Source organism: Pygocentrus nattereri, chromosome 15, assembly GCF_015220715.1.
Source record: "Pygocentrus nattereri isolate fPygNat1 chromosome 15, fPygNat1.pri, whole genome shotgun sequence".
NCBI lineage: Eukaryota > Metazoa > Chordata > Actinopteri > Characiformes > Serrasalmidae > Pygocentrus > Pygocentrus nattereri.
This window is the reverse complement of record NC_051225.1, coordinates 8,603,120-8,747,298: the sequence shown is the minus strand read 5'-3', so window position 1 is coordinate 8,747,298 and position 144,179 is coordinate 8,603,120. Positions and strand designations below refer to the sequence as shown.

Below are 144,179 nucleotides of genomic sequence, written 5' to 3'. Positions count from 1 at the left end.
AAAAGGGGGAGCAACTGCAAACTGAAACCCATGGTTTTGGAATGGGATGTCCAAGAAACTCATACAGGTGTCCACATACTTTAGGCCACGTCACGTAATAAAAGTATAGAAAAATTATTGACTTGGTGGAAGCCAATGGGCAGATGAAACACTAGACTTGCCAGGCCAGATGTGTGAAGGATACACGCCTGGGAACACTGTCAAACGTTTGGTGCTGGATAGCGGCTAAATCTTTTGAAAACAAGGGCAGGCCCCATCTAGAACCCACCCTCAAATTCTTCTAGTCCATGCTCTCCAGAGTACAATCAACAACACAAGCAACGCAAGATAGCAAATTGTTATTGGCAGGTAATGGACTGGTTTTTCCCTTGTGAGTGGTAATGTCTGGAGTTTTCAGCCATGCTAACTTACATAACATCCATGGGCTAACAACAAGTTTGTTGTCCATCTAACGGTGTTGACGAGGGCACCAGCACCTGAGCTTTGCCTTCATGAAGCACTGGACTGGTTTAGACATTATACACCCAGTTGTTCCCACCCTAATAAGTCCATATGTAGCTCAAAATGTCTCATTAGGAGATCACGTCTGTCCCCACGAAACTGAAGCACCTGCCCATTCCCTGAGATTATAAGCATCTTTCAAGTTAATGGTTCTTCGTTTGGTTATTTTAGTAAGTCCACTGAAGCGCTGAAATCACTGACTGAGGCAACTGACCACATTTCAGAGATAGAGCAGGTTTTAAAGTTCAGGTTTGGAAAACACTGGAGTATTCGTCTAAGGCACTGATAAAAAATAAAAAATGTGAATCTGTTGAATTTCAACTCTTTTGCCCAATTTCTTTCAAGCATAGCACTGTTTCTCCCAGAACTACAAAAGGGGGAAATAACACAAGATTAATAGTCAACATTAAGCCCACACGTTTAAAGAGCAAATCACCGGCCGTGACGTTACCATCACAACGGCAAGAGAAATGTCACATCGCTTTTGTCGAGTTGCAATGCGCCTCAATCTGCAACACATTACAGAACCCAACTGAAGTGAAAAACAACTCTGGCCTGGCGCTTACGGTGCTTTCAAAGCCACACCAGGGCTCTTGGGCAACTGCACTGTTTTGAATGTTTGCTGAATCACTGAACAGAAAATAATTCGCTCCTGGCTGCAACAGTAAAAACATGTCAGGAGAGGAAACGTCCCTTAGGAGCACGTTTGATGCTGTGCAATCTGTCGCTTGATTTCCATATGGGGAACGTAAAACACACCTGGATTAGGTATGTTTAAGAAGTGGTGGAAGCTGGAGCTTTCTTTCACTGAACTTTAGATACAGAAACTAGGATAGAAAATACATCTCTCAAGCTTAGAGCTGCTACTAGGGCTGATAATTGAATTGAATTGAGTCCAAGATAAAAAATGGACTGATTTTGAACTATTAGTTCTAGCAGCATTCATATGATTACAGTCTCAGGCTCAATGAAGCTGGACAACGTGCGACTTGGCTTACCTTAGGTAGCGCAGTGGCTCTATGGTCTCTGGCTCTTTTTCACTGGAGCTGTGGTTCATCTTAGAAAGGCAGTGAAGCGCTGGATACAGGTGATGAGATTCAGCGGCGGATCCTTCTGCACCAGTCAGCCTGCTCTAGTTTTCTCTCTTTCTCTGAGCCTCTCCTTTCCCCTCTCTCTCTCTCTCTCTCTCTCTCTGTGTTTTCTCTGTCTGTCCTCTTCTGTGCTGGCTCAATGGCTGATAAATCAGGCTTCACGCGTGGATCAGCTGCCCTCACTGCCAGTGGCAGCCAATTAAGAGGCAGGCAGAACCAACGAGAGGTGTGTGATTGGCCGAATGCCTCAACGCTACGAGCTCAGCCAGCCAGAAGCAGCATCCTCAGAACACACACGGCACAGCTAATCCACAGGCAGTCACATCACAGCCCTGATCATCCCCGACAATCGTGGATATTTTAGATGTCATTTGCATGCTTATAATCCCTGAATAAAAATCCTACTGGAGAAATCCTATGGAATTATTTTGGAATTACATTGGACTCAGACTTTCAATGACAATCACTGACAACTGTTATGATCTGCATGTACATTCATTGTCTTGCAATGACACCACAAACTGAACAACCAATATATCCTTTTAAAAACAAAACCATTAAAAGCAGGCCTACAAAAGGAATTTCAGAAGAAAACTCTTCCTTGAAAAACTAAAACATTATATCGTTTACTGGAAAGCCAGGAGAGGTGGGAAGAAAAATAGGACAATTATGAGCAACACTCAGGCAGAGTCACTCATATGGCAGTACATGAGCTCACTTCTGCTGTAATACTGATTTGGACAACCCTGGTTAAATTATACGTTTCGTTGATTTTCTACGTTAAATGAAATGAACACGTCCTCTGTAGAGAACACATTTTGCACGTTTCAATGTACAATTACTGCTTATTTGCTGAATTTATGGGCATTGGAAAAGTAATAAACATAAAATATGGTATGTACACAGGTTATGGCTCATTTGATGTGTTAGGTTTCATCCATCTTATTTGTAATATCATTTATCTGTTCAATTCAGCAAATAAATAGAAATTGTGCTGTAAAAAGTTGCAGAAAAATGCCCTACTTAAGTTTTCTGAGGATACATTAACTTATTTTCATGTAGACAGTTTGACCAGGGTTGCCCAAACTTTTGCATATGACTTTACATGATTATCGCTGTTGTTATAATAATCCGCTCAGCTTTTTTAATATGAAATTCCTGTTACAGGACATGAATGTGATAAATCTGATTATTACTGTTGTAATAACAATAATTCTAACAATAAATAGTTGTAGAAATGAATATCAGTATTGTAATAAAGTACTTTTTACATGGAAAAATACCAATTGTGACTTTTATGACTAACACAATTGATAATTTACTACAGTAATTATTGTTACTGTTATTTTTACTCTTATTATTATTGCTGTTGATGATCTTAAAAGGAAAATACCCATTGGTCTAATGTGTTTTTTTAATTGAATATACTCCAAGGATTTGCAGATGCTGCGGTCTGCTGGACGAAGCTGAGGTTAAACACTGCCTCCTTCAGCTGATATGGAGTTACTGCAGTCCACATCAGGGACTGTAGAATTGAGCAGTGGAAACTCGGCACTGACAGCTGGAGATAATGAGGCTCATTTCTGTTCATTAGACACACACTGACATAAACCCAGTGAACCATACAAACACTCAGTGGCACTCAGATTAATGTGGGCGATACGGAGCTGGACAGCATAGTCTTGTCACCTAATACACGAATTATAGGACATGGTAGAAAAATGTCTTAGCATCACAAATACAATGAACTTAAATAGCAATATGGCGAGCAAAGCAATTTAAGCAGACAAAAGATTCCAAGTCCAGTCCAATACAGGTTTCTACTGTTTCGATTTTGCCTGATTTCCTATTGTACAAACTACAGTTCTAAAAAATTTTGGACAGTATGTGAAATGCAATCACAAGGCATCTAAATGCATCAGAAATGAACAACCCAACAGCCTAATGTTCCTCAAAGAGCTATTGCAAGGAGTTTAGATATTTCGCTCTATTGGGTGCATAATATTATAAGAAGATTCGGGAAATCCAGAGAAATCACTTTATGTAACGTGCACAGATAACAGCCACAACTGAATGCCCATGACCTTTGATCCCTTCAGACAGCACTGCATTAAAAACCAGCAAGCTTCTGTGATGGATATCACCACATGGTCTCAGGAATACTTTTAACAGCCTATTTGTCAATACACAATGATCATCACTGCATCCACAAATGCAAGTTAAGACTGTACTACTGTACTACATATGTCCAGAAACACTGCCCACTTCTCTGGGCTCAAACTCATATGACATAGCCTGATGCACAGGAAATGTGTATTGTGATCGGACAAGTCCACTTGGCAGAAAAACAATGATTTTGAAAATAATGTACACTGTGTTCTCTGGGCCAAAGAAGAAAACGACCATCTAGCTCAGGCATGTCAAACCGGGAACCTTCTGGGCCAAAATGCTGCAGACATGAGCATTTACCCTTGTCCAATGCTCATAATTCAGTTTATGAAGGCCTTTCTAATTAGCTGATGAGCTGAATCAAGTGTGTTTAAATGAGGCAGTGTGCTGAAGTCTGACATGTTTTGCATGATCTAGACTGTTACCAGCACAATATCAAAAGGCAGGTTCTGCCGTGGTACGGTGCTGTATAAGTAGGTAACTAGCACATCTGTGAAGGCTCCATTAACACTAACAGATATGCACACATTTTTGGAGAACATATCTTGCCTTTTTCAACGTTATTTCAACATGAACGCTAATATACATTCTGTATTATAACTGCATGGCCACATAATCAGAGTGTTGGTGTCAGACTGGCTTGTCTGCTGTCTTAAACTGTCCCCAACTGTAAATATGTATTACTGAAAAAAAATCTGTTTCAAAATTGGATCAGTTTGATCAGTCTTCAGTTCTCAAATGATTACAAATGTTGTTACAGGACAAGGTGATGTATCACAGTGGTAAACATGCTCCTGTCCCAACCTTTTTGGAACAAACGCAAGCATCATATTTGGAATAAATATATATTTACCAAAAAATAAATGATACAGGTTTTGTACTGTTTTCTACTTAATAACTCTTGAAACCTAAGTTTGTAGAGGAGATAACCTAAAGCCTAAGACAAGCTAAAAGCAGTGGCCCATATTTATGAATGCTGATCTGGGATCAGCTTACAGCTTTTATATAACACTGAATAGAATTACAAGAACCTGATCTTAAATCAGCATTCATAGTTTGAAATGCTTGATAAGTATGGCCCAATGACGTTATGTATACACTTTATTAAGTACACCTCCTTGTGTCTTCCCTCATTGTCAACTTACCATATTGGAGCACCCTGTAGATCTACAGACTGTAGTCCATCTGTGTCTCTGCACTTTGTTAGCCCCCTTTTTACCCTGTTCTTCAATGGTCAGGACCCCCACAAGACCACCACAGAGTATTATTTGGGTGGCGGATCACTCTCAGCGCTGCAGTGACACTGACGTGGCGTGGTGTGTTAGTGTGTGTTGCGCTGGTATGTGTTAATCAGACACAGCAGTGCTGCTGGAGTTTTTAAACACTGTGTCCAACTCACTGTCCACTCTATTAGACGCACCTGCGTTGTTGGTCCAACTTGTAGAGGTGAAGTCAGAGACAGTAGCTCCTCTGCTGCTGCACAGTTTGTGTTGGTCATCCTCTAGTCCTTCATCAGTGGTCACAGGACACTATTGGCTGCATATTTTTGGTTGGTGGACTATTCTCAGCCCAGCAGTGACACGGAGGTGTTTAAAAACTCCAGCTGCACTGCTGTGTCTGATCCACTCGCACCAGCAGAACACACACCAACACATCAGTGTCACTGCAGTGCTGAGAATGATCCACCACCCAAATAATACTCTGCCTGCTCTGTTGTGGTCCTGATCACTGAAGTACAGGGGCGCTAATAACGTATGCAGAGAAACAGTCTGTAATGGTAGAACCACAAAGCGGGGCGGGTCAGCAGAGCAGGGCCACGGAGCTCAGGACCAGCATGACTGATATTTTATTTTTAAACTGACCTGGGAGGCTCTTTCTGTCGAACATGAGTTATTTTTGAACATATCGAGGCCTTTTCTACAAGAGCTCTTCTCTCCTCTCGGCTCCTCTCTCTTCCTCTTCTGCTGGGTCCGTTTTTATTCACCGTCCGTTTCCACAGCGACGACGGAAGCATTAGCGAAGGTACAGGTTTAAACAAACATGAGGTACGAGCAGCTTCCGCAACTGTTATGAACTGTTATTGAAGAGAAAATGTTAGTGTCAAATAACAAACTCGAGGTCCGGTGTTTAAAAATAGCTAATATATCTCTAAAAAGTGGCCGCTAAAGCGGAGCCACCGTGTGTTCAGCTACGGACCCAGCTGGGAGAACTGCTTACGCACTTTTACTGGAGGGCCTAATGGGTTCCTACGCTCATCCAGAGAAAGAGAGCGAGAGAAAGGGAGACGGAGAGCGAGAGACAGAGAGAAACGGAGAGAAAGCCACAGAGAGAGAGGGAGAAAGGGGGACGGAGAGAGAGAGAGAGGGAGGGAGAGAGAAAGGGAGACGGAGAGAGAGCCACAGAGAGAGGGAGAGAAAGGGGGACGGAGAGAGAGAGAGAGAGAGAGAGAGAGAGAGAGAGAGACACAGAGAGAGAGAGAGACAGGGGGACGGAAAGAGAGAGAGAGAGAAAGGGAGACGGAGAGAGAGCCACAGAGAGAGGGAGAGAGAGAGGGAGAGAGCATCACTGACCGTTAAAAACGCGACACAACTTTTTTTCTCCTCTTTCACGCGGTCAAATGATCAGTGCAGAAGGGGAACGTCATCGAATTTTACAAATTTCTGCAGAATTCATCATTAAGGTTAACAAATTCATTAAATAGTGGCTTGACGTGAAATGATCTGTGCCATAAAGATTTACTGTTATAGTCACTATCACGACTTATTTACTTATTATTATTTAAAAAAAAAAAAAACGAGATCTTGAGAGAAAACTTGATATCTTGATTTAAAGAGAAACCAGTTGTGATGGAGAAAACAACTTTTGTTATCTTGAGATTATAAGACAATTAAGTAATGATCTGAAGGACACAGTCCAAAGAACTATAGCTGCCCCATGGCCTCTGGACATCTAAAAGACGTCTGAAACTTTTAGAAGGAGAATACCAGCAATTTCTACATAATTAACTGTTTAATGTCCTTACCAAGAAAAAAAATAAATCAGTGGATTGTTTTTGTATTTTTTATTTGTTTGGAGCAATAATAAATTTTTTTTTGACCCCACAATTTTTAAAATGTTCATGTCTACCACTCAAAATGTGCTCTACCAAATGGCTGAGCAGAACATTAAAGGGTTAAATGGTTGAGATGTAAACAGTCTTTCAGTGGTTTGGTGTGAAATGCTGTTCTAGAGAAACTTAGAAACAAAATCGTTTGAAGTGGTGGTGATGGGAACCAGACATCCCGAGCATTTGATGACTGTAGAAGCTCCCTCACAGGAAGTTAGCAGATTTTGTCCTAAAACATTTTTAAAAATACATTCATTATAGAAAAGTGCAGGATGTCAGACGACAAGATCTTTAAAAACTTACTTTTTAAGATGTACCGCTATTTTACCATCAACAGTACACGTAAAACACAGACATTTATGTTAACTGGTCATTTTGGACATTAAATAAAAGGCATTGTAGACATTGCAACCCCTGGTTCCTATGACCACCGCTGTAAAGACAGAGTCAGTAAGCTTCTCTACAATGCACCATATTAAATCAAAATAAAATTGTGGGTTTTTTAAGGTGTTGTTCCCCTTTAATATTACTAAAGCATTAAATCACTAACAATGTCTTCAAAGCAGCCTATTGTGACAGAGTGAAGGTGCCTGTGTGTGTCATTCTGTGACATCACTTTTATACTTTGACATCACAGCAGATTCTTTTAAGTCTTAAAAGACACTCGCAGGGATCAGCCACAAGTGGAGACGACAAAACTCGTGGCTCATGATTTCTTAACCTTCAGACTCAGCTCTGCGTTTGTATCCAGGGTGAGAAAAACTATGAATGAAAAAGTTCTGAAAAGACTGGGCTACAAGCTCGGGGCCACTATCGGTGAAGGGAGTTTCACCAAGGTCAAGCTGGCCACATCCAACAAGCATGCCACACAAGTTGCCATCAAAATAGTGGACCGCAAGAGGGCACCAAATGAATTTGTCTCAAAATTCCTGCCCCGGGAATTGGCCACTCTAAAAGTTGCAAGGCATGATCACATTGTTCATGTTCATGAATTCATCGAGGTGCACAACGGACCGCTGTACATCGTGATGGAGCTTGCTGCCACAGATCTCCTCAAGAAGACCCAGGAGCTCAACTGCATCCCCAGAGACCAGGCCAAAACTTGGTTCTCTCAGATCCTCAGTGCCGTGACCTTTCTGCACCAGAAAGACATCGTCCATCGAGACCTGAAGTGTGAAAACGTGCTGCTGACCGCTGACCATCAGGTCAAACTGACAGACTTTGGTTTTGGACGCTTTGCAAAAGGCTTCCCTGAACTAAGTCAGACGTTCTGTGGCTCTGCTGCCTACGCGCCACCTGAGGTGCTTTCGGGTGTACCCTATGATCCAAAGAAGTACGACGTGTGGAGCCTGGGGGTTATTCTTTACATCATGGTCACCGGCTGCATGCCCTTCGATGACACCAATGTAAGCCAGATGATTCCACAGATCCAGGGCAAAGCTTTGGTGTATTCTGAGGGGATCACAGTGGAGGAGCCCTGTCGTGCCCTCATCTCTTATCTGCTGCAATTCTGTCCCTCCACACGGCCTTCAGTCACACAAGTGGCACAGCATCCTTGGCTTCAGTAAGAGGCAAAGATGTCAATTAAAACATGTTGGAACATGACTTTTCTGAAGTTTTTCATCTACTTGGCTTTGTAGCGCTGGTAAGGGTACTTGTGGAGCAAGAGTTGCAGACGTACAATATACAGTGCTGAGCAAGTCAGCGACCCTTCATTTAATTTCCAGTGCAAAAAGCCATGAAGAACAAGATATTCAATTATCAGAACACATTTTCAAGAATAAATAGGCAGGAGTTTCTAAAACTGGAGCCTTCAGAAAAAACTAGTAGAGAAAATGGGACTTTTAACAATTGTGCAAGAGTTTTTAGGCCACCAAAAGAGTCAATAGCAGATAAACAAACAAAATTGGAGGAGAATCTTTTGGGATGTATGTCTGGAGTTGGCAATTTGTTTTAAAAGAAGGCATGATGAATGCTACTAAGTACAGGTTTTACATCACGCAATGCTCAGTGGAAAACATTAAGATTGGGAAGTAATAACAACCCCTAGCACACTACTGAAATGATCCATATGCACCCTAGACCTCAACATCCCTGAATGTGTTTGAAATCACCTGGATAGCAGAAAACGCAATCAACTTTTAAGACTGAACTTTGGAGGCGTGGATAAATATCCCTGCAGATTTCTTTGAGAAAGCAAATCCCAAGAAAAGAATGGAAGCCTTTTAAACAAAATAACTTGTACACCCTGGCAATTTTGACTAAAAAGTCAAATAAATGAAGGGTGGTCTTTGACTTTTACAGCACTGGAGCTGGAGACGGGCAAATCAGTTGAGCATTTGCAACGGTTTTCAGACCTTTTCCTTGGCCTCCCCAGCATGAGAAATCTCCCCAGTGTTATTTGTGGTATATTTTAGGGTATATTTTGTGTACAAAAAGCCTACATGTTCAATCGTGAATGGCTCGTTGAAAAACCTCCACCCAGCACAGACACTGAAAAATATGAAGAGGATATTTCACAATTAACAGGTTGAAGTAGATCCACATCTCCAACATTACCACAGCAAAAAAAGGACAATAGGTTAACTTTGGTTTTTATTATAATCATTAACTGATAGACCAAAAATAAATGAAAAAAGGGGAACTTTTTTTTTTTGTACAATTCATAAAAGGGACACAGTGCTGCAAATAGCGCTGGCATCCCCGGACAATGGAATGGTGTTAGTTCTCAGCAGCAGCAGGCAGTAGTCAGAACAGCAGTGTGAAACAGAGGCCTCCAAACCCCACAGGCAGCTACGGCCCTGAGAGAAGGTCTCAAGAAATGGTAAGAGTTTGACAAGACGGGCCAATGATGACCAAATGCTGGCTATAATCATTTACTTACGTGGGGAGGGAGAATTGAGGTACTACCGTAGATCATGGACTAGTCCCCTCCTCCAGCTGTGCCAGGCACTCAATTTATGAGTAACAGGGAAAAAAAAACAGGGCCATAATTTCTTTCAGTTCTAAATGAGAGCAGCAACACAACGTCTCAACAGCTCTAATAAGCATTGCTTTCTCACAAGCATTAAACACTATGTACCTGGCAGATGAATTATCTTCTGACATGTTTATGTTGAAACAGTTCCTATCATTGGATTTAGCCGTCAAATGATCATGTTTGAAAATTCTAAGGAAAAAAAAAAAAAAAAAAGATCTAGTAGTTTAAACATTGGGTCACTGGAGTTTCCTTCATTATTGAAGTCTGCAGGTGTACAGTTTTAAATATCTCCATGTAGAGACATGACCTAAAATCATTTAAAAAAAAAAAAAAAAAAAAAAAAAAAAAAAACACACCACAAACTTAGCCTAAAGCTTCATAAGAAGTCCCATCCAAACCCCTACGCCTCTGCAAAACCATGCCATCATACCCACCTGATTTTGACAGGAGTTATAAAAAGGGGAGGAGGGGAAAAATTGCATTTCAGTAATCCCTTCCCCCAAAAAACAAACTTGGTTACAATTTTTCCCGTATTAAGCTTACGAAAAGAATGCAAGTATTTAAAAATACACACTAAACTGGCAGATGTAAAACCACCTCAACAGTATAACAATACCTTTTTTTATTTTATCTTTTTTTAAACTTTGGCCCTCAAAAAAGGACAGCTTGAAAAGACGGGGTGGAATGAGTCCACAATGTAAGCCCAAAAAAAAAAAAGTTGACATCAGAATTACATACTTGCACTCCCATATCATTGTTTTAAGAGGCAGCATGTGTATTTGCACCCCACTAAATATGTACATTTTTGCAAAGCTGAAGCATTCTCCATTCTCACACATGGTCCAAAAAACAGTCAAAAGAAAAAACAAACAAAAAAAACAAAAAAACACAAACTTTCTGGTTTCCCGTGCAGTCTGGGTACTTCTACTCTTGTTAAGAGGAAGCAGGTATGTCCACTAAAATGGAGGGGGCCCTTGTATACTATGACCATTCTATCACCTGCAGGGCAGCCACAACCAGACATACAGATGAATGAGACAGTGGGCTGTGGTATCCATCAGCAGTGTGGACGCAGCAGGATCACTGCAGCTCACAGGGCAGTGAACAGACTAAATGCACACATGGCCTCTTTTGAAAGGTCCCCAACTCTCTCTGTTAACATTAATCCTTGACCCAGTCTCTCAGGACACCACCACTGTCTCTGTGTAGTCTCAGACTGGACTAAGGGTCTCCAATAAGCAGAGAGAAAAATGTTGTTGTAGTAATATTATTGCTTGACAGCTGGTTATCGCATATCAATATCCAACTGTTGTCCAAGAATCAGGATTATAATGAGATTATTTCAGTGAAGGATGGTGAGGGAGGCATTATTTCCATGTGTTTGTTGTCTGGGAGATGGAGCGGGAGGGGATCATGTCTAGGAGATATTCCCGCTGACGGTCCACTGGAGAGGTTGTCTTGTGTACAGACAGGCTGGGGTTGACGTAGGCCATAGTGACACCTGCAGAGAGAAGGCACAGTAATCAATATAAATAATACAGATCGTAGTCATCAATACTGAACAATAAACAAACAAACAAAATCTGAACTACCCATTAACAGAAAAACACACAAGTTTACAGCAACAAGGTAAAGGGAATAAAAGCTTAAAAAGCATCTGTGCACTATTTCTGTATCAGTACAAACATGTATAATTTGTACTAAACAAACTAAATGGAAGATTTAATGTGTTAACAAAAAAATTAAAAATTAATCTGTATTTTAAAAAGTTTATAATACGCACCAATATTTAAAAAAAATATATCAGTAAAATACATATATAATGATATACACACACACACACACACACACACACACTATATATATATATATATATATATATATATATATATATATATATATATATATATTTTATTTTTATTTATATGATGAAAAACAATATTCTCTTTTTTACTATATGGCATGGAATCCTCTATACGAAAGAAAAAAATGTGAAGATTTGTTATTAAGGTACAGAATAAAAATAATGGTTGGTCTATGACAGACAGACAGACAGACAGACAGACAGACAGACGCCTCTATCTCTCTATGTGCGTGCGTGCGTGCGTGCGTGCTGCTTAGCCATACATTTTTTTCCCCCATCAAAAGTCTCTCTCCCCCATTAGCAACCCTCCATGAGGTCAAGACAAAACACATTAGACGGCAGAATCGGAAAAATGGACAGAAGAGAGTAAAGGAGAAGGGAGACATTTTGGAACTGTCTGCTTTCGGACGGCATCATCTACCTGTGATGCTGCTGTTCTGCTTCCTCCAGGCACTGGTGGCGGGGTTACTGCTGCTGCTGCCGCTGTTGCCCTTTGACCCTGCCCTCATGGCATGCTTACCTGGCCTGCTAACCAGCGCAGCGGCTGTAACAGCATTCTGCAGCTGAGAGGACGTGGAGAAGCCATGACTCAGCCCACGTGAGCTTGCACTGACAGCTGCCTGCTGCACACTGCGTGACAGCTGGCCTGGACTCTGCTCAGACAGAGGAAAACACACAAGTGCAAATCTATGAGTGTGTGTGTGTGTCTGGATTTCATAAGCCTGCAACAACTAGCTGAAGTCAATTAGTGGTTAATGTTACAGCGGAAAAGGTTTGTTGCTTACTTAAAAGTGCAATATACTGCTCTGTTATGTTCAGATGAGAGATCCTTCAGATTGTAAAGCACTAAATGAAGCACTCCATGGCTTCTACTGTTTCTTTGCAACATAAAAGAAAATTAATAAATGCCCAAAGAGTGCCACGAGAACATTTACAGACAAAGTAAGAAGAAATGCAGAACGAATAATTGGTCAATGATTTAATTAACTGAAAAAAAGTCAAAATAAAAATATACATATAAACAACATAAAATGTTAGCTGGCCTAGCATTTAAATGACTACTCTATACAGGGTTCCAGGGACCCTGATTAACCAATGTGTGCCAGATTTGCTACACTAGGCATGCACACAAGGAGAATTCTGGGCTGAAGTCAATTTCTGATATTGTTTGATTTTCTAAGTGACAATAATAAACATCCTCTACAGAGAACAAACTTAAATATGGCATTTTGCAGCTAATTTCAGTGGACATAAATCCTTGTTTCTTCCCCATTATATACTGAATTCAGCAAATAAACATTAATTGTGCACTAAAATGTGCAGAAGCATGGCCTCTGTAGAGGATGCGTCAATGTATTTTCACTTAGAAACAGTGAACAGGAGTCTCCAAACTTCTGCAGTACTACAGCAGTACTGATCGAATGTAAAAGTGGAACTATATCTTCACGGTCCAACAAGAAAGAAAGAAGGGGGGGGGGGCCCACATGATAATTTCTTTTGGATTACAAAGATAAATACTTACAATGGTTTCTGCCTATATAGAATACAATTAGCGTGTCAGGAAATATCTGTTTGAAACGTGATTGATGTTGATCACAGAGGTTACAAGAGCACAAAATTTTCAAAGGCAACAGTGACTGCATTATACATTAACCCAAACCCTCTCAGGGTGACAGCTGTCATGCAACAGAGAAGAGATATTCCACTGAAGGAACGGACAGAAAATACTCCTGAGTTTGTGGAATGTAATACAAAAACAGGAAATATCAAACAGGAAGCTCTAGGGTTAGTTTAAATCACAAAGAAGGGGGAAATAATTTGAACTGTGGCCTTCCGCCCAAGTAATGCACACAAGGGAACTTGTGTGGCCTGTGGGTTTAAGTGAGAACCCACCTGCTTGATGCTGGAGTGGTAGCGGTGGACTGTTGCTGCCCTACTGGCTTGATGCTGCTGGGGCAAGGAGGCACGAGCCGGTTTATACTGCTGTGACACCAGCACATGCTGCTCTGACTTGATGACGGGTGAGGAGGACGACGAAGATGAAGAGGTGGCAGAGGTCTTGGGGCTGGGCGAAGCGGCCTGCTGAAGGATGCGCTGCTCGATCTCCTGCTCCTGCTGCAGGGCCTTGACAAAAGCCTCCTTCAGCCGGTTGGTGTGCTCAGCTTTTAGGGCCTTCTTCTGGTTGGAGCTCATGCACTGCTCGCACAGAATGGAGCTGCTGCCCTTCTCCTGCCTCCAGCGCGACGTGAAGTCCGTCTGGCACTGCACACATGTGAATGGATCCTTTACAGCCGATGCTGTAGCAGAGGTGTCCTGCTGTGGCTGCTGTTTGCCTAGGATAAGGAATGATAGCAGTTAATACAGGAGAAGGTCCTCTAGTCCTGGTGTGCCCCCGCAGTACACGGTCATGCATCTTGCTTGCTACAAACACACCTGACTCAGTTCATAAAGGAATAATAACTGGCTAGTGTGTTTGCGTAAAGGAGTGCAGTGGTCCCTCAAGACCAGGATGAGATGAGCAAAGAAAACTTATGCAAGAGGCTATAAATCATGAACATGTCAAACATAAATAATACCCATAAACAATTCTCCAAGGATAACTATCAAATGGTGTGATTCAAGAAGAGTCAAGTTTTTCCAGGCATGAAAGCAAAGAGCTTACTCTTAGTCAAATCCAGCAGGTTCTGCACCACCATCTCCAGGCCAACAAGGTAGATGAATTCATTGTTGGCAGCAGAGGGCAGGAAGTTGAGCTCTGGTGGAGGGGGTTTTGGAGGAGGAATCTCCAACAGGGTCTTCTCTAGCTGCTTCCGCAGGGCCAGCTTGGCGGCAGCCTGTCGGCTGGCCGGAGAATCGTTGGCGCTGACTGTTGAGGCATTGGTGCCAATGCCTGATTGGGAAGAACCCTTCAAAGCAGTAGGTGAGCCCTGAATATGGAACAACAGGACACACCTTATGATTTTTATGACACTTCAGCTACACTTAAATTCTTAGCAAAGTCAGATACAAACAATTTTTGGAAGGCTTGGATTTTTGACTGTTGTGCATGAAGGTATAAGATACAGCATCAATAGTCCTTTATATAATTGCACTACTTCTGAAGGACATAAGAGCAAAGAAGCATGAATCACCTCCAACACATGAACTCACTGCCAAAAACAGCAAAGGTGGATTTCAATATGTGTGTGTAATTATAAAATACCAAACATGTAAACACACTTTATATTGTGTTATACATAATGGCATTATTTTATAGTATCACCATAAACCATGTCACAGTATATCACAACACACTTTTCTGCAAATACTTTGAATACTGTCGGTACTTAAAGAACACTGACCAACTACTTGTTCCATTAAAAAGGAATAGCATAATTAGGCTATTTAAATGGATTACGTCCAGCACAGCACAGTACATGAAATGTCATATGAAAATGATCACTTTAGTTTTTTTTTTTTTCTTAAAAAAAGCTTACCTATATACAATTTTATTAAAAATTTACACAGCTTAGTAAACCTTAGTAAAATGAAATATCTATACATATAATGTATTGTGGGATTATGACATCACGTTTTTACCATATTAGCCACCTGTGCTCATCTACTAACGCATAATTTTGTAAATATCATGTATGGTGAACTGTAGGGAAGTGTAACATTCACACTAACAGCTAGCACTTTACAAACACTACAGAGTAACACCAGAACAAAAAAGTCAGTGTAAATGAGTCTTACCTGCGGGATGTTGACCAGGACATTGGTGTTGGCTACGTTGGCCACGCGAATCAAGCCTTGCTGAATAATCCTTTGGCCCTGCACTTGGACATTGGGTACAGAGGTGCGAGGGCCCAGCAGCAGAGGTGGAGGTCCTGAGCCAGAGTGTTGCTGCTGTTGCTGCCTCAATGTAGCAATCTGCTGAGGAGTTACAGGAATAGTCTAGTAGGTGAACAAACCATGGACCAATTGATTACATTTAAAAATCAATTGAATAAAAATAAAAAAGCTCAATGTTCTCTTACTTCGAAGAACTTATGTATGTGTGAGTAGCAGATAGTAGTGCCCTGCATACCTGTGAGCCTCTGACTAAGGGTGGCATCACTATTGACGCATGCTTGGAAACCTGCGCTCCACCCCGGACCAGAGGAGGAGGAATGACTGTGCCTGAGCTTCGATTAGATGACACCTACACGCACACAGAGAAAGAAGTGCACAGAAATGTTTCTTGTTCTTGTATACAGTAAGAGTGCGGATATGAAAAATGCAGCAGCACTGACCTGTAGGGGACCTTTGCTGGATGAGATGCTACCTCTTACAAGTGGTGGAGGGTTGGATGTGGAATTGGCTGCCTGTTAATAATGGATAAAAAAAAAAAAAATGGATGGGAAAAAGGAAGAAAGAAGGTGAGGGAAAGAGACAGTATGAGAAATGTATGAGAAAAGAGAAAAAAACTTGGAACACAATCTTTGGTTTGGACTACGGCTGAATAATATGGACATAAGTTTTATATTGTGTTCATATTGTTACATGTTCCAAATAGAAGGTCTTGTTTGATGTGATTGGAGACTGGCCCTGTATTATTTTGATAAAGGAAATATTTATTTTTGTTACTTACCTTCTGCACCACACTCTCTTTCTGGATCTGACTCTGCCGGAGTTTCTTCAGCAGGACCAGCTTAGCCTCCTGCACACGCAGCTCCTCCTTCAACTGCTTTATGATCCTCTGGCGCTCGTCAGGGCTACTCTTCTACAAATCACAATACAGAAGGAAAACAAATCTCACTATGATTCTCAGCGGAAGCAGAACCATACAAATGTGTGCTGGCACAGGGACACTGGTTCCCTGAACTAGATTAAGAGTAATCCAAGTCTGTAATAGATTTCTGATGGAGAATCTTCACTATGTCCAGAAAACAAGCTTAAGTGTACTGCCACAGTACTATTAATTCAAAAGAGAGTCGCATGAAATGCTTACAAGTATGTTATCAATTAGTACAACGAGAGTTCTACAATGCAAGGAAATGCTTTTGAGGGTTACCTTAACACAACGAAAAGGAACAAACCCAGTGGCTCATGAATGAATGTAGACAACTGAAAGACAACAGGGAACCAAACGCCAACACTTACCATGAGCATTTCTGTGTCCGTTTTCTTGATGCTGTGGCTGATCCCATTCACACATGGACTGGAGGGCTCATTGTCTGACAGAACAATTACATCATCTGGCGTCGGTGGCCTTTCTTTCTTTACCTCACTATGACAGAAACAAAGGAGAAAATATTAGACCATGCATGGAAATGCAACTTAGCACAAGCATTCTCTCCTTGCAAATAGATCAGAATTAGATTTTTTTTTTCAACAAAGTGTCAGCCTTCGCCTTGCGTTGGCATGGCCTTTGACTCCAAAGTGAATATGTAGTTTAGTGTATTAGCATGCAGAAGATCAGATCAGTATTTGGCCAAGTACGTCCACACATATCAATAGAGAAGGGCCAATATCTCATACAAGACCAACCCCACAAAGCCTCCTCTGAAGGCCTCAACAAGACGGACACGATAAGCTGCTCCCAACACATCTGCCTTCCCTGTTCACAGCAGGGTGCGAAGGCTGTTTTGCATGTTGACTCTTTGTCAGGACAATCTTTCCATGCCCAGAGTGGGTCTGTGGCCCCTCCCAGAGCCTAACTGTTTGAGACAGAGGAGAAGGGGGATGGGAATGGCTGGCGGCCAGGCCATTGTGTACGCTCTTCATCCTCAATTCTCACTGCAGGCAGGCCACCCATTTCAAAACGGACGATGTACGACATCTCAGGCCTCAACGGACACCAACACAACCAGGCTTGGTGGTGGGGTGGGGAAGTTCTAGGTACAAGGGATGAGGCCAGGCCAACTGCATGAAAGTAGTACAACTTCAGAATGCGTCCGTTTATATCAAAAACATTTTTAAAATCCAACGTGCATCTATTCACATCAAAGTTTTATGTCTTAAGTACCGCCAGCTTCTACAGAAAAAGCTGTCTAGGCATCATTAGTGGCTGCAATAAATTCTCCGTTTTCAATCTGGTATGAAGGGAAGAGAGAGAAACAGGCCACAGGTCTCCTCTCTGCAATGAGCTGACATATTTTCTCTACTTGTGCTCAACACTGAATAACAGAAGAAATTAAAGGACCCATATACTTGAAAAATCCTTGTTTTTTTTTTTAAACAAGAGCTAGATGTCAAATTAAAGCCGTTACAAGTTCCAAAGTGTAGCATTCACTCCCCATATACTAAAATTATGCTGTAAAAACAGTCCGCTACAAATTCATTGTTCTTGTGATGTTATGAAAACCAACATATATAATGTATGTGTATGTATGTGTATGTGTAATATATATATATATATATATATATATATATATATATATATATATATATATATATATATATAAATATATAAATATATATATATATATATATATATATATATATGAACACAACTGTTTAGCAGTTCAGCTCCTCCCAATTATGCAGAAGTGATAAGGAATGTTTCAACCTGAACTGCTTTTTGAAGGAGATACAACAATGGATATCCAATCAAAACATGGCTTATTTACAGTTTATCAGTCTTCAGACACAGTAACAAAAACAGCCTGGTTAACTCTATGGGTTAAAGACAGCTTGAGAAAAGGTTGTATAAAATTAATTACAGCTATTTGAGACACAAACCTATAAAAAAACAAATAAGGGGAGAAATTAAAAAAGCAAGATATGGGTCCTACTACTGAACATGATGCTTTCTAGCTCTAGCTCCAGAAGATTTAACACCAACTTAGTCACTGGATTTCATATGGTTGCTTGCAGACTTAGTGTTAGCATGCTTTTATAGGAGGCTTAAACATTACTGTAGGTATGGCACTTAACCAAGTCAGCAGTCTCATGCCACAAACTTCCAATCCGCTTCTCATCTGCTGCACCCTGATGTTTGGTAGCCTTACTGTGACGTGTCAACCCTTTCTGTGGTCATTTTTCCTAAATATGTTCAGTTAAACAAACATGTGTGTCATAACTGTTATTGCTTTCTAAAGCATTTCAGTTTAACTGTGGACACTGAGGCATGTGGACATAACCCTGCCTCCATAAGACAAGATGATTATATGTACTGTATTCAATAGTGTAAATGAGATGCCTATGGCTCTTCAAACACAGACACATCAAAGCAAACAGAAGCACAGCACACTTCTCAACAGCACTTGAAGGCAAACGAGGCCTTAACACGACATATACACACGAAAAAGGTACTCGATACAGCGCTCATCGAAAGTACCTTTTTATATGATTTGCTGTATCTGAGGAGATGTAGCATAACGGGAAGATTTTTCTTTCTCCTCTTACAATCACAACCAACACAAACTGCTTTTAGAGAAACAGAGGTGGGAAAACAGACTGGGACTTCATGGCTGCCCAGTGGAAGTCAAGAGGCGCAGACAAACCGAGATAAAACCGAAACTTTAACCTTCTCGTAATCAACATCACTTCCTGGTTATTAATCAGTACCTAAGAGATCACATGACTCTCACTCTCCCTTTTCTTCAACGGTTCCTTCCAGTGTGGAAACCATAGCAACGGCCGGCTGGAACCAGTTTGTGACACATAGGCTTCATTTTGCGACGGCAGGCAGGGTTCAGGTGCAGATGAAAACGGTGCTGCCTAAAAGTTTAAGGGGAGCACGCAACTGACTCAAGTGTTTGGGTGCTGGGCATCAATACACTGGAGTCTACAGTGAGGAGAGGTTTTAAGGGCTTTAACGTCAGTAAAGGACACCATGTCTCGTATTGCTCATTCAACTTTTTGCTCCTCCCCCCATGCCACACGGTAATAAGTCACCCCTTTGTCCTGCTCAGAGAGTGACATCATGAAGGAGCCATTTTCAGTTCCCATCTCAACATCTACATCCACAGTGCATCACAGCTGTGCTGAAGATGCAGACATTCAACACAAGATAAGTTAACTTATGGACTTTGCATCTCAATATATTTCAGACTGGCACTTCCGCTTGATTATAACTGCTGTGAACAACCAAAACAGAAATTCACGTAAAAACATCTGTTTTAAACTCAACAGCTTTCAATGCACTCTGTAGTTATTCCAAACCATTTTCTCACAGCACTTGATGGATATTCTAAACAATTTTTAAAAGCTACATGACAGCCAGCCATTCAAAAGCATTTCAACTTAGGGTTGGACAATACGACAATATTTAAAGTTATTATTATAAATTATATTAGTTGTATGCGTTTCTGAGGATAATGTGGACATTTGGCTGCATGTTTGATTATAAAAAGGTACAATTAGTCCTCAATTCTCTTCGTGGGTCTCTAACATTAGTGGGTTTTCCCCATCCACCATTTTTTGCGAATTTTGAAGGTGTGCAAAAAATCTGAATGGAAAATGGCTGAAATAAAAAAAAAATAATTTTTTTGCACAATATCACTTTGTGCTAGGAGGAGGTGGAAAAGCTTGTATATAACTAACGGCAAAATTAAAAAGAGTGATGGAACAGGTTTTTTTTTAATAAACGATGACTTATCAAGCCATTAGAAAAACAATTGGCCCTACAGACGGTCCAATCATGGCGCATAGCCTTTCAACAACCGATTTCGCATTTTTAAATGCCTGATCCAAAGCTTGTTTGAAAAATGGCTCTCCCAGAATTGCCTGGTGCATTTGCGTTCCCAGAGGCAAAGCGGACATTGGCAAGGTGGCACAGAGATCATCAGCCCTCATTAGGTGGGCCACTGCTTGTCCCACCCGGCGTGTCTGAGCTGCAAACAACGTGGCCATAAAAAGATGGCAAATGACTGTAAAGATATTTCTACTTAAAGCAAAAACTTAAATCTCCCCACATTGTCCCTAAGAGACTGGCTATATCACATAACTAACTGGCTGAGCCATACATGCAGCTAATATAGTAAAATATTTCAATAGTGACAAACAAAAGCGAAAGGGAATAATCTTTAACTTACTTTTAATTATGTCACTATATCATATTTTTTTAAACCATCAAGATTTTATAAAATCACCTGAATGCTTGAGGCCTCTAGTTACAGGGCTCATCATGGGTAGGGGTTAAACTCGGGTTGCCCAGCATCACTCTTTAATCGTGGTAAAATCATTTTAACTCACAGCCTCTTATTGCCTTAATATGCCAGCATTACAGAAGACTGTGGCTGTGTACGTAAAATAAGACTCCAGTTTCTTTATACATAAAGCAACTGGGCTGGGCCATTTTTGTTTTCAGTATGCACAAATCAATCCGCCCAAAAGCAAACCTAAAACGAACTGCACTGAGACCACCTCGGGAGTTTGTGGGTCTGTTTAGCCGGACGAGAGTTCATTCATTATGTTCACATATGCAAAGGACCCCTTAACTCAGCATCTGACACCACATGAAACATATTTGGTCTAAGAGTCTGGCAGGGGGTGTGGGGGGCGGGTAATACAGGTAATATAGATAAATTCTCTCTTTCAAACATAAGTGAGATATTAAAAAGTGCAATAATAGCATATAAACTATTTTTTGTATAATTACACAAAGAGTTCCATTTTAATCAGGCGTAAGCTGAATTACCAGATTTTTCCTGATGTATAGCTCATTACAAGGCAAGGTTGCCCTAACCACATCACTCATTGCAATCTGTGCATCTTCTCAGCTTTGCTTAATTACATTTATCTGTCCTCTGTGAAGCATTATTACTTCAGGCTATGCTAACATTATGAGAAAAATGATATATAAATAACGCAAATGTGAGGAGGAGTAAACCATCTTTGAATCCACCTACCTATAAGACTCCACAATCTTATTGACACTGAAGAAAATTTGACAACCATTGGGTGAATATGCTAACCAAGCTGAAATTTGCATGACCATGCAAAGCTCTTGAACACTTACAAAACTAACCTTTGGACAGGCCCAGAATAATCAGTTTGCATTTGGTTCTAAGCATCCCAACCTAGTGCACAAATTACTTTGGAAATGGCATAAATTTGCACTTAGGCGACAATGCATGACCTACCTTCTGGACGTGCTCATGTCCACAGGCTCATCAGTGGCCTGCACTTCCACTTTGATGGTGGCCTTCACTTCGCCAGCCTTCAGGATGCTGGCCACTTTGCCAGACCCCAGCTCTCCCCTCTCCAGCTTCAGTCGCTTAGTCTCTCCATCCAGGGCAGGAGCCTCCCGTGCTCTCTTCTGGCTGCGTGTCTGACGCACCACCTCCTCAGACATCTTCTCACCTGCACAAAAGGGGACCAGCATGTGAGAAACCTGCAGACAATTCGTCCAAATATAAATGAATCTTATTTCATATAATTATAAAATCTGCGAGGTAAACATTAACATTAGTGTACATCAATATAAAATTAACAACAGATAATTGCTTTAAAAATTATTATTATTTTTTTTTCCATCAGACAGATGTTTAGATCGGCAGATATTTCTAATCAGTAACTGACTAAGTATTTGTTATACTCTAGAAGAGCAGTCGATCCTGGGCTACTGAAACATCAGCACTTTAGTTGTAACCCTACATAAATAAATGTTTAATTTCTTTGCAACGATAATTCAAGCCTAATCTCTAGATGTTACAAATGTTCACGTTTCAGTATCGGCACTGGCAACGGAAGATTTGGACATGAAAAATACCAGATATCAGTATTGGCCCACAATTTCCATGTCGGTGTATCCCTACAGAATATCAGCTCGAGGATGCGCACTACTGCTTACTAAAACAAAGCAGAGTAATTCTCAGCAAGGTCAACCCAGACAAACAGAGAAGAAGATATTATTGACTGGGACACATTAGAAACACTTTCATTCAAAGCACAGGAATAGGACAAGCCGCTAGCCATTCAATTTTTTTATTGATGAGCGTTTGCTGCCACAAACAAGCCTTAAACCTTGCAGCTGCCACTATTACACTTCAAAAATAAAGTATTATTTACAAACACACATAAAAACTCTGCAACCAGCAAATTGATTAAATATTGATGTATTCATTTTATGAGCAAATGCCTTGCAGCCCATTTTGGACGTGCTGCTATGGCCTACCTGTGTCATGCATATCTGGTATCTGACAGTCAGTAGCAGAGCTGACTCAACACTGAGGCCTTCTCTCATCTCCGTGACATCACTAGGGCTGCACATGACCCTTCCCAAGATTCCATGGGACACACAAAGCACTTCCCTGAAAACCAGTTTAAACCGGTCTGCGGATGCAGCCAAGAGGCTAAGGCAGGTTTTTAACCCCTCAAGAGACTGGCAGCAAGCACGGTTGCTCACACGCCTGCGTCTGCCCAGAGGGGGAGGGGCTTCCAGCATTCCGAAACGCAAGAAGGTTGGAGGGGAAGAAAAAAGACAGGACAAAAAAAAAAAAAAAAAAAAAAAAAAGCATCTTCCTCCCTGCTGATCGTTAAGGAGAATCTACCAGAAGCCCACAAAGCCCCAACGCTCCACCTACAATCTAGGCCCAAGCAAAGATGTCACAACTATGGTAGCACATCAATTAAACAATGATAATTTACAAAGCTAGAACACGTCTGATCGGCTGAAGGATTCTGTTTTGTAAGTGAGCCAATGCCCTTCATCCACTTCCAAGAATATGATGAAAAACTAAGAGATGCATAAACTCTATACCAGCACAAGCTGGTTTAAAGAACTGTTGGTTTTGCAATCCTTTTGAAACGCAGCTGGCACAAACGGCAGGAAGTAGTCAATTTTCAATGTGGCAACTCACAAATTGACCAAACAACACTGGACACACTTCATGAAACTAGGTCAACAAGCATGTTCACTTGACACCTCATGCTACATAACCAGTAAATGACCATCATTAAACAGAAGGCTACACTTTACAAGGCATTCTTTCATTCATGTTATCTAACCATACGGGCCTAGATCTTATGAACAAGGTGAATGAGTGAAATCAGAAGAATGTAATGCACCAAAATCTGAGGTCACTCATTATATATGGCTTAGCCCATACTAGGCATGAGCAATTTAACAATAACATCATCCCTACACAATCTTACACTACTATGATATCCAGTGACATCACTGACCCTGCTAAGATTGTTTCACTAATTACATAAGCTTTTTGTTAAGAGCTAAAAATGAGATTTTACTTCAGTTTAGGTGCTCGTTTTTAGTTTTGCATCTATCTTCAAGAAGCTTGTTAAAATACCATAAACAGGAGCTGTGTCCTTGTTATGAACCCATGTGAGCATAATTGTGGAAAGATGATGATTTCACAACTCTTTCAGAAAGAAAAAAAAAGCCAAAATGTTCCAATCTGGCATTTTTTTAGATTTAAACCTGGCGAAAAGGGTCAACTACTCAATCCAAACAATGTAGTGCACATAAACTAACAAAAAAGTCTTGTATTAACTCGCAGCTGTACATGTCTGTAACTGGGAAATATCAGCAGTGAGATTAACTTGGAGTCAGAATTCCTCAAGACCAGCCATGTCCCAGAGATGTGCACAAGTGACAATAGCTGCTGCTCTATGACGTCCTCGGAGACGTGGAAGCCAGAGGAAAGTCGCTCTCCTGCATTGCAATGGATAACAGCTCCAAAACTGAGGTGGCTGTCTAATAACTGCTGAATAACTGAATAAATGGCTGAGATATTTCAGACACACATATAGAAGTCACAAACTACAAAAAATGAGAGCACTAGTTGAAGTTCTCGCACAGCTGGCAGCACAAGAGGCAACTTCACACCATCCAAATCAAGCTTGACCTCCCTCGGCGCAGTAAAAAGCTTCAGCACAGTTGCAGTACTACTGTTATTATTTTATCATCATCATGACAATCATCACAACAATTTACGCACAACGGAATAAAGCTTGTCCAAGAAGGCATTATTCATAACCGGCCTGCACAACTGAAACGAGCTGTTAAGTGATCCTCGTCTTTTAATCCTACTGACACTCGACAGCACCACTCCAGGTTTCAGGTTTTATTTTTCTGCACCACTTTTACGTCTAGATCGGGGACCTAAGTTAAGTTCAATATGGTCCAATTACAGAAAATTTCTTAGATCATAATGTCTAACTTGTATTATGATTCAGTGCAATACACTGTAAACTGAAGTAGGCTAGTAAGTATCAACATCTTACATAGTCGACAACTGAACATCAAAGTCAAATGAAGTAGAATTCAATAGTATTTCAATAACATTGTCAGTTTTCTCTTTTTAGAGCATGACACGTAAAATAATCTGGCTCGCTTTCTTTTCCAACTGTTGTGTCTCGCCTCGCCCTTGCCCTGTGTGTGCGCATGTCGCTCAGTCCAGTCTCAGTGCTTATCGTAATGGACAGATCTGATTGGCCGAGTAGCATCATGTGTAATATTTACAATGCATGTGATTGGTCTACAGGTTTCCTAGGGTGCTAAACCGGTACCGTAATCACTAGGAATCATACACCAATTAAAACAGGACAACCCCATGGAAACAAAATAATTATCCGTAGTTTATCGGTTGGATGCAGGTCCATGTAGGACAGCGTCTGGGTCCGGACTCGGACTGTGGTCTACCTATTAGTGACTTCTGCTACAGATGATTACATCATTAATCAAGATTTCTTTAACATGGTAAATCAAGTGCAGGGGGAAAATAATAAAATAAATAAATAAAAAATAATCAACACCGCACACGCCATCGCCCATAAAAGCAGCCCTGTCTCAGTCAATCCAGCAGCAGTGCAGAGTGAAGCCTCTGAAGAGTTTCTGCACTTATAAAAGAGCACATGAACAACTTGAGTTGATGTGATTTAACAAGAATGAGAAAAAAAGCCCCATACATGCTGTGGGATGCTGTTCATGGCAGGATGAGCTTAGTATCTTGACTTCATATAGGCACGCAAACTCTGGAAAACACACAGCCACTGATGCTCAAGCTACAGGAATATCACCACAAGGGCATAAGAAGGGAAGCACTACATGAGTCCCAGATATTGAAAGAGTTTTCCATGCTTTCACACCTAGACAATCACTAAAGTCATCAGGAAGTTTACTGTTCCAGTAAGAAAACAATGACACAGTGGATAAAACAATGTAATTAGGTGTGTCCATTAGACTCTGATTTACTGTAAGAAGGTAGGAGATACTGAAATAGGCACCACTGCCATGTAAACTGATTTTTTTAAAAACTTTGATGAAGTAGATTGCAAGTAGACTGGAGCGATTTGCGATAAGGTAGAAAGGTTAATCATTTATATCAAAATTGCAGTTTGAAAGAGTAAGAGCAATTACCAAATGTAACCTAAAAACATGACTGTAGTACTCCAACTCAGCGGCTGACCGCACAGTTTGGAAGGTGAGAGCAGAAAAATAACCAAACTGTCCTGTAATCCAGTCTATGTGCTTGTATGGCATCCCGTTCTCCCCATACATCTGAATAGCTGTCCTTATTTTTCTACTTCATTTTCAGTATTTATCATAGATTACTTACTGAAACCTTTGTAGCTGTGTTTCTTTTCTTGACCTTCACCTTGATCCCTGAAGCATTTTTCATTCTTTTATAAAAAAAAAAAGACAGGAACTAATGCAAATATATCCACCCTGGTTCGTTGGTAAATAGGTTAAGTACTTGGTAACTTGGTCTGGCAGTGTACTAAGTCCACCTTATTTTCATGTAACAGCTTTACAAACAGAGGAAGCTTGTCAGTGAACCAAAGTAACCCCCCCCCCCCCCCCCCCATCTCATATCGAACTTGAGAAGACAAAAAGACGCCTTTAATTCTGAAAAGGCAAACGTGCACTTGCAAAAAAATAAATAAACGTGAACATAGATATAAAATTCTCTCATGTCCAGGGAGAAATGATAAAGTCCATTTCATTTTTATAGTACAAAAGCATCCGTCACTGACGCCGTGTGCTCTGCTGAGAAACACTGTCTGTAAACAAGTCAGGCTTAGGGCTGTGATATTCAGCTTTTGGTCCTTGAAGTCGACAACAAACTAAAGGAATGATAACAGGGTGTAAAATCATATTATGGCATTTCCTACAACTGTGATGATAACAATGTGATGGACACTGCACTGTGAAAGAAATCAATGAAAGACTTGAAAACACTCATCTATGGCCTACCCACAGAGAGGAAAGAAGGGGCTTCTCAGGAGAGGAGAAAAGAAGACAAAAGATTAGAAAATCCAAATCTGCAGAGCTCACTTGTTTATGTGACAATGAATCTAGCTGTTAGCTGCCGGTTTCTGAGGCGTCTTCAGCAACAGCACTATCAGTATGCAAATTGTTTTAAGCAATGAGACCATCTGAAAAACAAGTCTCTGCATGCCATAGTGAGGTGGGCTGAGAAAGGAGTGACTATTTCCTCATGTGGCCTCAAGAAGCTGTAATGACCGCCCATAGGGAACAGGCTGAGCAACACAGTCCTCTGTGACTAAACACAAGTGCACAGCAATGGAAGGGAACAAAAACAGACAAATGATGAGACAAACAAGCAAGCAGGTCAGTAGATTAACCTGTCACTGGGCAGTATGGATAAAATTCAGTATCCTTATACTTCTCAAATATTTCCAGGTAATATTTATGTTAGCATTAATAAAGTTGAGTAAACCATACATCCTGAGTACTGCTAAACTGATGTCTAACAACGCTGACATAACATTTTCCATCTTATTTTGCTCTTTTTTCCTCTTAAAATTACATCAAAAAGGAATCTTACTCAGCATTGGAAACAAACTACACCAGATTTACAAAAGGAAACTTAAAGGTTTCATCCTTATGTATCGTGAAAAGTATTTGTCAGCCAGCAAAAGTGTAATAAGTTACATTCAACCAAGATTGTTATCCATCAATATCACCAAAACGAATCATCAACACTGCTGCATGACACCAACACTGATAGATAATATCAACCTGCACTGAGATCAGCATGTGGTATTCAGCACTTTCTTGAAGACCACTTTAACCTTAGATCTGCTTTCCCATTATTCTGTTCATAGGGACTTCATCAATCTATCCACAATGGGAAAATACATGGATAATCCTCAAAAATGAACAGATTAGATGATGTCTTGTTACAGGTTCTCAGTTTCTCTATGCTGGCTCCTTGTCCTGTAGTCAGATGTAAGGCTCAGTGAGGGTGCCCTGCTGACTCAGTCCTGCACATCAAGGGTTAAGCCCTGCCATTTTAACACCACTGACAGATCAGGCCACGAGGGTGTTACCTAACAAAATGGACGTCTTTAACCCTGCATCTGCCACAGGCTCCACCTGGTATTGCCCCTAGCAACAGGATAACGAGTGCTGAGCCAGGAAGTGGAGCCTATGTCTCTTCATGTGGGCACAAAAGAATGCTCACACTCAAAGAACATAGCCTCAGTCACCCCTCACCCCCCACCACCCCCTTACAAACGCGCGTGCATACACACATCAGAAAACCACCTACCCATCCCCCACGTTCACACAGATCTCAAACCGACTACAGTGTCAACCGCGCACGCACACACGCCCCACACACACACACACACACACACACACACAGGGATATGAGCGCACTCACGCGACACACAAAAACAGTGGATCCGCCAGGAAATTTGTAGATAAGATTCAAAGGCTACCCTCAACAGTTACATGCTTTTAGACTATATTTAGCTATGGGGCACAAAACACACTCAACCAAAACCTCAAATAATTAATTTTGGGATAAATCTTTGATCTTTTGAACAGTTCACCATCACAATCAGCTGATGGCCAGATGTCATTTTAAACTGTTGTTTTGAATACAAGGTCTTTCTGTTTCCTTGAAGACTCAAGATTTTAAAGGAACTGATGGGGAGCGACGTAAGGCTGCATGCGATAAACAGGCAAAATTAGGGGTGGGTGATACGGCAAAAAAAAAAAAAAAAAAAAAGAGAGATAATATCAGGACACTTCGCGATACACGATGTCATACTCTCTTTGTGAAGAGGTTTGGTCAGCGCTGTAGAAGAACGTAACCGATAACGTTAAATCAACCAGTGGCTGAACAAAGTCCTGTAATCAACTCCATGTCAGAAAACAAATGTGCGTCGTTGAACCTTTTTTGCCTATGACAACACAAATAATCAGTCAAAAGCAATTTCCTAACATAATAGGTCATCATTAATGAACTTCTATATATAATAAACCTGTGAATTGATGTTACTGTTAGAGTATCAAAACACAAAACTTAATCCAGGAGCATTCAAAGGACAGTTTCATCTGGAAAATATTCTGCGGTTCAAATTAAGTTAGTTCACTACACTTCGGTTAAAAAGAATAAGCTTAAGTTTACACAATTGTTCTTGAGCCTCAGTAAATGTGGGCCAAAACTACACTTTAATGCGCATGTCCCACCGTGAAGCAACAAAGTCCAAATCTGGACAATTCATAATTCCTCTCATTCAAGTCTCCTAAAGCTCAGGGCTCTGTACGCACTATCCAAGTCTAAGTTGTGCTTATTCCAGGACCAGTTTCAGACTAGATAAACTGGTGATTGTGTAAGGTTATTTACCATATAAATATGTAAAGTATAAACAAATGAGAAGAGTTTCTCGTCTTACAGTTCATAACGCAGACACTTTGCAAAGGAACTTGCTTTCACAGTCCTAGACAAAGTTCTTTCATGATTTGTCCATATGTATAATAAAAAAATCTTTTGATGGAACAAAAAAGGCACCAGCAAAAAAGTTCTGTCAAATATAATACGTGACGTTTGTTAACATCTTAAGGGATCTGTTTATAAGTTGCTAAAGCAACTTATAAACAAATGGCTGAGGAAACGGAAAAAAGAATCTACCCCTTGCTGCTGCTGTCATCTCTGCTATGATGAAGTTGATCAGGTGGTCCTTCTTAGCTATCAAGGACGCATCATGGCACTTCAGCATTCACTATAAATGTTACGTTATCAGAGGCGTCCCTGGCCACCTCCGAAGGTGGGTTCCAAGACAAACTGGAACCGGTTCACATTGGTAAACAGTGATGTCCACTTATTTCAAATGGAACGTCCAAGAGGTTTAAGACCAGGTGTAAATGGGTTCTTGGGTGTTTGACATTGTTGGGATTTTTACTCAAATCTATTGAAAATAACCCAAAACTAACAGCTACACCACTTTAGTCTCTTCTAAACTTATTATTAATAAGACACACAGTTGGTCCGTTTTTGTGGAAGCACTGACCACCACAATAGGGTGTTAAATGAAAAGGCTTATTGTAACATAAACCATGGTAATAAGGTTATTATACAATAACAATATGCAGGATACTGTCAACACCTCACGTCAGCTGTCCAGAATCTCTTACTATCACTTTTAGCTCAATCTCTGAGATAACTGGTAGTTAGTATCACTGTACTAACAACGGTCGAATGATCCTGAGAACAGATTTCAGTACAAGACAATCCTGCTGTTACTGTAGTGTGCAATGCCATGTGTCTTCTGACTTAGGAAAAAAATGTGGAACATATCTTCTCTCATCACAAGCACATGACTGAACAGCCTTTGTCCATGAACGATGGAAGATGCATGATAAGTCCGAATAGACGTGAGACGCCCATAAGTTAGTAGGTCTAAAAACGCACCAATAGGAGATATTTAGCATTATGCAGAGACTAATGAAACCAAGAAATGGCCTTTCCACACTGCATTAGCAGTTGGCCTCCTCTGTCTATTTCAGGCCAGAGGGCAACAGGCTGGCAAACCAACAGGACAGTGAGCTTTGTCAGTTCATATGCATTTATTATAGACTAGACATTCCTAGGATTACGACCAAACAAAGCGTACTGGAGCTAACACCCACAAACACAAATGTCTCAATAAGTGGTCTGTGCCATTTCCAAGAGGAAGAGCTGCAACACACCCACAGGTTGTGCCCTCCTGGGTGAATACCTTGGTGCTGCATTCATGTCACTGCAGCACACAGAGAGTTCCAGAGTTGCCCTGTCAGCAAAGCTCAACTCCATCACACGCAGGGAACTGTTGTCACACTCTTTCCAGAACTTCAACACGAGCATCTTCTACAGCTTCACTGTTTGAAATCACTCTTAAAGTCACCATGAAGTAGAAACCAGAACACACGCTCGCGCCATATTAACCATTTTCACTCGAAGATGGGTGAAGGTGATTGAAGAGGGAGGTGAAACATGATATTATTGGTCACTATTTTTCTTCACCCACTGGCACACAGGACGATCAAATCAGAAGGATGAGAGGAAAACAAGAATTGTGTGATATGAAACACACAATGAGTCAAGCTTAATATCAACATGTAGTTTAATAAGCCATGAAATAAGGAGGTAAAAACCAAACATGAATATCAGTTTGATTCTAAGCACGTGACACTGTAACGTAAAGTGCCTGCACTCTACATTTTCATTTCTTTTTTCATTTAACTTTTACCTGGAGGTCCACTTAGAACGTTTGAGTTGGTTTACGCACCAAAAACAGCCATCATTTATTTTTACTTCTTGGTTTTCCACTCACTCTTTATGCCTTACAATTAAACAGGATGTTTGTGATACTGTGCCTTTAAGACCGATATGCAAATGACCTCAGCTCTGACTGGATGCCCTGTACTGTGCCTTATTCAAAAAGCAGTGCATGCTGAAATGGTCCCTTATAACATTAGTGTGAATGAGTGGGACTAAACTGCTCTAGGCTGAACATGTATGGATGTACATGTGTAATTATACAGATTTTCACAAAAGCCATTCATTTAAAATGGGGAGTTTATGCAGCCTAGTTTTCGTATTTGGATTGGAGAGTGAACAGTTATATTTGTCTTTATATTCTGTTTTTCCATGATATGAGCCCTTCATGTACCGACATAATGTACTGCATTTACTTCAACTACCCTTCCGATTGACAACAGGTCACAACTGATACAGTCTGCTTGAGAAGAAGCTTCATATTCACCATCTGCAACCACTTACTTACTCTACGTTTGATCAGACTGAACTTTGGCCCCAAATAAACAGCCTTTCACTGAGTGACAACAGGAATCAGAAGTCCGTAAGGACCTTTCCATATTCAAACCCACTTATGTGGTGACAGGAAATGGAGGTGGAAGACGAAGATCTTTCACCCAGCTGCTGTAGCCATGTGTCAATTTCTAGCGTTTCCTGTTTATTACAGGACTCCATCTTTGATGTGTTAGGTATGGCAGTCAGAGCATTCAGGCACAGCAGAAAGGCCTATCCATGCTCTTCTAAAGCAAGGCTTATTTTAGCAGTTAAAGACGCCCGAGATTCAGGCTGGTTGTAACTAGACTTCACATTAAATAACACCTTATTTTTAGAAGACCTAGAAGAGCTAAGAGATAGCATGTAGGCTAAGGGTAATCATTCCTAGGAGGACTATAGCAATAACGTGCTGACACTTGAAAGTGACAAACGAAGAACTGTAAGAGTTGTTTTAACTGTACAAATCTCAAAACCTATCATTGCTTTCCAAAAGAAAAACATGTAACTCCGTTTTTTTTTTACATCATTTGAACACGGCAGCGGTCCTTTACATTGTGTGATGTTTCATGATGAACAGACCAGAAGTAATGCTTCAAAACAGCCAGGGGTAAAATCTCTGTACTTTAACTTATATTAAGAGTAAGGAACGTTTTTGCCTTCTCCTATAAATTTTCCACTTTGGAGATACTTATTTTAATCTGGACCATTTCTCATCTTGATCCCAGTTTAAACTGAAGACCGTTATCCTTTCACTGCTCAGCTCCGGACAATTCAAATGGTAAAGAAAACCACAAGGATCTTTCAAGATCACCACCACCAGCGAGATGGACTGCATCATCAATACTAAACCTATTTCACTAAAAGCTCCCCAACTGTCACGCACTTGATCTTTAGTCAGCAAAGTCATGCCTGTCTGACTACATTATTCTTCAATGCTCCTCTCATGGAGTACAGTACTCCTCCACAGGCTAGTCCACGGCACTCCATGAGATTCAAAGAGACACGTGCCCTATTTCACACCAAGGGGTGCTAAAGGTTTGCAGTGGTACTCAACAGACAGGGAAGATGGACTGCAAGGGCTCTACAGCACCTGTCCTGGCCCACTTATAACAATTTTTGTGAAACAGGCAGGTTTGGTAAGATTTTTTATACAAATTTACTGATGTCATCATAAAAGAAAAAAACACCCAAACTCCAGTGACTCTTACACAATGACATAATTCAACAAAAAAAAAAAATCATCAATAAATGTAAGAAAGCTTACTTCCAACAAAACAACGCTTTTGCAAACAATCTTGTGTATCCTGCTGATGCAAATGAGCTTTTTCTAAAATATGTGTCTATGTGGGTCATCCTCAGAATGGCATTCATAGAGACTTAAAAGCATCTTTAAAACATAAGATGGCTGAATGTTAATACTCATGTAACTCAAATGTTCTGCCCACCCCACTTGAGTTTTAAGCCACTTATTACATTAACAAAAATAAATATAGCTGCAGTTTCAAGTAACTAACTCAGGCTTACGTTTTCATTTTTTTAAGATAAGAAAGTCCACACAGCATCCTGCACCCTCACATTCTCCCCATCAAGTCAGGCACTGACCAAACAACAGTATAACTACCTGAAAGTGCAGCAGTGGCAAATACACACCATGAAAAGGTCAGTGGAGAAGTCAGCCCTAAGATGAGTTTAAACTACGTGGTGAAATGCGCGAATCAGATGTGGGCCCGTATTCAAGCTTCTCTGCGTAGGAGTGCTCTCTTGTTTACTCCGACCTAACTTACAGGAACAGATCCTAGAACAACACCTCCTACTCTGAGACGCTTTATGAAATGCTGGCCCAGGTTAACTGTCAGCGGTTGTCACTTCTACTAAAAGTAAAAGATCACACAATACAGGATGGTGACGTAATAGTAGTGAAATGTTGACTTATCTCAGCCCAAGAATTTCTAGGAAAGGTAAGAATATAAATAAATAATCACTCAGCAACTCCTAAACCTAGGCTGAAGGTTATGGGTAAATAAAACTAGCCATAAAAAGAACAGTGTGTCCTTCAGTAACTGCCCAGCACATCTCAGCTGGCTCTTTCTGATCTGCTCGTCTCTGCTAGTTCAATCAAGATCTCTCTTACAAAAAAGTTAACTGGAAATACAGCGCAAAAGAGGAACTTCTGCACAGAAAACCAACTGTTTTTCATCTTGCCTGAGCCGAACTGGACACAGTCTGCAAGATGACCGCACTTCGTAGATGTTTTCTCTTACTATGACAAGCCTTATCGTTTTAAAGGCGATAAAGGACAGACTGGCAGCCAAGATCCTGCTGTGATGAGTCTACCGGCGTAAGTGCCAACATAAGCCTATTCAACTTAGATTGCAATCGCGTTATCATAAAATCGCTTTAAACATTAAAAATACAAAAAAGGCAGAAAAGTTTTAATTTCTGATTAAAAAAAATAACAGCAATAAAATGGATCGAAACGGTGAAAGGGATTCGTTCGATTAGTTAGATCTCAATCTGAACCTCCATCAACACAAAAACGACCCAAAAATGAACTTTTCTCGTATCCGAAAAGCAAAAATAAAGCTCCGGGATATCTAATCGAGATAATCACTCTCAGATATCGGTTTTAACTGCTTAAACTTATTCACCAACAAAGAGTCTTAGCTACCGGTGTGCTGGTTAGCCAGATAGCTAACTAGCCCGCTAACTAACTGATAGGCTTGCTGAGAGCTAACTTAGCCAGCTAGCAAACTTGTTCGTCGATAAGAGCGATGAACTTTTGACAAAGGTGGGCTGCTACATTAACCCCCATTTCACCTCTTCGCACATTTACTATGAAATGTCTCAAAAATGCCAACTATAACAGGCTATTAAACTTGTTAACTTTACTAGGGACCAACTCCATTGAACCGCAGCCAGCTAGCAGCGGCTAGCGAAGCGGAGAGCAGACGGACAGACGGACAATGTTCACTCACACAATCGCCAAAAACAGCTAACTTAGCAGGCTAGCCACGATTATCTCCGGTCTCTAATGAGGCGGATTAAAAAGACCGACTAATCAATGAACCGTTTCGGAGGAATTCACGCTCTGAAGTTACCCGGTTATATTACTGAAACATTGGTTGGACTAATCTGCAATAATCCCTGAACAATTTCGCATTTTTACCATATGTGATTATGGATTTCCTGAAGTGTGGCTAATTAAAGAGCCTACCAACACACAGCTAGGGTAGCTAAGCTATCACCGCTAGCCAGTATGCTAACTTATCTCTCAATCTCCAGTCTTTCTCTGTGTCGTCTGTTAGCCTTAGCCTAGCTAGCCAAGCTCTCGTCAACTTGTGAAGAACTTCAGTTTACACAAAATCCCGTAAAAGAAACCCGCTCCTGCCCGCCCCTCCAGAATACACCCGAGAACGGTAGCTCACCGAGAAGGAGAGATGCTAGAAGCCTTTCCGGTGACCTGAGTGCGGTGAAGTTTTCTCTGCTAGCCCGTAATCTGTCTGAGGAGTCCCGGAGATCCCCGCCGCCGCCGCCGCTCCGGTTCCGAATGAGCTGTGAGCGGCTCAAACGCACGGAGCCGCGGACACACTGCAGGGCGCATGCGCAGTGAGCAGCACTGAGAGGACAGTGACCAGAGTCTCCGCATCTGAGCGAGGATTATAACCCCTCACTGAATCCGCCTTCTCTTCTCATCTGGACAACTTTAAACCAGCATAACCAGATGTGGGCGGAGTAGGCTAAACCCCTGGGTTGGGGCGGGGGTCACTTTAGAAATGTATTCCACTATAGATTATATTCCCTTCTAAACCTAATCCAAAGGATCACCGTGTGAAAGTAATGTAATCTGATTACTTTCAGAGTTCTTGGCTTTAATTAAAGGTGTTTGATTAAATAAGCCAAATCTGATGCATTACAAAATGTCAAATATGAAGATGACAGATTAAAAAATTGTGTAACAGTTTATGTTGTTTGAGTTTAGACTTGTTTACTCAAACCTTGAAGTTTAAAAATCAATATTTGCTTCCCAGAAACAAAAATTGTGTGATTTCACAACAATACAACACAGATATGGTCACGTGAACCCACACATCTTCATAGTTTTATGTAATGTTATCCACCTTGCAGCACCCTGCAAAAACCTCTCCACTATTTTAGGGGTAAATACTAAGGTCACTATAATACAAACTCCCTATTAACACATTCGATTTCAGCAAAGGAAAGTGTTGGATGAGCAAGTGTCTACAAAACTTTGGATACACAGTGAAAATAAGAGTTTTATTCCAAAACGTGGTACACTGTTACAAATAAAGGTATGACTGTCACTTGGGTAGTGCCCCTCTTGTCACTGGGGTGGGACATTCAAGGGTACATCTCAGTACCTTTAGTCAGGGAACATAATTGTACTATAATCCACACACCCCGTCTCATCTCCAGGCTTTTATTTAATTTTTCTGTTTTAAAACATTCTGTTATGAACGGGTACAAATATATACTTTTCACCTGGACAAACGTAGTTAAGGTGCCCAACTGGACCCTAAAACCACTGCTTTACCTTTGAGGGCACATTTACATTGTTTGTACCTTGAGGAATGAAAATTGTACCTGGACAGAAACTTTATTTCTGAAAGTGTGTTGACTGTCCATTTATCCATCTTTTAAGCCACTTAACCTTCTAGGTCACTGGAGCCTATCCAGTGATGGATTAAAAAATGTCAAATATAAAGATGACAGATTAAAAAATTGTGTAACAGTTTATGTTGTTTGAGTTTAGACTTGTTTACTCAAACCTTGAAGTTTAAAAATCAAGACCAGTACATCGGATCAAATGCAAAATAGTTAAAAACTATATTGCTGTCCTGAGACTTTTCCTAATTTGACTTATTCATTAAAAATTTGTAAAAAAAATCATTCATGCCAAAGCCAAAGGAATCCTGGCGAAAATCTTCTTTGAGACTCCTTATCAGCAAAAATCCACAGCCATTCTATAAACTCGGACTGCCCATCATGTGGGTTCTATCTGGCTCGTGAAGTCTCCTGTTGGTCTACGGTGATCGGACTTTGATGATGGTAATTTTTAGACGCTCCCTAATCAGCTCTCAGCGCACAGAAGCCCTATGAGTTTAAAATGGTATTGAAATAGGCACTACGCTCGAGCTGGTCGTCTTAGTTACAAATAATGATCATTTACACATTTTAATATTTTGAATATTAATAGTTTGAACTACTGAAGAAAGATCATACAAGTGAAAACGAAACTAACTCACGAGTCTTAATTCGCTCTCTGTTCAGGTTTAATGCTGTTAGTTAAAACGTGTCAGGTAAAAGTTTTCACAAGTTTGATTTATATTCCAACTGTAGAACCGTAACGAAAATAACTTTACTATCACTATTATGAGATACTAAGTCATAATTGTGAGATGCTAAGTCATAATTGTGAGATACTACGTCATAATTATGAGATACTAAGTCATAATTGTGAGATACTAAGTCATAATTATGAGATACTAAGTCATAATTGTGAGATACTACGTCATAATTATGAGACACTAAGTCATAATTGTGAGATACTAAGTCATAATTATGAGATACTAAGTCATAATTGTGAGATACTAAGTTATAATTGTGAGATACTAAGTCTTACTAATAATATTCAGTCATAATTGTGAGATACTTAGTCTTACTAATGATACTAAGTCATAATTGTGAGATACTAAGTCATAATTATGAGATACTAAGTCATAATTGTGAGATACTAAGTTATAATTGTGAAATACTAAGTCTTACTAATGATATTAAGTCATAATTGTGAGGCACTAAGTCATAATTATGAGATATTAAGTCATAATTATGAGATACTAAGTCATAATTGTGAGATACTAAATCATAATTGTGAGATACTAAGTCATAATTGTCAGATACAAAGTCTTACTAATGATACCAAGTCATAACTATGAAAAACTATTTGGTTATTATGATTTACTACAAGGGCTTCCCTACATCTAAGCTGTATATAAACCCTTCGACTCTGATTTCTTTACAGGAACCTGGGCTCACAATGTCTACAACACAGATATGGCCACGTGAACCCACACATCTTCATAGTTTTATGTAATGTTATCCACCTTGCAGCACCCTGCATAAACCTCTCCACTATCTTAGGGGTAAATACTAAGGTCACAATAATACAAACTCCCTATTAACACATTCGATTTCAGCAAAGTGTTGCATGAGCAAGTGTCTACAAAACTTTGGAAACACAGTGAAAATAAGAGTTTTATTCCAAAACGTGGTACACTGTTACAAATAAAGGTATGACTGTCATTTGGGTAGTGCCCCTCTTGTCACTGGGGTTGGGACCTTCAAGGGTACATCTCAGTACCTTTAGTCAGGGAACATAATTGTATAATTATAATCCACACACCCGTCTCGTCTCCAGGCTTTTATTTAATTTCTCCGTTTTAAAACTGCTTTACCTTTGAGGGCACATTTACATTGTTTGTACCTTGAGGAATGAAAATTGTACCTGCACAGAACTTTTCATTCTGAAAGTGTGTTGACTGTCCATTCATCCATCTTTTAAGCCACTTAACCTTTTAGGTCACTGGAGCCTATCCTAGCATTAATCGGGTCAAAGGCAGGAAACACCCTGGCCAGGTCACCAGTCCATCTTGGGGCAGACACACTGACATTCACATTCACTCTTAGGGGTAATTTAGCATCTCCAGTTGGTCTGACTGCATGTATTTGGACTGTGGGAGGAAACCCAAGCAGACATGGGGAGATCATGCAAACTCCACACAGAAAGGACCCTGGTTGCCCGGCCAGGGAATCGAACCCAGTACAACAGCACTCCCCACTGTGCCACCATGCCACCTGGTATAGACTGCCTTCAAGAATTTTATATTACTTTTATTGAATGATACAGATTGTTAGCAGTGGGCTTTACACATGTCGGAAATATCAATGCTACATTATGACTGATAACACCTTTATTAGAGAAACTGCAAATCTAAACACAGCATTTTGGAATTAAACCCTTTTTGTATAGTCTATAAAAACAGTGAGACTTCTGAAAGATGCACTAGGTTGTATTTCTAAGCCGTTTATCTTTCTGGGTCACGGGGAGTGCTGGAGCCTATTCCAGTGGTCATTGGGCAGAAGGCAGGAAACACCCTAGACAGGTCAGCAGTCCATCACAGGGCTGACACACCTAAGAGATAGAGATATACAGTGACACACGTTCACTCCTAGGGGCAATTTAGCATTTCTAATTAGCCTCACTGCATGTGTTTGGACTACGGAAGGAAACGCAGGGAAAACATGCAAACTCCACACAGAAAGGACCCTGTTTGCCTGGCTGGGGAATCGGACTGAAGCAGGCCACATTTGTGATTGACGTGAGATGCTGTAGTCCACTGTTTTCCAGTTTCCAGCAACTTTTAGCATACATAGATTTCCTGCTGACTCATGGATGACCTTTCTGATCATCCTCTTTGCTTGGTGGTCCAGTTCAGAGGAACGACTAGAGTGTGGCATACTGTTTCAGCCGTGCAGTCATGGTGAAAAAGACTTTTAAACCCAGCTCAAAGGTTTTCTTTCAAAGGAAAGACCATGGACAATATAATGAATAATCAGTAATTATGTTTTATCATTATTTTATCACCAATATCAGCTATATGCTTTGTTCCTTTATGTTTGATAGAAGTGGAAAAGATACATAAAACATATTCGTGTGGCATTATTTCATTTCAGGGACACACACATATATGAAATGTATATAATGTATTATGTAATATTACGTCATATAAATTTCATTTTCATATTTCCTATTTCCTTTGCGCTCATGATACATAAATCATTAAACATCTGCCTATTTATATTCATATACACATCTGCCTGTATGCATTGTGACAAAAAAGGAGGAGAGGAGGACAAGAAGCTGAATTCTGACATGGCAGCGCCAAACTGGGCCAGCAGTACTTTAGGCAGCCCAAATTTCTAGAGCTGTTGCAGGAAATGCAGGTGCTGCTGGGTCTTTTTTGTGAAGATCTGCTGATTGAGGAGCTGTAGATTTCCAAGTGGTGGGTTTCTGTCTGAAAACAATCATCATCACAGTTTTTTGTGTGTTTTAAATAAACAAGAAGAAGAAGAAGAAGAGGAGGATGAGTAGGGTAAGAACAGAAGATGAAGAAGATGAGGATGAGGAGGGCAAGAAATAGAAGAAAATGAAGAAGAGGAGGAGGATAAGGAGGGTAAGAACAGAAGAAGATGAAGAAGAGGAGGAGGATGAGGAGGGTAAGAACAAAAGAAGAAGAAGAAGAGGAGGATGAGGAGGGCAAGAAATAGAAGAAAATGAAGAAGAGGAGGATAAGGAGGGTAAGAACAGAAGAAAATGAAGAAGAGGAGGAGGATAAGGAGGGTAAGAACAGAAGAAGATGAAGAAGGGGAGGATGAGGAGGGCAAGAAATAGAAGAAGATGAAGTAGAGGATGAGGAGGGCAAAAAAACAGAAGAAGATGAAGAAGAAGATAAGGAGAAGGAGGAGGAGGCAGAAAGCAACAAATAAAAACAAGATGAAGAAGAACAGGAGGAGGGCAAGCAACAGAAGAATAGGAAGAAGAAGAAGAGGAGTAAGGGGAGGAGGAAAGTAATTAACAGAAGAGGATGAGGAGGGCAAGATACAAGAAAAGAATGGGAAAAAGAAGAAAAAGAGGAGGAGGAGGGCAAGAAACAAAAGAAGAAGAAGAAGAGGAACAGCAGGAGGAAAGTAATTAACAGAAGAGGATGAGGAGGACAAGAAACAAGAAAAGAAGAGGAAGAAGAAGAAAAAGAGGAGGTGGAGGAGAGCAAGAAACAGAAGAAGAAGAAGAAACGGAAGAAGAGGAGGAAAGCAAGTAACAAAAGAAACTGAAGATAAAAAGGAGGAAGACAATAAAAAAGAAGGAAAAGGAGGAGAAGGAGAAGGAAGAAGAGCAAGAGAAAGAGAAAAGCAGTAAGCATAAGAAGATGAAGAGAATGAGGAGGAAAATAAACAAGAAAAAGAAAGGAAGGAAGAGGGAAAGACAATGAAAATGAATAAGAAGAGGAGGAGAGAGAAGAAGAAAAGGTTGAAAGGATGAGAACAAGAAGAGGAGGAACAGGAGGAGGAGGAGGGCAAGGATGAGTAGAAAAAGAAGAAGAAGAGGAGGAGCAGGGAAAGGATGAGAAGAAGAAGAGAATGAGGAGGGCAAGAAACAGAGGAAGATGAAGATAAAGAGGAAGAGGATGAGGAGGGCAAGAAACGGAGGAAGATGTATATAAAGGCAAGGATAAAAGAAGGAACAGGAGGAGGAGGACAAAGAGAACAAGGAGGATAAGAAACAAGAAAAGGGAGGAGGCGGAGGCGGAGGAGGAGGCGGAGGAGGAGGAAAAGAAGACGATGTAAAAAAGGAAATAAACGAAGCTGAGGCTGAATCACCTCACTCACGTGAACATCTGTAACTGGGTGTGTGAACAGTGTTTAAAGGGCTTCACTGTCTGACTGTGTCAGTGCAGAGGATCCACTGAGGGAACATAAACCCTCATTTAATTCAGTTCAGCTCCATTCAATTCAGTTTTATTGAGTTACCACTTTTTACAGTAGACGCCGCTAAAGACGGCGCAGAAAGCTCCAGCCTCCAGTGCTGAGCAGACCGAGAGCAACAAAACCTCCTGAGCCATCATGAAGAGTCAGACACACTGAGAAGTGTGAGGACCTCCACCATCCTGAAAGGGTCAGCTAGAAAAACAATACATTGAAATTTTATATATCTATATATATCTATCTATATATATTACCCCAGTAAAGTATGATCTTTTCAATTTTAGGAATGGAATAATGTTCAGAAATAGGTTAAATCACTTTTACAATAATGTCATAATGAGAAAATTAGAAACGTTCCTACATTTAAGATGTTTTAACTTGCCAGTGTGCCAGTTTGCTGTACTGTGGTCCAAAATCTAGAGTTTTCCCTGTGTCCAACACATCTGACACAACTCATCAGCTAATTTAAAATATCTTAATTATGAAAAAATGATTTTTTCATTTCTCTGTGCTGGAGATGAAGGACCAGAGCTGGGAAGCGTTGCTCTATCTGTGAAATGTGATGTTGTTCTACAATGTGACTTTACTGACACCTGCTGGCCACTTAAAGCAAAAGCAACTTTTACCAGGTAATCAAACGCCCCGTTTCTCAGGTATTGAAGACGAAACACGGCGGAGCACGACAAAATGTGACAGATAATTAGTGGTATCAAAATGAGAATCATTTTCAGTCAGTTTTATACAGAAATGCTTAAAACCTTAATCAAATCAAGGCGTGCGGATGCTTGGTTTTGGCAGGTTAACATAAGAGTTTAAGAATAAAACATATAGTGGTGGATGAAGTACACAAACCATGTAGTTGAGTTAAAGTGCAGATACCCAAGGTAAAATATTACTCCAGTAAAAGTAGAAGTTCCTCCATTTACACCTCCACTTAAGTAAAAGTACAAAAGTATTTGCCTTCAAATGTATCAAAAGTAAAAGTACTAAAAGATTAATTATGGCTCTGATGCCCTATTAACATTTTTGTAGCAAGACTCTTGATTCATGAATTCATTTCAGGTGAAAGTCCTCCAGCGTCTCTTTTGGTAAACCAGTCTTTTAATAGAACGTCATTAATTAGTGATGCTGACGTCTATTAAAATGATCATGAGCACAAAACACTGAAGGCAGACAGTTTCCATCAGGGAGAACCGAGTGGCTCTGAAATCACTTTTTACACACAAGCCAAGTTTCAGTTTAAGACTTATTTACAACTTAGTTCCAAGTTTAAGTTGAATAAAAACTGGCTTTAAACTCAGGATCACAGATGAGCTCCTTTACTATGTTGATCTGTAGGCGTCTGTTCATAAACATAAACCAGCCCAAACTAATTTACTATAAAATGAAATGGTGTTTGTAGAAATTCAGAAAAAAGCCGCGTCAGTCACGACTGCATATGTGGACATATTTCTATATTGTGTTCTATTTACACAAGTTAGGTTAGTTCATCATTTATGTTGAATAGACTCTCTCAAATTTTACGCTGCTGCGCTGACGTTGAACCGTGTGCTGCACTGGTTTGGTATGACCAACAGGTCAAAACAAGATCAGAACAAAGTGACCGCTGGGCCCTGATTGGTGCTCTTGCTTTGCACTTCTTTCGTTTTGACACGTTACGTTTTTATACACATAGAAACCAAAAGGAACGACAGATTTCACAAAATGTAGTGGAGGAAAAAGTCAGATATGTAATGTAGAGGAGTGAAAGTAAAAAATGGAAAAACTTCAGTAAAGTACAGATACACAAAAAGCTACTTAAGTATAGTAACTAATTACATTTACTCAGTTACTGTCTACCACTGAAAACATGCAATATGTACTCTAAACTCTGTGGATCAATATTATACATTTTCCAATGTATGTTTTATTACCTTTCATGAATTTCAAATTATAAATAACCACCACTCACTTAGCCTCACTTTCAACCAACCAGTATATCAGTATATCAGGTGACTAGACCTGCTGAGGCTTTACGAAAAAAAATGACTGAAATATTTTTAAATGTTTCTATCACTTCATACTTTATATGTTTTAAAATAGATTTGTATTCTTCCTCAGATCCTCAGATCCTCTTTTCTTGTATTTTATTTCCCTCCTGAAGTCCACTCAAAACACTTGTGTGGATTTATTTACCAAAATTTGTTTTTGTTTGACCATTTAAAGAAGCATTGTTTCTTACTGTGTCTTTAAAAATTCTATATGTAAATGAGCTCTGTTCTGATTGGCCATGCTGTGTTGTGCCTTATGCAAAAAGCAGGCCAAGCTAAAATACTCCTTATAACTTAAGTGTGAATGGGCAGGGCTAAACTGTGATAGGCTGAAGAGATTAATATGTTAGGTGTTGTGTTGTGACATCACAAAACCAGCGGGGCTGTTTCTTCAGCTGGGTTACTATATTCACTATAGGGACTAAAATAGAAGCACACACCTCTTAATTATTGAGTTCAGGTGTTTCAGTGACACCCATTGCTAACAGGTGGATCAAATTAAGCACAAAACCTTGCTGTCTCGATAGACAAACATGGCAATAGAAAGGGTTGTACTGAAGAGCTCAGTGACTTATAGCAATGTCATAGGACGCCACTTCTGTCACAAGCCAGAATGTGAAATTTCTGTCCTGCTAGATCTGCCCCAGCCAACAGTAAATGCAGTTGTTGTGAAATGGAAGCATCTGGGAGCAACAACAGCTCAGCCACAAAGCGGGATACCATGCAAACTCACAGAGTGGAGCCGCTGAGTGCTGAAGTGCACAGTGCCTATCTTCTCTTGAATGACCCACTATAGATGTCCAAATTGCCTCTGGAAGTAACATCAGCAAAAGAATTGCTCATCAGAAGCTTCACAAAGCAAATCTAAGATCAAAATGCACAATAAATGGGCAAAAACTCCCACAGACACACTCCAAAATCTTGTAGAAAGCTTCCCCAGAAGAGTGGAAGCTGTTAAAGCCACAAAGAGGGACCAACTCCATATTAATGCCTATGGATTTAGAATAGGATGTCATTAAAGCTCCTGTAGGTGTCCCAATACTTTTGCCCCTATAGTATATGCACTCTATGAACTGGGGAGTGAAGGATATGTCTTGAAACTTGAACAATGATTACATTTTGTTTTCCATGATACGAGCCCTTTAAGATACACGTTATAACTTGATCTCATTGCCATCATTGCTAGTGTTTATGCATTACCTGTTTTTCACACATGATTAGGCCTATGTGTCTTCAAAGTAAGCCTAGTTGACAGTGCTTCAATGCTAATATCCTAAAATAATTCTAAAGGTGGCATTTAGAGATATTATTTAAATAATGCAACTGAAAAAATAAACAATTGAAAAATGAAATGAAATGAAAAAAATGAAGTGACTACAGAAAAACAAGAGTTCAGCTTTCACGCAGAACATGCAGCATAAATGTCTGCAAAAAGGTTGGTACCCGTATTGTTCCATCTAACAGACGTTTACAGGAGCACACATGTAGGCTAATGTTCAGGAAAAAGCAATGTTTTAGAAAAGGAAAATACTGCCAACATATCTAGAACACAAGAGAACCACGGTCAGGAAGATTAACAAGCATCAACTGGTTTCTGAGAACTCGCCTTGCTGCAGTTCAGTACTAAACCACAGGGCGGCGCCAAAAGCTAAACAATCAGTCAGCGACGCCAAATAATCCGCATTTTAGCGCTCAGGATAAACGTGTAAAGATCCTGTAAAGTAAAGTTCATGTAAAGTTCATTTCGCTTGCAGGTTGATCGCTCCCAGTGCTAAGACTGAAGCCAGCTGAAACCATTTCTCTGGTTATAGGACGTTATATAAGCCTACTTCAGTCAGAAATGTGAAGGTGATACGTCATCCAGCGCCACTAGGGGGCAGTGCAGTAAAGTGCTCAGGTTCATTTTATCCTAATCGCCCGCTGCCCTGAACTTGACCTTGTAAGAAGAGTGTACCTGAACTCTGTGAGGGGAATTATTACCTTATTTTTGTCTTAGTAAAAGCAATGTGGCTAAAATCCTAACGGAATCACCAATTTAAGAACCAAAAGGTGCTTATGAAAATGTAAAAATACACTACATTGGGCCTGTTGATTGAGTAGTTATACCCTAAACATGCGGTTTACTTCATATAGAAACCTATCAGTTGATAATATTGCAAATAAAGGATGAATCATTTATGTATTGGCCATTTTAATCATGATTTTGAGTCTTCAGTGACAGTTTTTCAAAAAATATGCTCCACCGTGTCACTGCTTGACTAATCAGTAAACTTTGTTGAGCGTCTGAATCATTTTTAGCTCATTTGTTGAAGCCTTTCTGTAGATCAACAGTGCCAGTCACCCCAATGAGTCCTGTTAATTAATCAGCCTGTTTGGGAGGTTGCTGACAAGAGGAGATGAGGGCAGTCTTCCTGCTCTTAACCTTGAGAGCACTTCCTAAGCTGCATCCTCCACCAAAGCATGACGATTGTTTTGAGGACTTACAAAGCAATAGAGGCTCTTGGAGGAGGTGCGGTTGCCATAGATACGCGGCCTCGTCCTGCAGAAGTAAGAAAACCCATTTGCATGTATTTAAATGATGCATGAATAATTTACTGCAGAGGCCCCAAGCCAAGCCACCAATGGGTGGGCACCCACATAAAAACACTCAGATACCATATTTCTCTTGTCCACTGACTGTGTGGGAGCAGCAAGAGGGTTGTTGTGGAAGGATGGAGGCAGAAAATGGAAAGAAAATCTACTAATGAGTCAGCTTTGAATGCTGCACTGGAGGAGGAAGGCTTTATTTCACAAGACCAGAATTGTTTACTGGCCTACACACACCAGAAATGGCTTATAGAGGATTTGCTGCATACATTAAAGAGGAATTCAGATTTTTTTTCTGATTTTCCAAAATTTCAATTGTTGAGATGTAATCACTCACTCAGAGTGGTTTAGTGTGAATTGTTCCATTACAGTGAAACCTTATTTTTATAAACTATTTATTTCGTTACAGTGGTGCTGATAGGAACCAGTGCTTGTGATGTCTACTATACTAATATAGCCATTTTATTTACATGCTACAACCGCCAGAGAACCTACACGTGTCTTATATGCCCTGTTGAAGATGGTGAAACAGAGATAAAACTGGAAAATATGTTTTATTTCGGTACTATTTTGCTTCACAACGGCCTATATTTACCTCTCCACCACGAACACTTCAGACATCTGGTTCCCATCACCATCATTGTGAACGATAATTGCTGTGGATGTTTCACATTATCAACTCGGAGTCACCTTGTTTACATCTTAAAGGGCCCATATGATGGAAAACGGTATTTGCCTCAACCATATGAAAGAAAAGATGTGATGTGATATGTAAATGTTGTAACATTTTCCAAACATATCGTTCAAATCTCAGTCCACAAGGCCACGATATCTACAGTAAGCTACAAAGACAGCCTATTGAGAATTCCCTGTTCTTGTGATGTCATAAAAAACAACACATTTGCATACATCAGCCAATTTATCCCACAACAGCTTAGCTCTGAAGTTATAAAGAGTGCCATTTATGTGTATCAGGCTTAAAGGCACAGTAACAAAAACAGGCTGTTTAAGTCTAAGAGATAAAGAGAGGTTTGAAAATGGCCATTTAAAAATTAATTATGACTGTTTTTGGTACACAAAACTACACAAATGTCAAAAGTGGACATCAGGGGAAAATATAGATACAGAAAATTTGGAATAAGGCCCTATAATGATTCAGTTATACACCTTGTGATGGGCAAGATAGAACAAAAATAGTAAATGATATAAATAAATGCAAAAGTTATGGTCACAATAGATGTCACAAAATATATAATATCCAAAGTATGTACTATATTTAACGTAGTACATCACATGTTGTGACATTTTTAGTCTTTTGAACAGCAGAAACACTGTGCCAGAAAACCTATGACGCATTTTGTGATCCCCAGTAAACTCTGTACAAGGCCTTTTCACAGCTTTTTGCTTTTCTACTCTTTCACAAAAGAGTCTAAACAGGCTGTGAATGTCCACCAGTGTGCATTTTGCTGATGGTCTGCGAGTAACAACCTGCTACAGTCACCCTTCATAAATTCAGCCACTTTAAATGGCCTGGATGACATTATGGGCAAACATAAACAGCCTTGTAAAGATAGAAAGCAAAAAAAAAGATGAATAAAATAATCTAAAAGGTGGATAAAATGAGTAATACATTCAATACATTCATTTCCTATGTGAGAAAAAAAAAATCTTCCTTTTATGCAGGCCATATTTTCACACACTTGGCTGCCAGCCCCCCCACCCCGCACTCCTTCACACCCCACTTTCAAGCCTGCCTTTCTCCACTCTCGTTAATTTTATAAGATAGAGCATATTGGTGCTTATCGGCTGGCAGCGCAGTAAAAGTGCCGGGGGTCAGTGCATTACTGAAGCAGCCATTAGAGACTGTGCGGCCTGGGCCGAGCCTCATCCAATCGCACACGGCGCTCCGCCGTACTATTGTTCCGGCTGTAGGTGGGATGCATTCTTCCAGACTACCTTCTATATGATTTGAAAATAAATGACACATAATTGACAGACCCCTCCCCACCCTAACCGTCCCTGTCCCTCGAAAATTCGAAGATTATAGACAATGCCGGCTTTTAGCAAGTGCGCCCTACACTACGTCTGGAATCTGCCTTTTTTCCCCAAGACAAGCAATGATTATAGTAGATGCATTAAGTACAAATGGGCTGCCCTATAGAAGAAGCCATTCAAGTGAAGGCAGATGACAGAAAAAGGACCCTCTAATTTCATTAATAAGAGGCCAGACAGCCAGTGAAAGAAAAAAGGCAAAATGGGACGTCACTTTTTTACATCCATAGTGGACTTCTGTAATGCACATAACTAAGCATATAGACTTGTGCTGACAGAAACTAAACACATTTAAGTGTAAGGGTTTGTTTGCTTTACAGAGAATTGACCTGTCCAAACTCCGCCCACTAATTCCTCCTTAGCAGCCATTGTTCTTAGCGCTTCATAATGTTAACATAAGTCCCATTCAACTTAAAAAGATACTGTAACGCACAACTCAGACACGCATAATGTGTCATTAGTGTAAAATTATCTTCATTTTGCATGCGTGTGACAGCTCACGCTGTTAGTATAGATCAGGGGTCTTTTTTTGTTGTGTGGACTAATCAAGCTAATGTTAGCATGGTGGGAGTTTAGATTTGATACCTAACTCTGAGCTTCCAGTTCAAAATGCTTCACTACTGAGCTGGACTATGTTGTAATTGCTGACTGAAACTAGGTAGCTTGGAAGCGACAACAAGTTCGCCGTGATGCGAACATCAGCTTGATTGCATGAGACGTTTGTGTAAGTTTTTTCCTATAGTTTATTGTTTTTTCTCATTTCTTTATCTCTTCCAGAAAAAGAAAAAAATACTATTAGAAATATTATCCCATTATATATTAATGATAAATATTGAGTGATTTCCGTTATATTACTGACAAATATTAATTGATTGTCAGTATATATATATAGTACTGTGCAAAAAATTTAGGTATCTAAGCAAATTTTTAAACAGTTGACCTCAGCAGTGAGATTATCACAATATACATTAGAATAAAGTCATATTCATAATTCAAATAAACATAAAAACAATAAAAAGTAACAAGAATTTCTTGGGTCCATATTTTTCCTTGACACCTTCACAGCCGCCATAGAGACTTGCTAATATCATCAATTACATCATGAGCACAAATTACTGAAGCACTGATTGGTCAAACCAGGAGCTGCGTTTTAACTACATATAATACTGGGCTTCCTCAAGGAGAGGCTTGAAACATCCATAAAATTACTATTTTATATATATATATATATATATATATATATATATATATATATTAGGGCTGTCAAACAATTAAAATTTTTTTATCACGATTAATCTCAGAATTTCATATAGTTAATCACGATGAATCACTTTTTTATCTGTGTAAATGTTATAGAAAATAAGCATTTTTAAGTGAAATGTTACAATTAAAATGGTGAACACATCTTATGCTAAATGTACTTAAGTTAAAAACTGCTGGGACAAGAGAAAACTGTAAGGGAGTTTTATTCACTCACATACTAGGCAGTAATACTGAACCTACAAAACACAGAATTGGATTTGTAATAGATTAGGGAGCTGCAGTCTCAAATATAAGACATGTAGTCACACACTACTGTGTCTCAGTTCAGATCTGTGTAACAAAAGAAAATAAAACTAAATAAAACTTCAATTGTGCTGAAGTCGTATCAGTCACAGCCTATAGGACTTCACAGCAGTGCACAAACAAAAATACATCACACAAAGTTGGACTTCATTAAAGACATGTAGTGTCATACCACAGTGCTACAGCACTGTAAACAGCATGTAAACGTTTACATGCAGCCTAATAATCCGTTAATAATCCGAATAACAGCTCAATCGGAATGGAATACGTCCATGTAAACACCTCAGTCGGAACAGTCTAGTCTGATTGAGGCCATTCGGAATACAATTTCTCAGTCTGAGTCTGTAATCCGACTGTTTTCAGTCGGACTGGCAAAAATCTTTGCATGTAAACACAGAAATTTACTGCTCTACTCTTAATAAGAGACGCTGCACACGGTCAAGTCTCAACATGAATTACTGGTGACTCGCAGGGCCAAATAGGACATGTAATATACACTATTGATATATATATATATATATATTACCACTGTGATTACTGTTGTTTGTTTTTGATATATAATGTTATTGCTGATATATATCATTTTTCAAGTTAATGCTGTGGTTACTACTTTGATAAATTATTGATATATATTGATTGCTGTTTTTATATTTTATATTGTTAATATATATATTAAGTGATTGCCACATTCTGTACATGGCTGTGTAATCAGAGAGTCTGTGTGGCCAGCCTGCAGTCCAGAACTGTCTCCCCTTGAGTTATACATTATAACAGAAGATTGGCAAAAATTCCTGGATCAGTTTCCAAAAAGTGTCTTCAGTCCCCTAATATTTATTCAGTGCTATAATGAGAAAATGTGATGAAGCGCAGCGGTAAATGTGCTCCTGTCCCAGCTTTTTTGGAAGGTGTTGCAGGCATCACATTTGGAATAAGCATATGTTCACAAAAATGATGAAATTCATAAAGGTAAACATCACATATTGTACTTTTGTTTGGTTTTTAATAGAATACGAGCAGATATTGCTGGGTTTGTACTTGTGTGTGAAGAGACATAATGTAAATCATTTGTGTCATGTGATGTTATGACCTGAAATGTCACGTTACCATGTTACCATGTTGTTCACGAGAGCTCAGTTTTCTCCTTTTTTTGTGTTTTATATGATTACATGTGACAACGTAGCAATCTATTCAAACATGTTACACCATGATGTGCATGTGAAGAGTCCAAAACACGAGAGAAAAACAATCATGAAGTGTCTAGTTTTTGTTATTATGATAATTATGATTATTCACAAGTGAATGTCGGATTTGTGTTTTTTTTTTCTGTAAGAAACATATTTTCTGAAAATAATGTCAAACTCTAAATTGCATCATTTTACAAAAACTCCACAACTTTTTTCCTCTTCATTTTCGTTGCTCTGTTTATTTATTTATTTTGCTGCTGTCATCCTGTTATGCTTTATCCTGCTGTTTATCTACATTCTCTTTGCCTTATCACACAATAATGATTTATATGATTGAAATGAATGATTACCAAAAAAACATCCTGCTTGTCCAACCTAGCAACAGTTGCTAGGACAGATAAAGCCAACTGGATCTGTAAAGATTTCGCATGGTGATTACATGACTGGTTAATAATCTTTTACACCAGATGCGCCACCATCGTGTGTTCACTCGCAGTCAGACTGAGCAGTAAAGTAAGCCTGTAAAGGTAAAGCTTTACTCTAATGACATGTAGCTCTGTCATGCTCCACAGAGCTCCTTGGCCATGCATTGAGCAGCGAGGCCCACTCAATGCAGCCCCATTTAGAGACACGCACGGATTTGAGCGTATAGGGCCGGTTTTGCATGAGAAAGGCCGGGGTCCTGTGAATGTCCTGCACCCTACGTGCACATTCAATAGCAGCAGCATGGTTAGCATGACAAACTGCACTTCAAGTTCACAGCACCCCCTTCCTTTACCCCCGCCGCCCCCCCCCCATCCCCCTCAACCCCTGATCCTCCTGCCCCAGACCCCTCCATACACTTCAGTCTCACTACAGGACAGTTCCTCCTTCATCATTCCAATAAAAGAAAGATTAAATAGAATTAGCCATCGATAATTGTTCATGTAAATGTTAGTAATTAGCAACAGCTATAAAAAGGAAGGAAACCCTTTTGCTCCTTCAGTATCTAATAAAACCAGACTGAATGGAATGAACTACTGTAAATTGCTAATATTTACAACCATATATATACATTGATTTTTGGAGTGAAAATAAGTTAACAGAGCCTCCACAAGAATCAAACTTAAATATGATATTTTTCAGAAAATTTTAGTGAGCAAGTTCTATATATTTGCTGAGTTTACCACAAAAAGTGAATGTAAAATGTAATATGTGCCATCATTTTTGCACAGGCCTTTTTTTTTGGCAAAATGTTAAATACATTATAAATGTATATATATATATATATATATATATATATATATATATATATATGTGTGTGTGTGTGTGTGTGTGTGTGTGTGTGTGTGTGTGTGTGTGTGTGTGTGTGTGTGTGTGAGTGTGTGTGTGTGTGTGTGTGCGTAATGTTTTTTTAATGGTAAAATAACTAAGAAAAATATAAATATTTCTGAATGTTTTTTTTTACATTAGTGAACTTAAAGGGTCTTCAAGGTCATTTCAAGGTGAAATTCATTTTCAACTCTCTTAGAATTCATTTCTTTTTTAAAGTGTGGCCATTTTTAGATGACTGTTGCTGTTGTCAGTGACTCAAAGTCTCTTTTTTATTTTAAATATTACATACACTCGCTGAATATGAACATGCCATCTCTGACACTTCATGTTTGATGAATGCGTCTTTGTTAGAAGGCACGTTTAAAAAGTTCACGGTCATGTTGAGGTCAAACGCCTCACCGTGTGCATTTTCTGCAAAAGCGGGAAGATGCAAAAGCTGAAAAGCTGCTTTTAAGAAAAAATATTTCCAATTAATGAGAAAACATCAACTAGAGAAATGAACTCAACTATTAACTGTTTCCAATCTATGAATCAGGTGTATATGAGAAAGTCAAACACAACAGAGCTGCAAAAGTTTTAGATGGAATTGGAAAATAATCATTTATTTCCAGTTTAATCGAATGATATAACAGAGTTTATTTCTGGATATTAAAAAATTCAAAACACTTGACTGTGCAGCTCTTATTAAAAAAAGACACAATTTCAATTAAATTTGTTCACAGAAAAATATCAAAGCGATTATATATATATATATATATATATATATATACATTGTACTTATACAACAAATTACACAATATTACACATTGTACAAATAAATATATTTGATATCATAATTAATGCACTGATTTCTATTTATTTCTATTTCGATTTGAATGCAACAGAGTAACAAAGTCATAATAATAACAATGCATTGATTTGGTGCAATATTTCTATAACTAGGACAAACATTCCTAGATAGAACATTATGCTCTCTTGTCTTAAGAGTTCTTCAAGGGATCTTTAATACAGCCAAGGGTTATATATAGAACCATTACTACTCAAAGAGCCCTCTGATTGGATCTTCTCTATGGTTAAAAACCCTCTTTAGATGGTTCTTTAAAGTCTACACTGTTAGAAATAAAGGTTCTGTGCAGGTACATTTTTCGTTCATCAAGGTACAAACAATGGAAATGTTCCCACGATGGTACTGCAGTGGTTTAAAGGTCCGATTGTCCACCTTAAATACATTTTTCCAGGTAAACAGCACGTATTTGTACCTTTTTGTTACTGAATGTTTTAAAACAGAACAATAAAATAAAAGCCTGGAGATGAGACGGGGTGTGGAGTCAGTACAGCTTAGAAAATATGTTTTGAACGGTTTATGATACAGTTATGTTCCCTGGATAAAGGTACTGTACCCTTGAGAGAACCATCCCAGACAAGAGGGGCACAGCCCTGTGACAGTTTAGTACCTTTTTTCTCAGACTGTATATAGCACCAAAAAGGGTTCCACTATTGTTACAGGGACTTTTGGAAGTGTATGAATTCAAATATAGTATTTATATAAACAATGATGTTGAATGTGGTGTTGCAACACATCATCTCCCCTTTTTTTTAACTGTGATATGCAGGATCTAATATCAGCAGCACATGTGGAAGACACTGTAACAAGATTTGTCACTGTGAACATTTCACATCAACGGATCCCACAAATTGGTGCTTGTTAAAACAATACTGTGCTATTTGTCATTGTTACTGTGTCACTATACAGTCCTGCCTTGTTTGCTGACATCATTACCACAAGAGTTACCAGCTTCGCTAACAAAAGGCTGCTAAAGAGGCAGAAACAATGAAGTCCAGAGCCACTACAGGCATTTTCAATTGGTTCTTGGCTTACATGTACAGTTCTCTGCCAAGGTCCACCCTATATTTATATAATTTCCAGTCATAACAACAATTAACGTATAAGTTATTCATTTTCAGGAGATATTTCTGAGGATATTGTGGAGTTTGGGGAAAGTGTTATTAAATGAATGTCTAATAAATAATCATTAATGTCTCGGTTGCAACCAACTTCCAAGACTGAACTTTGGAGGTGAGCAGATTTAGTTAGAAAACTTAAAGCAAGTTTCCTGCAAAAAAAAAAAAAGAAAATTACTGAAACGTATCATATTAGTTATACTTAATGTTTTGCTTTTTCAACAGCTGATCATAAAAATAAACTTAATGGCTGTTTCAATTGGACATTAAAAAAATGAAGGGTGCTCACTGTGCAGTCATGTCCCATTCTAGGAAAAACAAATGGGTATAGAATCTTTACATTATGGTAGATGTTCTTTAAACTATTGCAAGCTTATAATCCAGTTATTAATCACAGTACTTTAAAATGAATGTATACTTTATCTAGCTTGAGAGTGAAGAATTGAATTATGGGCCCACAAACAGGTCCTTTGGGGTTTAATGGGTTAAATATGTTCTTCACATCTCATTAACAAAAATAAAAGATAATGAATTGAAGAACCATCCACTGGAACCAGAAGTGGCTATTCTATGCCAGCACTCCAAAGAAACCCTTCTGGCTCCATTTGCACCTTTATTTTTCAGAGTGTAAGAGTAATCTTGCAGGTACGAGAGAACGAGGCTGCATTCGGAGGCTCGTATCTGTTCAGTGGCCAGTCGAAAGGAGGGGTGGCTAAGGGACAAGTGTTTCAGCCCTAATCTCCTGGCCCATGCTGAAGAAAGGCCTGTACTGTGTGGGTTTATCCTGGTGAGAGTAAGAGAATCTGCCATGCTCGGTAAGCATGTATATCGGCCCATCTCACGGCCCACTGGACACTCCATGGGTGGCCCCCTCCTGGTCAATACCCCACCACTCTCCACCGACCCAGCCTAGAGCAGGATAATCTTTCCTGCTCCCTGTTTTTCAGGGCCGGAGGCCTGTGCCCAGGTCAGCCTGTGTTACTGAGAGGCTGGATGAGGCTGCTCTGCTGGATGAGGGGGCTCTGGAGATGGGGGCAGGTTTCAGTGGCAGTGCTGAAGCATACTGATGGGCTAGCAAACCAGTGTCTGCTCAGTCTGAAAGCAGCATCTATATCAAATGAAATGTACGTGTTTCATCAGGTCAAACAGCTTTTTCAGCACTCTGACATTATAATGTTATCGTAACATTTGCAATTCGGGAAAAGAAAGACAAACACAATGTGGGATGAATTCAGTTTTCACTTTTATTTTTTCACTCATTTTTGATACATTTTTTTCGCACTGTTTTTCTTCATATGCACAGCAATTGTATGAAAAAAAAAAGTTTTAGCAGATATAAAGACATTGAAAACATCTGGAACAATTAATTGGAATATTATGATTAGAAATATATAACTTGAATTATTCCTTTCTTTTACTGTTAAACCTTATCAGCCGTCTGCAAAGTTGTATGACGAGAGCTCTACAAATAAAGTTATTATTATTTTGTCCTCCATTTCTGCTGCACCAGAAGACAAAACCAGAAACTTACCTTTTTTAAGGTCCAAAATACTTACCCAGACAATGTACAGAGCAAACCTCTATATATAACCATTCAGAATAAAATTTCATTGCCATATCCATTTTCTTTTCATTCATTTAAGCCATGTCCTCTGAAACAGACGTCCAGTAATTATGAGGGAGGTGTTTCTGCAATTCATAACACCTGAAACGACAAAAGAAAAATACATGAGCTCCAGTGTCACGAACATAACACCACTTTGAAATCTTTCATGCTGATACATGTATACTTAATTCAACAAACTTTTTATATACTACGTTCACATCAGCAAACACCCACAAGGGATATTCATAATGGTTGGCAAAAGAAAAGGAAAAACAAACCAGACTGATTTAGTACAGTTTAGTATTGTGTAATGACAATATGACTAGTAAAAATAATACAAGTGTAAAAGTGCATCAATCTGAAGGTGGCAACTCATCTGCATCGATTTTGGAATGTTAGAATAGATAGAAGCATGTGTTCATTTTTCAGCAAGATTTTTGATCAAATAAAAAATGGATACAATAAAATTCTCAAACTATTTCCAAATGTACAAACAGAGCTTTGTGTGTTGTTGTTATTTTCTGTATTGTCTGCGTAAACAGCCCCTCTAGTCACATTTGGGTATGCAGTGTAAGTTTAAAAAGAATTCTACATCATATTGATATAATCGAATTGTGGTGAAATTAGAATTTAATGATGCGTTGAATCAATTAAAAAAGAATCATAATTATAAACAAACTGTAATAAAATGTGAGATTTCGGAATGCATTCAATCTTTTCCTAAAGAGTCCATCAAAAAAACAAAGTTTTCGTCTTTCCAAGATGCCATGTCTGTGGTGGACTGACAGCCAGAAAGAGTATATATAAATGAAGAAGGTCAGCAGGTTTTAAAAAAGTATTTTATAACATTACACTATATTTTGTTACTAAAATATTTAAAAATGATGAATTTAAAAGGACTTTTAAATTGTTTGTTTACACAGTAGGTAAAATACGGTGGGCTAGTTCAAACATCTTCACAGGCCACACCGTTGGTAGCTGTGGCATAGACAGTAAAAATAAACAGTAAAAGCAAAACAGTGAAATAAAGTGTCCTTTGTGTGATGCTACAGAAGAACCACATTTGCTTCCCTAAAAACCTTTAAAATGATTATGTTAAAATTGTGTAAATGAAATGCCTGAGTTTTAAGTGTTAAGTAAAATGTTAAGGAACCTTCACATAATTTGAGGATTCTAAGGAGAGTACATATGCAGATATTTTATGGGGTAACTGCCAGTGCACCTTCTAACCTGTACGTATGACTGAGGTGTGGCTCCAGCAGAAAGGAAGGTGGGGGGTTGATGGGGTGATTGACAGTGTGTAGATGCTGCAGCTACTCAGCATCATGGTCCTGTGAATGACGCTTTGTGCTTGCGAGAGCGTTTGGCTTCTGCTGCCACCACGCTGAAACGCATGTGGACACGTGCACATGTATGTGTTTGCCTGTAGACAGGTCGAGGGGCGTGGAAGCCGACTTTATCAGCTGTGAGGATTGACCCTGAGCCTAGAGCCAGACAGAGGTCAGGGGAAGGACTGTCTGGGCACTGGGTTTGACCCCTAGGCCTACAGCTTGGGAGGGAGTAAGTGGGGGGTTGGAGTGCCTCCTGGTTCTAGTCTAGGGCCCATTATGCTTCCTCTGGGGATTGGGGAGCAGACAGCAAATGACCAGGGCTGCTTATACATCAGCTCCGTGTCTGCTTCGTCATGCTGCACAGTCATGGCCGCTCGCAACAACATGATTCAAATCAAATATGGTTGGTTACACAGCAGTGTCTGTGTCCATGTCTGGATTTTAATGATGGTAGATGAACACAGAACAAATCAGAAAGGGTTTTGCTCAAAAATACAGATCACTGCAGGATCTACAGTCACAGAGCCATGAAGAGGAAGAACAGGGTTTGTGTGCATAGCATAATATGCAATATACAGAACATTTTACATCGTCTTTAAAAGAAAATGAAAATCTCTAAAGATCATTATACCGGAATTAAACAGGCTGTTTTTGTTATTGTGCCTTTAAGACTAATATGTAAAAGATCTCTGTTCTAATTGGCTGTACTGTATTGTGTCTATGGTAAAAAGCACTCTGAGCTGAGAGGGAAAATGATTTGTTATCTGAGTGTGAATGGGCGGAGCTAAAATGCTGTAGGCTGAATAGGTTGATTTTTTGTGAATGTGTTGGTTTTTGTGACACATACATGAACTTGAAAAAAATGAGGAAAATTCAGTTTTCATTGATATTGGCTCTTTAAAAGGCCTAGACGTACTGGATCTAAAGTGATACTATATATCTATAAATACTATAAATGCAAACAATTACCTATAATGGCTTAGTCATAATGCTTTAATTACATTTTACTTAGAAGCATCAAAACAATCCATAATATCACAAACGTAAGCAGTTTGCAGCAAAACAAAACATTGGAAGTGATGGCTAATCATGTTAATTATAAAACGTGAAAATAATAGAAGTAATTCTGGAATAATCAGAAAAACAGCCAAGCTTTATTTAAAGGGGAATTCCACCATTTTTTCAAAATGTGTGCATAATCAAATGGTTAAGATGCAAATAAAATTCGTTTGGAGTGTTTTGATGGGAAATGCTTCAAACGTCCAGTTATTCACAATGTGTGTGTGACAGGAATCAGATGTCAGAAGTATTTAGTGTGTCTAAAAGCTGTTACATGAAATGGTATAAATGCATATCTGATGCCAAAAACAGTATTATGAACATTCTGGGATAAAATCTTGGCCTAAAACCTATTTTATACATCTATGAATGAGAAGTTCTATGATGTTCTGAGGAAAAAGTTTTTTTTAGATTTAGCATCTGCCGTTATCAACATTACATATAAAAAGTCAGAAGACATGTAGGTTTATGGGCATTTTACATAGAAAATACAATCATCTGCACTGTAGACATTGCGACCCCTGGTTCCTATCACGACCACTGTAAAGAAATCCAGGTTGATACATTTTTCTACAATGAACCATTTCACCTTAAACCATTTGAATTAATATGAATTAATTCATATACCTCTATCTGACAGAATATTAAAATAAGTGGAACTCCTCTTTAACTGAAGTGGTGGAGCTCTCCACCAAGGAGGTGCTGAAGTGACTGATCTATAAGTGGACAGCAGGAACTGTAGGGAAGGCTCCAAGGGTGTACTAGCATGAAGCTGCACTAGCTTCAGCAATAAGCTGTTTAGGATGAGATGTCGCACCAGGAGACCAGCCTAATGTATGCAGTGTTTGGCTGGGGAAAGGAGTGGGGGGGTGGGGGGGCGTTTGCACCCTGTCTGGGACCCCCTCAATAGACATAGGAGGCTTCAGAAAGGGTGCGTCTATGGACCAGGAGGGGGTGGTGGGCATTTTTTGAAGAGGAGGGGTGGTTGCTAGGCCTCAATTCAGAGTATCCCGCCTGATGTCCCATTAAGAACTGGGAGCAGGGCTGGGAGGGGGGGACTGGTTAACCCCCCGTCGGCCTGCTGCTGCTCCTGGGCCCTATTATTTAAGGCAGGCAGTCAGCTGCATACTAATTTTACACCATCCAGACGTGAATCGGAGCTTGCAGGAGAAGCCCAGTGCTAGAAATAATAAAGGCATACAGGAGAGGCACCACATAGAGGCGAGAATATGGTCAGAATAAGTAAATAAGTATTTTGTTGCTGTTATAAAAAACCCATACGCTACTGCATGTAAATATATATTCATACAAAACTTATGTATAAGACATTCAGCCAATAATTTAACAAAAGCTTGTAACTTTATAGGTACAAAAAGGTTATTGGAGGGATATTTTTTGTCGTTAAACATTTTCAAGTAGAACATGCTCTACTGAGTCATCATCTCATATCTCATCAATGTCTTATGATTATGTGAATATGGCATTCAGCAATCACAATTATTTTTTGAGCTTCACCCTCAAGACTGTTTTATATACCATAACTTTAATTTATAAACATAACTTTTTTAAACATAAGTGTTTTTTTGATTACTAAGTTATGTTAAATACATTATTATACCAATAAAGTAGTCAAAAATAAAATTCAAATAAATATTTTACATTTTTAATAAATTATTAATCTTGCTGAAAAACTTGTAAAATGATTCAGCATATATATATATATATGTGTGTGTGTGTGTGCGTGTGTGTAGTATATCTGTGTAGTGTGTGTAGTACATTGTGTAGTACAACCAGGTACATCTGGTTACTGAAGATATACACACACACACACACACACACACACACACACACACACACACACACACACACACACACACACACACTCACCAGCCACTTTATTAGGTACACCTCGCTAGTAAAAGGTTGGACCCTCTTTTGCCTTCAGAATTGCCTTAATTCTTCGTGGCGTACTTTCAACAAGGTGTTGGAAACGTTCCTCAGAGATTTTGGTTGGTTATTTGAGTTCCTGTTGCCTTTCTATCATCTGGAACCAGTCTGCCCATTCTCCTCTGACCTCTCACATCAACAAGGCATTTTCATCCACACAACTGCCGCTCACTGGATATTTTCTCTTTTTCGGACCGTTCTCTGTAAACCCTAGAGATGGTTGTGTGTGAAAATCCCAGTAGATCAGCAGTTTCTGAAATACTCAGACCAGCTCATCTGGCACCAACAGCCACGCCACGTTCAGAGTCACTTAAATCCCCTTTCTTCCCCATTCTGATGCTCGGCCTGCACTTCAACAAGTTGTCTTGACCACCTCTACATGCCTAAATGCACTGAGTTGTGGCCACGTGATTGGCTGATTAGCTATTTGTGTTAACAAGCAATTGAACAGGTGTACCTAATAAAGTGACCAGTGAGTGTGTGTGTGTGTGTGTGTGTGTGTGTGTGTGTGTGTATATATATATATATATATATATATATATATATATATATATATATATAAGCACTGAATATTGTCAAGTGTTAGTTATTTCCTGTGTCAAGCGTGTAGAAGACTGTACTATTTCACTGTAATGATCCATGGCCAAAGGGGAGCATTCGTGCCTGCTATTCCTTGTTTGGTGTTGATTTTCTGTTTATCCTGTTTGTCAGTCTGCCTGAAGTTTTGCATCCATCCCACGAGGACAACAGAAATCTCATAAAAAATACATGGTATTGGATCACAGCTCTCCTGAATGAAGAGAGGCAGTGGAGAAGTCTAGGTGGCCATGACTGATAGGTAGAGGGAAGTTTAAAACTGGGCAGCCTCAGTATTGGACACCTTGAGTTCTGCAGGTACATCTGGTTACTGAAGATTTTTGCTATGGAACTAAATATAGTGGCATCTGGTTGGTATAATGGTATGTTCTGTCTCTCAGGGAAAACGTCCTGCCCAGACCTTTAGGATCCTCTGTAAATAAGCCTCCAAAGCAAGTAGTGTCTGTTTTAACAAAGAAAAAATAATAAATAAATATGCATATTAATGAGGTGGAATTTGAATCTGCACAATGTTAAATTCAAACAGCTGACTCAATAAAAGGGATCCAAGTCTTGTTTTTAGGTTTTTAAGTTTCAGGTTTTCAAGCAGAATGTACTTGCCTGTTTACCATTGGTTTATGGTAAAAGCCAAACTTTCCAGTATGGATGAAATGTATTGTTTTGTATACTCAGATATCTAGTTTGGGGACCATATGCTACTATAGTTTATAGTACGAATGCACCAAGAAATTGACAACAGGACAGTTAGCTTAAAGGGACGCCAGCCAAAATGAAAAATGCAGCTGTAGCTTCTGTTGTAAACATGTTTACTCACATCCTATATCAGTGCCTCAGTGGAGCAAGCTTTTCTAGTTTAAAGACTAAAACCCCCTTCTGATGAAAGTGGGAGGAAAAACCAGAGCTGCTCTGACGTGGATACTTTGGGATGGGCTGTTTAAAAGGTTTAGATGGCTAACGTTACCAGAATAATTTTATGATGTATCTGTATAATGCATACTGCATACTGTAGTGAGATAATATTGATGGATAAAAACAAAACAAAAAAAAAAAAGGATACAAAATCTTGACTTCTTTCACATGGATGAGCATGAGTGATACAATGCTGTGCTACAGAATATTACGTAACATTAGAAATAACACTGACCGATAGGGCAGGTTATAGGGCAGGAATGTCTCTTTAAGTTTATTCATCTAAATTCAGGGCAGGTGTGATAAATGTAACCAAAACTAACCAACTACTAAAACAAAACCAGCATAAACGTTTGTGGATTTGCTAGGAAAAAAATGACTGACACTTCTCAAGGGAGAGGCTCAATTCCCCAGCAGTGATTTCAAGAATCTACTTCATTTTACAGTCTGGAATTTAAGGCTAAAGGCAGATACAGAACCTCCCTCTCCTACAGTGGAGCTCGTTTAGGTCTTTGTCCTTCTCTGTAATGCTCTTAAAAGCTGAGCAAACTTCAGCCCACATCCTTACAGTGCAGAAGAAGAGGCAATGACAGATGAAAGAGCTAGAGAGAGCATCAGAGGAAGACAGCAAGAATTACAGAAACAGAGAAGAAGGAAAATTTCAACTTAAAAAACATGGCCTGGATATCTTTATATATATTTTTTGCAAATAAAGCTTATAGAGTCCAATTAGTCATTGTTTTGTGTTGTGTCCAAGACTACCCTTAAGAGCAGATGTAACCCCATAACAGAGAACAAATTGCATATATTGTGTGTGCAGACAAATGTATGTCTGGTTGTGTTCTATGCATGCATGCTATGCACTGCTAACTGATATTTGCTGTTATAGGGATTTCATTGTGGGATGGTTCTAAAAAAGTCTAGCGCCATGAATACTGTGAAAACAGTATTCATCAATATATTTATGGAAAAGTGAAAGGATTAAAGAGGTGAAATTAACAACTTACTACAGCTGTATGCCAAAGTTTGAACAGGTCAAATTCATGTTTTGCTGATTTTCTAACAAAACTTAAATAAGGCAGTTTTTGCGAATTGCAGAAATTGCACGTTGAGTTTAACAGACTGTGAAAAACGTTAAACATAACAAATTAAAATGTGTCATCTGCCCAGGCTTTGTATGTATTTTTCTAATACGTTAAATTTAGCAAATAAACATACAATAATTTGTATGATCTAATGTCGGCCTTTACCGTCTGGCTCAGTTTTGAATAGACTTTGTATTTGGGTCAGTTTTGGGCTAAAAAGGTTTATAAACTTAAGGCCTTATTAAAATTCCAGTCAGACCCTCCCTCAGGGGAACCTCCTAAGATCTCTGCCACAGTTCCAGCTCAGTCTCTGAGGATAAACAGTTGATCTGTGCAACAGAACCTGAAAAAATGACCAGCTTGTTTGCAATCAGGCCGCTGGTCTTCAGAACTTCATTCTCAGCAAATCATCACTCACACACTTAGACATTAGACTAAAAATTCCAAAGAACTTTCAGCCTATAGTGCCAGCGGACACTGCCTGTCTAGTGAGGCCCCTGGGTCAAGTTGAATGACAATGAAATGCATAACAATGAACATGGAGGATGGTGCATGCATGGCAATAGAGGCTGAGAGAATTGAAGAACATGACCTGCGACGTCATGGGATATTTGTATCTCTTTATTCCATTCTATCTTTATTCCACAAACACTGGACTGTATTCCTGGCTCATAAAGAGCAGCTGTAGACTGAAGCTGGAACAGCTCTCTGCCTCACACATACACACACACGTCGCAGGCTATGTTCACACATACACACATACACACACACACACACACAGACACACACACACAGTGGAAGGACCCCTGAATCCAACGCCAGTGAAGCCTTCATTGTGCCTGACAAAAATGCAAAATACAAATGAAGGGTATTAATGCTGATCGCTGAATAACTCTCAGGAAATTACACTCAAGATAAATGCAAATATGTTCTATCTGGGTTCAAGTTTAAAGATCTGCTAGAATTCACATGTATATAAATGAAATAATATGCATCTCTTATATGCCTTTTCACATCTAGAGAAGGAAATCCAGAAAAGCTGGATACAAGCCATTTGCATGTTCCAACTTATCGAACCTCAAAAAAATTAAATATCATGATGCATAGTCTATGGATGTGACTGAGGAACTGCAGGCTGATGCTGATACACAATATTTTTCACGTGCATGTCTGCTGCCACAGATATGTAAACATTTATATAATGTAGAAACTGGAATTAAACCTTTTAGCATTGCATTACAAAAGCAACAAAAGGAACAAATGCAGATATTTTAGTACTGCAACCCAGCATCAACTAAGTACTCTGCTCTTCTGAAGTAAATATGTCAAATATCAGTCTATAAAATAATTCAAGTCTAAACATCCATCCAATGGCAATATTTTTTGATGGAATTCATCTGTTGATACTGATATGAATCCAATGTCATCATGCATCTTCAGCATATTGTGTATTGTGAAAATACCTAGAAGTAAGATGATGTTATCTCTTTACCGAATCGCACATCCCTAATCGCAGTATGTGTGATTATTTGAAATTTTATTTTCTTGTGAGATGAATCAGAAGCACTTGTGTCACTAAAGTAGTGTCATGGTCTAAGAAATACATTATACTAAGTGACACATTTTTTAAGTAGATATTATTAAAGTTAATTATATAGATATTTATATCTATATAAATATAGATTTATATCTTTATACATTTAGATATTTATATAGATATCAAAAACAAATCAAAAACTAATTATGTTGTTTTTATCATTATGACTGCTATTTTTATTATTATTATGTGAAGCAATGACACTTCTGCATATTATCTTCCAAATATGGTTACTGTTGAATGTCTAGAATAAACAGTATAAACCAGCTGGATGTAATGCTGAACGTACTTATAACTACCGCAAGACAGAGCGAGAAAGAGAGAGAGAGAATGAGAAAGGGGGGCCAGAGGGATAGAGGGGGTCAGGCAGGGAGGAGGCGAAACCCCAGAGGCGGGCAAGTGTCAACCCCAGCTGGGCGGACATTTTGTTGGCATGCTGATAGGGATTTAAGCAGTGGGTGGGTGGGTGAGAGAATGAGTCGAGGCAGGGGGAAAAGGGAGAGAGAGACGCTCACAAAAGTGCTGTTACTAAGCTTAATTTCAGCGGGAGGAGCTGAGACGATTAGGGGGGACCGCGGAGAAACGGGGGTCTCTCGGCGAAAGACGTGGGACCGATCCATTGAGACGCTGCGATGGTTGGGGGGGGGGTTTCTCTCTTTCAGAGAAGCTAATGAAGCATATGTTGAGATGAATAATGGAATCTTCTAGAGGGGTGGGCCGGTGTCTTCGTCCACTATTCACAAACTTGGCTGTCTTTGAGAAAGTGTCGTGAGGGAGAAAAGGCCCTCCTCTTAAAGGGATATCATTGTTTACACGGCAGGGGAGGCTGGCATGAATAAACGCGGCGCGGAGACCACGCAGACGTAAAACACACACCGGCGTAGGGCTGCGCGATACATTCTGAATTGATCACAGCTGCGATCTTGGCCTGCTGCAGGACGCAAATGACCATGCAAACATAAAACATACAGAAATATGGCTCCACATTACAATGTTTATAAATGTTTATTCTTTATTATGAGTATTGCTTCTGCAAGATTGATACCGTAATATGGAAATGACCATGCAAATGTAGATCTTGGGCACAATCGACTGTTAATCATATTACAATATTTGCCTTAGCAATACTGACACTACAGAAACAGGTTCGAGCAATAACAATGCCTTTTACACTGTGTGCTGTGAACACCTTGACCAGTCACAGCTCCACATGAGCGTTTCAAACAGGGATGCACTGATACTGGAACTGGAGGTCGATATTTTTTAATGTAAATATGTGCCAATGTTGATACATAAACATTTATGCAAAGCAGAAATGAGGACAATATCCATCTGGATTAATATTCCAGGGCTATATAGCACCTATTTCTATAGGGTTAACAGATAAAATGCATTTGAGCACAGTAACCCAGTATTACTGAAGAGCTCAGCTCTTCCGTTGTTCAATAAAGACATCATCAGCTGTCGATTTGAAATATCACCACATCTGTTCAAAGCCAACATTTTTAAGCAAATATCTGCCAATACCATTTGATTCTGACCATCAAAACATCAACCCTAATGAAAAATAAAGGAGGACGCAGTGCACTCATCACTCCCTCCATGTATGAGGTGAACTAACTAATGACACTGTCGAGAAGGATTAGCAGTTTTGTTGTGAACAGTGATGGCATAAGTAGAAGACTCGGTGAGCTTGTGTCATAAGCAGAAGACTGTTAAAGTAATTATGCCCTGCGCTACACAAATAAGCGTCCCACTTATTAGACAGCCAACCACATTACAGAGCAAAACCAGACAACCTATGTGTTGGAGCAGACAGCAGCCCCCTTTGACCTTGACCCCCAGGGTCCTTCCTCACCTGCCACTGAATGGGGCTTTGGAGCAGCTGGGTCGTCTAGCCAGTGCCTGACGGAATATTTCACACTTTCGTCTATTCCCACGCTTGATGAACAGAGGGGTCATCACTGCGGGCGGATTAATGTTTATGCAACTCATTAAGAGTCTGGGCGGACTGATATGTATATTTTGTCTAATTTTAGAAGGTGAATATTCTGATAACTAATAAAGTCGATTTAAATAAGCTAAACATAAAGAAAACATTTTAGAAATAAAATTATAACTTAAACAAGGTTGCCTCAGTACCCAACAGTATGGATGCTACTGTTATTGTTAAAAATAGCATCAATCTGTGGGATTTCCATCAATGCGGATAAATCCATGGAACCTTAGCATCAGCTAATTTCATTACAGCCCATTAGAGTCGAGCCCTAACTGTCACAGCCAACACTGGGACTCCCTCCTTTAGCGTACACCTTGTTTTGGAGGGGAATAAAACGGTTTGTTATTGTTATCGTAACCAATTATGCCACTGTACGCTTTTCTAAGTATATTATGGGTTTTGTTAACAACTGAACGCATCATAAATCAGAAGATTTTGAGCAATTATAAGCAGCGTGTAAACAACAACAATCACTGTGCAGTGACAGCAGAAACTGCATAGTAACAAGTAGCTGATTGGGTGTTGTTTAGTTTCACCAACTGCTTGATTTTACCTCCTGTTTATTTATTTATGCAAATGTTTAATTATAGAAAATATGGTTAAAACATGGCGCTCATGGTTTTTAGAGCATTTTTAACATGTGGCACTATTGCTTTCTGTCGATTCCAACTTAACCTCAATTTTCCAATATTTCTTCAAGTATTGTGATGTTATATTTTGCCATATCACCCACTAGGAATAGGTCAAATTTTGATGAAAAATTCTAGATGTCTAATTGATTCGCAAAATGTCATAATTAGACCTAATCAGACATCCAGAGAAAGTATAAACTAGGATATTTTGGCATAGCCTTGCTTGGAGGAGGAAAAATGCACATGTAGCAATGTAAGTTTATGTAAAATTAAAAACCTGAAACTATAGTAAGCAATGCTCCTTAATGAGAAACACAGGATACAAAATAATGTAGGCTACAGAAATGCTTTGAGATGCATCCAGATTAACTGAGAGTCGTTTTATAATCGCATCTTGGCCCAGCTTTGCTTTGTTTAAACAGCCGAATAAAGGAGCTGCAGAAAAGACATTCAAATACAACATTCATCCCCCACCTCTCTCCCTCACTGCTCCTGCAACTGGCCTGGGCAGCAACAAAATCAGCCACTGGCAAACAACTAGCGCTCACTCTGGAGCTGTGTGCGTATGGCTGTCTATCTTGCTCCCTGACTCCCCCCTCCGCTCAGTAAATGGACAGACCCGGGTTAGGCTGAGGCAGTGTGTTGTGAAGAGAACGGCGGAGGGGGTTGGGGGGGGGTTCGGGGTGTTTTCATTACGGCCAAATCTCAGGCCCGGCTCTTCAGCGTGGCCTGTGCCACCAAGCCGACAGTTTAATCATACAAACAGCACTCCATTCCCATTTCCCCGTCTCTCCTTCACACACTCCACTCGCCGCTTCATAATTCTGCGCCCCACACACTCCCGAGCAGGGCCTGTATTTTGGGGGCTTTAAAATGACATAATCAGTGACTTGGATAAATGCCTGACTGTTTTCCCTCTCACTGTAATCAGCCACGGTCAACACTGGTGAATTTTAAAGGGGCCAGCAGCAGCCAGCTGTTTGTTTGTTTTTTTTCTATTTCACTCCCTCGCTTTCTCTTGACATCTTACTGTAGCTCTTTTATAGTGAAGAATGACATTCAGACAACATTTGTTCTGAAAGCTGGTACAAAATAACTGAAGAATACAAAAATGCTCTAACTGCAGTACGGACTGTATGACTCATCTAAGTATCTCCTATTAATTTTTTACAGTAGTTTGGACGTAATGCACTGATATAGAAACTGTGGGCCGATGGCTATATATGATATTTATCCAATATTTATTTCATGTACATATCCTTTAATACAAAAACATTTATGAAACGTACAAAATGGGACGAAATCCACCTGGATTACCATTACAGAGAAGTAAACAATTATTTCTACAGGGTTATAAAATACAATAAAATTAATAAAAGGCAGAAATTGTAGCACGGTAGCTTAGCTATGGTTTCCAGAATACAATAAATCCACCATCACATATTGGTCAAATCAAAACATCTGTCTGATGCTGATGACAACCACTGCTGTTCATCCTTAATATATGTGTTTCCATATATTACACAGTACATCATGGCTATACGTTATACCTATTTAGCTGTAATGTAACTTGCACACACTCACTTTTTCATGTCAAATACCATCTGACAAACCTGTCAATCATCTCTTTTGGAAATGAGCAATTCATATCAACTTCTCCATCCACAGCACTGACACGTTTTAATCATACAGATCTGTGTCAGACACCTAGAACACGGCTTATCAACTAACTTGTCATATCAAGTGTACAAACAGAGAGAAAGGCGAATGCAGTGAAAGCCTAGTTGAATTGAGCAACGGCTATAAATGCTTTCAGCAACTATTACTTCTGTGGGGGAGCTATATTCAATCAATATCGAAGCATATAAAAGCAGTGGCCACTCAAAGCTAAGGAACCCACTCGCGCTGGAACACTGCAAACATGCCTCAGATTATACCAAAGGCAGATACATCGCAACTGAAACCATGTCTCTACAATGCAGACTGACTTAACTAACTTATACAATAATTAGTAAGTAGTTCAGTTGAACTGAAATAACAGATCAAAACAGCAGATTCACACTTCTGGATAGCACTATATTATAATGTATCATGCATCATGATATTGCAGTTTTAGATAATACTCATAAAAAGTTACAGTCAACCTAAAATCAAAACTGTCCTTTTTTAACCTTGTTAGTTCAAGTCCCTGGTCATATTAAGCACAACTCACCACATCATATAACTTAAAAGACAAAATTCTTGTTTTTCTGTTGTCTACCAATAAAATGTCTTGATTTTTGCTCACTTCTAAAATGTCCCATGTCATCGTGCACCATTGAGTGGAGAAATCAATCAGAAATCTGTCACGGTATGGAAATATGGAAAATCCACTGCTATCTTCAGTTCACCTCAGCAGTTTATTATTATACTGACATTGTCTCACAAACCTCACACAGCTTACTTGGATTGGACTGTTAGTTTACTAAAGGGAGCCGTACACAGTGTTACTTACACATTAACCAGACACAATCTAGACTGCAAGCAAGAAAAATAACTACTTATTCAGGTTTTATGTATTTATATATTTTCCAAGCAAACTGGGGCACCTAATAAATACACTGCAGTGAACTAAGCTTTTTTTTATCCATCACTACTGTGTGAGATCAGCTTAGACAATAATGTAGATCATCATCTGTAAAATCATAAACAATTTCATCATGATCCAAATTCAGCTACAAAGTACTACATTGCGGAGTCTTACCCAATAGCACACATTCTGCCTAATGTTAATACAACTAACCTAAGATTATCACCTGGATCAGCATGCAACACAGTTAAGAACGTGTGGTTCTCCACATTTGTTTGTTTTGTTGTTGTTCTGAACTGTCGCTGGTGCTCTTCTTCTGGACAAGCATGTCCACTTCACTCTTGTTTCTATGCTTGATCTGCATATTCCCCAGAATTCCTTTGTAGACAGAAAATGTATATTATAATCTATGCGAGAGGAGTTCAAAGTATGTGTGTTAATTAGATGGTGGTTTTCTTTTTTTCGCAAAATATCGTTAAACAAGCCATAAATCAGAGTGATTTCACAAAAGGACATTAAAATAAACGTAAAGCAATAATAAAAATGAATAATAAATCACTGGCATGTGAAAGAGAATGAAATAAAGATCATTTGCATAATATTGGCATTTATTTAAATGATCACAATATTTCATAATATCATTTATCAGCCCAGGGCTAGTGTGTGATACTGATATGCCGATGTTCTAGTCTACCCGATATTTCATCCAGCACTAAAAATATTGTGTTTAAAAAGATTCTACATGTATCCCCAACCCCTTCGTCATCCAAGGGAAAGGTGACTGCAGGTCTGCTGCGTACCTGTGGACCAAGAGTGGTAAGGATCCATTTGAATCTTGCTAAAGGTGTGGGCGGTTTTCATTTCAAGCACCCAGTGACGGACTCAGTCGCCTTGACAGCATCCCCCATCCCCTCCCCAAGTCTCTCCCCCCTCTCTGGGCTGCTAACAGGATTTACAGTAGTCAGCCTCCTGCCTGGCTTTGTGTTGAATTATGCATAATTGTGCTAGCGTACTTGCACACATGGCTACAAGCATGATTAGCATAAAGGCTCTCTGTTTTCCTTTTTTATTTAAAGGTGTGTGTGTGTTGGGGGGGGGGGGTGTTTTCAAAAAAGAATGGCTAGTGATTTGTGGTAAATGTGTGGGAGAACTGTGTGTTCAGGGATGGGAGCCATGGGGTGTGGTAGCTGGCGTGTGAGGCTATATATAATGTTGTCTGGCCTCAACTAAAACATATGGGCTCCCCAGCTGTTGTAAATATGCAAATGAAGGCTGAGAGCAGACCGACTGACCCAGACGTACCATTCCACACAAGCTCTCTGCTTCAGAGATGGTCAGACAGAGTCCCGACAGACAGAGACACCCCCCGAACCCCAAACCCCAAAATATAAACCCCCACCACGTCCTATTTTAAACCCCCAAAGCCTACAGCTCTGGGCAACAACAGAACAAGTGACGGAGAGAGACTGTTTCTTAGCCAGTAAAGTCCTATTCTCGTCTGAGAGAAGCAGAAAACTGAAAATTATGAACATTATTATAACATATGACTGATTTTCTATCACACTGTCAGAAAAAGTCAAATCATATAATCTGGACAGGTTTACGAAAATCTTGTAATAATGCTGAGAGTAAAGCCCAGGGGTCTAGAATGTGTCTAGAACATTTGTATGCACAGGTTTGACCTTAAAATTGACTGTGAAAATACATGTTTAAACACTGATTTAAAAAAGTGAATTTGATGTGAAAATGAGTACACTGTAAAAAAAAATGCTGTTTCTTTAACCTGAAAGTTTCTATTTTGAGTTCATTTAATTTTAAATTGTAAGTTAACGGACCAAGAGTCTGTGTTTTATGGCCTTTCAACTCATTATTTGTTCAAATATTTTAAAGAAGCCTTTAAAACCTCAATTTTCTGTTTACAGTGTTTTTACAGTTTTTACATACATTTATCACAAGACACTCAAATGGTGAAATTTGTGAACATGGTGTTTTTACAACACAGTCATACGAAAATCTTGAGAACTTTTCTTAAGAACAAATTTAAAATGAAATTCAAGCACATTTTATGTCAGCATGACCCATGTGAGGTGGCCTTGCTTAGTTTTCTATGTTGAAATATTAGCTTTAACAATAAACTTTGCCATAAAAGCAAGGACAACTTAGACAATGATTATTTCTTAGACAATTCAGTTGCATAAAATCAGATTTCATGTGAACTTGGCTAAAAATTAGGGCTGCACCGATAAATAAATTCTGAGCCGATATCTGATATTTTCACACACATATCAGCTGATGCTGATACATATACATTTTACCTGAAGGCTCTACTCTTCTGGCGTAAAATTAGTGTATCATGAAATATTGTTTTGAATTATGATTAAAATCTAACAACTGCATCCCCAATAAAAATACATCAGGATATATTTTACATCTTTCAGTAATCTCATAATATTTTTGAATATTTTCAAAGAATATTTAGATAAAGAATATTCTCAGAATATCTTTGACCTACATATGTATTTGTAAGACTTCATAGCTTTTAAGTTTAATGTAGCTACAATCCCCATAAGATTATCAGTTATATGGTAATCATGCAATCACGATGCAGCTCAAAAATCTGCTTATTTTGGCAGATTATATTAAGCTGAAAATAACATTACCAATAAATGAGGCAAATGTTTGATGCATGAGTCACAGCTAAATGATAAACAATACATCAAAAGAAGGATCATCTCTCCATGATGAACAGATATTTTTGGGAACCAATGTCATCCTATGATAAATAAAAATGTTATCTAACTGTGACAAACGTAATCCTACCCACTTTTCATGGAACAGGCATTCACTGAAAATTCAAATGGCACTTGCATGCATTTACCCACTGAAGAGAGCTTAACCTGAGGAAATGTAGTCTATAAATAAAGCCTTTTCGGTTTAGCTGTCCTGGGAGAACAATCTGCAGTCGTTTGAATGTGTTTTCAATAAGCAGCTAATGCAGCATTATGGCCCAGATCCATCAGCTACTGAATCTCACTCAGAACACATCCTTCCGTAAGTGTATCAGTGAAACTCCTTGTCGATGTTTTCCGTAACCATTACGGTAACATCAGAGTAAACCGTTACATTTAATTAAAGACATTCTAATAAATCCCACCATAAACTGAATTAGGAAAAGCTGTCATCTGCATAGGCTGCTCTACAGAGCCTTGATCCTCTGGACTGGAGCACAGTAACACAAGTGCAAAGTGCTGTATTGTGCGAAGGAACACAATGTTGCCCAGTGAGTGTTTGTGTGAAGGGCGCGCAATGGTAGGTCCCACGACGCAGCAGCACACCCAGGCCTATGGCGGTGAGTGTTGTGCATGCTAATGAGGTCATTATGTGGGTCTGGCTGGAACTGGGCCCGACTGAGGGATTTGCGTAGCCCAGGCTAGCTTGACTAGCCCGTCGCAGATGTCACAGATGGCACAGCCATCGGACGCTTTGTGACTGGAAAAAGCCACATTTCTTTCACTTTAAGCGCTAGCTGCTAACACCGCTTGACATAAAAAGGAATAAATTGTAAAGTGCTACAAAAGACCTGAGTGGCAGGTAAGAGCTCCAAAGTGTTATAAAGCACCTCGCGAAGTGGAGCGCAGTAAATTACGTCTTTTTTCCACGGCTGGCCCTGCAGTAACAGTTGGGGGAAATATCAACATGCAAATGCAATTATGAGCGATTTGCATGCGGGTGCTGATTAAGCAGATGGCTGGCTGAATGGCGGCGCCATCTTGGGTGAGGAGACAGCTGGCTGACAGCAGCGGCCATTTTGTCGGTGGCGCTGCCCAGCGTGGCATGTGTGTGAATGCTATACTGGCGGTCTGGCGCCAAATCTGCTGTAGGGTGGGTACCACATACACTAACAGCACTCTACGTAATGTGCTGACTATGGCTAGGCTACAAATTAGCGCACCATAACGTGACAAAGCCCGATGTTAAACAAGAAGGTCTAGTGTTTCTGTTTCTCCGTTTTGTTGAGCGGGAAAGCCCAAGAGATCCAGCGTTCTGCCAGAGCTGCTCGTCGTTGGCATATGCAGGATTTTTTTTTTCAGAGAAAGCAATCAGATATGCAAATAAGGTTGCGGCACATTAACTGAGCACACATATGAGAAGCGCTTTCACCCATCACTCGGTGCAGCACATGCTCATAAAACTGGCATAAATGAGGAGTCAAAGAGGAGAATCTGAAGAATTTCACAGCCATTTTTTTAAACCAACAATCAACAGTAAAAAAGGACAACAACACTGCTTATTTGCACCTCATGCTTGCAATATGTGGGCTAAATGAACGCATTAATATGAAAAACAAATAAGACTAAGCCTTAAAATTCTGCATTTTGACATTTACACCATAAAACCGCTACAAAAATCAGCTAAATTTAAACATGCATATAATATTTCCAACTGCATGGTAGGAGTGAACATCGGCCCATTCCGATCCTGGCCGATTCTCATCATGTACTCCTGACGTCTAATGAGAGGAGAGTAAAGCCTCGCATAGGCAGACACAAATTCGGTGCTCACCATTTTGGATCCAGTTGGTTGAGAAGGTTGAGAAGGTTTAGGACTCCTCTCCTGGCAAGCGTCACTCCTCAAAGCATCCACAAGGACATGTATTACTCTCAGCATAATGAGCCCCTCAGTTCATTCCACTAAGTTCTGGAGGGAAGAAACGGAGCATCCCTTATGCCAAATGGACACTGTATTAGCATAAGGCTAAGGACCAATATCAGAAAATTCATCACATTTTGAAGCTTGGTCCGCTCTGCCTTCCCTTTCAACCTGATCTTATCAGAACTAGTACTGCAGGGGTCCAGGGAGCAGCAATTTTGCAGTAAGTACATGAGGGCAGTGCAAAACCTCTTGATGTGGATCAAAACCAAAGCCTTTTTCAGAAGCTCTCAAAAGGTACTGAGTATTTAAAAAAATCATCTAATTTAATCTACAACTGAAAAGGTGAAAAAAATGTCCTCAAAAAAGGGAAAAAAGAGAAAAGTTCAAGTTGTCCTCTCTTGCCAGCTCATCTGATGTAGAGCACTTTGTACATGCTTGGAGGAGGGTCTGTAAAAAAAAAAGAAGGCCTCCTCAATTCACAGTGAGAGGGATCCTCCGTCAAGCGTTCATTCAAACAGTCACAGGGAATGTGCACTTACGGAAAAAAGGAATTGAGGAGGGTGTGGGGGGTGGGGGGAAGGACCTTTGACACTCTTTTTCTACTCGTTCTCCTCACAGACAAAGTTTTATCAAGTGGTGCTGGGGCTGGAAAGTCCCTCCGGCGGAACCACACACATATACATACGCGCACACTCTCTCTTGCTCTTTCACATGGAGCATCGCTGGTGCTTCTGGCCCTCTCTCTCTCTCAGGCTGATGTGAGTTGACTGGGAGCGGGTAGGGCGAGGGATAGGCGAGCGTTTTGGAATCCCACGGTGCCATGGCCGGAGGCTGCGTTGGGCGACCCCTGGCAGCCTCTTTCCTCCGCATCGATTTCCCTCCCTCTTCGGTGCCGCCGAGCCGCTAGCCGGCGGGTGCAGCAGCCCGCCTCTGCCTGCCCACTCCAGCGCTCGCTGGCTGGCCCCTGCCGTCTCCTCAGAACCTCCGAGACAGAGAAGCCAAGGGGAAAAAAAGAAGAGAGAGAGCCCATGGCGGTCCACAGCTGTGTTCACCTGCTCCTGAGTTCACTCCATTCTCCATCCTCCAACTCCTACTCCATCCGCTATCATCATCGTTCCCTCGTCCTCCGCTCCTCCTGCCAACAAATAACAACGTGGATGGATGGGGGGTGGTGGGAGAAAAAAAAACAAACAAGTTCAGCTTAACTTTCACCATCTGGCCCATTCCAAGTGTCAATCCGCGACTTTGATCAGAGAGATGTGCAAGGTGAATGTTTTGGCATCTGCTCACACTCTGTGAGGTGAACTTCCTAACCCCCAGATTTAAAAAAGGCTGAAGCCAGATATTTTTTTTCCAGTTAAGCACGCCAGGCTGAAAGAAAGCGCCTGCCGAGTGCACTTACAGCTGAGCCACTATACCTGATGTTTCTCTGCTTGCAGTAAGAACTGACTTTTTACTAGAGATGCACTGATTCAACACTTTCTCCTGAAACTAGGGGTATACACAGACCTGGGCAATATGACAATATCTATCATTATCATGATAAATTAAGTAAAAAAAGAACATCATTAGTCTTGTTTAACTGGATTTAACATGGCACAGAAAATGAAATGTTAAACATAAATCACTGGATTTATATCAGATATTGGATAGATTTTATAATATATTTTAAATGTGGCACTATTTTGTTTGTTACAACTTGTCAGATTCAAGAAAAATAAATATCATGACATATTGTGTCTCATGAAAACTACTACAAATTGTTCACCTCTAGTGTAGTGATATATATCGGTATTGGAACAAAACCTTGTATCTGCAAAATGGTAACTTTACAGAAGAAGGAAAAAACTTACTTTACTTTTAATGTAAGTCAATGGAACCAGACATTTTTCCAGTTCATTTTGAGTCGTTTCTTTTGATCCACCATCATGAAATTTACACACAATGTAAAGAGCAACAGGCATTTTCAGAATGTCAGAAAAATTACAAAAATGGTTACAAGGTTTTTTTTTGTCTTTTTTTTTGTTCACTTTATTCAACTATTAAAGTACAAGCCTAATGTGGCGTAATTGGCTCCTAACAGCTCCCAGCTGATGACGGAAACAGCTGAAGTTCAAATAAACAAACTATACTAACCACTGCCCTCTATAGGTGTTACAGGTGATTTTTTAGCAAGTCCCTTGACCAGTCTCAATAAATGTGTTTTTGCAATTTACCCACCTGTTGAAAACACATCCAACTCACATTCAGTTTGAAGACAGTTAAAATAACTGCAATCACCCCAAATAACTGGAGATTATGTAATAATTGTGACAGGCCTAATTTAATGTGTTCAAAGCTTTCGTTACTGTATCAAAACCATTAAATGCGACATCAGTTCCAATATCTGAACCCAGGGTATTGTCCAGTATTGAGTATATATTCGATACAGTATTCTGTTAAGGTGTAGTAGCAGTGTTCATAAATAGACAGGCTAATGTACCAGTAACTACTTACATGCACATAAAAGCCCAACAAAGTTCTTAGTCTAACAAACTAGACTGAACCAAGACATTTACAAGAGCTGTATGAAAGACTAGCCCATTTATAGCCCCATTTACATGCATGCCAGCACAGTCTGACTTGACAACATGAAATGCCGCCTTCGAGATGTATTTCAGTTTATCCACATATGTGGTTCCCACCATTCAAAAACATCTGTGCTCCTTTTCCCCCCTACAGTTTAAATATCTAATTATGTCTATTTCTGACTAAATGTTTAATCTCTTCCCTTGCAAAACGCTGAGCCTTTTACCTTTTGTCACTCATATTAGTAAAAGCCAGTGAAGTAAGCTAAGCGAGTGTAAAATCTCAATAAATCTCAAAAGGCTAATCTTCGGCTAAAGTTAGGATAACCATCCCAACGAAACTGTGCTGTTTACATGGTCACAGTGCAGTTGGACTAGTGGACTAGCCTTAGTTAGACTAACAATGAACCACTGGTGTGCATGAAAGCATTGTTATTGAAGGGCTAGTCATATAGCAAAATTATTTTTTTAAGATTTACAAATTGCATTGTTTTGGACATTTATAAAACTGCACTTTTGCAAAATTACAATTTTGTAATGTCCCTTACTAAGAAACCAAATCAACTCACATCAAATGTAAATCAGCCAGTTGCATCACTGATGCATCACTACATTTTTCTTGGCAAAAAATCTTGCATGTTAAAAATAGAAAACAACATAAAAAATAGATAAAAACCATGATGCAATTTTAAACTAGCAATACATTTCTTTCAGGCCTTTATCGTGTCAGAAATTATTCAAATGATTTCAGAGGTCTGCTATCATGCAAATGAGTGAGAAGAATATTCCTTTATGGACTCTCAGCCCTATTGTGTCCATAAACTGAAAAAAAAAATCCTTCATGCAAACTAGCACCCCCCCCACCCCCACCAACCCACCCCCACTGGTGTGTACACAGTTCTTCAAATTTTTTTCAATATTTAGCATCAAACAAATTAAAAAACAGTATATTTATCTGACATAAAATGAAGAGATAAAGCAGTAGGAGCAGTTTGTTAAGACACAGTTGGCACAGTGAGCTGGAGAAGATATGGGAGCTGGGAAAATGGGGCAGGGGGGCACCGTAGCTGGGATAGAAGGGTGGTCAAGTGGGGGAGCGGGGTGGAACTGGGGGCGAGCTGTGTGTCTCAGACACAATAATACTATTCATTGGGCTCAGACATGGGTGTTAACTCCCCTCTGGCTGCACACAATGGGGCTCGGTGGCATTGAGACAGCTTCGGCGATGCTGTTAGTTCAGGGGGCTGCGCTCGGCCGGCCGCGGGAGAAAGCGCCGGCATTGTGGCCGAGCGGCAGGATGGATGGAGAGGTGAAAGGCAAAGAAAGAGAGAACAGAGCGTTTGTCTTTCTCTTAGTTCAGAGGGAGGGGTGCAGGGGTGGTGTGGAGGGAGGAGTGAGAGGGGGTATGACGGTTTGCCCCATGGCATTGGACTTGGGAAGGGAGTGAAAAAAAAAGAAAAAGAGAGAAAGCGATTGCGATATAAATGTTATTGAAGCAGCCCAGCAAGGAGCTAAAGAGACGTGGACGTGGGAGGGGGACGAGCGGAGGAAAAAAATAAGAGGGGGACCCCGAAATTAAGGCGTTCATTTTGGGATGGCGTTTGGAGGCGGAGCTTGTGTTCCAGAAGCCTGTTTAGGTATATTTCATGCCCCGCCATAGTTATAAAGCACAAGAGACAATACAATGAGGCTGCACGCCGAAGGGGGAGAAAAATCCAGAGAGCATGCAAACAGGAGAGAGAAAACAAGAGGGGGGGAGTGAAAAAGAGAGCTGCTGCAGTTGCCTCATGGTCAAGATCAGGCGCTGACGTCCAACTACCGCGAGATGTACTTTCCCCCATCCCTTCTGCCTTCTGAGTCTCAGGATGGAGTTCAGGAGAAGATAGATAAAAAAGGAAAAAGGGGAGGGGAGAAGGACTGACTGGGGGGTTCGTGAGTGTTAGCATGGGTGTCCAACATTAGCAGTGCACCAAACACAGGAACTATCCAGTACAGCAGAACTAATAATTAACGTTCAGCGTTGGCAAGCCTCCCTGCAGCCTGTGGGCACATACAGTATTAGACAAAGATGGAATATGTTAAAAACCTGAGCTTTCACTCATGGGCAAAAGGTTTCTGAAAGGTCGCACAGAGCAACACAGTCTGTTAAATACGGCTCAAATATGGCTTCACTAGCAGGGCATCTAAAATGCCCTGGCTGGCACTCTGGGTCCTCAGAGTGTGCTTTTACTTATAACATCTTATCAAGCAATTGTTTACACTTGCAAAGAGAAGCTGTCAAAGCAACAGTGCCAGCTTTACAATAGCACAACCTGCTAGTGTGCGTTTCTGTGGAGTAATTTGATTTTTTTTTCACCCCAAATGTAGGCTGCATGCAATGTACTCAACTGAAGGCTTGTGTGATTCTCACCATGGATCGGCCACACACATGTATGGATACGTACAGATACATTTTCACAAATAAGCACACACACACATGCACACTGCTCTAGTAGGCGGGTATCTGTATCGTGCCCAACCTGCTTTTTACGAGCACCACTTTGTTTATTTCCCTTCTGGTTAACACTCAGTATTTGTTCCCATGGCAACCTGACCTCCTCTCCTGCCTCTGACTGACGGCAAGCCAGCAAAGGCGAAGCCCCAGTGAGGCCACACCCCCTGATTTCTCCACAAAACCACACTTCCTTGGCCCAATTCAACACCGATCAGATGTTTTTGTTTATAATAATAATAATAATAATAATAATAACAATAATAATAAGAGAAGTAAATTGCTGTTTTCTTTATTATTATTTTTATTCTCAGTGACTGTCAGACTTCTTTTTCAACTCTCATAAACCAGTGCTAAATTTAAAGAACAAACTTACACTGCTCTGTGAAGACCAAAGGTACCCAAAATTTTTGTGTTGGTAGACCAAAGTGCAATGTCTGTGTTAGACTGAGGGCCAAAAAGACAAAGCAATATATAAACAGGGTGGGCTTCAATTTTTTTATAAATGTAATTATTCATATAATAATTTATATACAATATAAAAATATGTTCAGTGTCACTGAGTAGCCTTCAGCTACTGAGTGGCCTTCATCTGTGAAGCTCCAGCACCCTGTGGGCCACACTTTGGGCAGCCCTGACCTAGACTGTTCTCTGAGACAGTACTGGTACTAAATAAAGGACTAATCTACACTTTACTGTGAGACAGTACTGGTACTAAATAAAGGACTAATCTACACTCTACTGTGATACATTACTGGTACTAAATAAAGGACTAATCTACACTCTACTGTGTGACAGTACTGGTACTAAATAAAGGACAAACCTACGTAGTACTATGAGACAGTACTGGTACTAAATAAAGGACTAATCTACACTCTACTGTGAGACATTACTCATACTAAATAAAGGACTAATCTACACTCTACTGTGAGACAGTACTGGTACTAAATAAAGGACTAATCTACACTCTACTGTGAGACAGTACTGGTACTAAATAAAGGACTTATCTACACTCTACTGTTAGACAGTACTGGTACTAAATAAAGGACTTATCTACACTCTACTGTTAGACAGTACTGGTACTAAATAAAGGACTAATCTACACTCTACTGTGAGACAGTACTGGTACTAAATAAAGGACTAATCTACACTCTACTGTGAGACATTACTGGTACTAAATAAAGGACTAATCTACACTCTACTGTGAGACAGTACTGGTACTAAATAAAGGACTAATCTACACTCTACTGTGAGACATTACTGGTACTAAATAAATGACTTATCTACACTCTACTGTGAGACATTACTGGTACTAAATAAAGGACTTATCTACACTCTACTGTGAGACATTACTAGTACTAAATAAAGGACTAATCTACACTCTACTGTGAGACAGTACTGGTACTAAATAAAGGACTAATCTACACTCTACTGTGAGACAGTACTGGTACTAAATAAAGGACTAATCTACACTCTACTGTGAGACAGTACTGGTACTAAATAAAGGACTAATCTACACTCTACTGTGAGACAGTACTAGTACTAAATAAAGGACTAATCTACACTCTACTGTGAGACAGTACTGGTACTAAATAAAGGACTAATCTACACTCTACTGTGAGACAGTACTGGTACTAAATAAAGGACTAATCTACACTCTACTGTGAGACAGTACTGGTACTAAATAAAGGACTAATCTACACTCTACTGTGAGACAGTACTAGTACTAAATAAAGGACTAATCTACACTCTACTGTGAGACAGTACTGGTACTAAATAAAGGACTAATCTACACTCTACTGTGAGACAGTACTGGTACTAAATAAAGGACTAATCTACACTCTACTGTGAGACAGTACTGGTACTAAATAAAGGACTTATCTACACTCTACTGTGAGACATTACTAGTACTAAATAAAGGACTAATCTACACTCTACTGTGAGACAGTACTGGTACTAAATAAAGGACTTATCTACACTCTACTGTTAGACAGTACTGGTACTAAATAAAGGACTAATCTACACTCTACTGTGAGACAGTACTGGTACTAAATAAAGGACTAATCTACACTCTACTGTGAGACAGTACTGGTACTAAATAAAGGACTTATCTACACTCTACTGTTAGACAGTACTGGTACTAAATAAAGGACTAATCTACACTCTACTGTGAGACAGTACTGGTACTAAATAAATGACTTATCTACACTCTACTGTGAGACAGTACTGGTACTAAATAAAGGACAAACCTACATAGTACTATGAGACAGTACTGGTACTAAATAAAGGACTAATCTACACTTTACTGTGAGACAGTACTGGTACTAAATAAAGGACTAATCTACACTCTACTGTGATACATTACTGGTACTAAATAAAGGACTAATCTACACTCTACTGTGTTACAGTACTGGTACTAAATAAAGGACAAACCTACGTAGTACTATGAGACAGTACTGGTACTAAATAAAGGACTAATCTACACTCTACTGTGAGACATTACTCATACTAAATAAAGGACTAATCTACACTCTACTGTGAGACAGTACTGGTACTAAATAAAGGACTAATCTACACTCTACTGTGAGACAGTACTGGTACTAAATAAAGGACTAATCTACACTCTACTGTGAGACAGTACTGGTACTAAATAAAGGACTAATCTACACTCTACTGTGAGACAGTACTGGTACTAAATAAAGGACTAATCTACACTCTACTGTGAGACAGTACTGGTACTAAATAAAGGACTAATCTACACTCTACTGTGTGACAGTACTGGTACTAAATAAAGGACAAACCTACGTAGTACTATGAGACAGTACTGGTACTAAATAAAGGACTAATCTACACTCTACTGTGAGACATTACTCATACTAAATAAAGGACTAATCTACACTCTACTGTGAGACAGTACTGGTACTAAATAAAGGACTAATCTACACTCTACTGTGAGACAGTACTGGTACTAAATAAAGGACTAATCTACACTCTACTGTGAGACAGCACTGGTACTAAACACAAATAACAAACCTACAAGGCACTGTAAGACAGAACTAGTAAATACAGAATTTGCGCTGTACTGAGACAGTACTAGTAGTAAATATTAAGTACTAAGTAGAAGTAGGCATATTTTATGATTGCCATAATGATGTTTGTTATCGCGACATACAATATGCATTTCTGAGCATATCGTGGACATCAGCAGAAAACTGAACAACTGCATGCATTATAAACAGAATATGATTAGTATAAATAGTATTGTACTATTCAATTGGATTGGAGATATTGTGATATACTATTTTTTCTTTTTCAATATCGCCTACCCCTAGTACAAACCTAAAAGGTACTGTGACACAATGCTAGTACTGAATATAAAGGAGAAACCTACACTCTACGGTCAGACAGCACTAGTTCTAAATACACAGGAGGAATCTACATACTATACTCTGAGCACACTTGTGTGTTCTCTATCAGCTGTAATCGTTGCTCTATCAGCTGTAATAGTAGAATCTGTAGTAAACCCCTAAGAGCAGCAGCAGCAAAGCCCAGCTGTGGCTATCGCCGTTAACGGGCCACATTATTGGGACAAGATGTTTGATGTAGACGGCAGCGGCGGCTTCAGCGCCGCGATGGAGATCACAGGAGTGCCAGTGCAGCTCCCACTCTCCTAACTCCCCCGGCGGAGCCCACCAGGGAGCTGTTCCACTCTCCACATCAGTGCCTGTCTCCTCACTGCCGCATTTCATCTCAACGGACCCTCTACCAGGCCTGCATGAATAAGTAAACGAGCCACGCAGGCTGGGGCCCTGAGCTTTGAAGTGGGGGCTGCTGTTAGCTGTTAGCTGGAGCTGGATGGTCCAGGAGCTCACTGGTCGGGGGGCTAATGTATCTCAGTGGCCAGTGGGCAGCTCCATTGTCCCGGTGGAGGGGATTACACCGGCAAGAGAAGGCGGCGGAACAATGTGACCCTCCTGCGATGGGAGGGGTCGCAGGCTTCCCTGCCAATGAGGGGGGTGGTTAACTTCTCACCAACTCAATTACCTAAAGTCAGGCAGGAGCTGCAGAGGAGCGAAGGAGGAAAACCCTCTCACAGAAACAAGTAAAGAAAGACACAGCTGAAGAGGAATGTGCAAGATGTAGAGAGAGAGTGTGTGTTAGAGAAAGTAAAAAGAGAGTGAAGGAGAGAGAGAAGGAAACAGTGATGCAGAGAGAGAATGAGACAGAGAAAGCTGGAGGGAGAGAGAGAGAGAGAGAGAGAGAGAGAGAGAGAGGTGAAGAGAGAAAAAGATGGTGAGACACAAAGAGAGAAAGAGAGCCAAAGAGAACGAGCGAGAGATGGAATGAGGGAGACAACAGAAGGGGAAAGAGGAAGAGGAAGAGGGAGATGAAGAGAGACACCGAGAGATAAAAAGAGAGACAGAGAGACAGAGAAAGTAAAAGAGAGAGACAGAGACAGAGAGAGAGAGAGAGAGAGAGAGAGAGAGAGAGAAAAGAAAGAAACAGAAAAAGAATGAGACAGGTGAAGAGAGAGCAGAGAGAGATGGAACGAGGGAGAGGAAAGGAGGGACAGAGAAAGAGAAAGAGGGAGATGAGGTGAGACAGCGAGGTGGAAAGAGCAATAGAGAGAGAGAGACAGAGAGGCAGATAGATGGAGAGAGAGTGAAAGTGAGAAAGAGAGAGATAGAGAGAGAGACAGATAGATGGAGAGAGAGTGAAAGTGAGAAAGAGAGAGATAGAGAGAGAGACAGATAGATGGAGAGAGAGAAAGTGAGAGAAAGAGAGAGAGAGAGAGAGAAAGAGAGAGAGAGAGAGAGAGAGAGAGAGTAAAAGAGAGCAACGGACTTCAGTGGTTTTAACATCGGATTAGAGCAGGGAGGTGATGATGAAAGGATGGGAAAGAATACAGGTCTAAATGGACATGAAAGGGATAGAGAAAGGTCTGAACAGATATACATTAAAAAAAGATTCGGACAAAAAAAACCCACAAAGTTCTGGAGTGACCTAATGATCTTAACTGGCTTTGAATTTTCCTAAATGACTATAAACAACACTAAACTTGGAGATAATGGGAAAGTGAGGGGAAATTGTAAAAACAAACAGAAGAAGGTGACGTCCTTTCTGTCTATGCCGTTGTCATACACAGAGGAAAAACGTGTATCTGTGAAAAAAGTGCTGCTCAAACATGAACTCCAAGACATGGGAATGAAATGCATCAACAAATGTAGAGAAGCCACAGTCCTAGTGAAGTCTGACATACTGTATTAGCACCTGCTGTTTAGTACTAAATATCTTAAAACAAACAGAAAATCAAATTTACACATTTTTCAGGACATGTTTGGTTCACTGGAGCTATGGGGCTAATGCAGCTAACAAGAAACAGGAACTCCAATTAGTCAAGTCAAGTTTATTTGTACCGCTTTTTACAACTGATGTTGTCACAAAGCAGCTTCACAGAATTCCATTAAAGACAAAGTTTTAACAAGAATGTAAAAACCCCAGGTGAGCAAGCCAGGGGGGAGAGTGGCAAGGAAAAACTCCCTCAGAGCTGAGGAAGAAACCTTGGGAGGAACCAAGGCTCACAAGGGGGGACCCATCCTCCTCTGGTCAAACTACCTACAAATGACTATACTACTAATATTGATAGTAGAAGTATTAGCACTGTGCTAACTGCATGCCTAAATCAATACACATCTGCCTCAAACCATGTCGGGTTGTTATGCAACCTCAAATACATTTGCTTACTTTATGACATACTGTTATTTGTAAAAACACATAAAGGCATGCCACTCAGCTATAATCAATATGCCAAAAGTAGTAGTAGCCATCCTGAAGCCTGAGTTTTGAAAAGCGTGTAAAGTTCTAGGCATGCAGTTTACACAATATTAGTGTTATAAATTGTTAGTTCAGTCTTGGGCCCAGTCCCATTTCTTATTTTTAGCCCTACCTTACCAGAGGTAGTGGCTGAAATATTTCCCTACGAAATGGGAACCTCAAATAAAAAAGAGTGTTACTGCATTAACAGACTACTAGTGCTGCTCTGTAGGCAACCCTGTCAGTCTGCAGTGAGAGCAGAGGAGGGTAACGTTCAGCTCCTCACTGCTGGGCTTTACATACAGTTAGGGCATCATATGCCTTCAAAGAGGGGGGTACGATAATTACTTAATATTGCCCACCCCTAATACTTCAGTGATATGAAGCTGAAGTCAGTTATTCCCCAGCTTCTTGTTAGAATTTTCCTGTTCCGCCTTAAACGACGCAGCAGTTCTGAGTCTGATGCGCCACAATGTAAATGCTGCGCCATTTAAGGTGGAACAGGAAATTTATCTTGCTGTCTACTGAGAAGTCATCAGATTAATCACGATATTATATGCTTGTTATGAAGAAAAGGACATAAAATGAAAGAAATGACATAAAACGAAAATAAATGATTATCGTAATTTTTTAACAGAGAAAATACTGTGGGTTTCTTTGGTCGCTTGCGCAGCCATATTGTTGGTGTTTTTTTTTTTCCACAGAACACTCATTTTGGAGTGTGCCTCTTAAAAACGCCATTTGGAAGGCCATATAGTCCTAACACTTCGCTCTATCTCAACAAAAATCAGGACACCATATCCCTAGATGTGAACATGAAAAACAGAAGTAGTAGGGGTGAAATGGGATTAGGTCTTGGTCTCAAAACCACAAATTAATATGATGATATCGTCTAGCTTCAGTGTAAAACCTAACACCAAACAGGGTAACAGGGAAATATTGCGCAAACCTGATTTTGCACCAAACTATTGCTTCAACCTGCCCTGCGATGGTCTGGCGGCCTGTCAAGGGTGTATCCTGCCTTCCACCCAATGACCGCTGGGATAGGCTCCAGCAACCCCCCCACAAATGTGAGTGTGTGTGTGTGTGTGTGTGTGTGTGTGTGTGTATTGCTTCAACCTAAGCTGTATTACTTTTAAATGCAGCACATAACTCTGTGTGGACCAGTATTAAGACAACTTTTGTAGGAAGGTTCACATAGGCAGCACTGTGGAAGTCTCTATATGGGCCAGAGGGACTTCCCTACACCTCCCTCAGCGCCCAGCTACCCAACACATACACGCTGCAATCATATTGATCCTGTGAGAGAGTGTGAGCTGTGGTACTGTCTCCACCAAGCTGCCCACTACTCTTGTCCTCTCCAACCCCATCATCTCACTCATCAAGGTTAAAGAACTCTCCAGAAAAAGAGAGGAGGTGGTGAGGGGTGGGGGTCGCCAGAATGTTATCTGACTTCACCAAAGTGACTGCCTGAGGGTCCTACTGGAAGAGAGGCATCCTCGATCTGCCATCTCCAACCCCCCACCCTCACCAGCGTCCTCCCACTCAAACCCACAGAAATAGATCATGAAGGACGTCAGGATTACTTCTTCGAGGGTGGCTAAAGACAAACGTGGTTCCCCACAGCAGCAACTCCATAAGAACTTACAGCAATAGGTTGGTGAAAAATCTGATTTAAGCAATCAAAATGTAGTCAGTCAGCCAAGACAAGTGTCAAGTTTGGTGTCTGAGATTAGCTTCTATGGATTTGTAGTGAGGCTAACGTAGCCTGGCTAATAAGTAATGAAAGATTTTACACCATCAATTAGCATGTGCAGATTGAAACCATGCATCTAAACTTTTATTGACAATGCACACATAAAGAAATACAAATAATCAACTTCAAACAGAGTTTGGGTTTCTACCCCATAATGCTATGTTTAAAAATAGACCAAAATATGCTGCATAGCTAACGGCGGTAGTTGTTGTCACATTGGAGCCTTACTTTTGTCCAATTTTACAGATAACAGTACATCATTCACTGTCAGAAACCACACTCTATGTCTAATAAATGTTATTTAAGAACATTGTTTTATTTTTCTGTAAATATTTGTTGATTAAATATGCAGTTTGCACAATGAGAGCTTTCATTAAGCTTTCAGGCTAATGTAGCTCCAGTGCAAAACTACAGAAGCAAACCTGAGACAACAAATCCATATTTGCTTGTTTAAACTGTCTAAATTTGATTTTTCAATCAAAACAGGAATAGAAGCTGTTAGTATAGGTTGCATTTGATGCTAATGTGAGAGATGAGTTTAAGGGTTTTCATTGCAATGCTAAAATTTGAAAGGAAAAAATCTTAACCTACAGCAGCAGCTTTGGCTAACACATATCCGAAATGTACCCACATCTTGTTGCAAGACTGTGGGAGTATGCTAGCCTTAATTGAAGTCTATGTGATCTATTACGCGAGCTCTGTGTCTAACAAAGGGCTATTCTGGGCCAGAGGAGCTGCTCTCCAGCCCCACGCCAAATTAACAGGCCGTACGCTTTCCCTCATTGTGCTGGGTAATTGCCACAATGCATCTTCTCGCCCAGCTAATTAAGTGAGTCTCCCCTTTGTCTCGCTGCACTCCAGGAGCCTTTGAACAGTAGAGAGAAAGCACAGAGGAAGCCCACCGTTGTGCCTGTGCTTGTTTACCAAAAGAATGAGGCTTACTGTGGGACAAATGCCCCATAAAAGGGTGCGAAACGGGGATGAGGTGGGTGGGTAGGGGTGATGCGGACACACTGAAGGAGTGTGCACTACAGGCTTTAACAAGATGGCACCCATTATTGTGAAGGGAATGCTAAGAGACTGGGTGTGTGTTCTCTAATGGACTGCGGGTTGTTGGGGTCATAAACGTGTATTCAGCAAGACGAGCTCCACAAAATAATCACCGCGATAATAAAAATAATAAAGCATGCCATTACAGCTGAGTATATATTAGCCAAACAAAGAACACAAAGAGGCACTCGAGAGTGTTTGAAACATCCATAAAATGGTTTTATCCGTATTTCTTCTGCATTCGCTTTGACTTGAAACTGATTAAATTAAAGCAACAACGGGTCTGATTGTACTACAGCTTCTGTATCTTGCATACTGCATTCATATTTTCCATTGAACTACTTTGAATAATAATAATAATAATAATAAACAACTCTTTATTTATATAGCTCTTGATGAAATCTCAACATGGTGTGCACAGGAGCAGATTAAAATATGAAAATAATAAAAACACTACACTCTAATTAAAAATAACAGCACAATTACAAATGAAAATGAGCCGCAATACTTCTAGGCATATGCTAGCCTAAACAAATGTTTTTAATCTCGATTTAAAAATGCTTATCGAGCTTGCATTCCAGATATTCTCTGTAACACTATTCCTGAGTGTAGGAGCTGTCCCAACTGTCTTCCACCAACTTAGCTGTAAAAGATGCTAGTTTGCAGTAAGCCCTGTAAGCCTGAACAGGCTACAGTGTGTCAACAGATCAGTAAGATACACCAGAGCACCACAGCCATTAAGAACTTCAATATCATAAGCAAGACTTTCTAGTCATTGCAGAACTTAACATGAAGCCAGTGTATAGTGAATAAAACCAGAGTAATATGCTCAAGCTGGTTAGCACAGGCTGCTGCATTCTGAACTAGCTGGGGCTGATTTAGAAGACAGCAGTGCAGCCAGCCAGTAACACATTACAGTAGTCTAATCTAATAATAATGATAATAAATAAAAGCATTATCTTATTTTTGGATGTGCTTCTCAACTCAGGCTCGCACACAGATTAACTTGCACTGAAAAACTGTTAAAGTCAAAGACAACATATGCAACCTTATCATGAGCTAACTTAACTCTAAACTACAAACAAAGATAACAGTCAGCCACTTAAGTGTATTTAACAAACCCATAAAATAGTATCAGTACATCTACTGCAGTCATGTTAACCAGAACCTGATGAAATCTAAGCAATGATCTGTCTGACGCCTGACAAGTGCATCAGACGTGTATTTTCTATACGTTTTTCTCTGCATACTCTTAAACACGAGGCAAAACAGAAAGTGTTCATGGTTTTATCTATTAGCCCTTGTGCCACTATAGACAGAGCTGAGGTCTCATCTAAATTCCACTCTGTCCAGGAGTTGCTAGGAGAGTTGCTATGTGCTCTTGCCATCTCCTCTCACTCTCCATTGTCTAAAGTAGCTGTCTTTCACGCTTCAACCAAAGCAGCCGGTCTAAACTCTGCTGCACTTCTGTCTTAGAGGAGACACACGTAATTCTGCAGGGTCTCACCAAATCCCCTCTCTCCCATCACACGCATTCACACAGGCCTCACAGACAAGTTTCCACCTAGGCCTTGACAGAGCAGGGACATCACAACCAGGCACTTCAGCCTTCAAGCTAGTAAAGCTAAGCTTTTGGATACTTGCATTCACAGCAAAGCAGTTCTATTTGCTTTTCAAAAACCACATGTATGGAATTCATGATTTTTCCAAAAATTTATACTTAACCGTCTATTATAGCACATGTTAAATATGTAATACTTTTTTAGGGCACCTATATATATATATATACATACATACATATATATACATACATATATATATACACACACACATATATATATATATATATATATATATATATATATATATATATATATATATATATATATATATAGTAAGGACTAAAAATCTATCTATCTATCTATCTATCTATCTATCTATCTATCTATCTATCTATCTACCTACCTACCTACCTACCTACCTAAGAGGTTCAGTACCTGGTTGGTAATCAATACTTCATTGAAGGGCCCATATTTTACATTTTCTTGTATTTATTATGTCTCCGTGGGGGTCCACTTACAACTTTTGTGCATTTTTATGCATTGAAAAAAATTCACATTTTTACATGACCATTCTCCAACCTCTCTTTGTTCCTTCAAGTTAAACAGTCTGTTTTTATTACTATGCCTTTAAGACTGAAACATGTCAAGTGACTTCTGTTCTGATTAGCTGCTCTGTATTGTGCCTTGTTCAAAATGCAGTCTAGGCTGAAATGCTCCTTATAAATATATCTTCTTATGAAAAAACAACGGTTCTCTTCATGTGATGCAATCAGCTGCTTGCTTTTCAATATTTCTGTGTTTCAGCTTATGTGCTGCTCAAAAGCAGATGAATAAATAATAAATAATACAAGACTGAAAAGTGATGAATAACATATTGTAATTATTCAACTATTTCTGCCTTGTGATTTGATCATCACTTTTCAGATATAAAGCATTCTGGATGTTAATTTTATGTATATATATATATATATATATATATATATATATACATATACACACATACATACACACCTGCGCTCTCTATGTTTCACAGCTTCAGAGTCATTATGAAATCATCTACAGCTTTGTCCATCATTCTGGACATAACAAAAATTAGTGAGCATGAAGGTGTGTAGCACTGGCATTACATTAGAAGCATTTTATTCAGCAGTTTGGTTTCGTATTACTGAAAACAGAGATTTGTTTGGGAGTGTGTACATATTTTCAACATGATGCTCCTCCCAGTCATTTCAGTACAAGAGGCTGCTGCATGTTTACTATAAAAATAACAATATTGGGAACAATCGCGAGGCTAGACGGCAGGTGTCTGTCCGTGTGTGTCTATGTGTGTGCATTTGTATCCCCCACGCTCGCCGAATGCTTGTTAATTTGCAGAATCTACAACTGTTGGTCTAGAACTAGACAATGGCCCCAATGTGATCGAAATTAGTGTCAAGGTCCTCACTTGCCCCCCCCCTGCTTTTTCTCTGTCTCAGTCTGAAGGTGGCTGTGTGCACACATGTGGACGGCTCTGTCTGTCTGCGCAGCCCGAATAAATGAGCTGTGTGTATGCATTGTCCGCGGACACAGGCCCAGTGTATATATTAGTGATGTGACTTGACCCTGGCTGGCCCGGGCCACTGTTTCGCCTCTTTGCCGGGTCGTGGGAAAAAGGGGAGACCTCTTTTCACAGCTGCTGCGGCCGTTGCATTCAACCAATGGAGGCGCGGACCCCGCCGGCCCCCTCCCCGCCACCCCCATTCACTCCGCAGCCTGCTGCCTTTTCACAACGCTTCCCTCCTCCTCCTCTTCCCTCGCTCCTTCCCCTCTGCCCCCCCACCCCCCCCCACCCCCCCACCCCATCTTCAGAAATACACCTCACTATTGAAGCAGCGCTTTTGCATGGCACTGTCAGAGAGGCCTTACCCAGCCTGCCTCGGCCCATTCTCTCCCTGAGAAAATCAACTGCCTCTTCAGCCACTGGAGATGTTTCTCAGCCTGAAAAAACAGCCATCTTTCACTCTAAAAAAAAAAACAGCCGCTAACGAAGAGAAAAACATTATTAAAACATTTATTTTAAGCAAAAAAAGGAGAAATATGCATGCTTTCATTTATGTTACCACTCCACATGCAGCAGACCCTCCCCTGCACTGCCTCTCACTCATTCTGCATATTCATTTTAAAAGATTTATTTCCTATCAGGCCAGCAGTTCATTTAAATCAACTTCCAAAGAAAGCCATGCACAGTCACTGATGCTATAAAAGCCTGTAAAGCTTTGGAATTTTTGCCTCTTTTCTTTTTTTCCCTGTAGGCTTTCAAACAAATGAAAACTACCATGGGCAATATATCTACGATTGGTTTTGGCTGCACATGTACTGTAAATCACACTACAACACAAGCACCACAAACACATCAGTCTCAAACTGGTTGAAATGATAACAGACACAATACAATACAATTAAAGTGTGACTAATTTATCCAAGACTCTGCAATAAAACAAAACATAAACTCCAAGCAGAAAACAATTTTATTAATTCCTAATGTCTAAGCTTTTTTCCTTCCATGTGTGCAAACTACTCAGAGACAAACAAAATAGATAGCTTAGAGAGATAAAGGAACTGCTGCATGTCTCCAAAAAAAAGACATTCATTAATACACGATACGGTGCACACAGTACAAAATCTCAATTTTTTCAATCTCAAATTTTATACCATGTCACACCATCTATTTTACACTAAACACATAATTTGTGATATATTTCTACATCCCTAAACACAGTGGAAGACTTTAATGAAGTGTAAACACTTCAAATATATCACTGCATTTTACACTAAATATCTTACTGCTTTTATTCTACTATTTGCTACAAGATATTGTGATGTAACAACTAGATTTGCATTATAAATTAAAGTATATTTAATTTTATATTTTAAGAGGGGCATCTCTATAGGACTTGTGTTCTTTGTCCACCACTGTGTAAATATAAAGGTGCTGGGAAGGGTTCTTTAGAGTGATAAAAGAACCACTTTTAATTCCCTAAAGAACATTTTAGTGGATGGTTCTTTCAAGATTATTTTTCATTTCATAAATAAGCCTAACCCTAACCCAACTAAATGTCAAGAACCATTTAGGACCCTTTATTTTTAAGTGTGTACAGAACATCTAGCAGATGTATTACAGGCCCAACCCATGGTATGGCCAGCAAGTGTGCTTTGTACATGCGGCATTCTCTGATATTTTCAATTTTAAAGATTTTCTCTTTCATATGGAATATGTTTAGCTTTGCCGTCTGTTCAGCCTCACATTAATTGCGCCAAAATGCTGGTTTGGATTGATCTGCGTACCCCCTACGCTCAATTTAGTGAACTAATATGGACCGGGCGGCTCAAACGTGTGAGGCAGAGGCAAGGCAAGAAGAGGCCGAGACTGAGAGGTGGTTAGATGGTGAGGAGTGGGGGAGATCGCCACAGGGTACTGAGTCCCTTCTGATCCTCTGCCTCTGATTCCTCAATTCAATTCTTCCTCTGGGCAAAAGCTGGTCTAGAACTAGGCCAATGTCACAGACTGTTTCTCTGGCCTGAAAAGCCAAAAAGAAAAAAAAAAGGAAAAAAGAAAGAGATTTCTTTTTCGTTCCTGACAGAAAGCCATTCTTTTCTTGATGGGCTTCACTCTGTGCTGATGCCTGGCGTGTGTCTTGTGAAGTTTTGTGCTCTTCTGGCCTCAGCTTTCAGTTCTGCAGTGACTAATGCCTGAGAATACTATAGGTGATCAATGGCTCTGGACCGATAATGTTCTCCTCTATTTCTTCAACAAATAAGAAGAAGAAGGAGAATTTCTGTCTCGGGCCTGACAAATGTGACAGAATTAGGATGTCCGGTCATTTTACAAGGGCCTTGTCAGCTGCACCACAAAAAAAAAAAAAAAAGATCACAACATATTCTTCCATTACAAAAGCAGATCAATACTACTGGGACCAGTACTACAGGAATGACTCAATATGTACTCTGATATTCAAAGTTCACCCTAACAACCAGTCTATGTACTCTTAAGAGGAAACATTCCAGACAGAGGCACTTTGGGATTCTTCGGCTTGGTCAGGTATGAAAAGCCCTAAGAGAGTCTGCCAGAATTCTACAGGTCCACATCAGAACTAGGGGTGGGCGATATGGGAAAATGTAGCATTGTGATACTTAATAAGACACTTTCACGATACACAATATGTACAACAACGTTCAGTTTTTCTGAGGTTTGATAACTTCAAGCATAGCCACATTTTGAAAATTGCTAATATTATAAGTAAAGTGATTTGCATTCAGCGTTTTGTATACTGCTCTAGATTAAATCCAATTAATTATGCTCTCTTTGTACTAAAACATGTAGTTGTTTAGTGTTCCATGTTGCTAAAAATGCAAATACATAATTAATTATAATTATTGAATTAACTATATTTTATATAAATAAATAACTATATAAATGTCATTTAGTGTCATTTTAAAAAACAGGACATAATAGTCCAATCAAAACAAGCTATGTCAGGTTTGTAAGATATTCTTTCAGCGTAGACGAATAGTTGGAAGCATGGGTTCATTACCTTTACTAAGGCAAACGCAGAGACCATATCAAGGTAAATAACACTTTTTTAAAAGCTTTGTAAATATGATGTAAGATAATAAATGATGTAGTATGTACACAGGGTTACAATCTGAAAACATACCATTCCCTCGCTCATATTCAGAATCTACAGAACTCTAACCCGTTTTGAATTTGTTGCTTTTGCGGCGTAATAAACCAACGCATTTCCATATATCCTCCTATTCTGCCTACAGCAGTTTAGCCACACCCATTCAAAGTGAAGATATAAGGAGCGTTTCAGCTCAGACTGCTTATTGAATGAGGCACAGCCAGCCAGAAGAGAGACATTTACATATATCAATCTTAAAGACACAGTAACAAAAATTATTAGGGGTAGATTGGAAAATGTAAAATGTAAAAATAAATTATAACGACTAATTTAAGCACATAAAATTACATAAGCATTAAGTGAACCTCAAAAAAATAAAAAATAAAAATGTAAAATGTGGGCCCTTTAAATTTCATCAAACACCCTGATCCTGTGACATATTTTTATAATATTGTGATATTGAATATGCAGCACCAGATCCACTTCAACTACAAACTGTACTCTAAGCACAAAAATATGAGAATGGAATGGTCTGTAACTCTTGATCTTATTTTATAACTTATATTAAATTAAAACATGTTTGGCATGCATCATGCTAGTAATTGAACCCCGGGCCTGTAAGTCATTTTGCTGATGCCATAGCCTGTAATGTAGCTCAGACAGTAGTTTCAGCAGTACTATGGTGTCTTGATTCTTCAGACTGCAAAGAACCATTCAGGGTACATCTTCATTAATAGGGACAGAACCCTGAAAATATTTTTAATCAAAAATCCTTTCACAGTTTAAGTTCTTTTAAGCCATATGCATTTAGAGATGCATCAGAAATGAACATTGCAAAACCGAACTTTGTTAGAAGTGGACTAGCTCTCGAGAACACAGAGAACTCAGAGAGGGCGAGAGTCTGAGATTCTTATGTGCTGGCAGAAGAAGAGGAAAAAAGGTGCTCATTTCTTTTTCAATCTGTGTTTCACAATGCATGTGTGCCTGGAGAATTGCAGTAAAGTTCACACTGGGTGCCTGCCCCCATCTCGCAAAAAGACCACTAGAGTTGGTGGGGTGGGGGGTGGAGGGGGGTGGAGGGGGTTTGGAAAAAAAAATGTGCCATTGAACTCTGACTTGAGATTGTGAAGCAAAAGAAGCAAGCTAGTTTGGAGTGGACTGGGGGAATGGGGGGTTGAGGGGGGGGTTGGGTTTGAGATGGAGTTGGGAAAAGAGAGCCACCCTCACAGCCTTTCCACATGAGCACACCTTATCCACACCCGGGACCACCAGAACCCAGGACCCCTGCCATATCGTAAAGGGATAAGGGCCTGGACAAAAGAATTAAAATACAGATTACACACGCACCTTATCTGACAACAGCGAGGAAACTAACAAATTGGATCAGGACACTATAAGGCGGAGAAGAACGAGAGAGAGAGACTGACTGAGAAGAGTGAGAGAGAGACTGTGTAAACCTCGGATGACCTGCATAAGCCCAGTATGCCTTCTGCAAATCAAAATAAATGTACAAACATACGTTACTTAGACTTACATGAACCTTTGTCATCAAAGGAGCAGGGCTTGAATATGTTTTAACTCACTTCTCAGTTCAGTCCAATGCAAACTGGCCTCAAAATTGAATCCCAAAACACAGAAATGCGATACAGACGATGCATTTCCTTAATCGGAAGCAGAGGCTGAGTGTGAGAAAAAACAGTCCAAAGGTGCTTTAAAATCTGGGCAGATTTGCAACGTGGGCCAGAAATGTGGGATGTGTAGCGCAAAAGCACATGTCTCTTTACGGGAGGGAGCAGAAACAGAGGCACCGAAATAACATAGGAGGCCGCGCCATAAAGAATTTTCCTGACTCGAGTCACATGACCTTCCCCAGCCTTACAGTTTGCCACCAATGAGCGAGGGCAAACGCTGTTGCCATAGTAATCCCTTGTATGTTTGCTATTCAGCATTTTCCTTTTTTTGGGTGGATGGGGGGGGGTGACTTTTTTTTACACCAGTCCTTCAAATAAAAATAATAATTTCCCAAGTTTTCTTAACATGAAGTGCTATAATTATCAGATGCATGCTCGGTCGTGCCATTAGCACCTACAATTTAATAATGTGAATTTCCCACTTCTGTCCATTTCAGCTGTGATAATTTTTCATTTCTGTTTTGGTTACATAGCTCTGTACAGCACAGTGGACGTTGAGGTCACACTGGAACATGTAACAACACCCCAGGGGGCCAGAATACTCACCTAAGTTTGGCGGTCACGTGACTGCTTTGTGTTTTCGTCATCGACTTTCAGCATCCTCAGGCTGAGCTCCACAGCTCCTGCACAAAAGAAGAGTCGCTGTAGGTAAATATACACCTCTCAGGACAACACAGAGCATAAACATGATTTTTACAGGATCCTCAACTGGTTTAAAACTAGCTCACACTTCACAGTTGTGGGGTGAATTTAAAGGCTTGTGCTGGCGCTCAGTAATTCTCTTTCTTTCTTTATGCAAACATAGCCTTCTGTACCCACAGAATCAAATCTAGATAAACAACAGTGCATATACAATACAAAACACGCCACACTGTTCATGCTGAAAATATATTAATCATTTTAAGCTCAAAGAGAAAAAAAAGTTTAAAAATAGCAATGGCTTAGAGCTCTCTTAAAATCACAGCTTATGATGTAACGGAATAAATCTTCTTACATAACCTCTGAGAGAAAAAACATTTGGAACAAATATATTTATGAGCCCTCAGCTCATCCTGAATTTCATTTTCATTTTTAAGGATGACGTCACTTTAAATAAAGCCAAATAAGAACTTTTCTCTGTAATCTATAACAAAAAATATATATGCACGTCCTGTTGATCTGCAACCTGCAATTTGGCTAAAACAACCTCTCAAAGTATTATCCGTTTTTTATCAGTGCGGTTTATTTATTTGTTTGTTTATTTGTGCGGGTCTATGTCTCTAGCTTCTTTACTTGTAGGTTTAATTTTAATGCGAGGAAGAAAAGAAAAGACAAGAAAAGGACGGTTCACTGCTATGGCTTTTCAAATAAAGTAACGGAAAAACTGTCAAAAAGAAACTACAATTTGTTCAGAACAGAACGGGGCTCAAGGTGGTTTCCCAATTCGCTTCTTGTTCGAATTTCCCGTTCCACCTTAAATGATGGAGCCGTCGCATTCTAACGGTTACATTCTAAAGCGCGAGAACCTAACTGCTGCTGCATTTAAGGTGGAACGGGAAAATTGGAACAAGAAGCAGGCGAATAAACGGCTAACTTAAGCCTCGTCAAAAAAGCTGCTTCAAGACTCCCCTTTGATAATGACTAACAGCCTCTTTTGGACGCTGAACTGTTCAAAAACTGTTTAAACTGAGAGGAAATATTACCAAAGCGAAAATAAGCGCTCTCCCAAGCTTCTCATCCGTACATTTTTAAAATAAATCTTTTTATTCAACGACGCTCCTAAAGGAAACGGAGCGGTAGCTAAGAGAAACCTGTGGTAAATGCGGTCTGTAACGAATTATTATCGTATTGTCCGATGTTGTAGGAGACAGAAAAGAGAGAATCCGACCCACTGCTGACCTGTGTGATTTAGGAGACGAATTAAACGATGATTTTATACCTCTTTTAATAAGACAGAGGGAACCCCGAGTAGGCCCTGCTGCTGCTACACGCTTAGCAAGAAAACATCACCGTTCAGATGAAGTAGAAGCCAATTCAAGCTAAACCGAGGAGAACATCTCCAGCTAAGCAGGGTGAAAAACACCGTTGGAGGTTTTAAAACATGCTAAAAGTAGTCTTCATTTCAGCGTTGTCTTTTTTCTCAAAGTCAAGGCTAATTCAGTTTTAGCACCTGGCTAATCACCCCCTCCCCTGCCGTTGTACACATGTAAACGTATGAAATTCATTTTTACTGGTTCTTTAATAAAGGCAGTGGTTATATGTAGAACCGTGAACACTCAAATAACCGTTTAAAGGCAGAAATATTTCTTTGCGCGTTTAAATGGTTCTTCTCTATGGAGGAAGACCTGTTTTATATGGTTAAATGGTTTATATGACACCAAAAGTAGTTCCACAGTCATTTTTAGTGCTTTATACAACCATTTCGCTATTATGCTTATGTTTTCACAGCCTATGAAGCAATGTAATACACCAAAAATAAAGGGTTTTTGGTTCCTATTTCATTTTATGGGTCAGAGGCTGTTGCTAAGCTACCACACTCCAGATTCAGAAGTTCAGAGGAGAGATGATTGACATCTGCTTTCAGAAGCAAAAATGAAAACTGAATGATAATGGGAGGTTAAAGTCTATTTTACTGTTAGTTTGTGTGGCAGTACAAAGTCTAATTTGTGTCACCAAATTTATGACAGCAAGCCATAACTAAATTACTCATACAAAATAATACGCCATGAGATAACCTAGTAGAATTAAATGTCAATAACACTGTTATTCTTACAGTCACCATTACGCAGTGTGTGCAGTGGCTACTAAAGGTACTGTTACTGTAAAGGACAAAACTCCTGGAGAGGGAAAACTAGCTATTATACAACACTCTAGGCTGTTCTAGGTGATGTTTACCAAGGAATTACACAGAATTTATAAGGTCAGTGTGGTTTGTATCTTCATTTACAGGATGATTTTGCAAGACCACAATGGAGGCAGTTGCGGAAGGGCAGGATTCCAAAACAGGGAGTGTGCAGCCCGTCAGGACGAAGAGATTTTAATAGCGCTTGCCTGACTGTAAATTAACCATGTCAGTGTATGTGCACACCCTGGCACACTGAAATCAAGCTGCATAATTTTATGCCCCGCTCAACCTGAGATGATGGGCCTTTGTGGGGTAAATATTTTAAAAGTAATCTTTAACTACCACTTTGTATTATTTTCTTGTGTAACCAAAAAAAAATGTCATTTTCATCCGGCGACAGCTGCATTCTTTGAATTCACACAATGCTCCATTTATAAATATAGACCATCTTCACTGGACACAGCAGCTTTGTTAGCTGTCCTCTTACAGTAGGAGGCCACCGGCAAGGTATAACATTCAGGACACATTCTCTTAACAATGAGCAGAACCAGAGACACAATTTGTATGATAATAGTGCTAGCCCAGTGGTTGTAAAGCAGTAGCATTTCTATGGTCATGGTTGTAGTAATAAAAAAAGAAAGAAAGAAAGAAAGATTTCCATAAACAAATTTGCCTGAATTAAGGCCCACTCTCTAACCTGCGCACATGTGTTTGCCCAACCCCCCCTTTAACCCCCCTAATATATTTTTAATCTGTGGTGAAATTGAAATGCAGAGTTGGTTACATTTAACCGAGATTAGTCGTGGACGTACACAATGGCAGCGCTGCATATGCCAGGTGCTAAGACAAGACTCCATCTGCTGGGTCCCCAGCACAGGCCCAGACACATATTAATGTGGGAAAACGTCTGGGGCTCCTCTCTGCCAGTCAGGCAGGCCTCCTCTCGATTGCACCTCCATCACTGGGCCCTGTTTATATCATGCATTTATGAGGCTACGTGTCTGCACCATATGCAGTTTATATGGGGTAGTAATCTGTAGATGTGCTGCACCCACATGGCTGACAATGCTAATTTTAAATAATGCTGCTAAAGTAGGTGTCTTAATGACATTAAGCACATGGCATGGAACTTGAATTTGAACTCCACATTTGCTTGCTGTCATATCACTGCGGTTGAAACAACCTTGTGTTTTTGAAATGGCAGTTTTATAGGAGAATAGAAGCCCCTTTAATATGGTGAGATATTTAATGGGAAGTCATTTCTACTGGTCCATGCGACAGTAAATGTTGGCAGCTGATGTTTTAAAATATAAATATATTTAAAATATAAAATAAAAAAGCAGAAAACATATATTTATGTACATATATTTAACAAAAAATACAAAAGCTTCCAACCCTAAACATAACATCAGCATTTTCAGCATTTAATGTGTCCACCATTTTCCATTATTACAGCTTCCATTCTTTTTGGGAAACTTGCTTTCAGTGTTTCAAAAAAATCTGCTAGTATTTTATTCCACACCTCCAAAGTTCAGTCTTAGAAATTGGTTGTATTTTCTTTTTATAGCTGTCCAGTTACTGTTTATATGGGGTAGCAATCTGCAGGCGTGCTGCAACCACAAGGCTATCAATGCTAATTCTAAGTAAAAATGCTGACGAGAGACCAATGCAGGTGTCGTAGTGTCATTCGGATGTCAAGTAACATCTTAACACATTCAGTGATGTTGAGGTCTGGACTCTGAGGTGGCCTGTTCATTGTTCTAAGAACACTTTATATTACATTGGCTGGCTTGACTGGCAAGAATACTGTACCACTGGTTTAATCATTTTTGTTGTATCATAGCTACCGAATCCATTCCTAGTACATAATATACACTGTAAGCGTTCCTCTAAATCCATACAGACAGCTTTTCATGCTCAAATGACATAATAGCTCTGGATGACACCGTAGGCATGTTACCTGCTGTGTCTCCTCCTCACTCTTATTGATTCTCAGTGCATCATTTTTGACAATAGTTCATGATGAGGCTAAAAGATCTTTCTTCATGCACAGAATGGTTGAAGGAATAGTACAAAAACATGCATCGTAACGATACACTGCGTACCACTTGCAAAAGCTTGGAGTAGGACTTGAATGGCATTTATAGGGAATATAAAGCAAGTGAACTTGTTTGTACAAGGTCATGGGCAAATGTACTGTCGGTGTACACTCAGAACTTCTGTCTGTTTCAACAGTGTAGACCCACACAGGATCTATTCTGATCATGTAAGCAGGGCGCTGGATGTCAGAAACAGTGAGTACAGTTATACTATATGTGTGAAAGAGTCAAAGAGGCCTTTTTTTAACAGAGCTCTTTGTCACATGACCAGAAGACAATGTCCATCCACTACTTACAGATACGTAATGTCCTATGACTCATACTATATTTTAAAAGGAACAGAATGGCCAGTTTAAACTGGCCTGGTTTGATGAGAAATTCTCCATTCAAAAGAAATGTAGCAACTCTGATTTCTTTACAGTGGTGTGACAGGAACCAGGGATTGCGATCCCAATAATGCAAATATGACCATTTATTTACTAGGGAAAACAGACAGCGTACCTATATAGACCTTTGAGTTTCTATACGCAATGTTGATAACAGAACTACAGTAGTTAATCCTTGGGTACTATTTTGCCTTACAGTGTCCTGCATGTACTCCTCTGTGTTAAACAGATCTAATGCTTTAAGCCAAAAAGGTTTTCCCTCAAACCTAATGTAAAATAATGTCTCAGGCATTAGGCAGCATATTTATGAGCATTTCATGCAAATAACTTTCTGTGAGGAAGCTTTTAGAGACATTAAAAGCTTCAGATGTCTGGTTCCTATAACCACTGTGAACAATTCTGACTTGGTAAGTTCCTTTAGAACTGAGCTTTCCACATCATGCCACTCTGAATGGCTTTATTTATATCTTAACCATTTAACAAATTAGAAAAATTAGTAGAATATCACTCAAAAAGTAGTGTGCAAATAACTTACAGTCAGATACAGAGATTCAGTAATGTTTGAGAATGGATGGTTCCATGACTTGTACAAAAAAAGGCTAAAGCACTATTTATTACTGGCACAAATCACTTGGAATATTTGCAAACTTTCAGTTTATTTTACATTAAGTCTACTAACCAGACACTAGCTTACATCTCTGCAACTACACAGACAGGCAGATGGTTATAAAAAGGCTGCAACGAAAAAAGACATTGCATCTAATGTATAGCTGCAAAGTCCCCAGTGTTGAATTCACACCTACAGTGTTCAATCTAACACCTACAATTTTCATTTAAGTCCAGCTGCACAAAAGTGTTAATTCAACTCAAGGGATTTGGCATTGCTTGCCATCAACTAGCAGCGACATAGAACATAGCTCAGTTGATCACACAGAACAGAATCCCTCGCTGTTTTATTTCATATCTATCTGCCACCATCTCGTTGGTCCTATTGTAGGCCTACAGTATTAATCTATTGAATGATCTGTCAGCTTTCATTGAAAGAGGAATCACAGTAATTAACAACAGATACACATACGGTACTATGGAAAGTGAAAGACCACTCTTCATTATTTAATTTCCAGTCAAAATGTCCATTAAATACAACTTATTATTTCTAAAAGCTATTTCTGATGGTATTTGATAATCAACCAGCGTATGGAAGGAAAAAGTCAATGGAAAATTTCCAAAGTTTCTGTAACGAGTTCAGAAAATGATTGAAAGGCACAGAGAAAGTGGGACTCCTAACAACCGTGCAAGACCTGGTCGACCCTCAAATCTGTCCCCATCAGATAAACAGCACTTAAAGCAAATATCTATGAGACAGAGGAGAAAATCAAGCTCTACTCCTGCTTCAAACATGAGCAAATCCATGGCCTGTCCTTCCACTGTGAGAAGACAAGGCTATGGATCTGAAAGGATGTGTAGCCGTTACTGAGAAAAGGAAACGGAGAAAAAAGGGAAGAACAAAAAGTGTTGGACTGACCACCAAAGAGTCCAGACCTCAACATCACTGAACATCATTGGAACGTGAGAAGCAGAAAATGCAACCAACTTCTAAGACTGAACTTCGGAGCTGCGGAAAAATCTCCCTGCAGAATTCCCTGAGCAACTAAAAGCAAGTCTCCTGAAAAGAATGGAAGCTGCAATAAAGGACAAGGCAAACAATGTCATCACTTTAACGCATAAATAACGATATTAAATTTAGTTCTTGAGGCTTTTGCACAGTTTTCTGTTACATATGAACATTGCATAACTCGAACACACGATGGGTGGTCTCGGACTTGTGCACAGCACTGTGCACGAGGTGCAGTGGCACGCATAGTGCTTTTCCATATTCGCCGTGATAACGCTCACATTGAAGTCTGCGAGTCACGTGACCGCCCACGAGTGGACCAATAGGCTGAAGCACGTCGCTTTTAACCCATTTTTATCTCGGCTCAAATCCACACATCCATATCGTCTATGGAGGAATGTGGCCAACGTACCCTCCAACACGCAGTCCTCCTCATCACGTCACGTTAATGAGTTCAAGTAGGTGCTCGCTCATGTCCACGGACACATGCAGCCGGTCTATAAGCAGGCAGGCAGGCAGGGAGGCAGGCAGGCTGGGAGCCCCCTAGGTCTCACGAAACGCACCATATGAACGTAAAGCCATCTCCCCCGCTAACGCTGCACTGCACTGCATTTAAAAGCAGCGTCGCACGACCGACCGCTCAGCTGCTCGCCTACCTGAATCTCTCCGTCCACCGTGCTTTCGTAGCCTAGCCGATTCCCCCTCATCTCGCCCTGCACACCTCCTTCTCCTCTTCCTCCTCCTCGTATCCCTCTCTCTTCACCTCTCTCTCGTCGCACGCTCACCGGTTCGCCCCCTTTCTCGTTTCGCTTGCCGAAGTCATTGGGACCAGTTTCTACATTCGGTTCTCTAGCTTTATGATATCGCATAAACTCATACAGCTAGATAACCAAAGACAGAAACTAACCCGTGGCTCTTAAAGGGACCGGATGCAGCCTCTTGTTGTGGTCACATGGAGCTCGTGCACTCGCCCGGGTGCAGCTCGCTCGTTCGCTCTCGTTCGCAACACACGCATGCACGGGCGCACGCGCATGCACACACACACACACACACACGTTGGCAAAATATAACGCTGCGCCCAAACTGGGTCTGTTTTTATATGCTATTTAGCGCTGCGTCCAGAACCACATGCTAAATAGTCAACTTCAGCATTAGAAGTCCATTCATGAGTTTAATATGCACCGAATAGAAGCTTTAGGCAAGCTCGCGCGCCGATTTGCGTATAATCGCGCGGAGGTAGGAGCTCGTGAAGCTCTTTTCGTGCAGCAGGGCCTCTAAAACACTGTGGTTTCTGAAAGAAGCAACCTCCAAAGCCTGTTAGCGAAGGTGGGTAGCAACCTAAAATCGTCCCCCAGTAAAAGCAGGCGATGATGACTTACAATGCAATTATGGCTCAAGCGCTCAAGCAGTAAAAGTAGCTACCAGAAACTAACTAGAGTAAAAAGTACGCTGTTGAGGCCAAAACGGACTCCCATATAGAACTGCTGTGTAACTCCTTAGCACATCCAGCATCTATCAGGATAGGAGCTGAAGTTACCTATAGGCTCTACTTCTCTCTCTGTTTCCCTTTTGGTCTAAATCAAAATGCTAAAGCCCAAAGCTGGGAGCAGCCCAGGAACCAACACAACAGAATCCAGTTAAACCCAGTAAAAGGAATTAGGGCCTAAATGGTGAAGGCAGCTGAAGAAAAAGTAGCCCACGTTTGGAAGGTTTGGGTGAACAGATGTGGTCAGCTCCACGTGCAAGGCCTTTGGTCTACAACTCTGCCCTGCGTTCATTTTCTGATTGGACTAAATGTTATATATTTTAAGAAAAAAAAAATGAATAAATAAAATGCGTGGAACAAACTAAACGTGAAGGACTAAAAAATGCAAAGTCTGGTAAAACAAAGAACAACAACAAAAAAAAACTTTTCTTTTAAAATGCTCGAGACAAGACTCAGTGTATTATGCATTAAATACCCTAAAGTAACCACCCAAATAATCAACCCATCCATTCAAATTTTAGGCTAAATTAATAAGCAGAAATAGTTTCTGTCTGATGGCAGATGTGCCACCTGCACGACCTTCTAAAGCTCGCATTCGTCTTAAACTGCTCCAGAATCCAGTGCCTGGAAAACTGTAATTCCACAGTTGTATTCAAACAAACAGACCTGATAAATGTAAGCAGGCCTTCAGGATTCTCACCTCTGATTCCCAACTGTGTTTGGATTTTGAATGAATGGGAGCTCTTTGGCCCGCACCTCAAGGCCTCGGGTCCCTAACTCTGCTCGCTGCACTAAACATTAAACGCCACGCACATTAGTTTGCACTGCTCGTGATGTTCGCCTCAAGCGGAAAAGAAAACTCTTACACTAAATATTGTAATTTACAACGAACGGGAAGCGGCTGTCTCGCGTTAGTTTGGCTCAAACACTTTCCCCCATTGGCTCCAACAAGCTTGGACAAGAGGATATAGTCCAAATATACTTTACAAAGTGTCCGGCTGAAATGTAATCAACATCCAAGAGGAGCAGCCAATTTTAGCGCTATTATCAAACCAGACGAGCAGCCAAGACTGAAGATGAAGAGGAATGAAGTGTGTTAAAGCTGAAGTTTAGCAGCTAAAGGCTTTAGTCTAAAAACGCCCGGGGAAAACAAGCCTAACAACTCCGAAAACTGCTTTAAAGAGATTTTGAGCCAAAGAAAAAAAATAAGTTTGTGTCATTTTTTTTCCAACGAAGCCCAAAAAACAAGCCTAACTCCATTATTGTAAACTAATATTAACAATAGTAATAATAATAATAATAATAATAACACAGCTCAGCGAATAGCAGCCCAGCTTACTGCAAAATCATAAAAGGGAGACTTACTTACAGTTTCATCTCTTCTAACGCTTCTTTCATTTTCTGCTACTCCAGATGTCGAAAAGACATTTCTTCCCGAAAAAAAGCCAGAGCGAAGCCCGAGTTACCCCTTCCTACAGCCACGACCGTGCACGTTGCGGTAATTCCACTCGCTGCAGTCGCTTCACGAGCCAAGCAAGAAAAAGAACGAAGTCGTCGACGAAATGAAAAAAAAGGTCTTTTTGGTTTTTGCTGTTTGGTTTAATCGAGCCGAGCAGCAGAATCGGTGAACGTCAGGCGTCGCGAGCGACGTGAAACGGGAAAAGCGAGAAGACTGCAAGACTGGCGTTGGGTTGTTTTTTTCCCCACCCGCTTTCGAAGAACGCCCCGCCCACTCTGGCCTCGGATTGGCTGCTGAAGTCCCGCCTCGTGAGCTTGGATAGGTTAGACCTTCTCACTCACCGGAGCCATGCCTCTGTCACTCACGAGCTCTCCGCCGCGTGCGAATGTGAATTACTAGCCAATCCCAGCGCGGGAGGCGTGGCCTTCCGGAAAACAGGTGGGGATTCAAAAAGAACTGGTTGCCACATGTAGGCCACTGTTTTCCCAGTCCTGCTGCACTGCCCGATATTCTGCACTGGCACACTCATTTCATTTACCACAGACGCACACATATTAATTCCGTTTGCTCATTTTGGCTCATTTTAACCCCGTTTCCGCTTGGCTTGATGATGTTTTTGGTGCAGGGAGCACGCTGACGTCCAAACGTGAGTGCTTCAATACAACCTGAATCAGCTTATACATCAGCTATGAGGGTCATTTAACCTCCCACAACGTTCAAACATTAACAGCCTATATTAACAAACCAACACAGCTTGAAAGACGTCCGTCTACATTCGTGCCTTTCCACGCTTTCTCCGTATTCAAAGTATTAAAGAAGGAAACTCTAATATAGCAGTCACTGTTAATGTGATGTTAAAACTCTTATTAGTGATTAAAGATGAAGACTGTATTTATTATCCAAGCCAATCTGAGGTGGTTTACTCACGTGTCCAAGATGAGAACTATTTTGCTTTTGCATGTATTAGATGGAGCCTATTGCAGTCTAATGGGAGGTTATATCATCCTTACTGTGACACACACTGCGCTGCGGTGTGATGGAGTGGAGTCTGGAATCAGCTTTAAAAAGCATGAGACGGTAAGTGTGAAGTAAGTTGTAATAGGATAGTAGGTTGCAGTGTGCATTATAGATTAATTATTAAGGGGTGTGTGTGTGTGTGTGGGGGGGGGGGGGTGGTATTGCCCTCTGAGTGATTTCTTTTTATTTATCTCTAATGTAAAAAACTGAAACAAGCTGAGTAGATTCCGAATCGCTGGTGTGAAATTTTAAGGTGTAATTACATAGTAATAACCAACAGAAAATAATAACGAATAATAATCTGAAGAAATGCTACTGAACAGGAGGCCGCTGGGACACAAGGTTAGAAAGGCTGTGAGTTCCTGTGAGACTGACCGATGAGCTGCACGGCGAGGCGTTTCAGAGCAGGAGACTCGCATCTCCCAGCATTTACATCAACACTGAGAGTGATAAAGGATCTATCGAGCACAGATCGTCTCTAATTCAGTCAGATAGGAGCCGCAGTGTTTCAGACTCTGGCTCTCACAGTTAAAGTTTCCTCGCTTGCGTTTGTTTGTTTGTTTGTTTGTTTGTTTGTTTGTTTGCTTGTTTGTTCCGTCCATTGACGCGCTAAGGTGTTGGTTCTGAGGAGATTAACTTGTTGATTTTCTGAGTGAAAATAAGTTCATACACCCTCTACACACTGCTGCAGACTGTAATGTACGATTGCTGTTCATTTACTGGATGGAAATAAAAAAGATTGAAAAAGAGCCTAAAATGTGGCCTGTATAAAACTTACGGCATATATATTTTATTATCTATACTATATATTTATTATTGTATATTTTCTCAATATTTTACACTCAGCAAATTAAATTGAAAGTAGAAAAATAAAAATTCAAATCAGCAATTAAATTCCAAAGAGCAGAACAATGCCTTTGTTCTGGCCGTGTATACATATATGGAACATATGCAGCGTGTATATATATACATAGTACCAAAACTTGTAACAGTGGCAGAATTCTTTTTGATGACGTAGTATTAATAGTTCTACACTCAGTAATACAGCAAAGCACGAGAATGACCAGTGATGAGTGAGTCCTACATTTCCCCAAACTGAAATTATGTTTTCAGATTATGTTGAAATTCTGTCTCTCTGTCTCTCTCTCTCTCTCTCTCTCACTCTCTCTCTCTCTCTCTCTCTCTCTCTCTCTATCTCTGTCTCTCTCTGTCTGCCTGATTGCTCTGCCTCTCTCTCTGTCTCTCTCTCTCTCTGTCTCTCTCTCTCTCTGTGTGTGTGTCTCTCTCTCTGTGTCTCTCTCTGTCTCTCACTCACACACACACACACACACACACACACACACACACACACACACACACACACATATATATATATATATATATATATATATATATATACATACGTACCCGCTGTCTACGTCACGTCCCGTTGTAAATGATGAGACCCTCAGTGGACTGTTGTGTAACTCCCCCTGACCGTTGAACATGTGATGAGTGTGATATTTGTGTACGAGTGCTATTCCGCCTCTCTGTGCTGGGAACGTTCAGCCACAACTGACTGATCCTGAATGTGAAGCTGAGAGTGTGTAAAACTGTGCGTGATGGCAGGAGGCGGCAGGTGAGCGGCCGCTGTCCGCGGTGCTGAAACCACTTTTTAACCTCAGTTTCATTTTCACTCTCTTCTCTCTTTGAGCATCTAGCCTTCCTCAAAGCTGGTCTGACCAGGAGTCATCTCGAACGCATTTGTCCTTCAAAATAAAATAAAATGTATTTTAATCAATTGTTTGTACTCAATAAATTAGGATTTGACAACAAAAAAAATCATTCAAAGGAGTAAAGCTCAGCTCCGTAAGCCTCTCATTCCACACACAGCGCTCGAACCGCCCCGCTCTGGGAGCTGAAGGAAGACAAAGCCAAAGAAACTTAGTGCGATTATTCATATAATTTCGACTGAAATGTTTGTTGAAAGAATTGATTTAATGTGATGTACAATTAAATTTAAAACGCTCCCCATTTGCAAATAACGCAATGGGTGTGAATTATCATCTGCATTATGTTATAGCTTATAATAACGTTATATAATTATATAATGGTAATTATAATTCGAAATGTTAGAAATGCAGAAGGTTAAGTCATGTTGATAATTTTATACACACATCTAATCTTATATATGTGTTTATATAGGTGGTGTATATATATATATATATATATATATATATATATATATATATATATATACATTCACTTGTTTTTGATTGATTAATTGATTAAAGTACAGCTATTTCAAAAAAGGAAGTTGAAATGAATGGGTTTGTATGTAGTTATACAATAATTTGTTCACTACACTATCTCCCACTGAAATTAAATTATGTGGAGCATCAGTTCAGCTGAAAAAGTGTGACATAAAAACTAAAAGCTGATCTTAAAAGCTTTAATTTAATCTGATATCAATAAGATGGAAATTAAATTAAAATTTCCTGGTAGTAATTATTAATAAACATTACTGACTCCCTTGTAGTGTAAAATCACACACACACACACACACACACACACACACACACACACACACACACACACACACACACATATATATATATATATATATATATATATATATATATATACATGTCAGGGTACGTGTCTGTGTTTGTGTTATTGTGCTTCTACTCTCTCTCTCTCTCTCTCTCTCTCTCTATATATATATATATATATATATATATATATATACATATGTGTGTGTGTGTGTGTGTGTGTGTGTGTGTGTGTGTGATTACAGTATTATTACAGTATTATACTTACATACCACGCATAGTTTTTAAGGTGTTCTTAACACCAACACATGCACACATGCGCACACACACACACACACACACACACACATATTCACAGACACACGCTATTTTATTTCCACAGATTCTGCACAGCACTTATAGAAAAAAAAATAGAAAACTTAATGTTTATCATAATAATGGAAATAAACAAGTGAAAGTCGTGTACAGCTGTATAAAAGCACCAGCTTATCATTAACTAAACACTTAAATAGTTTCTCTTTCTGTGTGCTGTGTGTGGGTAAAAGCAGAGTTTATAAAAGCTCTGGAGGCTCTTTGTGTTGCTCCTCCGTCCTCTCAGGCCTCTATTGTTGGCGGATCCAAAAGCCTGATTAATTAATTTCACACTGTAGCTCTGGAGAAGAGTTTTTTCCCACAAAACAAGTGGCCGAGGGAAAAAAAAACGCAGCCCCCCGAAAAGAAAGAAGTCAACATCAAGTTCAACAACGTGCAGGCACCCATTAGCATGACAATGAGGTCTGGGAGCACACAGGTCTCCTCAACAAGAGGGTCCGGGGGAACACCCCCGCCTCACACGGCCCAGGACCTTTTTCCCAGGCTCCCAAACAATCACACAACTGTCTGCTTTCACAGCCCCACGCTGGAGCAGTGACCACCACTCCACCACCCTCAGCAACACCAAATCTGACCAGTAGTCAGTGTTTATATACTGTACCACAACTCTGCCCACAAATAAACCTCTGAGAAAAACAACATCCAGCAAAACAACCAGAGGTTGACAGTGTTTAACTTACAGTGTTCAAGTCAATCTTACAGTGTTCAACTCACTCTCACAGGGTTTAACTCACTCTCACAGGGTTTAACTCAGTTTTACAGTGTTCAACTCACTCTTAGTGTTTAACTCAGTCTTAGTGTTTAGCTCACTCTTAGTGTTTAATTCACTCTTACAGTGTTTAATTCACTCTCAAAGTGTTAACTCACTCTTACAGTGTTTAACTCACTCTCAGGTGTTTAATTCACTCTTATGGTGTTTACCTCAGTCGTACAGTACTTAACTCACTCTTACAGTGTTTAACTCAGTCTCACAGGATTTAACTCAGTCTTACAGTATTTAACTCAATTGTACAGTGTTTAACTCACTCAGTGTTTAACTCACTCTTACAGTGTTTAACTCACTCAGTGTCTAACTCACTCTTACAGTGTTTAATTCACTCTCACAGTGTTTAACTCAGTCTTACAGTGTTTAACTCAGTCTTATAGTGTTTAACTCACTCTTAGTGTTTAACTCACTCTTAGTGTTTAACTCATTCTCACAGTGTTTAACTCAGTCTTACAGTGTTTAACTCAGTCTTATAGTGTTTAACTCACTCTTAGTGTTTAATTCACTCTCACAGTGTTTTACTCACTCTTACAGTGTTTTACTCACTCTTACAGTGTTTTACTCAGTCTTACAGTGTTTAACTCATTCTTACAGTGTTTACCTCAGTCTTATAGTGTTTAACTCACTCTTAGTGTTTAATTCACCCTTACAGTGTTTAATTCACTCTCACAGTGTTTTACTCAGTCTTACAGTGTTTAACTCACTCTTACAGTTTTTAACTCACTCTCACAGTGTTTTACTCAGCCTTACAGTGTTTAACTCACTCTTACAGTGTTCAACTCACTCTTAGTATTCAACTCATTCTTACAGTGTTTAACTCACTCTTACAGTTTTCAAGTAACTTACAGTGTTTAACTCAGTCTTACAGTATTTAACTCACTCTTACAGTGTTTAACTCATTCTTACAGTGTTTAACTCACTCTTACAGTTTTCAAGTAACTTACAGTGTTTAACTCAGTCTTACAGTATTTAACTCACTCTTACAGTGTTTAACTCATTCTTACAGTGTTTAACTCAATCTTACAGTGTTTAACTCATTCTTACAGTGTTTAACTCATTCTTACAGTGTTTAACTCAATCTTACAGTGTTTAACTCATTCTTACAGTGTTTAACTCAATCTTACAGTGTTTAACTCATTCTTACAGTGTTTAACTCACTCTTACAGTTTTCAAGTAACTCTTACAGTGTTTAATTCAGTCTTACTGTATTTAACTCACTCTTACACAGTTTAACTCACTCTTACAGTGTTTAATTCAGTCTTACAGTATTTAACTCACTCTTACAGTGTTTAACTCGCTCTTAGTGTTTAACTCACTCTTACAGTGTTTAACTCAGTCTTGGTGTTCAACTCACTCTTACAGTGTTTAACTCACTCTTACAGTGTTTAACTCAGTCTTGGTGTTCAACTCACTCTTACAGTGTTTAACTCACTCTTACAGTGTTTAACTCAGTCTTGGTGTTCAACTCACTCATACTGTGTTTAACTCATTCTTGCAGCATTTAACTCACTCTCACAGTGTGTAATAGTGTTAGATTTTAGTGTAAGGTATGTGTTAGATATTGGAGTTCATCCAGTTATAATTGTTGACATAAATTTTGGAGTGTAAGCCAAATTTTACAATGTACTTTTAGCAAATGTTGCAGTGTAACATCAAAAATGGAGTGCATTTGTAATAATATTCGGAGGGTAAGTGATATTTTGGAATGCAGTTTTAGGAAATGTTGCACTTCAGCCCAAATCCAGTAATGCTCAGTCTTAGAGTGTTTAACTCACTCAGTGTCTAACTCACTCTTACAGTGTTTAATTCACTCTCACAGTGTTTAACTCAGTCTTACAGTGTTTAACTCAGTCTTATAGTGTTTAACTCACTCTTAGTGTTTAACTCACTCTTAGTGTTTAACTCACTCTCACAGTGTTTAACTCAGTCTTACAGTGTTTAACTCAGTCTTATAGTGTTTAACTCACTCTTAGTGTTTAATTCACTCTCACAGTGTTTTACTCACTCTTACAGTGTTTTACTCAGTCTTACAGTGTTTAACTCATTCTTACAGTGTTTACCTCAGTCTTATAGTGTTTAACTCACTCTTAGTGTTTAATTCACCCTTACAGTGTTTAATTCACTCTCACAGTGTTTTACTCAGTCTTACAGTGTTTAACTCACTCTTACAGTTTTTAACTCACTCTCACAGTGTTTTACTCAGCCTTACAGTGTTCAACTCACTCTTAGTATTCAACTCATTCTTACAGTGTTTAACTCACTCTTACAGTTTTCAAGTAACTTACAGTGTTTAACTCAGTCTTACAGTATTTAACTCACTCTTACAGTGTTTAACTCATTCTTACAGTATTTAACTCACTCTTACAGTGTTTAAGAATGAGTTAAACACTGTAAGATTGAGTTAAACACTGTAAGAATGAGTTAAACACTGTAAGAGTGAGTTAAACACTGTAAGATTGAGTTAAACACTGTAAGAATGAGTTAAACACTGTAAGAATGAGTTAAACACTGTAAGAGTGAGTTAAATGCATTCTTAGAGAATTCTGCAAAAGACAAATGTTGCAAACAATTTTTGGAAAATTTTGCAATACAAGCCAAATTTCCAAGTGCTTTTTTAGGAAACAGTAGAGGCCTTTACTAGATCAGAGTAACAAAATGGTATAGAAAATTCAGGAAACTTGCCACTGTTTTGATTGTTTTACTATTGAAGACCATTCATGTTCATTCATCCCTCGTTTGAAGCCTTGCTGGGAGCAGTCCAACACACTCCACAGAGAAGTAGGAAGAAACAGCCAAGAAGGTTGGTCTTTTGTTGGTTTTTAAGCAGATGAAAATAAACTAATAAAAAAAAGTAACAAAACAGCAGCTAAAAAAACTGAAGTGCCTCTTTCTGGCTCTATGTTTTCTTCTGAAATACAGAAATCAAGCAGTTTTGTGCTCAAGCGCCAAGCACCCTATGCCAAGAATCTCTTGGAATCTGGAGGGAAGAGTTTGGTCCTGAAGGTGCACAAACCCACACAGCCCTCACGGCTGCCGCACCCCCCCCTCCCACCCCCCTACCCTGTGCATTGATGACTGTTGCTCCAAAGCCTGCGTGGATGATCCTCTTAAAGTTCCTCCCAGCATGTTGCTCGCTCCACAACAGCTCGAGCAACATGTGCAATGCACCAAAGGAAAAAAAGGGGAGCCACCATGTCGAATTGAGCGTTACACGAGATGCATTAATGCAGGACAGACCCATAGGAGGGTTTTCTGGGATGAATAACAAGACTGTGGAGCTATGAAGCTCCAAGGAACTTCAAGCCACATTGGCACCGGGGACTGGTGGTCAATGCGAAGCTTACAGAAGCTGTGTTTGGGGAGGATCCTAAAATGATGACAGCAGCTGGTTAAAGCCAAAATCCAAAGCGAGGACTATTGATGTCCAAAGCTCCTGGACAACAGGATGTTCATGTGAAGGCATGACAGGCAAGAAGGTGAATATTTGGGCTGAGGAAGGTCCAGTGAATTAGCAGGGCTTGTTACTTCAGCTACAGATCCTATCAGACATGCAGCGTGCAGTACAGGCTTACCAGGCACTGTAAGCAGTCCATTATAAGCTGCTCCAGCATCTGCCCATTGACTTATATATATATATATATATATATATATAGGTCAATTCCCATATATGACTCACTGTACACACACACACACACACACACACACACACACACACACACACACACACACACACAAATATATATATATATATATATATATATATATATATATATATATATATATGCATCTATAGGTCCACAGACAGAGCGCGTGAGCAGGATCTGTGTGTTTGCTCCGTTACTCCATGTCCACGAGTTTTCGCTGCTCCGGGTTTCTGCCGCGCGCTGTGTGTGTGTGTGTGTGTGTGTGTGTGTGTGTGTGTGTGTGTGTGTGTGTGTGTGTGTGTGTGTGTGTGTGTGTGTGTGTGAGTGAAATGGAAGTCCTCGACACACCAGCTCCGTTTTGCCCTGCTGCGGTACGTGTTGACGTCACGGGCCCGGGCGCGCTTTTCTCCTGATCTAAGTGATGGGGACCACGCGCGGGGCGGATGATGTGATGATGATGCGCTGCTGTTTTACTGACTGTTCGTCTAATAAAAGCGACCGCCTCCTGATCCTCAGACCTGATCTGCTGTGCAAACGTTCGGTGTGTTTGAGCGTGTGTGTGTGTGTGTGTGTGTGTGCGTGTGTGTCGGAAGGGGGACTTTTTGAGCTCTGTTTCAGCTTTTTTTATGATTCTGGTGAAATAAAAATGTAAATTAAGCTGAAAAATGTAAACATTTACTGATCGTATTGTTTTTTTTTTAAATTAGTTTGTGATTTTTTTTGAAGACATTCAGATGAAGGCTATATAGTTTTCTGTGAAGGCAGTTTTTCTATGAAGATAATTAAGTGCATTATTATTATTATTATTATTATTATTATTAGCAATAATAATAATAATAATAATAATAATAATAGCCTAAGTGTAGTACATGAAACACCTTGTGAAACACCTTTTTTTCCACCGGCCCTGCTTTTCATTCTTCCTTCATCATCTTTTTAGTTCATTTTAATGCTATTTTATTTCCATCTTTATCCCATCTAATTTAACCCTTTTATTACAGCGTCACGCTTGTTATAGAAGCACTAATATTAACGTTAATACCAACAAATGCACAGATGTGTTGGAATCGCACGTGAACAGATGCAGGAGATCACAGTCGAAACAAAACGAAATTCCACAAAACGATAATGTATTTATTTTTTCTGCACTCTCAGAAAGGTGATCTTTAAAGGGTTCTTTAGTGGAGAAAATGCTTCTGTATAGAACCATGAACACTCAAAGACCCCTTTGCACGACGAAATGGTTCTGCAGATTGATAGAGAACGTGCTGTGTATGTTTCTATACAGCGCCTTTTTTGTCAAGGGTTCTATATAGCACCTAAAATGGTTCTTCTGTTGATACAAGTTTGACATCGTCACCATGGAGGAACCCGGTGCTGAGAACCCTTTAGTTATGCTAAAGGTTTTTTGAGCGCTCGTGGTTCTGCATAGAACCATTTTGTCTATTTAAGAACCCTTGAAGGGCCACCTTAACACAAGTCCTGTCCACTCAGAGGACAGTACACTGTAAACTCAGTCACCTGTGTCACCCACTGTAACACGCTTTGGGTCATATCGCCCTCTGATCTAACGCGTTCTTTATTGTGTCCGTTTTAGTTTGGATTGTGTTACACGTGGCCGCGTGTTTGGGCTGAATAAACTGAGTCCCAGTCGCTGGCATGCTGACTCCTCTCAGCGCGGATACTTTCTTTTCGCATTGGTTCTCCTTTGCAGCCGTTTTTGGATGTTCTTCGCGTCGTGTATTCTGATGTTTAGCTGTGTTAAATCCCGCTTTTGCGCAGCGGCTCGCCTTTGGCTCTGCGGTCAGACTGCAACAGTGCGGAAACAGCGCCACCTGTCTGCACGCATCGACCTCTCAGCAGCAGCTGAGGAGAAGCGGCCTCCTCTGAAAAGTACCTGCTCCAGCTGTTTCTCCTGCTCCACCTGCTGCAGCTCAGATCTTCTGAGGAGTCTGGTTTGTTGGAGGTGGTGGTCAGGAGATCAGTGTCCAGTCTGCGCTGCAGGAGCTCCTCTAACATTAATTTCCATCCCCAGAAGGCAGGTGTATAATATAAATGAAACGCACATTTTCATAGGGGTTGGGACCCCTCTTGTCACTGAGGTGGTACATCTTCATTGCCTTATTATTTATTAAATTAATTGTACCATATGCCGCTGAAATCATATATTCTAAAGTGAGAGGCTATTGATCTCATCCTGTCTTGATTCCAGCACGTTCGTTTTTATTGTTCTGTTTCAAAATATTAGGTCATAATAAAAAGGTACAAATATGTATATTTTCTCTAGGACAAACATATTCATGGTGGGCAGTTGGACCACTGTAGTACCTTCAAGGGCCCGTTTACATCGTTTCCTTTGTTTCTGGCTTGGACGCGTCAGAGGTTCTCCAATGTTAATACTCTTACCACACACTCTAGAACTCTAACGAACAAAGCAGATGCATGTAGCCCTTCACAGGTAGTTCTCAAAGGGGAACTCCACCAAATTTCTCCAAAAGTCTGGATAATTAAATCATTAAGCTGCCGCTCAGAGTGATTCGGCGTGAAACGCTCCGTTCCAGAGAAACGAGAAGTCCGAATAGTCCACAGTGGTGGCGATAGGAACCAGACAAACAAGAGCTCAATGCCTCTAAAAGCTCCCTCACAGACAAATGCACTGTCTGACCCTGAGACATTCAAAATCCATTCAAGGCGGAGAGGCAGGTAGAGGCAGAAGGTGTTAAAGGGCAAAATAGCCCCCAAAGAAACGCTGCTTTTTCATATTCATCTCTATTTGATCATAAACAATATTATATAGAAAAACACAAAACAGTCAGAACACCAGAAGGTTCGCTGGTCGTTGGGGATAGTGGAAAAATGACTGTATTTACGTTGTGACCCCTGGTTCCCATCACCAGTAAGCCCGGATAAGCTGAGTTTACTTAAAAATTTCGAGGAAACTGGTTGCCTTAAAAAAGTTAAGTGATGTGTGATGAAAACCTGAGTTAGAATAACTAGTCAGGCTAACAAACACGTGTTAGTGCGACTCAGAAATTCGGACTACTTTAACTTAACAGCTTGAAACTGCAACTTGGTGACGTCTTTCATTAGGCAAGTAATCCTACTTAAGTGATGACGACCACCAAACGCCGAGACGTTAACGTGTATTACATACACGTCCACTGACCGACACAAACGCCCGCTTATCAATAAGAAGACACCAACCTGCAGTCTCAGAAGACAACACAACACCAGCTCTAACACATAGAAAGCAAACGCCTGAGGAAAGGCAGCCCGGTGGGGTGGTGGTGCGGGGGGGTGTAGAAACACAGCGACGGTGAGGAAAACAAAGCAAAATAAACGCTCAGTATGCAAATAGATGGAGCCGGGAGCCAATGGGAAAGAAGTATGCGTGTTATCTAACAAGACCGTGTTAACAGAACAAACAACTTTATTTCACAGCTTGCTTAGCTTCACTGTTCTCACGCACTGGCTCAACAACTTTAATACAAACCAACAGAAATGTCGTCATTCTTTGAATGTGAGGTTTCAAAGTTGCCATAGCAACAGACTAAACTAAATAGCACTGAGTTAATTCAGCTCAGAAATGCCATTTGAGGGTCCCAAATCATCCAAAACGTTCCCTTGACTTAAACTTGCCGAGCAATATGTGGGCTATACTGAGTTTTATGTGCAGACTTTATTTGAGTTCAAATAAAATGCGGGATTACAGTGTAGGGTTTTTTTTTTGTTTTGTTTTGGGTTTTTTTTTTGGTTGGTTGGTTTAATTTCATTTCGTCCTGTTAGTTCAGCGTCTGGCCTTTGATGTCGCTTCACTCTCTCCCTCTCTCTTTTTCTCTGGAGCCTGTAAGCTAAAAAATATACAAAAAAAAAAAGAAAAAAAAAGAGAAGAATCGAGATGAACAGACTTCAGCCCCTGTGCATGCTAATCCACATCTGTACCATCCACATCTGTTGGGTTCCAGCTCATGTTTGCAGGTCACTCAGCACTGCGGGAGGTTTCGGACCTTCTACTTTCGCTCAAGTTATTTTCTCGTAGCTAGTTTTTTCTTTTACTCTTCCGTTTGAATAACTGCGTAAGGGCGGTGACGTCATTTCACTGTTCACTGAAGTTCGCTGAAGTACCTGCGAAGCTGCTGATCTCGGCTAAAACGGGGTCCTCAGTAAAGACAGACACGCAAACTGAATAAGTAAATGCCCTTTACTTGGTTAAACACTTCTCCTGTATGCCGGATAATCGATTATTTCACAGGTCATCTTTAGATAGCGGTTCTTATCAGGGCACCAAAAATGGGTTCCAGTATAAAAGGTTCTGTGCAGGTACAATTTTCGTTCCTCAAGGTACAAGCGATGTAAATGTGCCCTCAAAGGTGAAGCAGTGGTTTTAAGGTCTGATTGTGCACCTTAAATACATTTTTCCAGGTGAAAAGTTCGTATTTGTGCCTTTTCATTACTGAATGTTTTAAAACAGAGCAGTAAAATAAAAGCCTGGAGGCGAGACGGGGGGGGGGGGTGTGTGGAGTCAATACAGCTTAGAACACATCATTTCAGTGGATTATGGTACAATAATGTTCCCTGACTAAAGGTACTGAGATGAACCCTTGAGGGTCCCACCCCAGACAAGAGGGGCACTGCCCCAGAGACAGTTTAGTGCCTTTATTTCTGAGAGTGCAGGTTGAAATGCATTTGTGCTTAAAGACGCTTAAAATATGGAAATCAAAGGAATGTGAGATCCTGCGTTTGAGTGAAAACGACGCACTTCTCGTTCAGTTATTTCACAAAAAGAGGCGAAACCGAAACATCACCGAGCCTCTGGGGCAGAATCCTCAGATAAACGGGCTCAAAACGTGGTTCATTATTTCTGGCCGAGTTTAAACCGACAGTAAACACTATCAGAGAGCAGATCAGCGCCAGTACAAACAGCCACTCGTCTCACTGATATTTAAAAAGCCTGCCGAAATCCAGCGGCGGCTGCTGACGCTGCACAGCCACACACAGCGCTTCAGCCGTTTAAATTCAAGAGCTCCGCAAACTTCTTCCAAATCTCCCGAAATCCTCGCAGATCATTCAGCGCAAACGTGGAAACCAGCGCTGTGCCACCCTCCTGACTGAAGCCCCTCCGCTTCATTTCAACCCACAGCTAGACTCACAACATCCGCCCTGACTTTTCATTTTAGCTTTACTTTGGGCGTCGCTCTTCCAAAGATGGTTCTCCAGGGGTTCTTTAGTAAAGAAAACGGTTTTATATAGCACCCAAAAAGGGTTCTGCTAGCGTTACAATGTCAAGCTAACAAGAGAAGAACATTTTTTGGTGAACCATTTTCAAAAAGGTTCTATAGAACCATAGGCCTACATCACAGGCTTGATCAATCTGATGAAGAACCCTTTAATAGGGTTCTCTTAGTGCTCACGGTTTTATACAGAACCATTTTCTTATAAGCAAAGATTGTTCTATATATACCCAAAAAGGGCCTCGAACACTGGTGGAACCCTTTTTTGTGCACTTCCTCATAGAACCATCTGCAGCCCACTGTCCATCAATCTGAAGAACGCTTTCATGCAAAGGGTTCATTGAGTGTTCATAGTTCTATATAGAACCATTTCTTTGCTATAAACTCTTCTTTGGTTCTATATAGCATCAAAAGAAGTTCTACTGTTGCTACCATGGCAAGCGAACAGCAGAAGAACCTTTTTTGGTGCTACATAGAAACACGTTCTATATAGAACCAGGCCTACAGCACATTCTTAATCAATCTGATAAAGCATTTTGTGACGTGAAGAACCCTTTAATCATGCATAGGGTTCTCGTAGTGCTCACGATTTTATATAGAACCATTTCCTTACACTCTTAGCAAAAATTGTTCTAGTACCCAAAAATGGCCTCTAACGATGGTGGAACTCTTTTTTGTGTTGTATAGAATGCTTTTCATAAAGCTTTCATATAGAACCATCTACAGCCCACTGTCCATCAATCTGAAAGTTCTGAGTGTTCTATTTAGAATCATTTCTTTGCTACACTCTGAGCAAAATGGGCCCAATATAGTAGCAAAAAAGGGTTCATGGTCATGTCACAATAGCGGAACCCTTTTTGGTATTTAGGACCCTTTTTACAAAGCTTCTGCATAGAACCATCCACAGCACACTCTCCATCAAGCTGTAGAACCCTTTAACGATGCAAAGAACCCTTCAGACATGCAAAGGGTTACTTGAGTGTGCATGGTTCTATCTAGAACCCTTGAAGAACCTTTTTTTTAAAGAACCATTGAATGTTCGTCTTTTTAAGTATGTGTTAGAATAACTGATACAAATGAAGTAACGCATTATTTCTTGTATAATCCTCAGTTACTAAAGTACATCTGGTTAAGATCAGTTAATCTGGATAATTCCTACAGACTGAAGGCTCTTTCGCCCAAAATGCTTCCCAGCATTCTTAGAGGTTTATTTTGGTCTGTTAATCAGCTCGTTTTAAATATAATTCGCGTTGAAAAATGATATTTTTGTGTCACAGCGTATCGTATCGTGTTATACAAGAGGTCTGGATGCATTTTACCTGTGTTTGTTTTTGTCACCATGATGGTGTTTTATTGTAGAGAAGGTCCCTATATAAAACCTGTTAACAGTGGCGGTGATGGGAACCAAACGTCCACCTCTAAAGTTCAGCTCACAGACTCATTACACAGAAGAGTGACACGCTTTTTATGGCCGAGACGCGGGTAATCGTGTTTTAATCGACTCGCTGAGAGACACAACAAAGGTGCCGTACAGCAAAATACCTTTCAAAGGAAAAAAACATTGCGTATAAAAACTCCTGTAGATTCCCTGGTGGCTTTGGTGGTAAATAAAATGTCTATATTTGTGTTGTAGACGTTCTGACGCCTGGTTCCCATCAGCACCACTGTAAAGACCTCTGAGCCATTTCATACCAAGCCTCTCTGAGTCACATTGTTTATATCACAGTGATGGGATTATGCTGATTTTGGGAAAATCGAGATCATCAGCGTTCACAACGTAATCAGGCACACACACCTTTGAATGTTCACGACATAGAACCATTTTCTTTGCTGTAAGGAACCCTTGAAGAACCGTCTTATTTACAGTGCACCAGATCCTCAGATGTAAATGGTTCCAGTCGTACCCACGCCGTTTATTTGCTACTTTACAGAACAGACCATTACCATAACAGAGTTGTTATAATTGATGCCAATACATTACATAACGAAGGGTGTTCAGTTCACGTTAACCTGACTAATTTAGGACTAAGCAGAACTTGTAAAAGTGGAGCTCTGCAGCTCAGTGGGCACCATCTATGATGCCTGGGCTGTTCGAGGGAATCTTACCCACAGCAGAAGAGCCCATCGCTGAAAATGAGACAGTAACTACAACTCACATGACAAGTTATTTAAGCGTGAACCTCTTCGCATCCTGTAGCAATAATGCGTATACTGCGCTACTGTACAAATATCCGCACGACTCTGTAATATTCAGTTTCTTTCCGTTTTTATAGTATATTCTAGAGCGCACGTCTGCTCGACCTGCATACGTACAGGCATTCATATCTGCCTCTGTACAGATATCCACACATCTCCAGAGCCCCTTTCACACTACACTGGAAAAGTGTCTCGTCAGCTCTGAAAATGACTTCACGTGGTAACAAGTAAATTAACTGGTGTTACTAAGCAAGAAAACTAGATCAGCTTCATCTGAACTAGTTTAATAACCAGTTCAAACCAGTCATTTTTAGGTAGACCCCACTTTTTACAGTGTGGCTGTTTATTATTATTATTATTATTATTATTATTAATTCTATATTGCATTTTTATTTTATTATCCCCCCAGTTTAATAATTGCTAACAGTCAGTGTGTTTGTCTGGTCTGCTCAGTGTATACATATGTCACACATGTGTGGCTCACTCCTTGTGTGTGTAACACTACAGCAAAAGAAAGTGAGTCTGATTCTGCAGTGAGTCTGATTCTGCAGTGATTCTGATTCTGCAGTGAGTCTGATTCTGCAGTGAGTCTGATTCTGCAGTGATTCTGATTCTGCAGTGAGTCTGATTCTGCAGTGATTCTGATTCTGCAGTGATTCTGATTCTGCAGTGAGTCTGATTCTGCAATGATTCTGATTCTGCAGTGAGTCTGATTCTGCAGTGAGTCTGATTCTGCAGTGAGTCTGATTCTGCAGTGAGTCTGATTGGATTCTGGACTTATTTTTTTTCGAGGGAATAACTTTGCATCATTTTTAAAGCCTAATATTGCTCATGTAATTATACCAGTCATTTATTTAAGTCAATGCAATTAATCAGTCATTTATTTATTGACATGCAAATGTGTTCGTAGGTGAAGATTTACTAGATCTCGTGGAAAGAAAATGTGAAAAACCACGTCTAATTCGCAAAAAAATTTTATATATATATATATATATATATATATATATATATACACACACATACATATATATATACTGAAAGGTTCTTTAGGGAACCACACGTGGAAACGAACCTTTATTTTGAAGAATGACACTCTAATAATGATGAACGCGTTACTGCTGTGCGGTTTTATTGTAGAGGAGCCGCTGGACGTTTCTACGGTATTTACAGTGCTGATATAATGACCAGCTTTGTTTTGGCCGATTTTTAATACCGACACAGCCTGATAGTCACACATTCATCACACGCTATGGATGAATACGCGGAGCAGTAATGCAGATGCACGCGGGGCTGTAGGTGACGGACAGCTGCCTCTGGTTAAATCCGGCAGTGAGGTGATAAATCAGCTGGACTTCACACTGAGGTCAGATGCTGTATTACATACACAGATAATGCAGAGGCGATATTCAGCGCATCTGAATCAGATCAACAGAACTGCTGTGTTTTCCTGAAATGAGTGATGATGACATAACACAACATAAAAAAGACGTCATTTACTAAAGAATCGGTCGTCGGTGTGAAGTTTGGGCACTCCTGGTCAAATTCCATAGTTTGTTGATTTCTTAACATAAGTGAACATAAGTGAACACATCCTCTACAGAGAGCACACTTCTGCACACTTTAATGCACAGTTACTGCTCATCTGCTGAGTTTAACATATTGGGGGGATTAAAACATAAATAGCGGCCCATGCAAAAGTTATGGGACATTTTATATTTAAAGTCTCCATTATGTTAAACTCAGTAAAGAAACAAGTACCAAGCTTAACTTATTTTCACTTAGTCAAGCCGACAAAACACATCCTTTGACTGGGGGTGTGCATGTATGGGGTCACAAGTGTGAAAATTCAGGTTTACAAATTTCTTAATAGATTATACTGTCATTTGAGTGAAACGTAGGATATTTACTATTGACATGAATCTCAGAATTTCTTTGTGTTTGGTACAGTAGGTCCCCCTTTTTGCTTTAATGACTGAGCTGGACTACACAGTTTTTGCAAAAGCCTCTGATGAGAAGATCAAATCCACTGGAGATTCATCTGACCACAAGCTTCAATGGAAAGAATAAGACTAAAAATCTTTAAAGTTTTCTTTCAACACTCTCTGTTGTTTATTTCCGAATAGAATTTTCAGTTATAGGATTTTCACAGTAGTTTCAGTGTGGACTCTTTGGACTGTACCGTATATATTACCGTATATATATACACACACACACACACACACACACACATATATATATATATATATATATATATATATATAATCTGTGAAATAGATGTGTATTTTTCCTAATATGTTAAACTCAGCAAATAAACAGTAATTTGCATTAAAATGTTCAGAAGTGTGTTCTCTATAGTGGATGTGTTAACTTACTTTCACTTATAAAATCAACGAAAGCTAATTTGCATTTAACGGGTTGTGTGTGTGTGTGTGTGTGTGTGTGTGTGTGTGTGTGTGTGTGTGTGTGTGTGTGTGTGTGTGCGTGTGTGTGTGTGTGTGTGTGTGTGTGTGTGTGTGAGTGTAAAATGTACAGTTATTTATAGTTACATGTGCACATTTCAAATTGAGTAGAATTGAAGAAGCACCAAAAAACCTAACTACTGCCATGAGGGCCTCATGTACTGTTACTGCCAAACATTCACTGCAACAATCATTTTGTAATTCCCCACTTTCATAAGGACATGATTACAAGTGAGATACATAGCAGTTTTTATGTCATCAGAATAATATTCTAAATAATAAACCTGTAGAGTAAGAGGTGAAGTTTGCATGCATGCCATAATCTGATTATTGAGCATATTTGAATTGGTTCTGAGAAATCAGAAGTTGTTAATGAATAAAACCTCCTGAGCTTCAGAGAGGAAAGCATTAATTGTACAATGAAAACACATGACTCACAGTGCACTTGACCTCTGGGTCCATTTATGGGCATTAGTGAGGCCACTGTTTGGCCAGAGGTCATAAGGTCAAACATCAAAGCCCAGCAAATAGCATCAGTATGTCCAGACTTAGGGGTAGCAAAACCACCACTATTAGCATGCCATACAGCCTGGAGACCAGTTTAACATTACTGAGGGTATGGTGTGGTCAGTGAGGGCTCACCTGCCACAAAGTTTAAAGCCAGTTCATTTAATCTGTGTGTAATGTGCTCAGAGAAAATGTAAAGAAGAAAAGCCATTGTACAACAATGTTATCTTTTGATTCAATCAATGATAAATTAAGAAAAAAAAAAGTTTGTGGAGTCAAAGTATTACTACTCGGTTTGCATGCAACATTGTGTTGTTAAATATGAACGTGCTGTAATAATTCATGACAAAACACATCAAAATACTATAAGAATTTGTCACCACCATTGATTTAACCTCCAACTTGAATGCCTCACATCATTAATGAAGCAAAATTAATTATGAAAATAAAGGAAATGCACATATCATCTTTAATGGATGCTTAACTTTAATGTAACCAATCCTACATTATTACAGCAGATGAAAGAAGTGGGTCTAGCCTAGCATTTCAAAGTGACCCACTTATTGTCCAATAAACTGTGTAATAAACTTTTAATGACCTGTGTGATTAGCGTGATAAACCTATTTTTATTTTAAATTGTATTTGATAAGGCATGATATGTTCAGTGAGAGCAAGACAGCCCTGAACTTGTCCAAATCAGTGAAGTGCTTTACATACCCCGTCCTGGCCTCGAGTGTAGAGCTGCTGCGTCTCTGGCTGCTCCGTGTGAAAGAACTCACTCACAGAAGTGGCTGCTCTTTAGCTGGACTGGAGTTTATGGAAATGAGCACTGACATCAGCCTTAAAAAAGAGGAGTGCAAAAAGAGGAGTGCAAGGGACAAAACTGCAATTCCTTCGGTCAAGTTCAAGCGCATGTCTCAGCAATTCAGTGTGTGACAAATTGGCATGCAAGTGTGTGATGGGGGAGGTGCGGAGATCGACTGTCTCGACTGGTCAGCCTGTTTAAACAGACAGTTGTAAAGTTGCATTTACTTGTAACCAGAGGTAGAACCACATTTAAGATTTTGAGACATTCTACATTAAAATGCTGCAGCACTGCATTGTACTTTTTAAAGAGATATTTCTGAGGAGATTCTATAATATAATCTGCTTGCATGAAGAAGAAGAAAGCCAAAGCAAAATCTAGTTTCCAAAACGTTCGAAAAAATAATTAAAAGCTAAAGAGAAAGTGTGAGTCCTAAAAACAGCTGAAGACCTGGTAGATCACCAAAATTGCCCCCATCAGATAAGTATGAGAGAGGCAGAGAAGAGGAGAAAATCAAGCTGCTTCAGATCTGAAAACATACACAGCCATCCTTCCACTGTGAGAAGACTATTCAGCGCTATGGGTCTGAACGGATGTGCAGCTGTCAAGAAGCTCTTACTGAGAAAAAGAAATGGACAAAAAAATTGCAAATCAAACAAACAAGAAGTTGCGGGTGCTCTCAGATCAATGGACTGACCACCCCAGAGTCCAGACCTCAACATCAACTGTGTGAAAGCAAAGAGTACTGAACCAACTTCTAAGACTGAACTTGGGAGGTTCCCTGCATATTTCTTTGAAAATCTGAAAGCAAATCTCTCAAAAAGATCAGAAGCTGTAATAAATGTAAAATGTGGACATAAAAAATTCTGAAAATTAAAAAAAAAAATTATAATTGGTCAAATTCTGTGACAGTTTTGTCTAGAAATCAGTAGTACTGTATCTAAGACACCTTAGACAATACCTTATATCTTCATGGTTCTTCAAGTCCTTTAGCAGTAAAATCTTTCAGAATGAACTGCAGCTAATAACACAACAAATTTCATATGGTTTGTCTTTAACAGCTAAGATGTGTTTATCTTTGTTTCAGCTTTGCCATTTTGCCTTTTTGCCCTGAACATACTACTGATGTAACACACTTCGAAATTAAAGGATGCCATATGGTTTTTACATGACTCTAGAAAAATGTTTACTTTGTTCAGAACCCTTATATTACATAGAGGAGTTTTTCACATTCATGCATCTGTTATAAAATGGTTCTTCAAAGGACCGTCTATTGAAGGATTCTTCATAGAACCAACAATGGTTCTTCTTCTACTCCATCCCTCCAGTGAACCCTTTTTGGTTCCCTGTTTCACCTTTATTGTGGTGTAATGTTGATATTCCAATATGCGGCACCTTTTATATTTCACAAACAATCAAAACACAGTAATTATTTATCGTCTGTATAACAGTCCTACATCTGTCTATTATAAGTAAGAAATTTGGCGAATATCCAACGTACAAATTAATGCAGCCTTCCACAGCTGGTTCTCATGGACAGCAGGGTCTGTTTTTGTGGGAAGGAATGGAGTGGGGGCGTGGCCACCCCATATTTGCATATATTCAAATAATGCGTGACCAATATGCATAGGCTTTCAACAATGGCAGCCGACTCCCACCAGTCCTTTAGTCTACGTCCTTCTCCTTAGAGGCCTCTGTGAAAAGAGTGTGAGAAAAGTGAGGCCCATGCCAGTTTCCAATGGTTCCATTTGGGGACTGTATAATGTGTTTTGTTCTCATGGCTCACGGGTGGCCACAAATGTGGTTTCAAAACCAGTTGCCATCTAAAGAGCTCTAATGGGTTAAAAGGGATTCTTTTGGTGCAAAAATAAATATTTTGAGCCACTCCAATGGCAACAGGTTGCGGTTTGGCAAAATGCTTATCTGTGCATACAAAAAACAACATTTGAAGGCTGGGAATGATTACAAGGCTCTAACATTTAGAGGGATAAATGAACCAAAAGCAAATGTTCAAGCTAACAAAAGTGCAAACAAGCCAGTTGCCCCAAGTCTTCGTTAGGCTCATGTTGTACTTCTTATTAGTATGTAAGCTTTTGATTGAACATTTCCTCTGAAGTTTGTTGTTGTTGTTGCATTTTTTTTACCACAGCTAATGGACACAGATTGACTAATTATATTGACTATATTATATATTATTATCTGATTTGACTTCTACTAAGTTGCATAATTTAGTTAATGACATAATTCAGTTAATTAAGTTGTTTCTGTACTACCTAGCTGTCACAGAAACATATCGTAACTCACTGTTATAGCCAACAGCAATGTGGCAAGTATTATAAAAAAGCAAGGGTTATAAGAAAGATGCACAAACAGAAGAAGCTAGGCCACAGGGAAAAGGGACACAACGTGGGTGAGTAAAACAAGCAAAACTCTATGTAACTGACCAAACACTTATTAAGAATCTGACAACACCCTGACCTTCACTCAAACACAATTGACTCAGGTACATGCATTTCTTAAATAATATCAACAAGTGAAAAATGATTAAAACCCAACAACAGAGTAAATTCATTTTTGAGTGTAGGTGCAGTTGGGTCTACTGATTGAAAGAGACTGCACAAACTTTGTTTACAACTCTGTTTCCAAAAAAGTTGGAATGCTATGCAAAATAAAAATAGAACACAAAGATATGCAAATCAATTAAACCCTATCTTTAATTTAAAACAGTACAAAGACAACATATAAAATGTTAATACTGATCATTTTTATTCTGTTTTAAAAAGTACTTGCCCATTTTTTATTTAATGCCAGCAATATGTTTCAAAAAAGTTGGGATGGGGCAACAAAAGACTGGCAAAATTGTGAAATGCTAAACAAAAAAAACACCTAGCAGAACATCTCACAACTAATTACGTTAATTGGCAGCAGGTCAGTAATATGTTTGGGTATAAAAAGAGCATCTCAGAGAAGTAAAGATATGGAGGGGCTCAGCACTCTGTGAAAGACTGCATGGGTAAATAGGGCAACAATTCAAGAATAATGGCAAATAGCAAAGAGTATGGAGACCTCAACATCAATGGTACATAATATCATTAAAAGATTCAGAGAATCTGGAGAAATTTCTGTATGTATAAAATAGGGAAGAAAACCAATAATGGCTGGCTGTGATCTTCAGGTCCTTAGGCAGCACTGCATTATAAACAGGCTGATTCTATAGTGAAAATCAATGCCTGGGCTCAGGAACACCTCCAAAAAACACTGTGCAGTTTGTCGCTGCATCCACAAATACAAGTTAAAACTCTACCATGCAAAGAAGAAACCATGTTCAAACAGAATCCAGAAACACTGATGCCTTCTCTGGGCCCAAGCTCATTTATGGTGGACTGAGGTAACATGGAATAGTGTCCTGTGGATGAATCAAAATTTGAAATTCTTTTTAGAAATCATGGAAACTGCACCCACCCTGCTTAAGGAGAGGGATAATCTGATTTGTTATCGGCATACAGTTCAAAAGCCAGCATCCATGATGGTACAGGGGTGCATTAGGCACATTATGGGTGACCCACACAGCTGTGAAGACACCATTAGTGCTGAATGATGTATACAGTTTTTGGAGCAACATATGCTGCCATCCAGATGACGTCTTTTTCAGGGAAGGCCTTGCTTATTTCAGCAAAACATCAAACCACATTCTGCACATATCATAGCAGCATGGCTCTGTAGTAAGAGTCCAGGTGGTAAACTGACCTGCCTGCAGTCCAGATCTGTCACCCACTGAAAACATTTTGCACATTATGAACCGAAAAATACAACAAAGATGATCCTGAAATGTTGAGCAGCTGAAATCCTGCATCAAGCAATAATGAGAAAACATTTCACTTTCAAAATTACAGCAGTTGGTCACCTCAGTTCCCAAACACTGATGGAGTGATGTTAAAAGAAGATTTGAATCTATTTTACAATAATTTTTTTAAATAATTGTAATAAAATTGTAGTAATTTAAATATATTTTTCAAAGACAGTAACATTTGTCACTTGATGTGTTGTCTTTGTACTATTTTCAATTATATAAAGAGTTTATATGATTTGCATATCATTGCATTCTGTTTATTCTGTTTATTCACATTTTGCACATTGCCCCAACATTTTTAAAAAACACAGAAAAGACTGTTAAAAACAGGAACATGACTTGTAAACCCGAAGCATCATTGACAGATAAATCAATACAGGCGGCTGTAATGCTGATTACTATGTTAAAAACTTTGAACAGAAAAACCACATACATAAACTGTGAAGCATCTTGATGAAACCATTAAAGGTTACTGCTTCTGTGCTGTCATAAGGCCTAGCTTAGTGTCACGGAGCCATTGATAATCTTGAAGAAGAATCCTGCTACAAAACAAGCCAAATAAAACACATCAAAAATGGAGTGAATAGAGAGAGTTCTGGAAAGGCAGATGGTATATAAATAATTGCAAAATCATTGCTACTTAATATCAGGGTAATGCATTGCCAGCACCAAAATACACTTCAGATATTAGGTTGATCTTGCATTGTGTATCACTTTGCACGCTACTTTTTACATGCAAATATACGATCTACTATTTGTATTGTGGCAAATAACAAACACAAGTAATATAAATATATAATGTGAATATTCATTCTAAAATGAGTGATGCAGGCTCCAAACAATACACAGTAATATAAAAAATAGTATATAGTATTTGTGCAATGCTGTTTTTCCGTGTCTCTGTCACCTTTACAGTGGCTTTGAGAGATTTGGAAAAAAACTCAGCAATGGATAAAAGTGGGAAATTACAACAAAGGCACGTCTTCCTTTCAAGCGCAAGCCGTATCCTCAAAACAAATGCAGACGCATGCTAGATTCTCATTTCAATAACGCTAAGCATGCTGGCAGACTTACAGGGGGGTTTCTTTTCTGTGCATCAGTGAAGGAAAACAGCTCGGGGATGAGCTGCCACATAAATGCATGGAAACAAATAGCTCACTGAAAAGCTGCTAGTTTCCTTTTATGCAGGAAAGAAGGAGATTTCTCATTCAGGGTGGAATAAAGGGCATCTGATTTGGCTACATTTTGGTATTACATCGGGCTATTCTTTATAATACGTTTCAAAGTGAGAAACAGTGTTTCAACCCCCCTCCCCTCCCCCCAGTCAAATGCCTGTTTTTAACTTATGTTCGTACACTTCGTAGTGCTATAGTGTTTATACAGTTATTTCAACTGATAATTTCTGCTAGGACCCCTATGGGACTCTAGTAGTATACTGCCAAGATAACAGAGATGAGACGCTGAACATTTTTTGGCCATTCTAGATTAAAGCCTTAAAATATCAGGATTATTACATATTAAGGCTGTAATTCAGCCAATACAGGCACGTCAATGCAAACTGGTTGAGCTATAAGGTTATAGAGGCGTGTAAGAAATCTTGGGTCCTGGCCATGTATGGCATTAAACCCACATTTGAAACTTGTAAAAGACACTCCTTTTTTATTTGAAGCTTGTTATGGACATAGTAAAGCATATTTGACCTTGTATGCAGTTTTACAGTGACTCCCTCAGTAAAAAGCATGCAGCTGCTGGCATCTGCCAATGTTTCCTACTTCTAACGTCTCCTTGAAACCTGGTTAGAATACCATTCATATTCACAGTAAGTCACATATACATTATTGGTATTGGAAAAATCACATATACAATATGTGATGGGAAAATACACTGATCAGGCATAACATTATGAGAACCTCCTTGTTTCTATGCTCATTGTCCATTTTATCAGCTCCACTTACTATATATGTTTGTAGTTCTACAATTACAGACTCTAGTACAGTTTCTCTGATACTTTGTTAGCCCCTTTTACCCTGTTCTTCAGTGGCCAGGACTCACATGGACCCTCTCAGAGCATGTAGTCTATTATTTAGGTGGTGGATCATTCTCAGTACTGCAGTAACACTGACATGGTGTGTTAGTGTGTGTTGTGCTGGTCTGAGTGGATCAGACACAGCAGTGCTGCTGGAGTTTTTTTAAACACCTCAGTGTCACTGCTGGACTGAGAATAGTTCACCAACTGAAAATATCCATTCAACAGCGTCCTGTGGGCAGCGTCCTGTCACCACTGATGAAGGACTAGAGGATGACCGACACAAACTGTGCAGCAGCAGATGAGCTGTCATCTCTGACTTCACATCTACGAGGTGGACTGACAAGGTAGGAGAGTCTAATAGAGTGGACAGTGAGTGGACACAGTGTTTAAAGACTCCAGCAGCACTGCTGTGTCTGATCCACTTGTACCAGGACCACAAACACTAACACACCACCACCACATCAGTGTTACTGCAATACTGAGATCCACCAATGATCCAAATAATAGCTGCTCTGTGGTGGTCTAGTGGGGTCCTGACCATTGAAGAACAGGGTAAAATGGGGCTAAGTAAGCTGTTACAGTGGACAATATAGAGGTGCTTAATAAAGTGACTTTTTGGTGTATAATTATGTGAAAATTAAAATATATTTTCACTGTCCAACAACAAAAAAAAAGGAAAAAGAAAACAAGATCTCCAAAAGGGTAAATTTACAGGAAAAGACCAAAACATTCTTTACTTTTAATGTACTTTAATGTAAAGAGACTTTAATCCAAGCATTTCTACTGATCAGTTTATCATGACATCTGCATACAATGCAAATAGCAGCTGTTGGGCTGAATAGAAAAACAAAAATTGACAAAAATACTTTTTAATACCATGAGCCATTGATCATTCTCTCATTCGCTTTCACGTCATATTTTATGTAGCTATTCCCTTATTACAATCATTCTACTCTACTGTTTGAAATGTATACAGTGGAAAATGTTGCCCTTAATTATAGTCTATACAAACAGAACACAGACTAACACAGGTATATAATCTGAAAGCCATTTTTATAACGTTATATATTACAATGTAAATTTTGCTGGGGTAAAATTCAGGCTTTATTATGCCACCTACTATTGTTTTTAGTTGCAATGTATTTAGCTGCATTTTATACGCCAGAAACCCTCTCAGCAAGACAACTGATGTCCAACTGTCAGAACAGAGTCACATCAAAACCTCTTTCTCCTCATTGCGTTCTCTCGAAAAAGCAAAGAATGCAAAACTATTGCGAGGGAACGCGAAACACTTGCAAGGAAATGCAAAATAATTGCAAGGGAACATTAAATTTTTGCTATGGAACACAAAATACTGACAAGGGAACGCAAAATTATCACAAAGGAACATTAAATTATCGCGAGGGAATGCAAAATCATTGCGAGGGGACACAAAACACATGCAAATTGATTTTTTTTTTTTTTTTTAAACCACGGCCTCATACGGGTCTGTGGGCTCCGTACCTTCTAAGACTGCTAGTCGTTTCTTGAGAGACAACACCTCATGTCGTTCTCCAGGACCTATTTCTGTCCACCTGCACCACCTTCTCCACAGTGTGAACGAATGAAAGAGCTGGTGCATTTAATTCGACCAATCGTATTCGAGGTCTCATGCGAGTCCCCGCCCCCTCCGCCATCGACCTCCAAACAGAGGAGGTGCAGGTCACAGATGTCAATCAAAAATACTCATTCAGCTGTTCCAGGACTGGAAGAGCCACGAGTGTAACCTGCTGTTCTCTGCATGGACCTCGCTCGCTGAGTAGAGCCTTTACCCGAACATGGTGAGTGCAGTTCCAGCAGAACGGCGAGGAATCGTTTTTGCTGTCTGTTTTTTCAGCGGCGCTGCTTTATTGCTGTACTAGTTAGCGCCTGTAGCTCTCGCAAGCTAGCAGTTAACTGGTTAGCTGCCTGGCTAACTGCTTTGACTGAGGTCGCTGAGTTAAAGACTGGCGGTTTTCTTCTCAGTAGCGAAACATATTCTGTGTTCACGGCTTATTCATTTGTTAGGTGATGTGGTTGTTCTTTAACATGCATACACATTTAATGTTACCGTAGGCAAACAAGGAGAAATGCGGAGTAAGTTATTTAGTTAGCTGGCATGCTAGCTAGCCAGCTGGCTAACTTTCCTCAGAGTCTCAGAGTTTTGTCGCCATCTGCTCTACTTCTCAGTATGGCACTGTAGCCTCTGTCGTTTTTGCTCTTCCCAGTCGAAGCATTTCTTTTAAATATCACGGTGACAGCCTAAAAGTAGCAAAATTATAGATCTGGCATGGAGTTGACGGAATGTTTGTAGCTATCAAAGAAGAAAATAGCCTCATGAAGTGTCACTTTCAGGCACTGGAGATTAAACATGGAATGGACTAACTTATAGACTAAGTTACATAAACTTATCAAGCTTATCAAATGAAGCCTTATCAGTTCAGATACTTGTGTACCCACTGCTGACACAGGTGTGCAGACAGCTTGTATATTGTGCATAGAAAAGCACTGCCAATAGAATGAGTGTCTCTGGAGCAGCCAAACGAGAGCCTAAGGTCACCACGTCCAGTGCCTAGATTCAGCTAGCTGGGTATAAAGCCATGCAGCACTGGGCTGTGAAGCAGTGGAACTGCATTCTCTAGAGTGCAACATCTAAAAGTTTTGGGATGAGTTGGTGTGATCCAGAACTAATCATCCAACATCAGTACCTGACCTCACTGATGCTCTTGTGGCTGAGTGCAGTCAAATCCTCACAGCATGAGGATGCAGCATGTTACAACAAGCCTTTGTGGAAGAGTTACTGCAGAAAAGTGAGGCAAACTTCTCATGAAATGTTGTATGAACTGGTGTCTTGCTGGTATATTATGTATGTATCTCTTCTAGGCACTGATGGGAGTTCAGTTGGTGGTCAGCTTGCTGGCTGTCAGCATAATGCAGAAAATGGCCCCTCATTGCTCTTTTGCACGCTGGCTCCTGTGCAATGGCAGGTAAGTGTCAATCAAAGTTTTGTGGATGATTATCATTGCGAGAGCTCTCGTCATCAATATTGTTGCTGTTTCTTTTTTTTTTTTTTTTCCCCTCAGTCTCTTCAGGTTCAAACATCCTTCTGAGGGAGAGCTTTGTGCTTTGGCAGGCAAGCAGATGTCCAGCAAGACCAGCAGGAGAGACAGGTGACCACTGAGAAGCAACATCATTTAGCTGATGCTATCTGTACAGTGCCGTGTTTTTCTCCCTGTTTGTCCTGCCGTCTAACCGGAGCTGTTTTTCAGGAGGCAAAATGGCCAAGGGGAGCCCAAACCACTCACGGTTCCGAAGGACATTGATCTACATCTGGAAAGCACACCTGTGAATGTTTTAGATGCTCTGGGTAGGTCTGAATTCAACTTTGACAGAATGACCGTTTTGATTTTGTCTTGTGCTTCTCACCTTCATCTCCTTGCTTGTGTTGTTTGTCTGTGTAGTTCTAAGGTTCTTTGTGGAGTATCAGTGGTTGATCGACTTTGCTGTTTATGCAACGGGCATCTACCTCTTCACTGAGAGCTACTACTTTGTGGTGGATGCCAGTAAAGAGGTCAACATTGGGGCCATCTGGTGTGTACTAATGGTATTCTTCGGCCTGTATCCTTAAAATTTGTTTCAGCTGTGGTGTGAGGAGGACTTGTTATTGTGCTCTAGTGCTGCAGCAAACAACTAATTTGATAGTTGAGTAATCGATCAATTACTGAAACAAATAATTGATTATTCGTATTATGAATCACTACATTGCCAAATAATTTTTATGTGGCTATTAGCTTTTAAATTTAGCTTGATGTTGTTTTATGCACTTGCTAACTAACAATGAAGACAATAAAGATCAATAACATTCAAGAATTCACTATATTAGTGAACTTTCCTGCTAATACAAAAAAATAAAAATAAATAAAACATATTTTTCCAACCAAGAATGTGCAAAGAAGCAGCAAGAAAATATAACAAAACTAAATCCTTAAATCAAGCAAATAAAAAAAACTTTCTAAATTTAAATGTTAATTTTAAACAGTGCAGTCTGTGATCTGTGCATTCTGCTGTCTGTCTACACTGCAATTGAATTTTACACTAACAGATTTTTTTAATGAAATGGAGGTAAGTCAGCATCTCTCTGTGCTCTTCTGAGAGTCTTGCTCTCCTCAGAGAGCAGATACTCCACAGCAGAGAAGATGTGCTCTGGTGGAGCGGATGGGAAAGTGGCGGATGTTTGTGACAAACCTCTCTATGAACAGTTTAATGTGAACGGTTTTGTGTAAATGCTGCATTTCAGCGGTAACCCTTTGTCCATCTACCCTGTGTGTTCAAGGAGAACTGCCTCCTAAAACTGTAGGCAAGTGAGGCCAAATGTTTGCAGGCAACAGAAAGCTGTTTCGATCTCCTGGGTTTGCCGAGTTTGAACGCACTGGCAGCCTTGGCGTTAAGACGATGATGAAAACTTTATCATCTGAAAAGTGAACAGGGTCGCTGTGGATAATAGGTACTTGCTCCTCTGTTCCAACTGCATGAACGATTCCAGAGAAAATGCCTTTCAATGTAGAAAACGTTAAAGCTCAGCTCAGAACTTGAAGTAGGACAGAATTTAACATTAACATTAGCCAACTAGCTCACTAGCATAACTATCGCCGCATCACAAACCACACACTACACTAATGAGTGCACTTCTAATGGTATATGTGCTAATTGTACACACTATTTAGTGAGCTAGTATGTGGTTTGGGATGGGGAGTATCCTGCTGAGATGAGTTTTGAGATGAGAAACAGGTCTCTATATTTTTGAGTCTAGTACCAAACTCGGTCTGCCAAGAAGAAGCATGAAATAAAGACAAAAAAAAAAGCTAAAGCTGGTGAAATGCAGAGTAAAATCATCTGTTAAAACGTGGCGGGGGGCTGTGAGAACCTGAGTACGAAAGCTGAACTGACCCCAGCCCAGCATATATTTATCAACTCAAGAAGTCCAGCGGGTAGGGATTTTAGGCTCTAGTTATAGTTTGAGCATATAACAAATTTTTTTCCACAATTTGTGTTGGTCATCTTGGAGGTTAGATGGTGGGACACTTTCAACCACGGTAACACACTGACGTATGCAAGAACTCCTGCAACACAGCTACACCTGCCACACCCTTATGAACAAGACACTCACTACTATTCCACTACCATGTAAGTGTCACTGTGGTGTTGAAAATGATCGGCTACTGCAGTAATCCCATTGCAGTCACTTTCCATTGATGGATGGGGTAGAAGATGCACCAGCACATGGGCTACAGGCTGTCATAGTAAACATATAGAATACACCTATATGGTAAGTGAACCTGATTAAAATGGCTAGTGACTGTAGGAATAATATGAGTGATGCTAACAAACTGGCAGCTCTGTGTTAATCTCACCTCTTAACTTCGAACTCCAGCCTCTTGCGCCCCCCCCCATGAATCTCGAAATACCTTGACTTTAGTACCCAGGAGGACATTGCATGTTCTGATGAGCCACTACTTCCGCTCGGATGAGGGCGGTGAGCGCTCCGTGTGCCTGGCATTTGGGTTCTTATCTCTGCTGGTGGCCATGTTGGTTCTGGTGGTGAGGGAAGACTATCTGGAGTTTGGCCTGGAGCCTGGTATGGCATCAGCTTCTTTTCTTTAACATCACTCCTGTTTCTACATTGTCACCAGCCTTAAAAAGTCAATTATTCACTTTTCAGGTTTCACCAGTGTCTTTGACAACTTTGAAGCATTTGCCAAACAGCAAGGCCTCGAGTGGTCGTAAGTATTTGTCTGACTTTTTTATTTTTGGTAGGATTCTCTTGCAAATGCACGTATACTTGAAATACAGTGTGTTATGTATCTGAAGTTGCTTATGTTATTTCTTTTTAGAGTTCCTTTCACCAAACTGGGAGTAAAGTTGGGCTTGGCCATCCTGTGTGCCTTTCTTGGAGCTCTACTTGCTTTCCCTGGTCTTCGCTTGGCCCAGACTCACTTAGACGCTGTGCAAATGAACGCTGAACGGCCAATCATTCAGTATGACGCCCATTATTACGTTTATGAGATAAATGACAAGTTCTGTGTGATTATGAGAGTGCTTATATTAATGTAAACACAGGCTTTGACATTAATATGAACAAATAGAAATTTGAACCATCACCCTGATGATTCTTTTTGTCTGTTTTTGCAGAATCCTCCTACATGCCAGTTTCCTGTCTCCACTGATTATTCTTGTGTTATGGGTGAAACCTCTTGCTCGTGATTTCTTGGGAAACGCTCCAATGGGAAAGACATCAGTCATCTTGTAAGTTTCTGTTTGAGGCTCCCATTTTCTCCCATTTGCGTACCTAAACCACATCAAAGGGACACTCCAGCCAAAATGAAAAATGTAACCATCTGTTGTGAAACTTGCTGCAGTAGTCTGTAGAGTGAGATTTTCTAGTTTAGACTTTTTTTTTTTTGAGTTAGTTTCATTAGCTGGTGAATACAGAAGGAAGCCAGATAGCTAATGTTACTGTAAGGGAGCAAAGTATCTAATTGCTATAGAACTATAGTAAGTCAAGTCATTATTACAATGGAGAGAATGACTGCTCAAATGAAAGAAATAACTCATCAGACAACAGGCTAAAAGCTAAAATTAGAAAAGTAGCTGATATTTGGGTATCTTACGTCTGTTTGGCTTCTTTTCTCTGGCTGAAAGGGTGAAAACACATCGATGGTGTCCATTTTGTGCTGAATAAAGTTTTCTTTACAATCCTGTTTTACAACTGAGGTATGAAGTACACTAACGCTAGCTTAGTTATATTTATCAGACTACAGATCAGTGGTTTGGCTAGCAGTCAAGATTGGTAGATGCTACAGGGACTCCCAGTGGTTGTTTCATCTTTGAGTAATGCATGTTGGGTGTTGTAGTGAGAGAACATTGATGATGGAAGACATGAAAAGATACAAAATCGTGAATTCTGTCAAACCAATGAGGCTGAGGGATGAAGAGCTGCGCTACAGAAAAATTTCAACTTCTGCATATAGCTGCTCTCTTCATACTGTAATCAGACTGCATGCAGAGACTGAATCATGTGACTAGGAATAACTGTCACTTCAAATCTGTATACATTCTGAAGTAATAATTTGCTTGCTTTAACTCCTACTCCCACTCAGTATGTGTTGCTTCAGTGCTTTAAACTCTGTGTGTCTGTGTTTCACAGGCTTTCCAGCTCTGTCTTCGATTCTGTGCGCCTGTGGACAATTGTGGTGCTGTGTGTGCTGAGGCTGCTGCTCACCCGCCACCACCTGCAGGCTTATCTCAACCTCGCCCCCAAGTGGGTGGAGCAGATGAAGAAAGAGGCAGGACGAATAGCTGCGATTGACATCCAAAGAAAGGCAAGCGCTGAACAGTTATTAACCATTATGTGCTAGATCAAGTCAGTTGCACTTACACAGGAGAGTGAATTTCTACCTGCCTGCATTATACATTCACACAGGGTAAAATGATCAAATATGATTTACTTGTTTGTGATAAACAAGATGTGCTATAATTTTGGCAAAATCTAGGTTATAAGCCTATGTTTGTGCTGTAAGTTTTCAGATTGCTCTTCATAACTCATTGTAGGTCAAGTTGTTCTTCACGAGGTCGCCAACTTCTTTCTGCAGGTGACCCGTGTGTATTGCTACCTGACTGTAGTGACCCTACAGTACCTCATACCAATTCTACTTGTGCTCTTTTCAACACTGGCCCTCAAGTCTTTGGGTAAGGTTTCAATCACTTACAGACCATTATTTGTCATCAGTAGTTAAACAATAGCATATAATTGTTCTGTATTTATGGATGGCCAGTGGAGTTTTAGGGATGGAAAAGTGCCTTGGATTGTAGACTGTTAGCATTGCTTTTGGCCTACCACGTGACACAGTTTGTTGAATCTAAACAGCTCCAGACTGCAGTGGGCATTACACCTCCCCCGAACAATCAGTACAAGCATATAGCTAGGAGAAAAGGTGCTATTAAGGTGTCTGATAATTCTGTATGCCTGGGTGAACGACGGTGGACAACACACACCCACACATTCTGCGTCCAGCAGCTATATTACACCTGCTTTAGCCTCCCTTCACTGGGTCAGAAAATGGCCTCCAACTGGAATTAAAAACCTGCAGCCACATGGGCCCATTGCAGATAAGACTAGACACCTGAAAGCATATGTTTTTCTGAACATTGTGTGAGTACTTGAAGATTAATAAATTATATTAATTAATTAATTATTATTTAATTATAAAGGGAGCAGAATTAGTTTTTTTTTGTAGCACCATTAGTAATTTTTTCTTCCTTCCAACTGATCAGATGTCTAAAAAAATAAATGCCATGACATGATCTTGTATCATAATTTATTCTTTTTTTAAAGTATCCTATATTTGCCATATTGCCCACCTGTAACCTGTTCACTGCTATTAATCGTGAGGAGCAGGATTCAGAAACGCTGCTGTAGTGTTTGTCAAAATCAACGCGCACCAGTTCTTGTCTTGTAGACCTACCTTACTGTTGAGTCTAGTTCTGGGTCTAGTAACTGGTGATATTTCTTGACTGAAGGTGAAATTCAGGACATAGTAGGCTAAAAAGTCAAAATTTAAGGAAGAGAACACAAAACAAAAAGTTAACACTTATTGTTAATTATTAGTGTGTAGGCTACAACATATGCTTACATGTGCCTAAATCCAGTCCTTGACAAAAGAGAACATTTGGTCATCTAAAGCAATGAATATTTATTTATTTATTTATTTATTTATTTATTTATTGTTTATTTTCAACTTTGGCCCTATTGCTTGAATTTGTTTCATTATTTCAAAAACTGTGGCTACAGATGGGGGGTGATTTACTTCTTCTACAAATCATTAGTCCAGTGTCCGTCGTAGACAGTTTGAAATGGTTCCAAACAGCTGAAGGAAACCATTTTTAATCACTATTTTTCATCTTATTCATTGAAGTCTTAATCTTTTGATTGTTTATTTTCCAGTCAATTTTCAGTTGTTTTTCTCTTTCAGACAAACTTGGTAGGTAGCCGAAATTTCAGTGGATTCATGGTTCCACCCACAGTCAAACACGTGCTCCACCTTATTAACTTCTTCAGAAGTCGAGTCTGGATACATTTGTGTTAGGAATAGTGTTAGATGCAATGAATAAATAAACAGTAAAGTTCAAATTACTTAAAATCCCTTTTACATTTGACTTACAAGTAAAGGACATGGACAGTGGTGTGTGTTACAGAATGTTTTTAGATTGCTTTTAAGAAAACTTTGTGTCTGTTGACTAATCATTGCAGTAATATAAGTTAACAGAACAACACCGTCTCTGATTGGCTTCATCTTCCGTTAGGTGACTACTCATGGAGGTTGGGTCCTGAGACCCCAGGTGTGACCCCTGCACCTGTCCTCCCCACCACACCTCCAGCATTGCCCAGACTAGAGGACGAGGACGATCTAGAGGACATGGAAGAGGACATCCAAGCCACCGTAGCCCACCTGTCCGAGGCCTTTGCTGCACTCCGTGCCGTCCTCACGCCAGTCTTCTTCAGAGGGGTTTTCGCCTTCCTCACCTGGTGGGTGGCTGCCTGTCAGCTCATCAGCAGCCTGTTCGGTATCTACTTCCACCAGTACCTCATGCAGAGCTGAGGAGCATTTCTCTGAAGGCTTGGTGCGCTGCGCCCACCTCCCTGAGCCTCCAACCACCCAACTGCACATGCGGCTGTGCTGTGAGCTCCAACATGCCCCCACAAAACAGGCTCTTTAATGCCTGCTCACTGAGAGACTGACGGTTTGGAGACGACGATGTGTTTGGCCAGAAATAAATGGGTTGCTAAGGCTGGGACGCTTTGCTGCTACCAGTTTGTCATCTTGATTTGTAGCTTTCTTTTATGAAACGGATGAATTGTCTGCTCTGTCTGTCTGTTGAACACACAGCCTTGAATAGGAAAACATTGTTTTAAAAGTCCTTTTTTTTTTTTCTTCATCCTTTTTATTTGAATTGAGTTGAACCATGTCTGTAAGTTTATAACACTGATTAAATGAGTTAGCTTGGATTAATTTACACCTTCATTCATTATTTATGTCTGTGTGATGTGATACTAAGTGCCTGGGAACTCAGGGATGTGTAATCAGAAACAGTATTGAGTCTAATGGAGCAGAATAACATATAATAATAAATGGCTTACTTTTGATACTGTAGCTGTCGACAGACTTGGATCTTCAGTCACTCCCTGTTTTTCGACATGAAGGCTTAATGTATGAAAGCTTTTTGTTCTGTTTTATGCAGTGCTTTTCCCTGTCAGTTCCGCTGCCGAGCGACTGCGTACCTATAAAACACCAAGGCATAAAAAGTGCTAAATTTGTCCCTGAACATTTCAGATTTAACTATTTATTTATTTATCCTGTGCCATTGAGTGATTACACTAAATGATTTCTTAAATGTTACTGGAAGTGGTTTATTGAGGACATTTTGCAGTTTTTTTTTTTTCTTTCTCAAATGGCTGAACAATGGAACGCATGGTGTGGCAACTGTTTTAAAGGTGTTGTTTGTTTTATTAAAATCCAAAATGCCTCAAAATGGCCTGTTTCCTTTTTTCTTGATAAAATTAGATGGTACATTCTTAAAATGAGCAATAGCAGTGAGCTGTTCTATGACCAAGAGAGGTGCGGAAATTAGAGGTGCAACAGTCATGACTACATGGCTGATGGCAATTCATTTACAGCCCGTTTATTTATTTATTTAAACTTAAAGCATACTGGTATAAGTCTAGTACTCTTTCTATTAGCCAAAGGTGCAAAATATGTAACATTTATTTTATCCTTTAATGGGCCAAGCTGGCATTTTAAATTTGTAAATGGACAAAATCAGTTGCCTGTTTGTTGAATGACATGGCTCATCTAAAGTGCTCCATCAAAAGTATTTTAGCACAGTGAGTCATAGATACTTAGGTTCCCAGATGTTGGTCTATGTGTATAAGCAGCATTCAAATACAGTACAACTGCTCTTACCTGCCTCACATTATTTACGTCATAAGATCCCAACACCGATTGACCAAAATAGAAGGACAGTTGTCAGATTGTGTTTTGAGTAAAAACCTGATTTTGATCTTGGCTTATTTTTGTCCTGCAGCCCTAATATTTTCAATACTATTCAGAGGTATTTCATCTGTACATGGTGTGCAAAAGTCAGACCGCCCTTCATTTATTTAATTTCCAGTCAAAACAACATTTAGCGAGATGTTTATTTATCAGTGCCAGGAAGCAAATATTCATCCGATAATTACACACAAAGGCCTCAACAGCTAAATGTATTATAATTGGATGAATTAGTTTTCAGTATTTAGTGTGAAAGCTGCAGAGATACCTCCAAAGTTCAGTCTTTGAAGTTGGCTGTATTTTTTTGCTTCTTAGAATCCAAGTACGCAAACACATTCAGTGTTGTTGAGGTCTGGGCTCTGGAGCGGTCAGTCCATTGTTCTGACAACACCAGCAGCTTCTTTGTTTGAATTGCAAATGTTCTTCTTTTTCTCAGTGTGGCTTCTTGACAGCTACACATCCTTTCAGACCCACAGCACTGAGTCGTCTTCTCACAGTGGAAGGACGGACAGAAACACCTGTGGATGTTTTCAGATCTGAAGCAGCTTGATTTTCTCTCAAAGATGAAAGCTTTAAGTGCTGTTTGGCGGTGGCAGTTTTGGGGGCAGGTGGGGGCAGTTTTGGTGGTCTACCAGGTCTTACCGTGCTGCTAGGTGTCCCACTTTCTCTGTAGCTTTTCATTCTTTTTTTGAACTCTACTTTTGGAAACTCATGTATTTTTCATTTATTTTGCTCTGGCTTTCTCCTTCCTTATTCAGATTATAGTATATAATAATAAAAGTAAGCTTTAAGTGCTGTTTATCTGATGGGGACAGTTTTGGTGCACAGTTGTTATGAGTCTAGTTTTCTAATCATTTTTAAAAATCCAGTTCAAAATTTAGGTTTTTTCACTTTCTTCTTCCTTATGCAAGTTTATTTTCTCAAATCTGATTTCCTCAGAAATACGAGTAACGCAGTAAATGGTCATTTTGACTGGAAACGTATTTATGCCTCTTTTTTCTGAAAATCAGCAGCAACACCAAGGCATTAGAGCTATAGCAAAGTCACTGCAGTGTGGCTACATAACAGTCTCTGTGCTTCGTCTGCTCTGCTCAGGCCTGCAGGGTGTTTGTCTGAAAAACGACATGATTTATGTGTGATGATATTTGACTTCTACACAAAAGCAGATTGAACTGAGGCGCCCAGTGGAGGGTCAGATGGTCATATGGCTGAGCTTTTTATTAGCTGGTCAAGTCTCATTGGAGACCTCTTAGGCTGGTTTAAATACTGCAGGTGGAGTGGTGCCGCTTCACTGCCATGGTTTCAGCTTTCTGAAGTTCAATTATTTATTTTCGTTATCTTCCCTGTTGGGGGACAGATGCATCTGTATTGACTTCACTTTATTAGAATTGCACTAATAGACAAAAAACACCAGCTATAATTTCAGTGTTAGCTATTTTAAGCACTTCTATACAGCAGTAGGAATAAACAGTGGTGTAACTCGGTCCTTTCCTGTATGTAGCAGTGACAGTTGTCATATAATCCATTTTTCCTATTCATTCAGTAACATCCTGAATCTTTTTCCCACGTCGGGGCGGTCGGCGACGCGTCTGGGAAGAGTATGTGTCGTGATGAAGTGGAAGTCGGTAGGGTTGACATATCTATATAATCACATTCATTATGGGCATCTGCCAGGAGGCCCAGGCTGAGGCCTACTGCAGCCATAGCTGTTGCTATAGAGACCAGACTGGGGCCTATTGAGAGAACGGGCCCTGCAGACGAATCCTCGGCCCCCTGGGACCCGCCCAGACGTGACCCCTGAAGCCCCCCTTCCAGCTGAAGGAGGAAAGGGGGTTAGTTAACCCAGACAGTTACCCGGTTTCTGATGGCGGAAGGGTGAATGTGATGCAGAGCAGTTGACTAGCAGTAGTTTTGGCTCACTGTGGACGTCGCCTGTGCTTGTGAGGCTGTAATATAATTATATAATCAATATAATTAATTATAATGATAAGTATTTATATTGTATTTTTTTATTAATCAGTGATATTTAGTATGTCATTGTATAACATTTATATAACACCTTTTATACAGTGATGCAACTGAAAACAAATAAAAGACCAAGATCTTGGCAGACACTGATGTGAAGCTATTATTAAATGATGCAGATAAAGAAAAATGATAATGAAGAATAATAAGAGGAAAAGAAATTAAAACGCAAAAGACTAAAACATAAATAACTTGATGTTTCAACAGTAAAAGATGGTTAGATGGTTCTAGACA

At 39.8% G+C, this 144,179-nt stretch overlaps 4 protein-coding genes and 1 long non-coding RNA gene across 7 annotated transcripts in view; 2 read left to right on the top strand and 3 right to left on the bottom strand.

The window, feature by feature from the left end:
* The window catches only part of yjefn3 (YjeF N-terminal domain containing 3), a 55,511-nt gene extending 53,695 nt beyond the window's left edge, over positions 1-1,816 (bottom strand). Inside the window, exon 1 of the mRNA XM_017701378.2 lies at positions 1,500-1,816. Within this exon, the coding sequence (XP_017556867.1) occupies positions 1,500-1,558 (59 nt within the window). The 5' untranslated portion in view covers positions 1,559-1,816. The remainder of the gene's footprint in view (positions 1-1,499) is intronic.
* A 5,815-nt stretch (positions 1,817-7,631) lies between these two features.
* On the top strand, positions 7,632-8,435 carry tssk6 (testis-specific serine kinase 6). Its single transcript, XM_017701377.2, has one exon. It carries the CDS (start codon positions 7,632-7,634, stop codon positions 8,433-8,435), a length of 804 nt encoding a protein of 267 aa, XP_017556866.2.
* Positions 8,436-9,445: 1,010 nt separating this feature from the next.
* gatad2ab (GATA zinc finger domain containing 2Ab) lies at positions 9,446-35,321 on the bottom strand. 3 transcript variants are annotated; one of them, XM_017701376.2, is made up of 11 exons: positions 35,116-35,321; positions 21,764-21,983; positions 16,836-16,962; positions 16,324-16,455; positions 15,986-16,057; positions 15,781-15,894; positions 15,447-15,647; positions 14,374-14,638; positions 13,605-14,044; positions 12,133-12,364; positions 9,446-11,348 (listed from the first exon to the last, which is right to left on the bottom strand). In XM_017701376.2, exons 2-11 carry the CDS (start codon positions 21,973-21,975, stop codon positions 11,215-11,217), a joined length of 1,929 nt encoding a protein of 642 aa, XP_017556865.1. In that variant the 5' UTR covers positions 21,976-21,983; positions 35,116-35,321; the 3' UTR covers positions 9,446-11,214. The 3 variants fall into 3 exon arrangements, with proteins under 3 accessions (XP_017556865.1, XP_017556863.1, XP_017556864.1); XM_017701374.2 differs by having other exon boundaries at positions 15,447-15,626; positions 35,116-35,243; XM_017701375.2 differs by having other exon boundaries at positions 15,447-15,623; positions 35,116-35,243.
* A 19,850-nt stretch (positions 35,322-55,171) lies between these two features.
* Positions 55,172-105,616, bottom strand: LOC108429548. The gene is made up of 4 exons (XR_001858015.2): positions 105,301-105,616; positions 96,068-96,144; positions 73,840-75,064; positions 55,172-55,650 (listed from the first exon to the last, which is right to left on the bottom strand). It is a non-coding gene; the product is annotated as an uncharacterized LOC108429548 (long non-coding RNA).
* A 26,867-nt stretch (positions 105,617-132,483) lies between these two features.
* Positions 132,484-140,878, top strand: tmem161a (transmembrane protein 161A). The gene is made up of 12 exons (XM_017701372.2): positions 132,484-132,617; positions 133,699-133,802; positions 133,899-133,985; positions 134,085-134,182; positions 134,277-134,433; positions 136,299-136,450; positions 136,535-136,595; positions 136,707-136,850; positions 137,005-137,118; positions 138,020-138,194; positions 138,465-138,561; positions 140,176-140,878. Exons 1-12 carry the CDS (start codon positions 132,615-132,617, stop codon positions 140,469-140,471), a joined length of 1,488 nt encoding a protein of 495 aa, XP_017556861.1. The 5' UTR covers positions 132,484-132,614; the 3' UTR covers positions 140,472-140,878.
* Positions 140,879-144,179: the final 3,301 nt, after the last annotated feature.

Excerpts from the sequence above, each read along its gene's own strand:
- tssk6 (XM_017701377.2), top strand. The coding sequence starts at position 7,632 with ATGAATGAAAAAGTTCTGAAAAGACTGGGCTACAAGCTCGGGGCCACT.
- gatad2ab (XM_017701376.2), bottom strand. The coding sequence starts at position 21,975 with ATGTCTGAGGAGGTGGTGCGTCAGACACGCAGCCAGAAGAGAGCACGG. Across the intron at positions 14,045-14,373 it reads CCTGCTGGATTTGACTAAGA|GCAAACAGCAGCCACAGCAG; the intron begins GTAAGCTCTTTG and ends TCCTTATCCTAG. Across the intron at positions 11,349-12,132 it reads GCAGAACAGCAGCATCACAG|GTGTCACTATGGCCTACGTC; the intron begins GTAGATGATGCC and ends TTCTCTCTGCAG.
- tmem161a (XM_017701372.2), top strand. Across the intron at positions 134,183-134,276 it reads GAATGTTTTAGATGCTCTGG|TTCTAAGGTTCTTTGTGGAG; the intron begins GTAGGTCTGAAT and ends TTGTCTGTGTAG. Across the intron at positions 137,119-138,019 it reads GGAAAGACATCAGTCATCTT|GCTTTCCAGCTCTGTCTTCG; the intron begins GTAAGTTTCTGT and ends TGTGTTTCACAG.